This window comes from Helicoverpa zea, chromosome 13 (assembly GCF_022581195.2).
Source record: "Helicoverpa zea isolate HzStark_Cry1AcR chromosome 13, ilHelZeax1.1, whole genome shotgun sequence".
NCBI classification, from domain to species: Eukaryota; Metazoa; Arthropoda; class Insecta; order Lepidoptera; family Noctuidae; genus Helicoverpa; species Helicoverpa zea.
The window spans coordinates 10,401,650-10,545,828 of NC_061464.1; the positions used below are offsets into that span (position 1 = coordinate 10,401,650).

The following is a 144,179-nucleotide window of genomic DNA, read 5'->3' on the forward strand; positions in this document are numbered from 1 at the left end:
TGTTGATCACTGATTTCAGATGATTGTAAAATGATGATATTAGGTGTTCGTATATTATTATGGGTGTTGACACCTGATGTGGACGGCTGATTGAGGTCACGATTTTCTGTTTGGCTTTGCGTGTTTGAAAGTGTATTATGATAGTTGACGCCTGATGTGGATGGTTGACGGACGTTACGATTGCTGTGATTGCTAAGATCATCGAGAGTAATACTTTCTGGAGTCGAAACATAGGTACTGTTGCTAGAGTTTGGTCTATTGTCACTTGTTATTTCTTTTAATTCATACTCGGTTATTAATTTCATGATTTGTAATTTAATAATGGCTTGGTTGTTCAAAGAAAGTTTCTTGACACTGTCAGCAAAACCTAAAAATGTCATATCAAGCCTGTCACACAATACATTAACTAGATTTTGACCTGTATTTGGAGTAGATGATTTTGCAATCTTCCTCTTTTCTAAATAATTAATAATTTTATCGGATGGATCTAAGTTTCGGCGTCTTCTTCTTCGATATAGATCGCTTCCTGTCTCTGAAATATTGCTTACTGACCCATCATCCTGTGCTTCTTGTTGTGTCTCATTTCCGATTATAGGTTCTACTCGTTCTTCTATATCCGTTGGATTTTGAAGTAAATTTTCAATCTTATTATTTTCCGCTGCTTGCAGTTTTGGAGGGCTAGTATTTAAAGTGCTCTCAGTAGATCGTAAATTTGTTGTAGAATCCACATAACTCATGTGTTCAGCCCACACCCAATTAGCATATTTCTTTGCAGCTTGCCCACTAAATGTTAGTTGAGACTGTTTGTACTTCTTGTAAGTATCACGCAGATTTTTCCATTTTGCTTTTAGTGATTTCACTGAAACAAAATTAGGAGACACATGTAGATTATGCAGATTTAACAAATCTCACACAGCGTAATACATTCTGTATTTCATTTTTCAGATTTTTGGCTACGGGCGATACTTTTACTACTATTTCATCTTCATACCGAATGGGTATAAGCACCGTTTCAAGTATAGTTTCTGAAGTTTGTGAAGCTATTTGGAAAGTATTGCAACCAATATACATTCCAGTACCAACTCTACAGACATGGGAGCAAATATCAGAAGGATTTTATACAATATGGGGCTTTCCAAACTGCCTTGGGAGTATTGATGGAAAACATATAACTATCAAGTCTCCACCTAACAGTGGATCGATGTTTTATTGCTACAAAAATAAATTTTCTATCGTTCTTCTGGCGCTAGTTGATGCACATTATAAGTTCATTTATATAGATGTTGGATCATATGGCAAGGATTCAGATAGTACAATTTTTGAAAATTCAACACTCTACAAACTTGTAAAAGGAAGGAAAATGGAATTGCCTGCATCTAAACCTTTACCAGGTTGTGAAAACCCTACACCACACGTGTTCATCGGCGATGGAGGTTTTAGATTGGAAACTTTTCTAATGAGACCGTTTACTAGAGAATCAATAATAAATGATCCTGATAAAAAAAAATTTAATCGTGCATTAAGTAGAGCTAGAGTTGTCGTGGAATGTGCATTCGGAATATTGGCCCAGAAGTTTCGTATATTTTTGAGACCCTTTGAAACTGATATAAACAATACCGTAAAAGTCGTCAAAGCAGCAGCATGTCTACACAATTATTTACAAGATATGGAAAGTGCCTATGTGTATGAAAACCAAAATTCTACTAATCCTTTGGGAGCATTTGTATCCATACAACCAAACAGACATAGGGCAAATAATGAAGCGTTTGATGTTAGACAAAATTTTGTGAATTATTTTAAAAGCTAGTTTCTGTAATTAAATGGAATGCATTGTACACATCTACATTTTTTAAAACATCCTTTAAGATTATTCCAAACGGACCCCATGGCTCTGACCCAGTAAGGAGTCCTTATGAGGAGTCCGTCAGAATTCAAAATACCTAATTTCATGCTCATCCACCCTACCGAAAGTTGTATGGGGTCGGTAGGGATGAAAACATCCTATCTGCCCCTACATCTTAATAACCATTTATTTAATTTTTTTTCTTTCTTGAACGCGTAACTTTGCATTAATTTGTATTAAACCGCAGTTAAGGGCCAGGTAAACGTTCAAACTTGTTTGTCAAACTTTACGTTTTCTTCAAACAACCGCGTACACGATCAAACCAAGGAACAAAATGATTTTCATTAAACGCTTCAAACACGTAGATCAACGTAGATTGTTTGACAAACACTTCAAACACAGCCGCACACTCTCAAAAAAATTGATAAACACGTAAAATTTGACAAACACGTTTGATCGTTTACCGGGCACTTTAGGTTAAATTCAACTCACCATCCAAGCCGGTACTTCCCTCGATTTTTCGCCACGCCACTTCTTTTTTATACGAATTCTTGTAATCAGGATGTCCCATAAGGTATAATTCGGGATAACCTCGAATTTCATTAATAATTCTTTCAGTTTCTACCTCCGTCATCTTGTATCGTCGCGATATTCTGTCGAAAAAGACAAATCGCGTCGTTTCTCTCCCAGCGGCGAAACTAAAATGGCGGTACAGCGGCGTCCGTGTGAAACAAGTATCGCGAGGTACAACGATACCACACAAACTAAGATGCAATTATAGGAAGTCATAGGCGATAGAGCGAGATGTAACATAACGCGATACGTTTCGAAGTGTGGGACAGACTTACCGCAGTTTCGCTATCGCGGTTCGCGGCGTCAGTGTGCTAAAGGCATTAGTACTAGCCCCGCAAGTTGATATTGCGATCGGCGGCCATCTTGGTGACGTAGTCGAAGCGTCAGTACCGTTCGCAAGGTCAGCCCGTGCTTACGTGCTTACGCGCATCGAATACCTACCTACTTGTTATAGCTTTTTGTTTTTGTTATTCTGTTTTATTGTTGTTGTTGAGTTTTTTTGTTGAGTTTGTTGTTTAATTTTGTTACCTGTTACCCGTTAAAATGAGTAAGAAATTAATTAACAGTCGTGCTCGTGAAATAATAATTAAAGTGGACAATTATTTCGTAAAAGAAAAAGAGGACTCTAAGTTAGTTCTTCAAAATATAAACCGTGCCTTAAAAAGTGCTTCGGACACTACTGAGGACATTTTAATGCCAAAGCAACTGGTAATGGACATTTTGAATATTTTGCAAAATTCTGCAAAAGTCACGGAACGTGTGGCTTGTGCTACAGGCGTTGCAAAAAATACCGTGACGAAATTACGACGAGAGCATGAGTCAGCAACAGCAAGTGGCAGCAAAATGAGAACTCCTACCAAAGCAAAACGACAAAGGAAGGAATATTTCGACGGATTTTCACTAACAGCATTAAGAAATATTATTCATTCAATGTATACGGTGAGGAAAGAAATACCTACAATGCGCAAAATCTTGGCGGCTGCAAAAGTAGACCTTAATTATACTGGTAGTGAAACTACATTGAGAAAAATAATTAAAAATGACTTAGGATACCAATTTAAACGATGCTACCAAAAAAGACTGGCTCTAATTGAAAGACCCCAAATTCAAGCGTGGAGGGCTAAATATTTACGCCGTATGAAAGAAAATGACTCGCTTGATGATAACAAAAGACCCGTTATTTATCTCGACGAAACATGGATACACGCACACTACACAGTAAAAAAATGTTGGCAAACAGCAACCGATGTTGGAGTGAGACGGAACGACAGCCCCGGCCGCCGATGGATAATAGTTCACGCGGGAAGTGAAACTGGCTTTGTTGACAATGCCCTTTTAATGTTTAAGGCAGACACTAAAACGGGGGATTATCACGATCAAAATGAATGCGGAGAATTTTACAAAGTGGCTTACAGAGAAATTACTACCCAACATACCGCGCAACTCGATAATTGTGATGGACAACGCCCCTTATCACAGTAAGGAAGAGAATAAGCCACCAAATATGAATAATAGAAAACAGGTGATGGTTGAGTGGCTACAAGCTCACAACATCGAATTTCCCAGCTATAGTACAAAACCAGAACTATACCTATTAATTAAACAGCATAAACCGCCGAAAAATTATAAAATCGACAAGTTATTAGCTGACAATGGCCATGAGGTCGTTAGATTGCCACCCTACAACTGTGACCTCAACCCCATTGAGTACATCTGGAACCTCGTCAAAATGAGGGTATCAGAAAAGAATGTGGAGCAGTTAGAAAGTAGAATTGAAGCTCTGACATTGGAGGCGTTGGCATCAATAACTCCAGACGACTGGCGAAAGGAAGTAAATCACGTGAAAAGGCTTGAAGAGGAATATTGGCACAAAGACAGAATAACTGACAAGTTATTTATCATAAATACGGCAGACGACAGTGAATCTGAAACAACTGACACAGAAAGTAGTTCTGGTTTGGAAGACGATATGAGTGATTGAAGAAATAGGCTAAGATTGTATTGAATTGAATAAACATTGATTTTTTAAATACAAACCTGGTTTTATTTATAAGCTGAGAGATTTAGTAATTAAAACACGACTGCTACGCAGTGGACTCGGGTTCGATTCCCGCTCGGTTCAAGTATTTGTATGTCTCTTAAAAGACCAACAATTTATTGGAGATCTCCTCCTTATAACGTAGTTACTTTACTACATAACCCAGACATTTAGAAATATTTTCATATTTACACATCAACAACATAATTGTGTACTTGTGGGTGTAATCATTTTTTTTGTAAGCAGCATACAAAACTAATCTTTTATGGTGCCGAAATTTCTAAGAAATACATATACTTAATATGATCATAAACAGCCGTCTCGGTATTCTTAGATTACATTGTCTGTCCTTTCTGTCTCAGTGGATATATCAGTCAGTTTCTCTTTTTATATATATAGATGAAAGTTTATTTGTCAGAATATGGGTGAGTAGGTATAAAGAGTTTACACTTTAGATTGTATTAATAAAATAACAAAATACAAATAAACCTATAACCCTAGCTTATTTACTTTGTATTACCATATTTTTTGTTAGCTGTACTTTTGTGCGACGGATGACGTCATTCAGCTGTTATTGTGACAAGGTTCCATCGCAATATCAACGTGCGGGGCTTATACGCATCGTTTCTTCGTCTAAAACGCATCTCTCGTATTCGTGTAACTATCGTACTAACGACTTTGGCTTGTGTTACTTTGGACTTGATACTGCATCCGTACTGACGACTTTGGCTTTTGTTATTTTGGACTTGATACTGCATTCGTACTGACGACATTGGCTTTGCTTTTCTGGACTTTGTGCTGTGAAAATAGTGTGTGAACAACATGCCGGATCTGTACACAGCAGAAGAATATGCAAATATGCATCTTATCTACGGTGAATGCCGTTGTAATGCCTCTGTCGCAGCCAGATTGTATCGCGAGAGATACCCAAATGTGCAGCGTCACCCAGATTATCGTGTATTTCAAAATGTGCATGCGTCATACTCGGAAGGACGATTGCCCAGTGTTCGTACGTCCGGTGGAAGACCGCAAAGAGACTACGACGACATAGTTTTGAATGAAATTCAAAATGACCCCAGCACTTCAGTTCGTGCGATTGAAATAGCAACGGGAGTACCGAAAAGTAACGCTCATCGAATTTTAAAACGATACAAATTACATCCTTATCATGTGCAACGCGTCCAGAGTTTTACCACGAGATTACGCACTTAGAATTGATTTCTGCAGGACAATGTTAGCAAAATATCGTGAAGGTCCGGAATTCCTAAATAAAATTTTATGGACCGACGAATCAACATTTAAAAGAGACGGGTATTTAAACTTACACAACCTTCATGAATGGCACGTCGAAAATCCGCATTTAATGCGTGAAGACCGATCCCAATCCCAATTCAAAGTAAACATTCGGACTGGAATTTTAAACGGACGAATAATTGGACCATGTGAGCTAACTCAAAATTTAGATGGCGCCACCTATTTGCATTTTCTTCAAAACGATTTGTCAAATTTGTTAGAAGACGTACCGCTTAGTATCTACAGAGAAATGTGGTTTCAGCAAGATGGTTGTCCCGCGCACTATGCTCGGGCTGTAAGAGATTATTTGAACGAAGAATATCCTGACAGATGGATCGGACGCAGTGGTTCAATTTTATGGCCTCCTCGTTCCCCCGATCTAAATCCAGTTGATTTTTTTTACTGGGGATGCGTAAAAGAAAAAGTCTATTCGAAACCTATACAAAATCTATCAGAACTTCGCCAGAAAATTGATGCAGCGTCAGAAGAAATAAATGCAAGGAATTTTGCACGACTGGTGAAAAGGTCTTTTGTAAGGCGTTGCAGAGCCTGTATTCGTGCCGGAGGAAGACAATTCGAACATTTACTTTAGTTTAAGGAGAATAATTAATAAAAAGTTTTACGATGGTTCGTTCATTGTTATTTTTTAATTATAATTATCTATTATGTTATTTTCAATTAAAACTGGTTATTATAGTTCGGCCATTCAGAGAATGCGTTCCTGACACGTCGCGATTGAACTGACGACGTAACTTTGCAATGGCGTTGCAGTTACGATAAAAATATTTTTGCTGGTTGTTTACCGTTTTAACAATTGAGGAGCATTAAAACAACATTATTATATCAATAATCAATGAATGTTATTACGTCGTCAGTTCAATCGCGACGTGTCAGGAACGCATTCTCTGAATGGCCGAACTATAACTGACTCAATTACCTCTTTACTAAAAATAATAATTTTATTTCAGACCAGAAACAAAAAATAACAAATTTTAGTAACAAAAATTCCTAATGTTGAGTTGTTCAAAATGAGCTCAATTTGAAAAAAATAAGAAATAAAATTTATAAAGGCAAGAAAAGTGGCAAGTGTTGCACCATTTTAAAATCGCGAAAACCAACTCGAGGCCCGGAACTTCTCCCGCACTATTGCATAGCCAGACTTAGGTTTGCAAGAGAACATGCAAATTAGACGCATGACCGACTCTCAATGGAGAGCATCTGTTCTGGCAACAACTTGTCTAACACATACAGCTTATAACGGATTGCAAGTATTTCACATGCTAACAGAGGTATCACTTCATTTCTCTCTGGATTAGATGGACAATAGGCAACGCATTATTTTTTATCTGTGTGCATCTGTGTGCCATCTTAGCCGGAATATTGAAGATTGCGCAAGGTAATGCCGGTGTCTGGGAAGCCAATTGAGGCAGCACCCGATTAGCTGAAGTTGAAGACGCCAAGTTAATATCCCGAGCCTTTTGTGAGAAATTCAGCATGAAATTGGAGGATGTAGTCGCAACCAGCAAGTCATTGATATAACTAACATGAGGCGGAACAATATATTTGGTACGCAGCGGAACCTCTACCTCTAAGAGCGAGTACACATTAGGCGTTTTGAAGCGCGCGCTTTGATAACGCGCGTTTTGAGAACCGGCTTATTTAGGTGTACACATGCAAACGCGCGTTGGGAGGGCGTCAGCCGCGCGCTTCGAGATACATGAGCCGCCATTTTGTTGTACATTTGATCGCGCGCTTTCGTGTAGAGAGGACGCACGGGACGACGAAAATGGAGACCGAGCATTTCAATTGAGATTTGTTTATACCTAGATGAAATTCAAAAACGACCAGCGATCTGGGATATGGAAGGTCCCGATTACTTATAATCGGGACCTTCCTTTTGACTTCTTGGGACTTTATTCTTAAATAAAGTGATTAAAAAACGTAATTGGGAGGAGCTTGTAGAAATATTCTGTGACGCTGGAGATAGTTTAGAGAAAAAGAAACTGTTGGGTGAGTGATTATTTTATTGAATTCTTGTTTACAATAACGTGTTAGGAAAGTACTTATATCATATTGTCTTGCCAGTGAAGTTTTCCCTCGTTTACAAAATAACGGGCAAACAAATTTGTCTCTAGCAGTCCTAGCAGTCAAACTGGTATATCTTCTGGACTTATAGATTGTAAAGGTGAATGATAAAGTGTATCTTCAAATCTATAACCGTCGCGTGTACGCACGTAATTATGTAGTACGGTGCATGCTTTGATGATATTTTCCGCGAACTCAATATTTACATCTATAGGTCTATGGAATATTCGCCATTTGTTGCTCAATATTCCGAAAGTGCATTCGATGTAGCGCCTTGCTCTCGATAATCGGTAATTGAAAACTCTTTTTGTGTGTGTGAGTTGTTTTCCACTGTAAGGGCGCATCACGTTTGACATGATTGCAAAGGCTTCATCGCCTACAAACACGTGAGGCAATGGTGTTCTATCGATATTTGATATTGGCTTCGGGTTGGGAATATTTAATTTACCATTCATCATTCTTTTATAAAATTCGGAGTGTTGAAAAATCGCTGAATCACTGCTTTTACCATAAGATCCGATATCAACGTATATAAAACAATAATTTGCGTCACACACTGCCAGCAAGACCGAAGAGAAATAAACTTTATAATTAAAATAAAGCGAGCCTGTATGTTCCGGTTGTATTATTTCAATGTGCTTCCCATCAATTGCGCCGATACAGTTTGGGAAGTTGGCGTATTTCATAAAACCTTTTTCTACGTCACGTTTCGGTAGTCATTTCAGGCATGCACATAGATTTTAATTTACTCCACAGCACTTTGCAAACTTGTTCCACTATCTGTATAATAGTCGATTTTCTAAGACGATATCCATAGTGTAATTCTGCGAACGAACAGCCTGTAGCCAAGTATCTGTCAAAAATAAAAATAGCATTATATTATTTCTTTTCAGGTTCTACACTAACAAGAAAATGGAAAAGTATTCGAGACAATTACATAAGGGAGTCTAAACGGCAAAAAAATCTTCCATCTGGGTCTGGATCCTCCAAACATGTACCATATGTATACTTCGCAAAACTAAAATTTCTCGAGAGTTCCGTAGTAAATAAGGATACAGAGAACAACTTTGAAACTCCTGCCGTAACAAATTCTGATTTAAACAATGCGGAAAATGAAGACTTAATACCACCTCCAAAAGAACAAACTGAAGGGACAAGGAAGAAACAAAAAATAAATGCAGTGGATAAACAAATTGTTGATATTTTAGAAAAAAGTTTGCACGCAAGGCAACAGCTTCAAACAGCACAACTAACTAATGAAGATGATGATAAATTATTCTGTTTATCATTGTACACTGAGCTCAAGAAGGTACCTGAGAATCGACGGCTGTCAACAAAGATTGAATTGCTCAATGTAATTCAAAAAGCACAGAATCCAGCATTACCACAACAAACAAATCAGTACCAATATCAATACGCATATTCTACACCGTCTTATTCCGGATACACTACTGCTAGGTCCTCAACACCATCACAACAGTGGTCTGCGACACCACCGGCACCGGCACCACCACCGCCAATGTCGACGTGGGTGTCGTCACCTTCAAGCCAAGATTCGGACTGTCTTCATTTATTTGAATAAAGGAGATTGGGCAAGAATGTATGAAGTTTGGTCCAAATGTCCACCACGAACGAGACCTATATAATTAAATAGTCCACTTAATTTAGAGTAACTTTTACTAAGAAAGTAAAAAAAAAACAATGCCAAAAAAAAGTTATAGCCAAAAATGTATTCTTAATTTTCGGTAGTTTTTGTATGTTATCATTATCATTTTTTATTTTATTCCACTTCCATTTACGCACTTTATCTAAAACTAAGATGAGTCTAAAACTAAGACACATTTGCATATAAACAGCCCATATTTTTTGTCCGATGGATGTACGAATCACTAATCAATTGAGGCGCCAGAAGTGCTTGGATATACTCAGCGGTTCCTGGATCTAAGAAAGTTCGATGTAACTGGTGGTATCTTCTCTCTAATAATGAACAAATCTATTTCTTCAGAAGTTACAGAAAGTACGAAAATCGAACATCACGAAAAATAATTGAAAAAAAAGAAATTGAAAAAATGTATAAAATGTTTTATTTGATTTTGCTATAACTTTTTTCTGGCATTATATTTTTTTTACTTTCATAACAAAAAATGTTCCATATTCAACGGGCTATCTAGCCATATAGGTCTCGTTCGTGGTGGACATTTGGACCGGAATCGCCCATTGTCCTTTACTTACCTTAACGTTATAACGAGTTTTTCTTCTGGTGAAACTGAGTCTCTTAATATTGTTGAATTACCCGTTATGTCAGTTTTTATAATACTCAGTAATTCATCAAATGATTTCACAGACATTCTTAAACAATTAAAGAACTTAGGTCCATATTGTCTTAATTTTGGATATAATGTAACTAACGACCCATGCGTCAGTCTATCTCTCAGTATAGGGTGCACCCAATATTCTCTTTGTCTTTGTCGTCGTCTTTTATAGCGACGGTAGAGGAGCCACACACAAGCAATCTCTTCGACGTCCATTTTCGAACTGAGCCAAAAGTATGTTCGCCCTACTAACGCTCGTTGAACGCCGTGCTAAGCGCGGTGTGTGTACGCGACCAACGCGCGCTCAACGCAACGCCGAGCGCCCAGTATGTACTTGCCTTAAATTTTCATTTTGTAATTTCAGCTAAAATGTCAAATCGCCCATCTTACAGACGAGTAGAAGGTTTGGTGGAATTCCTGGAGCAAAATTGAGCAATAGCCAAAGGTTTGCTTCGGACGAGTCAAGGGAAGCTAGAAACTAAGCGAAAATGGGCAAGCTTGGCAACTTCCTTGAATTCCCTTGGAGGAGCCAATAAAAATGGTCAAGGCTGGGCTAAGGTAATGAAAATAACGAATTAGACATTATTATCACTGTTTTCTTGCAGTAGTTTCATTAACATTAATGCATGTTTAAGTATTGGGCTGAAAATAAATGTGGATTGAAGAAGCAGTGCTCACAACTCTCATCTTCAATGAGGCGCACTGGTGACGGGATAGCTGACAATTTGCCAACATTGTCTGCTCTAGATAATTTTGACTGCCACCAGCAGTGATGGGTGGACAAGAATTTGCAAGAGGCGATTAAGCTTGGCAGTCAATCCATTTCCTGAATTGGTATGTCCACTGAATTTTACACACCCAATTATTTATTTAATACATGCAGTTTTATGTAACAATAATCATAATTTTATTGTTTTAGAGGACGACTGTCTCACCGGTTGCTATAGACTCTTCTACTGTAAGCAACAACGAGGTGATGGAAATGCACTTTGAGCAACCGGTGCATGTTTCCCCTGTACCTGGCACGTCACACAGTGAAGTGATACCAGACACCATAAGTAAGTCTTTACACACATTTATAATGCCCATTTTATATTTTTCTTCCCTCTTCAAAGAGCATACTAAAAGAATCCTCTGTATACTTGTGATTTATATTTGAAGAAAGGATACATTCCAAATAAATTAATAAAAACTTATCACATTCCGGGGTCATAGCGTAAAAAATAGTACCTAACTTGGTTTTTGTAACAACTTTGCAGTTTAACACTAGTTGAGTAAATTACCGAGGTTATACATTTTTTTATGTTTAAGTACCTGAGACCACACCACTACCGGAGACTATTACGTCACGACGGAGACGCCGACGCCAGACTTCAACTCACAGAGGGGATACAATAACAATGGAACGTTTTGCGACTATGGAAGAACAGCGGGTTGAAGCAGAATTGACAACCGCCCGAGCATTTGCTCAGTTGGCAGAACAAGTTGGGAATATGGAAAGGGCTTTGTCATCTGTCACTGATGCAATTACAGACTTAGTAAGAAAAATGCCAGACCGTAGCTCTTCTTGATATGTATAAAACAAGTCAATTTTTCAAATTGGTTTAATAGTTTCGGAGCCTTTATTGCCTTTAGGTCAAATAAACATCAAAATGTTTCTTCTTTATTATATTAGTATTGTAGTGTTCCTAATCAAGCAATGTGCCATAAATAGCCGTCTTAAAACTCTAAAAGTTTTCTAGTAAGTAAGTCTTCAAGTTTAGAGTATAACACCAAGCTCCACTGCTCTGCACGGAATACTGTGGAACGTACCATTGGTGTACTCAAAAACCGATGGCGGTGCTTAATCGGTCATAGGGTTTTTCACTATCATCCTGATGTAGCAGCCAAAATAATTAATGCTTGTTGTGTCTTACACAACATGTGTATCAATATCATTGAAATTGATTTTGATGAGAATACAGCAGAGCATCAGAATGATTACCTAACTGTCTCTTCCCAAGAGTCAACTAGCAACACAGCTGTTGAACTAAGACAAGGCATCGAAAAGCGAAATATTTTAGTTCAGCAGTTGTGGTCATGCAGAAGGTAGATTAAAGGTATGATACAATTAAATTCATTAATTATAAGTCTGATATAACTAACATGAGGCGGAACAATATATTTGGTACGCAGCGGAACCTCTACCTCTAAATTTGCATTTTATTTATTTATTTATTTATTTATACTTCATGCACATTTCGTACAATGGCGGACTTAACGCCTTAGGCGTTTTCTCCCAGTCTACCTTTAGGTGGTGGAGAAATAGCAGTGGTAGGTGCAAGGTTTTTGTTTGGATAGTTAGTTTAAAAGTATACAATACTGCATTTTGTAATTTCAGCTAAAATGTCAAATCGCCCATCATACAGACAAGTAGAAGGTTTGGTGGAATTCCTGGAGCAAAATCCAGCAATAGCCAAAGGTTTGCTTCGGACGAGTCAAGGGAAGCTAGAAACTAAGCGAAAATGGGCAAGTTTGGCAACTTCCTTGAATTCCCTTGGAGGAGCCAATAAAAATGGTCAAGGCTGGGCTAAGGTAATAAAAATAACGAATTAGACATTATTATCACTGTTATCTTGCAGTAGTTTCATTAACATTAATGCATGTTTAAGTATCGGGTTGAAAATAAATGTGGATTGAAGAAGCAGTGCTCACAACTGTCATCTTCAATGAGGCGCACTGGTGGCGGGATAGCAGACAATTTGCCAACATTGTCTGCTCTAGATAATTTTGGATTGGTGGCAGTGATGGGTGGACAAGAATTTGCAAGAGGCGATTCAAGCTTGGCAGTCAATCTATTTCCTGAATTGGTATGTCCACTGAATTTTACACACCCAATTATTTATTTAATACATACAGTTTTATGTAACAATAATCATAATTTTATTGTTTTAGAGGACTGCTGTCTCACCGGTTGCTATACTCTTCTATTGTAAGCAACAACGAGGTGATGGAAATGCACTTTGAGCAACCGGTGCATGTTTCCCCTGTACCTGGCACGTCACACAGTGAAGTGATACCAGACACCATAAGTAAGTCTTTACTCACATTTATAATGTTATGTCCATGCATTACTCATTTATGACAATATTTATATTAAATTATTGAAATTGACTGTACTTCATACACAATGTTTATATAATAATGTCTAACTTACCTTGTCTGCTAATAGCTTAATTTTATTTTCAGGTTCATACTCTACTAAGAGAGTAGTGAAAAATATAAAATTGAGTAAAAAGGAACATAATTTATATAAAAAATTAATAAAAATGCGAGTAAAACTCTCAAAATGCCGAAATAGAGCGCAGAAGCAATCAATGCAGTTAAAAGCAGCCAAAAACTTGATGAACAGTAGCAACTTTATAACTACTGTAAACAATTTGCCAAGTGCTGCTAAAATTTTGACAATGTTGCAATTCAGAGAACATAAAAAAAAAAACAAAAAGGCAGAAGATTTTGACCGAAGAAAAAATATTAGCTTTGGCAATGTTGAAACAAAGTCCCAAAGGCTATCGCTTTCTGCGAAGAATGTTAGTTTTGCCCTCTCAGCAAATACTGACAAAATTTTTAAATCAAGCCAATATAAAACCTGGCATTAATACAAATATATTTGGCCAGTTAAAAGAAAGGGCAAAAAAAATGAAGCCAGCAGACAAACTCTGCGTATTATTGTTTGACGAAATGTCTTTAAAACCCAATATTTCATATAATGAAAGAAAAGACTTAGTGATAGGTTTTGTCAATAATGGTCTTGAGACAAAACCCGACTTTGCAGACCATGCACAAGTCTTCATGTTCAGGGGTCTAATAAGAAAATATAAGCAACCTGTTGCATATACTTTTTCAGAAGCGGCCACTAAAGGTCCAGAGTTGGCTGTGCAAATTAAAACCATTATTGAACATTTGCAGGAAACTGGTTTTAGTGTTGTGGCTACAGTATGTGACCAAGGCACTAATAATAGACATGCCCTAAATCTTCTCCTTAATGAATCCAGGGGACATATGCTGAGAAGTGGACAAGAAGTCAGAGAAGATGCAAAAATAATATTAATTAATGACAAGAATGAAACACTACATGAAAGGGGACCTTCCCCTTTCACTCAAGCGAAAATTAGTCGACATGTGTATCTTGCCCGTCCTAACCTACGGTGCGCAAACCTGGTCTCTCACAGAGTGTCAGAAGTCCAAGCTCAAGGTTTGCCAAAGAGCAATGGAGCGTAGTATTTTAGGTATCAAGCGGATGGACCGAGTACGCAATACCGTCATACGCTCCAAAACAGGAATCTTCGATGTGGGCCAAAAAACAGCAAAATTAAAATGGGACTGGGCTGGGCACGTCAGCCGAATGCATCCAGACAGGTGGGCCAATATTGTTGCTCAGTGGATACCACAGGATGGCCACCGCAGACGTGGTAGGCCCCGGAAGAGGTGGCGTGACGATCTGGACGCCTACAACCCTGACTGATGGGAGCACTCTAAGGATCGAGAGGTGTGGAAACAAAATGGGGAGGCCTTTGCCCAGCAGTGGGACAATAAGGGCTAAGAAAAAAAAAAAAAAAAAAAATGACAAGAAAATTGTCCCACTATATGATCCCCCACATTTGTTAAAAGGTATTAGAAATAATCTTTTGGAGAAGAATTTAAGGTATACAAGTGAAAACAAAGAAAAAACAGCTAAGTGGGATCACATTAAATTATTACACAAAGAAAATCCTGCTTATAAAGGAATAAGATTAGTGCCTAAGTTGTCTGATAGCCACGTTGATCCAACAAAAACAAAAATGAAAGTGAAATTTGCCAGCCAAGTATTCAGTAGAACTGTTTCTTCAACAATGGGATACCTTGCAGGTAAGGATGAGGAAGTTTTTGTGTTAAACCAAAAAAATGTCTGTATTTAGCTAGATTATATCATAATGATATTATATATTAATTAGTAATAATTAAATGATAATTTTCTGTGTTTTTCGCCACCATTGAATTTAAATAATTAAATCTAAATCATTGTATGAATTACAATCCACTGATTGTAGCTAATCAGTAATTTGAAATGACATCATAATATACTGTTGTAGGCAATAATATAGTTTATGTATGAGGATAACATATATAAGCTATTTTAATCCGGGTGTAGAAAGTAGTTTCCTCGGAAAGCAGGTGATTACTATATAGATAAAAGATAGGTATGTTGTTTGTTTCCCCCATATCTACTGAACTGATTTTAATAATTCTTTCACTATTGGGAACTACGCACTCAGCACTGATATTTGATTATGTTTTATCTGGGCAAGGGAAGAAGTATCCCTGGGATGGCGGTGAAACTGCATGAAACAGCTAGTATTAATATATTTACATACCATTGCATCGCTGTCATAATCATTGACTTCTATTATGAAGTCATGAGGAGCAATCGCCATGACTGCTAGGTCCTCTGGAGATGGTGATGGGGGCTTATTGCCGCCTCCAGTCTGCGATTGCTCTCTCCTGTGAAGAGACAAGTTGGCCTTGGCAGCCAACTTCATCCTCTTCCAGGCCAATTTTAGCTCCGCATCTGTGCGGGTTTTCCCCGTCAATTCATTTAATCTGAAAAAACCTTAATTTGAAACATCGTCGTCACGATATCGCACTAAAGTTATAAAAAGGAATTAAGTCGATACCTACTTATTAGTTACATTTTTCCACTCACGACTTTTTGTAACATTTACGTTCGTTTTAGTGGATTTGTCTTCAAGAATCTTAGCTGACTCGGCAACAAGCTGGCGCAGTATATCCTGAATGACATGAAATTTGTATCAATGAAAGTAATTTGGATAACGTAGCTACATATTATGGTTGTTGCCATGCCAGTGTGTAGGTATGTAAAGTTCGACTTGTGGCAATTTATCTAGTATCCTGTCCTGTCTGTCTAGGCGGCACTCAAGCTTATGGTCGAGGGTTTGCCCCGCACAATTTTTATGCATCTTTTAACTCGTCAGTAGTCACTAAAATGTTCCACAAAGTGATAAACTAACCTTTTCTTCTGTTGTCCAATTTTCACCTCTTTTCTTCCTCTGCGTTTCCATTATTGCGTTTTTTTAGTGATATATAACACAGGAACAAAGAATTAAAAAAGGCCGTGACCAAAAAACAAACTTTTCAACCGTCGTAACTTTGTTGAAAATTTTCAACTCAAGTCAAACTGCGCGCGCAGCTAACAGTTAATTCCGTTATACGTACCTTGCTCGATAGTTTTTCCAAAACGGAATAATAGGTTTGTGTGTATAAATGCATACTATTTAAAATATATAAACACTTTTAAATAAAAAAACGTTGTATTTTCAACTTAATAGATACATTGAAATACACGTATCAACATATTGTAAAAAGGAACGGCACATAGAATGCTGAACGACTGAACGAATGATTTAAAAATTTTTTGCTTATTATCTGTGGATATTTTTTCAACCATAGACGTATCGAAGTACTTAACAGTCTTCTCTTACTGCCACACTCAGAGTCATTTAATGGTTACTTAAGTGGCTCCTTAGTATAGATTTAAAAAAGCTCACTCTCAGAGACAATTAATGATCCGTTACCATCCCTTAATGACAATTAAAGTTAAGTACGGCAAAACCTTTACTTAACTTTCTAATGATTGATTTTGACATTTATGTTTAAGGTTATAAAAGTAAATAAAATATTTTAAAAAGTCTCAAAAATAGAAGTGTTTGAACGATAAAGTAAAGATGAGTGATTTGCTTGACTTTATTGATTTTGTAGACTATACCAGAAGGTTTAGAGTAGTGGGGCCAAATAAGAAGCCCAGGAGGAGTAACATTAGAAGTCTATAGGAATATAAAAGGGTATTTTTCTATCAATGTTCAAGCAGTCACTGGGACAAACTTGGAATTTTATGATCTAGTAGCCCGGTGGCCTGGCAGTACCCATGATAGTTTTATTTATAACAGCAGTGCAAGTAAACAAAGACTGAATACTGGTGTGTTAAAAGGGATAATTTTAGGGGACAGCGGGTATGCAGTTAGCAATGTGCTACTGACACCGTTTTTATCACCAAATTCAACTGCACAAGAAAACTACAACAGAAGCCAAATAAAATATAATGTGGAATACTGTGGAAAGATGCTTTGGCATTTGGAAAAGAAGGTTTCCTTGTCTCCAACTTGGCATGGGCTTTAAGATGGATACAGTTGTGGCTGTTATATGTGCTTGTGCGACACTGCATAATATTTCTTTACAGGTTGATGATTTGGTTCCAAAGAACTGGGAATCTCCTCATATTGAGAATGATGATGTTGTCCTGAGTGAAAGGCGTGAAAGCACAACCAACAGCAATGGATTTTTGGTGCGACAATCTATAGTTGATAGATTTTTCTCATAATATAATTTTTAATAAATAAAAATCCATAAAATAAGAGGAATACTTTTTTAATTGTTGAACAAGAGGCCAATTATGTAGTACAAAGTTTATTTGACTTCCTCGTTGATCTAGTGGTCGCAAGCGCGGCTGCTGTGCTCGAGGTCTCGGGTTCGATTCCCGGGTCGGGCCGAAATCGCTTTTTGGGTTTTCTTAAACTTTCACAAAGCAGCCCGTAGTCTGGAAGTTGGTGATTGATTCCTGATTGAACTCCTGTGTTATACTATCCCATGCTGCTTGTTTCTTGGCGACTGACTTGCCATCTGTTATTTAAGATTCCACGATTGGTCTCTTTTTAACTAATTGTGCTAACAAAGCTTTTTCGTCCGCCGTGAAATTAGCCACACGTTTGCGTGGGGCTCTTGTTCCAGAAGACTCCTAAAATGAAACAAGCACAAGTTAAATTCTCCAAATACATATGTGCAGCTACTAATGTACATAGAAACGAAACTTACCATGATAATATGTTAAGATAAAGCTATTTATTTCAGAGCTTATCACACTTTTCCACACACTTTTCTTTCCTGACGGTTAACGGAACAAGAATTTTAAACGTAACCTTGACACTGACAGTACAATATTGACAGTGATACCAGAAAAAAGTTTCCATGTACCTACTTTATATCATTTACATGAAAATAGGTGTTTTTACGTAAAAACGATCCCGAAATTAACAAATTCTTATTTCTATTGTTGATATACAAGGTTTTAATGTATTTAAATAACAGTTTTTGCTACTTAATAATTTCACATTTTAAGGTGCGGCTACACCTTTCGTTTATCGATAAGCATTATCAAAGACAATTTGACGATACTCTGCCCTACGGATACTTAAAGCTGTCATTAACTAATGAACCCTTAAATTTCGCCTCTGGGATGTATCGTTCATTAACAGATTTAATGATATAAAGAGGGCATGAGTTTTGGGCAGAATGCAAAAAAGTGCTAAAATCAATGAAATTTATCACGGAAAAAAATAAAATTGCCTCTGTACCTAGCATTAATAATTGGGTATGGACACTGGAAGGTATAGAAACCTTAATTAAAATCTTGGCTATTGACCACAACATAACTTCGGTTTGGATGCGGCACCTAAACCAAGACCCCATTGAGAATTATTTTGGGGCTATAAGAACCCATGGGTGCCGTAACACAAATCCAACCCCAGAAGGATTTGAATCCGCTCTTACAACCCTGTTGGTCAATAGCCTGGCCAGTGTCTATGCCCCTGGAGCAAATTGTGAAGAGGACCAATGCAATGCACTACATGTCCTCATTGTTAAAAAAAATACGGAAGCTGCGACGACTGAGGAAATCCCTTTAGATATAGTAAATGAGATTACTTTTACACCTATAGAGGAAAAAAGGCAGCCCCAAATAATGGGACCCCTTCAATATGTTTCCGGATATTTTATAAAAAAATCAAAAAATAAAATATTTAAGTGCTGTGTTTGTAAAAGTAATCTCTATAGCGAAATTGCAAATGACTACATTGAAAGAAGGGAATTTGCCAGTCGTTGTTGGCTTTCCAGTCCTAGCTCGGATTTTTTAGAATGTGTCTCCCATATGCAAGACATAATAAATTATATACTAAGTAATAATTTAAAACAAAGATCCCTCAAAATATATGCAAAAACAACTAATTTTGTTACTTCTTGATTTTAAGTTTCTAACATGTAACGATCACAGAAATAAATTAATAGATTTTTTAATAAATTTAGTATGTAGATTTTTTACATTTAATTATTGTAAAAATATAAATAAAATATTATGTGGGAAAAAAGACATCGACAGTGATGAGGATGGCATGCAGTGCAAAGCAAAAAAGTATTTTAAAAGGTGTTATAAAAGAAAACATTAATAATACTGAGAAATTAATATCGACTGTGAATAGTCAATAAAAATACTACTTTTGTCTAAAAGCAAGGAGGTTAACGGTACAGCGCTGTGGCTAAACTATAGGAAAGTACCACGCCTGTATAGAAGTGGAGCAGAGACGGCGCGTGGCCGGGCAGTGTGAATAGAGTATCGGAACTGCGTACACGTGCTTTCTTTTTTATTTTGCATTTTTACAATGGATAAAGGCGCGGCTCTACCGCAGTGCACGCTGTGCACGGACACGCGGCGCATTTTAGCTGCGTGTATTAATTTGTTTGACAACGTGGGTCTACGTTTCCACTGAAGTACACGAATATGACCCACGACCATGTATAGCGTGGCACGGCGCACGGGTAGACACACGCTGACAGCGTTGAGCTACGTAACCGCTTATTCGAGCAAGCTATGCGTGTGTAAATGACATCAATTCATGCGTAGTAGCCTCTTCGTGGGTTGCAGTGGAAACAACTATAACCCGCGCAGATAGAGAATAGATCTGAAAATGGCGTCCGTTCGCATGCGTTCTCGCTCACTCTTTATCGCTGTCTATACTCACACAGTGTAGTACGCGCTACAAAAAATAGTCAGTCAGGATTCGCTTTCCACGCTACTTGACGCACTCCGAGTTATTGTTAAATTCGTTCCGTTGTTTTGTTGTTTTTGTTGAGTTTCATTGTTATTTGTTTGCGTTACGTTTGATTGTTATTTATTTTCGTTAAGTTTTTGTTACGAAAGTTGACAATTTGTGATTGATGACAATGGCTTCACGAAAACGTGGCAAGATTCTTCACAGTGACGCACGTGAGATTGTTTACAACGTGATAAAATACTTTGACGAAGAGAAGAACTTGGAGCGTTATCATCCATTAAAGTATAGCGCCGCACGCGCAGCGATGGCGACTAATTTATCGATGGCTACTATATCGAGAATAAAGAAAGAAGGTAATTACATGGTACTTACACATTATTTTAAGCGGTTGCTTTATGGGCGTGACCAAGATAGATAGATATAGTTATTTGTTATACAAGAGTGCAAAGTTGCTTTTTAATCGCGTGCTCAATTTTGTTGACCGAGCAAGCGAAGGATTCTAAAATTCTAAAAAATTAGAATCCTGAGCGATAGCGAGGGAATGCACCTATTTTAAAAACTCGGTTTTAAAATGTAATCAATCTAAAATCTTACCGTCTTACCACAAAAACTTTTAAACGTCAGTTTATGCCTTGTCTAAAAAAATGTCAAATTATGACGTTGACATATGGTTCTATTCTATTCTATTTTTGTATATGGCAATCCGTGTCGATGTCAATTTCGACGATTCTGCCAATGACAAGTGGGATGAGAAGCAAGAAGTGCTTTTAATTAAAATAAATTTAAAAATATATATATATTGATTTAAGATGGTGCTGTGGCCGATCTTGTGTAACTTAATGTGTTAGTAGGACGGCACTGAAACAAACAGAAATATATTTACATATATAAAAACAACAACAAAATGTTAGTAACACATAACATATAATATATACCACAACCATACAAACTGTGGCCTAAATATAGGCCACAATTTATAATTTAATATTGTTTTGATTAATGAACATCAACAGCATCTGGAGCAGTTCTGGACAGGAGTGGGATAGGAGGGAACGGAAGTTAGTCGGGAGAGGAATTTTAAGTTTTTGGAGACGACCATATAAATCAAAGGATGAGTTGATAGGACAGTCAAAAAATATATGGTCCAGGGTACCTTCATCCAGTCCACACTCGCAGAGGGATGAATCCTGCACCCGAATTTTGCGCAGAAAGACCGGTGTACAGCAGTGACCTAACCGAATTCTGCACATGACTGAAATTACCCGTTTAGGGTATCTTTTGAAATTTGAAAACCACGGTTTTGGTTTTACAACCGGTTGAATGGCGAAATAAGAGCTACCCTTCCTTTTGCCTGAGATGTTCCACCATTCCTGCCACGAGGTCTCAAGACTCAATTTAGGGAGGTTTAGCAGGTCATGCCCTTGAAGGGAGAAGTGTGCAAGATCAGCGGACTCAGATGAACACGCATCTTTGGCCAATGCATCGGCACATTCATTGCCCGCTATACCGCAGTGGCTAGGGATCCAGACTAAGTGTACTTCTTTCTCTTGCCTAGTGCAGGAGAAAAGGGACTTTTTAATATCCAGGACAATAGGACAATGGAGTTTAGTTCTAAAGGGATTCTGGGATATGGCTTGGAGACAGCTAAGGGAGTCAGTAAAGATAACTCCACAGCTAATCTCATGGGACTCTATAAAACGACAAGCTTCCAATAGTGCCACACACTCGCCTGTAAATACTGAAGACTCCTTCGGACATCTGAATTTCAAAATTATTTTAGAGTTCTGATAGTAAACCGCGGCTCCAGTACAGCCACCATTTGATTTGGAAGCATCCGTGAAGAACTTTTGAAACCCAATCCATCGTTCACCCAAAACCGCATTAAAGGCCGAATTTGCAGATGGGGAGTTTTTGGATATGCCAATGTTATAGAATATTTTAGGGGTGAAGCAAAGTACTTCATAAGGGTAATTAAATAAAGGAAGTCTGGGATGTGGAGCAATGGGGGATTCTAAATTTTGAAAAAACCGATATGCTTTTAGGAATAGGGGGATTTCTTTGTGTTCCCAATATTTGGAGCTGTGACAAAGAGTGTCAAGCTCTCTGAGTTTTGGGATGAGGGGGTGAGATGACTTGGGAATAACCCTGGATAGGAAACGGGAAGCGAGGTACTGACGTCTCAGGGCTAAAGGAGGTTCAGCGCATTCGACCTGCAAGGCGTTAATAGGCGACGACTTCATGCAACCTGAGATGATTCGAAGGCATTGAGACTGAATCCTATCTAAACCGGCCAAGGCACCTTTGTTGCTTGGAATCACCAAGTGTGACCCATAGTCCAGGATACTGCGGACTAAGGCATTGTAGACCAGTTTCATAGTGAAGGGATGGGCCCCCCACCAGACACCAGCGAGAGCTTTTAGGATGGAGATTGCTCTTTCGCATCTTTTGATCAAATAATTAAAGTGGTGAATCCCGGATAATTTTGAGTCTAAGAAAACGCCTAAAAATTTTGATTTGTTACCTATGGGAATATCTTGTCCTTGAATGTTAACTGAGACCTGAGGGATCAGTCGTTTTCGGGAAAAAATCACTACCGAGCTTTTTGGGGCGGATAACGAGAGACCATGGTCCAAAAGCCATGTGTGCAGAGAGTCCAGGGAGAGACAGAGAGATGAGGCAGCGTCCGTAATAGATGGATTAACTACATACAACACTAGATCGTCAGCGTATTGTAAAAGGTGGCAGTCAGCATTAAGGCAGGAGCCAATGTCTGCTGTATACAGGTTGTATAGTAGGGGGCTTAGAACTGAGCCTTGGGGAAGGCCCTTCCACGTCTGTCTCACCTCAAATACCTCCCCCTGCACTCTGAGCATCAAAGAGCGAGACATGAGGAGTGCGCATATACATTGTACCATCTTACCCGGAATCCTCAGCTGTTGCAATTTTTGCCTGAGAACTGGAAGAAGGACGCTGTCGTATGCGGAAGAGATGTCAAGGAAAGTGGCTACAGCGGATTCATTTTTGGAAAAGGCTGTACGGATATCAGTAACCAAAATTGCCACACTGTCCATGGTGCTAAGCCCCTTTCTAAAGCCAAACTGACTACTCGGCAGTAGATCCCTAGACTCCACCAACCACTCAAGTCTATTTTTAATTAAATGTTCCAATATCTTGGCCAACACTGAGGACAAAGCAATTGGTCTAAGGCCATTCGGATCATCAGCAGTCTTGCCGGGCTTCAAAAGGGGAATTACTATCTGAGCTTTCCACTGTTCAGGAACCCAACCAAATTGATAGCAATAATTTATTATTCCTAAAAAATATTTTTTTGCTTCAAAACCAAAATGAACTGCAAATGAGTACGGTATGCCGTCTATGCCTGGGGCGGAATCCCTAACATGACGTAATACCGTATCAAGTTCCTCTAACGAAAATGGTTCATTCATAGGATCATCCACAATATTTACAGGCGGGAGCAGAAGTTCTGAGGAAGAAGGAACATAGGCTGGAGCTATTTTGTCAAAAAAGGATTCAGCAGTTTCTCTCGAGATAGGGGAAGAGATAGATGGGGAGCAGCCTCGCCTGAAACGATTAATGCTCTTCCAAACTGCTGAAATGGGAGTGGAAGGGGATAGAGAAGTGCAAAACTTAACCCAACCGCGGCGTTTCTTCTTGCGAAGAAGCCGCCGAGATTGAGCTAACACTCGTCTGTACCGTATAAGATTGTCGCTATTCATCGCATCATTGTACTGTTTTTCGGCCTCTTTTCTTTCTTTAATAACCGATGTGCATTCTTGATCCCACCACGGGGGTGACGGGATTTTATTTCTGGCACAGTTGCGCAACGGAAAGGTAGAGTCTGCGCTTGAGGTAATGGCCGAGATAAAGCCATCGTAGCAGCTCTTAGCATGGCAGTGACCAGAAGAATCTTGAAAACTTGAAGTTAAATTTGGAAGTATACTAATTTTCTCCTCCAGTAAAGATGCAAACCTCGACCAATCAGGTTTGGACAAGTTGTACTTCAATAGTGGAGGAGACGTTTTCTCTAAAAAGGTTTTATTAATTAAAGTTACAACAATGGGGTAATGGTCGCTACCATGCGTCAGAGTAGTACATTCCCAATGAATTGATGCCGCCAACTCTACTGAACAGAATGTGAGGTCTACACAACTCTTTTGCTGTCCTGGAAGGGATCTACGAGTAGGGCTACCATCATTTAAGATGCAAAGGTCAAAATCATCCAAGATTTCTACTAAACCTTCCCCAAACGAATCACAACGATTGGAACCCCATCTAAAGTGGTGACAGTTGAAGTCACCCATGACGAGCACAGGTCCCACTATGTTATTCAAAATGTCCCTAATGGTGGTTAAAAACCTACGCTGAGGATGGGAAATATACACGGATAAAACAGTGATACCCTCAATTCTACACGCAACTATATTCATATCACCATCCAGAACCGGAAGAGTCAAGGTGGAGAGGGGGACACGATTATTAACAAGGAGAGCCGACCCTCCATAGCCATCAGATCTGTCACATCTGAGAATATTAAATAGTGGTATATTAAAACTGAGACTCGGGGTGAGCCAAGTCTCAGCTACAGAGCAAGCCAGAGGCTTGAATTTATTGAGGAGGAATATGAGGTCGTGCTTTTTATGCCACACGCTCCTCACATTCCATTGAAGGAATACTTGGCGAGGCGCCATTTCTAATATTTGATAAAAGGTTAGTTAGTTGGTAGGCAACGTTGGACGGTAATTGGGTATTATTGGTGGATAGAATTGTAGAAAGAAGTTTAATAAGTATATCTATTATTGAGGAAACATTACTATCAATGAATGGGTTATTCAGAGCGCAGCCATCAGGCTGTGAAGGTGCAGGGGAGTTAATAATCTGCTGATGGGCAGCTTTATCATAAGAGGGAGATAGAGGGGCATGGGTCTTTGGCTTAAGGAAAACAGTTTTGCGGTATGACTGAGTGGGGACGGGAATAGCTTTTGCAGCATTAGCATAATTGCGAGAAGTAAGTGGGACAGATTTGCTAGCTTCAGCATATGAAAGGGACTTCTCAGCCATAACCGTCTTAATGACCTTCTGTCTACCCAACTCGGGGCATGATTTGCTATTTGCAAAATGATTCCCCGAGCAGAGCACACAGAATGCCTCCGCCTCAGAAGTGCTGCAACCATCACCAGGGTGATCATGGCCGCACTTACTGCAGCGAGGCTTGGACCGACACACTAGTTCCACATGACCAAACCTGCAGCACTTACGGCACTGGATGGTGGGATAAACATATTGCTGAACCGGAAGGGAGGTGTAACAACAAAATACTCTTTGAGGTAATACTTGGCCATCAAAGGTAAGTACACATGTCTCTGTTGCCTTGAATACAGTCACTCCATCAATAACTACTTTCCTGCTTATGCGACGAACTTTCAGGATTTCACCACAACCTGAAGGGACCTGCAAGTATTTTTGGGCTTCCTCTTCATTTAAATCTGTGGGAACACCAGTCACAACACCCATCCTAGTTATATTAAAAGTGGGGATAGAGGCAACATAGCAGTTCTTATGTAAAATGCTGTTGATAATAAATGAGTTTGCATCCTGAGGGGATTTAAACTCTACAGACACACGGTTCCTACCAACTTTTTTAACACCATCACGGACAACATTGGTAATGTTATGTTTTTGTAGGAATATTCCGAAAGTAACAGGGTGTAGAGAGGTACCGGCGTTAGGCTGGGGCTCCAATCGAGAGACATGAACGATAAAAGGTGCCTTATCAGTAGCAGAGTACCTGCTGCGGCCAACTAGGTTTCTTTGTTGTTTTGATGGCGGGGTTGACACGCCAATGTTGGCATCATCTCCGGAGCGTTTCCTGGTATTCGAGGTTGATAGGGTCTGGGAGTCCGCGATGCTGCAAGCAACATCAGCGAGTTGGGAAAGCGGATAGTTGGGGGAAAGTGGAGCATATGCAGAGATGTCGGGAGGATCGGGATCGGGGGGTTTATTTTGATCCATTATGCTTGTAAAAAACTGGTTAGTTACCGAAATAACAACACACCACTGGTAACAAACAAAAAGACAACACACAAACACAAAACTAAGTCACAAAAGTTCACCAAAACACTTAAAACAGCTGAAAATTCTAGGCACACGTGCTAACCAAAGACACTCTGTGGCGAGCGACATATGGTTCATTTTGCAGCCAAAATTTTATTAGACAAGTGTAAAACAGGGTTTAAAGTTTTTGTAGTAAGGCCCATAATCTTTAAAATCGATCTAAAAACAAGAAAAAATAATAATTTCATCCCGCCTCATACTTAGACGAAATTACCTACTAAATGCAAAGAATGAAAATGGCACGCGCAAATGCGTATCAAATTAAAAAGAAGTACCTATTAAAATTGATTTATTATAAGGTTAATAATCGATCTAAAAACAATAATAAAAATTACTTAATTAGATGAATCATTATTTTAAGCAGTAGTTTATTTGTTTTATAATTATGTATTTGTTTAAAAAGTCTTATCAAGATTGTCACAAATGGAGTATTGTACACGATGTTCTAAATTCAAATCACTTTGCCGCTCTAGAGGATAAAAACAGCTTTTGCGCTCAGTTATCGAAGAGCAAAACTACTATTTCCGAGATGGTGGGATGAAAAATCAATATATGTGAAGATGATTAGCCTTACCTCGATCGAGTATGATTTTTTATATAGATTTTCTGGCCTGGACACGAGTGTGGTTTTTGTATAAATAGTTTCTGGCCTGGAAACGAGTCCTTTTTATCCACAGACGCCCCGTATCGATCAAGTCATTCATGGTGTTGATCGTACTCACCGGCGTGTGCGAATCTGCGAACGGAGCAGCTCTATAACGATCACTGACAGTAATAGTAATATTTTACTCTTATTCCAGGTAAACTTGCAGAACAAACCAACACCAAGATCCGTACGCTGGATAAGGGCAGAAAAGGCAAAAATAATACGCGTGTCCCCCACGGGCAGCTTCGATATTTGTGCCATTAGAAATATTGTTGCCTCAATATACGACGTTCGAAAGGAGGTACCTACGCTGAACAAGATTCTGGCGTCAGCAAGAGCTGATTTAAACTATAAAGGCTCCAAAACTACATTAAGAAAGATTTTAAAAGAAAAGCTCGGATTTCAATTTTAAAAATGCCGCCAGAACCGAATGGTGCTCATAGAACGAGATAACATAAAAGCGTGGCGAGTTAAATATTTACGCCGCCTCCGACAAAATGATGCCATGGGTGCGGAAAAAAAGAAAGTCGTATATATGGATGAGTCGTGGATCCATGCCCATTATACTGTCAGCAAGTGCTGGCAGTCATCCACCGATAAAGGCGTTTGCAAAAATGATAGTCCCGGACAAAGGTGGGTGATGGTTCATGCCGGCTCAGAGGATGGGTTTGTTTAGGGTGCAGGATTATTATTTAAAGCTAAATCAATAAAAGGTGACTACCATGACGAGATGGATGGTAATAATTTTACGAAATATTTAAAAGAAAAACTAATACCAAATCTGCCTGAAAACTCCATTCTCGTCATGGATAATGCATCCTACCACAGTATGCAGGTGGATAAAGCGCCAACGACTGTAACCCGCAAAGCGGACATAAAGATATGGATACAGGAGCACGGTGTCTCATTTGAAGAAGACTGGACTAAAGCAGAGCTGCTCATGTAGCGAAAAAAGCATCGCCCAGAGAAAAAGTATTTGGTGGACGAACTTCTGCGTGAACATGGCCATGAAGTCCTCAGACTCCCTCCTTACAACTGCGACCTGAACCCGATAGAACACGTTTGGAATTTAATAAAACCACGTGTCGCAGATAAAAATGTGGAGCAACACGAAAACAAAATAGAGGAGGTCACAAAAGAGGCCATACCTTCAATTACGCGAGATGACTGGAAGAAACAAATAAACCACATCAAAAAAGTCGAAGAAGAATACTGGAATCGCGATGTAGGTAGGGAGAGTGAAATAGAGGTCTTTATTATCAGTGTCGGTATGAACAGCGACAGCGAAGATGAAAGTGACGACTACGAAGACCAGGACTGTGAAAGTGACCAGTCCGTGGAGGATAATAATGAATTGATGGAGGGAATTGAACCAATTATGGGTTCAGATGACCAGGATACTGCTGGACCAAGCGGTTTATAAAACTTTGTGTATGTATGTGAAGTGGTATTTTTGTAATTCATAATTAATAAAGACAAATTAAAAAATCCAGTGATATTAATGTACCCTTGCTCCTTATTTTTATTTAATTAATATTTTTGTCATTATTTCTACTATTATTAATTAATAATATATAAAAATAATCATATACTTATGTAGTGACCTACTTATATGTATATGTGTAGTTATTTTATATATATTCTAATTTGTCTAATTTGTCCACTCAATTTAAATTATATTTCCAAATTGCCTATGTATACTTTTATTATTTAATTTAACTTTATATTTTCAACAAACACGTGGACAAACACATTTGGTTTTATTAGTAGCGAATAGCGATCGACCGGCCGGTTCGACAGTTACGTCACAGCGGCGCGAGAGCGAGACCGCACTAGGCGGCGTTGCACTCGCGCACACGGGACAAGGCCTGTTGCACCAGTCGGCTTTCGTTCGCTGCGCTAACGCCCACATTTTTAAATTGTAAAAACCGTTCTTGCTTTTCTGCTTGTGACTCTGTGCTTCTTCTTGTTCTTCCTTGTGACTTTCTATTCTGTGTGTGTGTACAAGCTGTACGTGTGCTGTATCTACTGTGCATAATAAACTTTTCCGCTCTGTATTGTGCACCCTGGACTGTGTTATTTATCTCCGCTACACGTCACCCTACACACCTACACTTATAACAAAAAAAGACAATAAAAATCGATGTTTGAGAACTTGTTTTGCCAATCGTACCACGCGTACCCACCGCCATTTTTAAATCTATTCACTATCTGCGCGGATTATACATACATTTTCTTAAGGTGCGTACGGATTGCGCGTACCCTGGTACGCGTGCTCAGTTTACGCGTATCCGGAACGCCTAGTCCATACCTGCAGCTACGCGTTCATTCTTGGGGTACGCGTACCGCGCGAGCAAACTCGCAGCGCGAGCCACCGTCAGTCGGTTTTTGGTCGCGCGTCAAAGAGGACGCACGCGGCCGGCTACGCTATATTTGGACGGCAAAATGAATAAACACGCGTGTTCTTCGAGTTTCAATAATGAAAATATTATTAGATTGATTCAACTTTATGAATTTCACCGGGTCTTGTGGGATAGCGCACTAACTAATTATCGAAATAACGATTTACGCCAAGATGCATGGAAGGCAATTTCAAATGAATTGAACATTCCAATAGGTGAATTAAAAAAAAGATGACGACTTTATTAGCAACTAATAGAAAAGAAAGGAGCAAAATCAAAAAAAGTTTAGTAACAGGATCAGGTCAGTTTTTAAATTGTTTATTTACGCATTGTATGCATTGTATTTTCGCATTGTAAATTGACATATTTATAATAGCCTATATACTTTTATATCTTTTTTTTTTACAGGAGCTAATGATGTATATATATCGAAGTGGTTTGCATCTGAATATTTTACTTTTCTAAATGATAAGGACAAACCAATGCCAACAACGGAGACTACTGTAAGTAATTACGATTAGTTATTAACGTTATTATATTTATACTTACCAGCTGCTTTATGAGGCTTTTTCAATTTTATTATACATATATTACGCACGTTAAATAGTGTTTGAAACTCGGTACGGTGCGAGGTCACACAATCGGCCAAACGCCGCGCAAGCGCCGCGCATGCGCTCCGCACACACGCCGCCGGCGGCGTCCCTCGTGCTCCGATCCCGCGCCCGACTCCCGAGGCCAGTCGCCAGTCTGAGTCGCGCGCGCCCGCTCCGCACGCAAGTAACGTTTCAATCGATTCCGCGGCTCTTGCTCGCTCCCGCCAAAAGTTTTGTTTTTTATGTATGTTAAGAATATAGTTATAGTTCCAATAGTTGTACAAGTCACTGTGCGCTAATAAACTGTTTATGTGCTCTAAGCGTAGTGTCTTTCACTGAATACAAACCCACGCCACCACCATGCACGACATGCGCGTGGAGGTGCAACGCCGGGGCGAAAGTCGGCTGCCGCAACAAATCGCGGCATGGCGGACCGAGCTCCGGCGGGATCTCATGGCGACATGGAAACAGCGACTGTCGCAACCCAGCGCTGGGCACGCCACGATCGCGGCGATAAGTCCCCTCTTTGAGGCGTGGCTGGAGAGAGGTCACGGCGTCCTGACTTTCCGCATGACACAGGTCCTCACCGGACATGGCCAGTTCGGGAGGTTCCTGTTCCGAATACAGGCGGAAGATTCGCCCGGGTGTCACCATTGCACGGATCGCCCGGAGGACACGGTAGAGCATACGGTGCAGATATGCCCCGCTTGGGAGGACCATCGACGTGTCCTCATGGAGGCGATCGGAGGCGGCGACCTCTCGCGCCGGGCCCTGGTCGAGGCCATGGCCCGGGGCGAGAGGGAGTGGGATGCGGTCGCTTCCTTCTGCGAAGCAGTAATGCTCGTGAAGGAGGCGGCCTCGAGAGAAAGACAGCGCTCACGCGCTAGTCGCCTCAGGAGGGAAAGACGCCACAGGCGACGATCTCCAGCCAACGTAGACGAGGGCTGCGAACGACGAGCAGTGAGTTGCTCGACGTTCGCCTGTCCTACATGGACCGAGCCCGAGTAGTCGACGGCGCGGTGTGACCACGCGCGGCTCAAAGAGTAGTTGCAAACCGTAGGGGCTCAGTAATGGGCCGACGCCCGCTGGGGCCAAGGAATAAGTCCGAAAGGGATGTCCCTGACCCCGGAACACAAAGGGCAACTGGAGTTCACAGGTGTCGTTTTAGTCAGTAAGTCTGACACACCCTTCCGCTCCACTCTAGAGCGGGAGATGTCATTCGATGATTTTTTCACCTAAAAAAAAAAAGCCACCACCATCACACATATTATTTTAGCCTACGTTAATCCGTGTAGTTAGTACACGTTTTATATAATACTAGCTTTTGCCCGCGGCTTCGCTCGCGTTAAGAAGTATTATTATTAATTAGGTATGGTTTTTTCTCAACATTTAGAACTAAACATTATTTTGTTCGTTCCATTACGTACTGATAGGTTCAAACTAATACATTTTACATCCTTCATCATCCCTTATTTTATCACCCATGGGGGTTGAATGGGGGTTGAATTAATCAAAATCGTATTTAAGCGAACGTCATCATAAAATTCTGATTCGTCATCAGGACTTTTTCATAAAATCTAAGAAGATGTATACAAACTTTCATCCCCTATTTTATCCCCTTAGGGATGGAATTTATCAAAATCCTTTCTTAAGGGTTGCCTACGCCATAGTAGCTTTATGCATGCAAAGTCTCAGTCCGATCGGTTTAAAATTGACAAACTTTCATACAAACTTTCATCCCCTATTTTATCCCCTTGGGGGTAGAATTGATCAAAATCCTTTCTTAGCGGATGCCTACCTCATAACATCTACCTGCATGCCAAATTTCAGCCCGATCCGTCCAGTGGTTTCAGCTGTGCGTTGATAGATCACTATGTCAGTCAGTCAGTCAGTCAGTCACCTTTGAGTTTTATATATTTAGATAAATGTCACATTAAAACTTAGTGATTATTTTGCCACTCAAGGGGGGCATTATTAACAAAGTGTTCCGCCAGATGTAAACGTATATGAGTTGGAGTATTGGGCGATCTCCTAGGTACACTGTCTAAAGGAAAAAAAGAAGTTAATTGCTGTTGGTCTTGTCGCCATGCACCTTGAACAAGCTCTCGTCGCTGTTCAGAGTCAAATGCATTGTATTGTATGTGCATAAATATTTGATAGTCTGCTTTTTCGTAAAAAATTGTGTAAATAAACAGTTGCCAATACAATTTTTGTAGCTTTTTCCGGTTCCAAAAGCATTGGTTTTCGTAGTACTCGAAACACCGAACTTAGTATCCCAAATGCATTCTCAACTACCCTCCTTGCTCTTGATAGACGATAATTCAATATTCTTTCAATAGATCCTCTTTCTGGATTACCCGAAAAGTGTTTCATGGTATATTCACTGAGGGCAAATGCTTTATCACACAGAATTATATACGGTACCTTCACATTGTAAGGAGTTTGTAGTATTTCAGGATTCGGTAAATTTAGGCTTTTGTTTTCAAGGTTCCGGTACAAGGAAGTGTTTTTAAAAACACCTCCATCTGATATGCGCCCTTGACATCCAACATTTACGTACATAAAATTGTAATCAGCGTCAACTAATGCTAACAATACAATGCTAGAATATTGTTTATAATTGTAAAATTCCGTTCCACTATTTAATGGTGCTTGAAGGCAAACATGTTTGCCGTCCATTGCGCCTATTGCATGAGGAAAGTTCCACTTTTCTTCAAATTCTTTTGCCACGGCCATCCATTTATTTTCAGTCTCGGGTAGCTGTAACAAATTATTTCATCTAAGTTAAAGTTTTTCTTATTTTATTTTTCAGATAACTACCAGCAACAACACACAGAATGTGCATGAATCTATATCAAATGATGAACAATTAGCCAGTGATTCTGCCTCAACCACGCAACAAGTACCTAGTGATTTGACTTCATCCACACAACAAGCACCTAGTAATTCTTCATCGTCCATACAACAAACACCCAGGAATTCTGCCTCATCCACACAACAACAGCACAACACATCATTCAGAAATAAAAGGCGCCGTAATAACGATGACACTGCCACATTAACAGAAGCAGTGGGATTACTCAAGCACAGTGTACAATATCTATCCAAGGAAGAAGACTGTTACACTTCTTTTGGGACCCACATTGCGTATGAATTGAAAAAATACGACTCGCGAACATTTACACTAGTAAAACATGCTATCAATACTGTTATATTTCAAGCTGATATGGGCCAATTACCCTTTTTTTCACCATTAGGAAGCTATATTATCTGCGAGTAACACAGGCTATATTTTATCCCGGTGCGGGCAGTAGCTCCCACGGGACGCGGGTCAAACCGCGGGAAAACGGCTAGTTTGTTATATATTTAGTTAGTTGCATGTAAGCTAATTTAATTTGTTATATACTTAGAGAAGAAAGAGACCTACAAAAAATAAATTAGATCCCACCAAAAACATTAAATGTAAAAAAAAGCCAAGCCTCTACGCAATAGGGTATTTTAGTCTAGATGAGAAAAAATTAAAAGTGTATTACAATGATTGTTTAGAGGAAAAGCAATCGGGAAATGTTAGTTTCACTTCGTAAGGTACATAAATGTATTTTTTATTGCAGTTTAAAGTTTTTAGGTTTTTTTATCTGTCTTTGAACACTACGAAATGTCGCCGCCATGCTAATGACGTCATTACGGTAGTAAACAAAAGTGTCAGCTGTCAGTGTCAACTTGGTACTACAAACGTGTAAACTGGCTTAATTTCATTTCACATTCTAAGAGTGAGTTGCACCAACTTACTTTAACGATAACAAAACTCGAACCAACGGTCAAATCTCTGGTTAAGTCAATAATGGATTGCACCATTTTAACAATGGTTAAAATGACGTCATATTTAACGATAACCGTAACCAGTCAATTTTGGCCGGTTATCGTTATTGCTAAGTTAACAAATGTCAAAATCTTGTCAAAATAATAACCTAGTCCGTTGTTTTCTGTTGTTTTATCATATTTAAGTATAAAAAAATTAAAAATGTCTTTAGTACGTGATATTTTATGGGAATCTAGTTCTTCTGACGACGAAAATTATAATGATTTACCTAATTCTCGAAAGAAAAAAGTGTATCAACCACGTGTTAATCGATTCCTAAAATGGAATGAGCAGGAGTTCTTGGATAGATTTCGGATTTCCAAAGGTTTAGCACGAGCCCTGGCTTCTCATTTAGCACCATTGCTCCAAACCAGAACCATGAAGTAAGTGCCTGTTTAATAAAGGCTTTAAAAACTATAGTGGGAATATTTGAGTCGTCCTATGTATGACTAAGGTATAACTACATAAACAATATTGTTTTTCTTTTCAGAAACTTTGCAGTTACTCCAGAGCAGCAAATAATAATGGCATTGGAATTTTACGCATGTGGTTCTTTTCAACGCTGCATTGGGGATGCTGCAGGTGTTCACAAATCTACTGTTTGTCGAATAATTCATCGAGTGAGCAGAGCTATAGCCGGACTAAGAACAGACTGGATTGCAATGCCTAAAAATATTGAGGAAATGGAAACTGAGGCCAAAAAATTTTATGAAATATGTGCATTTCCTAAAGTAATAGGAACTATAGACTGCACACATATACCAATCAAATCGCCAGGTGGTGCAGATGCAGAAACATATAGAAATAGAAAACAGGTATTTTCTCTTAATGTGCAAGTAATCACAAATGCTGAGATGTACATTACAAATATAGTTGCTAGATGGCCTGGAAGCTGTCACGACAGCCATATTTTCAACAGCAGTGTCATTAAGGGACGCCTAGAAGATGGAGAATTTGATGGTTTTTGGTTACTAGGAGACAAAGGTTATGCCAATAAACCATATTTGCTAACACCTCTACGTAATCCTGTTACAGAAGCTGAAAAACTGTACAATGAAAGTCATATTCGTACTAGAAATATTGTAGAACGCAGTTTTGGTTGTTGGAAAAAAAGGTTTCCTGCAGTGTCATGGAAACTCAGAACAAATACAGCAAGAGCCCAATGTGCTATAGTGGCAATGGCTGTCCTATATAATATTTGCAAGAAATTGAGAGACCCGATGCCAACATGTTACGACTCTGATAATGAATCATCAGATTCTGATGACAATGACCTGACCTCTGCATATGTTAGCCAGCATGACGAGCATAATAGGAATATGCTAATAAATACTTATTTTGATAGATTACATTAAGATAGACTATGTTTTAAATGAATAAATAAAAAAACTTCAAAAATAAAAATGCATTTTTATTTTTTTTCTCAGTAGAAAACAAAAAGTGCATGGCATTTTCAGATTCCCATAATTCAGAAAGATAAGGATTTTGATGAAATTTCTCCTATACAAAAAGTAAAAATGTATCTTAAAAATTTATTTTTTTCTCCCTTAAAATATCTATTTCAAGTTTAAGTTTATCCACTTCAAGCTTATGTTTTTCTTCATTGTGCCTCAGTAACTGGCTGTGTAATTCATTTTGGTGACTAATAGATAACTTTATCTTTTCCATCTCCAACTCATGAAGGCCATCTAAAACTGTCAGTTTCTTTTCCCTTAGTGCTTGTTTTATGATATTTTCACTCTTCCCTTGTTTTTTCTTTATGATACCTAAAATTGAAATAAAATATTAGGCTACACACTCAATAATTAAATGGCCTATTAGCGCAGTCGGTGGTAACCCTGCTGATGTACTAGATGGTGTGGGTTCGATCACCACCAAGGAAAAACACTTGTGGTGAACTCTGGTGTTTTTGTTATATATTTATCTATGTATGTAAGTACAAAGTTTGGCTATAGATTGTCATTTAAAAATACTTACGACTTAGTTGTGGTGCTACTGGTCTCTTTAGTGATGAATGTGGGGCACTAGCATCAAAAACTTCATCTGGGACAATATTTTCAACATTATCAAAACTTTTGTCTTGATCTGTAATAATTGTGTTGACTACAACATCCTGCAAACAAGTTAATATAATTAATTAATGCATCTAATCCAAATACATATTAAATAATTTGGAATACATAAATACCTTGAGTATATTGGGCATGTCATGTTGAATTTCACTATCAGTATTTGTGTCTAGTTTCACTTTCTGTAAAAACATTGCTTTTATTATTAATCTTTTCAATTTATTACTAAATCTAAACAGCAGATTGGTGGCAAATAGTTTTGAATAAATAGTGCAATTTATTTATTTTTTAAATTTTTAAACCTACAAGCTTAGTACTTATAAGTTTTATCACAATCACTAAATATTTGTGATGATATGTAGATAACAGGGTCTAAAAATAATCAAATTATCTTTAACAATTCAAACCCTCATTACTTTTTGTATAGGAGGAATTTCATCAAAATCCTTATCTTTGTGAATTATGGGAATCTGAAAAAAAAAAAAGAATATATTTTATAGTATCTCCTTTACACCTTATTTATAATCTGCAATAATTTACTCACTGTAACAATGGAATTTGGGGAAATAATGTCATCATCATATATAGCCTCATTTCCATCAATAGATCCAGACATAATGGATCTTAACCAATCAGTAGCATCTTCTGAATCTGGAGGAAGTGAGGGAGGATTTCCTCCACCTGTGCGTCTCATTTCCTGACGTTCTCTACTTGCTACCTGCAAAATATAATTTCTTTGTTATAACATTAGACATAAATTGATTCATGTTTTTAGAAGGTGAGATTAGTTCACTTCCAAGCAGCGGAAAGTAGGTAGAATTACCTTCTTTGCAGATCTTTTCATATTTTCAAATTTATATTTTAGCTGCTTCATGTTTCTAGGTACTTGACCAACAGCATTAAATTCCTTTGCGATGCAGTGCCATGCATGGTCTTTTTGTTTTGTACTACTCCCATCAGTTTTTTTACACATAAGTACATTTTTATATTTGTCTACAAGTATCTGCAATCGACTAATCTCTTCCTTAGTAAAATTGACACTTCTTTCCCTGTAAAAATAACAAATACTTTATTCAATGTGGTAAATAACAATAGGCAGTAAGGAATATACCATGAATTTTTCATATGGATGTTTAATTATGTTATTTCACATAGTTTTTTTTTATTTATTGTATGAACAATTAAATAAAACATTTTCTAAACAATGTTGTATGAATAAAAAGTGTGGACTGAGATATTATTTTATATAGGACCTAAGTAAAACACGCTTGATTTAACTTGCATAGGCTAAAAGTTATAATGTACTAATGTAGTGGCGCACTTTTTATCAGGTATAATAAATTTAACATAAAATTAAACTCACTTTGTCTTGAAGTCATCCATTATTACTATTACAATATCCGTGCTTGATTCGGCAAACAGACGGACACAACAAAAACACAACAATTATAATAACACAAACCTAACCTCACGAAACGAGATTCGTGAAAATAAATTTGACATAAGGCTCACAGTGTTGTCATAACAAATAATTTTCCCCGTCAGTTTTTAGGGATAATTTATCTTTTTATACTGTCAACCCCATTAGCGTTAACTGTTAACAAAAAAATCATGGTGCAACAAACATTTGTAAAGTTCTGTGGTCATCGTTATAGTTACTGCTAAAATTAATCTTAACTATAGCATTAACTACGCCTGTGGTGCAACTCACTCTTAAAAAATAACTATAATAATTCAACATCATGGAAGTGGGTTAAGTTAAAGGTGACTCCACAAATTTACCAAGAATAAATTCTCTGATGGTCGGTAAATTTTTTGCTGTAAATCCCGACTTCTGTTCCGCTGAGTTACGGAATGTTAAAACATCCATGTAAGTTTTAAGTACCTTTTATATATCTTTGATACATTAAAAAAGCTATTTTATTGTGATAAAAGATGGTTTAAATTTCGTACATTGTTTTCAGATCCGGAAGGGAGACTTATGGCGATGACGCTATAGGTTACGTACAGCTGAAGAGGGAACAAAATGTTTGCACTGTAAAATGTACAGTTTGCCCTGAACACAAAGTACGAAGTAAGCCGTATGCAGCTACACTCGTAGTGGATGAACAGGAAGAAGTGGTGATAAGTGTTAAATGTCATGATTGTCCTGCATCAGCAGGTGGTTGTAAGCTTGCAGTTGCATTTTTGATGTGGTTGCACCGCCGAAGTGAAGACCCTTCCTGCACGTCTGTAGAATGTTATTGGAAGAAGTCCAATCTTGCCAAAGTTGGAACATCAATTAAAATATTAAGTGCAAGAGAAATGGCAAAACGGAAACCAAAAGTATTTGCACCAGACAGCGGGTTGATGAATGAGTTTGTCAAAGAATGTAAGACAAGAAAAATAAATAATTGTCAGTTTGTTAAGCATGAACCTGACTATTGTGATACAGATACTAATCTATCATTACATTATCTGATGATGACATATAATGATGAGAATTATGATAGATTTCTGTCAAAAATCTTAAAAGAATTCAGCAAGACAAATATAAAACATGCAGAAAGAAATACTAGAGGTCAGAATACCAGTTACTTGTGGCATGAACTCCGATATGGAAGGATAACGGCTTCTAAGTGTTATGAAGTTAGTCGTTGTAAAACAACTGATGGAAACTTGGTTGCTGTCATTCTTGGTGCGAAGACTCCAGAAACATCGGCTATAATTAGAGGAAGAAAATTAGAAGATCAAGTGAGAAAAGTTGTTGAGAAGAAATTGGGAATCAAAATTCAAATGTGTGGTTTGTACATATCGGAGACATTCCCAATGATAGCTGCATCACCAGATGGAAGAAATGAAAATACAACATTCGAAATCAAGTGCCCTGTTAGTGCCAAAACGTCAGAAAATTATATTGACAAGGAAGGCAGAATAAAAGAAAAGTATTTTGCCCAGGTGCAAATACAAATGTATTGTGCTCACGCCACTGAAAGTTATTTTTGTGTTGCCAATAGTGACTTTGAGAAAAACAATGAAGTTGCACTTCTTAAAGTTGAATTTGACCAAGAGTATGTTATGAGTCTTTTAGACAGTGTTGTTGCTTTTTGGAAAAATAATATTTTTCCAGTTTTGTCCAAAAGTGTGACAACAAATTCTATATAGAATAAAATAAAATGATTATAAATTAAAATAGCTTTTTCATTCATAACCCTTAAAATGTATAGAATTGAAACACAATAGATTTTCTGTTTTTATTTTGAGACAGCCAAATTTTCAATCTCCACTCTAAGAGTAATTTTTTCCATGTGCCAAACTAAAAACAGTATTTTTTAGAAGTGCTATAATATCATACAATTTCAATAGTTTTCAGAAAGAGCTCTAATTGTTTTCCTAGTTGCATCATAAGCATAATTTTTTTCATCAGGCTAGCATGCAATAAAATATTATCATTATCAGAGCATTTTCCTGTTATCATCATTTATTTATTGTCCGCCAACAACCTGACCGCAATACTTCTTGGGAAAAATTTAATAATACATACAAAGTAAATTAAATAAAACAAAATAATATATTTGCAATTATTTATTTAATTAAAGAATCTTGTAGATTAATTAATGCACATGCTGTTTTAATACATAAATCCAAAATGCCAATTAAATTAGTATTGACAACTGTATGCATTTTTAAAATGCTAAATTCACGCAGTCTTCTAATTACCCTTTCAATATGGATTCTAAGACTGGCAATTTGCTTGGTCTGCTTTACTTCTTTTTTAGATAATTTCATCCCGGTATGAACACTTGGTGGCCTTAGTAGGAAAAATCCTTTTTGAGACAAGAATGACTCTACATTTTTAAAACCTCTATCAGCTAAAATATATGAGCCTGGATTCAAGCTTTCCAAAAACAAACTTTCTTCTAACAGGCTTACATCGCTAATTCTTCCTGCATAGCCATTTGACACAAAGTTTACGAGTCCATCAGGAGTACATGAGACAAGGTATTTAATGCTATTTGTTTTCTTATATTCTGACCAGGTCAATGCTTGATGCATAGCCTTAGAAGGTTTTTGGATTTCTATTTCCAAGCAATCAATGATACATGTCACCTGGTTATATCTGTGTCGAAAAGCTATAGGTAATTTTTTTTTATTGATGTACTTGAAAATTGTTTGACAAATGGTGAAAGGACTTTAACAATACCTGGCATGTTGTTATTAAATATATTACTCGCTTGGGTCACAGATAAATCGAAATCATCTGATAATTGTGAGAAAGTCCTATTTAACTTAATTTTCATTAAACATAATAAAATATTGGGCACAGTGATATCTGCATGCTTTTTAATTAAATCAATGATAAAATATAGATTTTTATTAATACCTATGAAAAGTTTAGGCTTATCAATTATTTTACTTATTGTACTTTGCAAATTTATTTTTTGAAGTTTTTTATGTTCATCTTGTAAGCTGCTGTCTGAAGTAGTTGTGGACATGCTTGTTTTAGATGGAGAATAGTCTTGTTCAACTGTTGACCCTGCTACTGATGGTGTACATGAAGTATTACTGTCACAGAATTCTTCTATAAAACTTAACTTTCTTGAAGCAGGTGGCTGAGACGTCGATGGTTTTATAATGTTTTTAGCCAAAGATTTTAAAGGCGATGTAGCAATTGATACATTTAATTTAATTGGCGAAGTTATTTTATCTCTACTTTGTAAATTGGTTTGAACCTGTCTACTTCTGATATGTGCCCTTTGGCAAACCTGAATTGCTTTATGTCTCTGGCTCGGCACTACTTGAGTGGCTTTGTGTTCCTGCATTTGGTTAATTTGAGTCGCTTTGTGTTCCTGTTTTTTGAGAACTTGAGAGGGTCCACCCCTTTCTGTTTGCAAACCTGAAATAAATGCAATATAATTTTTCATATTTTAAAGTACATGTAGGTATACATAAACAAGAGTACATAAATTAATTTGTGTGATCCATATATATTATTTATATGTATAAGAAAATGTTATGAATGTTTGTGCCATTAATATTCACTACAGATCTGCTTTTATAAATATAATTTACTGTTAATTTTAGTATGTGAACACAACAATTTTTTAAATAAATAATACATAGTATAAAAATAAACAGTTACCTTCTGTATAAGATGACACTGCATTATTCTCTGCTTCTTTATGATCATGATAAGAACCCTCAGGTAAGGCTACTCTTTGCCTTTTAGCTTCAGTAGGATGTGATTCTTTTAAAATCTTATGTTTTCTATTCCAAGCAAACCTGGAGGGTATGCAATTAGGTTTCATTTTAATCCTTTTTACTGAACCCATTATTTTATACTTTATATACTTTCCATGTCATGTTCCAACTGAAACGTAAGAAAAATAAGTTATTAGCATCTTTACTACATAGATTTTATAACCTCTAAATATTATCCACATTTCCCAAAGTATTGATTCTTGAAGTAGTTAACCTATCATTAAAGAGTATATTTCATTAGATAGGTAATGTTAATACAGTTACTTACATCAAAGTGATCTGTACAAAAGTATAAACGAGATTTATCTGATAACAGTCCGGGATCTCGTCTCGCAACTTTTAACCAAGTGTTTCTCATATTTATATCCACTGGTACTTGAATCCATAATTTGTCTGGTGTTTTTACACTAGTGTTCTCACATTCAGAAACAACACACCAACGATACGGAGCATAATTACTCATTATTAAAATTTTCAATACATATCAAAATATGTATTACTGACAGCTGTAGTTTGTTTACTAACGTAATGACGTCATGACCAAAAAACAATCATGGCGTCCGTTGTGTGCCGCGTTTTCGCGAAATACGCGCGAAATTTGAAATTATGATAAAACAATTAATTTATTTTCGTACATAACGTGGGGAAAAAAAATATTTTTAATTTTTTAGAGATATATTAAGACTAAAGAATTTATTTAAGATATATTTCAAAAATGCATGTAATACCCTATTCTTCCACCGTAAAAAGTTTTGAGATCGCATAGAAGCCAAGTCCTGTTCAACTATATTCGTAATAATAAATCAATATTTTGTGACTATATCAATAGTTTTGTTAACATTACAATAATATTGTCTTGGCCATGAGCACAATAAACTATAAATATAATACAGCATATTATCTGGAAGAGGTGAAAGTGTGGTGGCACGCAACCGCTAAGTTTGTCGGAGTCATGGCGAATGACTGGGGCTCGCGGAGCGCTCTGGATCGATTGACCTCGCGGCGGTCCGTACAGGAGCTGTACGCGTGGACAGTGTTTCCCAACTACGCGTAACACAGGAACGCGCTATCCGTACGCGCCTTTATATTACTATTGTAGTGTGCCTAATCAAGCAATGTGCCATAATTAGCTGTCTTAAAACTCTTAAAGTTTTCTAGTAAGTCTTAAAGTTTAGAGTATAACACCAAGCTCCACTGCTCTGCACGGAATACTGTGGAACGTACCATTGGTGTACTCAAAAACCGATGGCGGTGCTTAATCGGTCATAGGGTTCTTCACTATCATTCTGATGTAGCAGCCAAAATAATTAATGCTTGTTGTGTCTTACACAACATGTGTATCAATATCATTGAAATTGATTTTGATGAGAATACAGCAGAGCATCAGAATGATTACCTAACTGTCTCTTCCCAAGAGTGAACTAGCAGCACAGCTGTTGAACTAAGACAAGGCATCGAAAAGAGAAATATTTGAGTTCAGCAGTTGTGGTCATGCAGAAGGTAGATTAAAGGTATGATACAATTAAATTCATTAATTATAAGTCTGATATAACTAACATGAGGCGGAAAAATATATTTGGTACGCAGCGGAACCTCTACCTCTAAATTTGCATTTTGTAATTTCAGCTAAAATGTCAAATCGTCCATCTTACAGGCAAGTAGAAGGTTTGGTGGAATTCCTGGAGCAAAATCCAGCAACAGCCAAAGGTTTGTTTCGGAAGAGTCAAGGGAAGCTAGAAACTAAGCGAAAATGGGCAAGCTTGGCAACTTCCTTGAATTTCCTTGGAGGAGCCAATAAAAATGGTCAAGGCTGGGCTAAGGTAATAAAAATAACGAATTAGACATTATTATCACTGTTATCTTGCAGTAGTTTCATTAACATTAATGCATGTTTAAGTATTGGGCTGAAAATAAATGTGGATTGAAGAAGCAGTGCTCACAACTATCATCTTCAATGAGGCGCACTGGTGGCGGGATAGCAGACAATTTGCCAACATTGTCTGCTCTAGATAATTTTGTATTGGTGGCAGTGATGGGTGGACAAGAATTTGCAAGAGGCGATTCAAGCTTGGCAGTCAATCCATTTCCTGAATTGGTATGTCCACTGAATTTTACACACCCAATTATTTATTTAATACATACAGTTTTATGTATCAATAATCATAATTTTATTGTTTTAGAGGACTGCTGTCTCACCGGTTGCTATAGACTCTTCTATTGTAAGCAACAACGAGGTGATGGAAATGCACTTTGAGCAACCGGTGCATGTTTCCCCTGTACCTGGCACGTCACACAGTGAAGTGATACCAGAAACCATAAGTAAGTCTTTACTCACATTTATAATGCCCATTTTATATTTTTCTTCCCTCTTCAAAGAGCATACTAAAAGAATCCTCTGTAATGCTGTATGCTTGTTTTTTACGCTAACAACTTTGCTGTTTAACACTAGTTGAGTAAATTACCGAGGTTATATATTTTTTTATGTTTCAGTACCTGAAACCACACCACTACCGGAGACTATTACGTCACGAAGGATACGCCGACGCCAGATTTCAACTCACAGAGGGGATACAATAACAATGGAACGTTTTGCGACTATGGCAGTACAGCGGGTTGAAACAGAATTGACAACCGCCCGAGCATTTGCTCAGTTGGCAGAACAAGTTGGGAATATGGCAAGGGCTTTGTCATCTGTCACTGATGCAATTACAGACTTGGTTAGAAAAATGCCAGACCCTAGCTCTTCTTGATATGTTTAAAACTAGTCAATTTTTCAAATAGGTTTAATAGTTTCGGAGCCTTTATTGCCTTTAGGTCAAATAAACATCAAAATTTTTCTTCTTTACTATATTAGTATTGTAGTGTTCCTAATGGCGCATCCACACATGCCCGGCGGCATTTGCCGCATCTCAGCCGCGGCACGCGCGGCTTTTGGTTGCTGGCGGCAGTTTGCTTGCGGCTTCGATACGGAGTGGTTGTGTTATCGTATAATTTCATAGAAGTAAATAACGAAATGACAGAATTTAACTGAGATGATAGTGCAGTACTTTTATTAATAGAAAAGTATCAACAAAATGAACCATTGTGGAACCCAAGGCATATGGATTTCTAGAATCGCAAAAAAAGAAATGATGCTATTAGGGATATTGCTTCTGTGTTCAACATAGCATCATCAGAAATTGAGAGAAAACTGAAGAATTTATCCAGCCATTATTTTCGAGAAAAACGCAAATATGAAGAATCTAAAAGGAGTGGATCTGGACGGGAAGATGTTCAATTGCCGAAATGGTTTGCTTATAAGGCGTTATCATTTCTTAGTGACAAGAATGCACCGGTACCGACTCTGAACAGCCACGCACCTATTGTAAGTACCCATCATATTTTTATAATCAAGTAGACTAGTTGGTCGCCCACTGATCGAAATTCGACCATAATTAATTTAAAATACATATTTCATTAAGTAATATTTTCGTAAATAGGGGTACAAAGATTTTTTCTCGCGTATTAATATTAGATACCTACTACCTACAACCCGGTAACAATATATAATACCACGGAGAGCGGACGAGCATACTCTCGTATTTGAACCTTATGCCTTATTCTATCATATACGTGCTACTCATCTACCTTTATAGTTTCCTTTCAAGTTCATAATGTCTACGGAAACAGCCGAAAATTCCTCTTCTAAGAAAATCTCGTTGAGCGAACAGTTTCCCATCAAGGTGCTCTGTGATTTTATTAGCCCTTATAAGGGAGAGCGCGAAACTTACCGCCTTTCTCACCAACTGCCAAAATGCCTTAGATTTAGCATCACCAAGTCAAATAGTTTTATTAAATAAATATATTCTATCACGCCTTGAAGGTAAAGCTCAGATTGCGTGCTCTAATAAAATATTTGGGGATTTTAATCAGTTGAAATGTTTTCTTAAGCAAAATTTCGGTGAGAGAAAGCATTATAATAATTTGTTGCTAGATTTACAATCGTGCAGGCAAACAACAAACGAAACTGTTGCGCAATTTGCCCTGCGTGTAGAAAGCTGCCTCACCGATCTTCTATCAGAAATTTATAATTCTGAATCCCTAAAGAAAGATATATCCGGTCGCATCGCTATGACCGAAGATTTGGCATTATTTACTTTTAGTTTAGGATTAAATCCACGACTGAGTAATAATGTCAGATGTAGAAACCCAAAATCACTTAATGATGCTATCAACGTGGCTCTCGAGGAGGAAAAGATACAAAACCTCCTGTATAAAACATCTATTAAGCCTAAGTGTAGGATCTGTGGTAAACCCGGGCACTCGGATGCTGAATACCGGGAGAGACAAAAGCGCACGGGTCTACCATTTACTCCTTCGGGGCCTCAACCATCAACATCATTTTATAACTCGGGGTCCCAACTTTTCTGCAAATATTGCAAAAACAGAGGTCACGATATTACTCAATGCCGCAAAAGAAAATATAATAGTGAACGGCGTAATACGTTTAATTCCGAGAATCGCGACCGTCCAGCTGCAAGCCAGTATTCACTTGAACTCTTTTGAAGAAGAGATCAATAAGATAGAAAATCCATCTCATTTTCATACTTATAGTACTCACTATTTGTGTTTAAGTTTATGTATTTCTATGTTAACCTTGTTTTACATTTTATATAAGAGTCGTAAGTTACTTTGTCGTACTAGTGCCCCATGTTGCATTCAAATATTTAACCAATGTAATAATACAAAAAATAACTCGATTCCAACTTCTCAAACTGTATTTCATGATGATACAATAGCACCCGTCAATAAGGTCGAGTCAGAGTCTATAGAAGACTTCTATAGAAGACGAGTGACGCCAACCCCTATTAAAAGGAATATTCTGTTTGGCAGGACTCACGATAACTAATTTGCAATGAATGCACATGGTTTGTAATCAAGTTATAATTTTCTTTCTTTCCATATCTTTGATGTATCTAGATTTTAATAATTGCTCTTATTAATCAATAATGTTTAATTGTTTAAGTTCTTCTATTATTAACTCTAATCTTGATTTCCTTGTATCTTAAATAATGATGAAATGTAGTTAATAATTATTATTTTAGAGTAACTTTTCTTTCCTTAACAGTTGTATTCGTGTCTTTTAAAATTAGTTGTTATTTTTATTGTTTTAAATATGTTTTTTTGTTTATTGTAATGTCCGACGTAAATCCACTTTAGCATACGCGATTTAACATACATCAATCCTGACATCTCTCATCACTTTGAGATGTGATGATCGATCTTAACGGGGGGGTTGTTATATCGAAATAACCCCTGCTTCAAATATAAAATAAATTGCTGAGTTTCCCATTGCATTGACGTCAATGCAATAGGAAACCGATGTTATTTTAATTAGCGATACCAATATTTCTTTAGTTTTGGATTGGACTTCCGTCGGGCAACTTTCTTTCTATTTTCTTGTAATTCTAATTATTTTTCAATACATTTTTATTTTAGTCAATTAAATAGTTTTTTTTTAAACCATTTTCCGACCCACTTTTTTTTTTTTTTTTTTTTTTATCGACGTAAAATCATCAAATGACCCCTCCCGCTGTGGGTTAGCAGCGGTGAGGGAGTGTCAGACTCTTACTGACTAAAATCGTCGTGTTCCGTCATAGGCCTTTTATGTACCAGGGCCGCGGTATCTCTTTCGAACAACCCGCAGCCCCGGCAGGCCCGCAGCCCCGGCAGGCTTTTCCGACCCACTCCGTAACAGTTCCGTACCATTATATATAAAACGGACAAAAAAATCACGTTTGTTGTATGGGAGCCCCCAAAATATTTATTTAATTCTAGTTTTCAGTTTATTTGTATTTGTAGTTTATACATATCTGTTTATTTATTTAATTTGTTGTTATAGCGGCAACAAAAATACATCTTCTGTGAAAATTTCAGCTCTCTAACTATCACGGTTCATGAGATACAGCCTGGCGACAGAAGGACGGACGGACGGACGGACGGAGGAGCGAATACAATAGAACCCTAAAAAGGATTTGCCTCTTAGGCGTCGATTTATGACGCTATGAGAACTGATCATTTCATTTCATTTCATTTCATTTATTCAGAACAACATTACATTGTGTAGAACATACAACTTACAACTAATAGTTAAAATGATGTTACAATTTAATTCCCTGACACAGTTATAATTGTAAGAAATCTGACACAGAGTACAAACATTTTTCTAACAAAAATGCCTTTAATTCCTTCTTAAATGAATTAGGGCTATAAATTAATAGTTTGAGATTAGTTGGTAGCCTATTAAACAATTCCACTGCTTGGTACCCGGAGCAATGCTTAGCTATATTAAAATTCGGAGCTATCTTGTGCTTGAAGGTTTTCCTTCTTGTACTTTCTCGTATCTTTCTTTCCTCTTGTGATTCAAACTGATGAATATACTTAGCAAAGTGACTTAAGGTAGTTAATATATATAAACTTGGAACTGTTAGTATTTTTAATACTTTAAAGTGTTCTTTGCATGACTCTGTCTGTGCGATCCTAACAATAGTCCTTATGGCACGTTTTTGCAAGACAAACGCTCTCAGATTAATTATTTTGTTTACATTTAAATGTGCCATTAGTCTATGTTTAATTAATTTTTCAAACACTGGTACTGGTACTGACACTGGATCAGAATACTGGTATCAATTACGGAACACGCAAGATATGGAACGGCGCGTGCACAGTTGAAATATAAGTAGACATCTACGAAATTCCCTACAAGCGTTCGAAACCCCACGCACACATAAACATGCTCCGACACGAGCCGCCGTAAGCGAAAATCACAGTGCTGTCAATAACTCGAGTCAATATTAAAAACATAAAAAACTGTGGCACGTGCACTCGGTTGGTCGCCGGGCGATCTTGTTTTTTATTGGTCTATTCAAGGTCGGTCAGGAGGCGGGGCTTGAGAGCTTCTAATTTTTAAGTGCAAGTTAAAATTTACCTTATGGTGGTCAGGCATTTCTGCAGACAATTGTACATACATTTCTGAATATAATAATTCAATTACATCTCCAGGAACATCTCAAGCAAGTGAAGAAACTGAATACGATATCTCTCTTAAATAATGTCTAAACTTAAAATTATGACAATTGCTGATTATTTGTGAGTTGATTACTAATTAAACAAACCAAAAAAACTGTTATATTCTTATTACTTAACTATATTTATGTAGTTACCTTAAAGTAATTCCCAGCATTTCTACTGGTTCCACTGGATTCCTCATATTAGTATAGTTTTTTCGTATGTGTGGTTCTTAGGACTTCAATAAACATTCGAAGCTGGATACGCTCATTCTAAAAAAATTATAAAACTTCTTTTCGTCTAATAGCAACTCCCGATATTCTACCAAAAAAAACTGTTCATCACGATTTCTTAATGAAATGAAAGGACAGATCCAGTACCGTCTTGTGATCTTGCGTCGATTTCGGCGGTGACGTAGTAATAGGAGCAACGCTAGACGTCTTTTCCGATCCATGATTTGCTATAGACTGACTGCGATATTTTTTCAAAATGCTTGCCGCAACTGAGCGTCGCCGCTGCGCCGACGGAACGTTAAGACTGCGTCATAGTAACGCTGCGATGGCGCAGCGCCCGTGTGGCCGGCTATGCGTCAAAATATTTGCGTTGCGTACGACGCAACGCAACGCAACGCGCCGTGTGGACTGGCTCTAAGGCGCGGTACAGCGCTTTGGCTAAGCTATAGGAAAGTACCACGTCTGTGATCGGCGAGTTATAGAAGTGGGGCAGAGGCGTGCGCGCGCGACGGCGCGGCGACTTCCTAAGTTAGAGTGAGTTTCGTTCGATGATAACCCGCGTCCCGCACCGCGCGCCTCCTCTACCGCGCTCCTCGGCCCGCGCGTCTGGTTTAAATCGTTGCAGTGTTTTGTTTAGTTGCTTTAGGCATCGTTCAGACCAAACGTATTGTCGGCCGCAATACACTCGAGAAAGAAACTTCAATGAGGACAGACGTGACACGTGACACCTCGCGATGTTCGACACCGAAAAGTTTATTGCAGAAGTACATTCTAGAGAATGTATTTGGAATGCGAATTCAGAAGAATTTAGTGATAGAAACTTACGAAGATGCGCTTGGGAAGACATAGCATCTGTTATGTATGAAGATTGGGGGGTTCAAATACTGAGCTCTTTTATGTGTAGAATAGTCAGCCGCTCAGCGTACGCATCTAGTGTGAACCTACACAAGCCTATTCTTTTGTTCACACATGTAGCGCATCGTACGCTATAGCTTATTGTCGGCTTGGTGAGTACGCGTACTGCAGATTGAGTCGACGTTCATACTGGGGCAGACAGTGAGTATACTCACAGTCAGCGGCGGACAATACGTTTGGTGTGAACAATCCCTTAGAGAACAACGTACGTTGCGCTTTACCTTGCGCTGCGCACTGTCCTGTAATTTGAAGTTTAGTTTATTGCCAGTATTTTGCTAAAAAGTCATGCCAAAAAGAAAGTGTTTGTTTTCTGACGATTATACTAAAGAGTGGTAATTCATTAAAAGAGGAAAAAATGATTATGAAGCCTTGTGTTCTATTTGCGGCTTACATATATCTGTTAGTCATGGCGGTAAGTCAAGTATCAAAGACCATATTCAAAGTAAAAATCACACGACGAAATTATCTGTTGCGTCAACTTCTAAAGATATATCCAATGATATTATAAAACTAGATACGTTGTCCGCACTCTAAAATGACAACATGAAATGAAGCCAATTAGCCACATCGCGCTTAGTTACGCACCAACCAGTCGCATGACGGGACGTTTGTTTTGAATCTATATCGTGTGTGTAAATCTGTGCAAAACATCAAGAAAACATGCTTTCGTGTGTTTTCAGACGATGTACAAATTATACCCCAAATGTTAAAGACAAAAATGTATCATTTCATGCGTAAGTTCACAAAACTACTTATTTTTATTTTATTTTTTCGACGCCGCCGCGTAATGGCGGCCGGCGCATGAAGTTAGTAGTCACGTGCCGTTAGGGGAGGTTGGGACACTATTACGCTAGTGTTTTTTGGTTGATAGAATTTATACTATTATTTGAATATAATATGTACTTGTAATGTTATGAATATTAATTATAGTTTTCCTTTTCATTTTAGATTGCCTAAAGATGGGCTACTAAAAGAAAAGTGGCTTAACATAATAAGGGTTCAAAGACGTGAAAACGATTAGTTACCAACGCCCTATACTAAAGTTTGCTCGGAGCATTTCTCAGCTAGCGATATACAGGGTGGTCAAAAAGTCGTGGATCAAACGAAACAGGAAGATAAAGGAGGTAATTTTTAACAAAAAATCTTTCTCTAGCAAGGCCAGAACTTCATTGCACAGAAAGATATGAATTATTTTTGTTTTTTTCATGAAACTACCAAGATTTTTTACAATTAAATCAGTAAAAATTTAAATTGATTAAAAACAATAAAACAAAAGGTGTTGTATTATGACTCGATTATGTATCAATACTACAAAAATTGTTTTGCAACTCTTGGTATCAAGCTTAAAGAGGAATGATTGTTTTTCCGTAAATTTTGAAGCATTTCAAAAAATTACTTCTCACTTTAAAAGCACCATTTGAAAAAAAATGTATTACGGAAAAATGACCCTGTTTTAAAAAAACTTGCTGGTTTAATGCTGATTCAAATGAGGTATAACACTTTAGTCTTTGATCTTTAGTTTTGGTTTTATGGTCGTTTTTTCATTAAATTAGTCTTATTATTAAATTTATTAGTTTATCATAAACTGCTAGTTTTTTGTACGTTGGAACGCTAGAACTGTTCTGTTCTTGTCACACTTAGGATTTATGACATGGACAGACACTCTTTCACACTATTAACCATTTAATCGTTTTTTTAAGCATTCATTCGTTCAGGTAACGATTTATCTTTTCTAGGAAACAAAAGGTTCATGACAAGTCGGTGAAAACAGCCTTTACAAAGAAATTGTGCCTCTCTTTCACACTAATCATTTAACCCTTTGTCGAAAAAGGTCAGAACGCTCATCTTGACTCAGGTAGTAGAAGGTGGAGCAAAGCGAGGGGGTGGAAGCGCGTGAGCATCTTTCTTTGTTTAGTTTCTCACTCACTTTCTGCCTGTGACGTGTGACACGTATAATTTTGTGATTTATTGTGACCCGCGCTTATTTTTGGACTTGTGATCGATTGCCTACCTGTGACCTACGCTTCGTTTATGGACTTGTGATAGGTTAACTATCTGTGACCTGCGCTGTGTGAATCGGATTTTGTGATCGCTGCGGATTGCCTGGATAAGCGAAAGATGGCTGCTGCGAGGAGAGCATACACCCAACGGGAGTATGCAGAAATGCATTACCTCTATGGTTTTTGCGACGGCAATGCTCGGGCTGCGGCCAGAGAATATCGACAACGCTACTCTAACCGAGACCGTTTCCCGGACTACAGGGTCTTTATGCGCGTGCATAATGCGTACATGGAGGGAACCTTACCCGGGGAGCATGCTGCTAGAACAGGTAGACCAGTAGTACGATTTGACAATGAAGAGCAAATACTGAGACAGTTAAGATTGAACCCTGGTATTAGCCAACGCCAAATATCAAGAAATCTCGGGATACCACGATCAACGGTCCAGCTTATCATTAAAAAAAATAATTATCACGCATACCACGTGCAAAGGGTGCAAGCTTTACTGCCAGCCGACTATGAACCTAGAGTGAGGTTTTGCAGAGAAATGCTTAGAAGACACAGAGAGGATCCGCAGTTCTTCAACAAAGTTTTATGGACTGATGAGTCAAATTTTAGAAGAATGGGAATTTTTAACATCCACAATTTACACTTCTACTCCAGAGTGAACCCACGTATAATCAGAAATGATAGATTCCAGCACCTGTTTGGTATAAACATGTGGGCTGGAATAATTGACCAGCAGCTTGTACTGCATGAAATGCCACCAAGGCTGAACGGTGCTGAGTATTTGCATTTTTTACAAAATAATTTGAACCAAATTCTGAACGAAGCTGAGATTCCTGAAGATAGAGTGGCAGAAATGTGGTTGCAGCAAGACGGCGCCCTGCCTCATTACGCTAGAGCAGTTCGAGGACATTTGAACGAGCGCTTCCCTAACCGGTGGATTGGACGAGGCGGACCTATTGCATGGCCACCCCGGTCGCCCGACCTTAACCCCATAGACTTTTTTGTTTGGGGCTATTTTAAAGAAATAGTGTATCAAGGAGAGAATAACACCGAACAAGAACTACGACAAAAACTCGAGTTTGCTAAGTTACAGATTTGTAATAACAGAGGTGCATTCCGCCGATTACGCGCGAATTTTATTAGGCGGTGCAGATTGTGTATTAATGTCAGAGGTAGGAACTTTGAACATTTAATGTAAAAAATTGTATTTAATAAAAATTGCTAAGGCATAATTGTTGTTTTTATTTCATGATGGCTTCTGAAATTAATACGTAGAATGTATGAGAAAAAATCTAATATGTATTTCCTTTAAATTTACCATTTTATTTTTGCACCTTGATTTGAAAAAACGACCATAAAACCAAAACTAAAGATCAAAGAGTAAAGTGTTATACCTCATTTTAATCAGTATTAAACCAGCAAGTTTTTTTAATACAGTCACTTTTCCGTAATACATTTTTTTTTCAAATGGTGCTCTTAAAGTGAGAAGTAATTTTTTGAAATGCTTCAAAATTTACGGAAAAACAATCATTCCTCTTTAAGCTTGATACCAAGAGTTGCAAAACAATTTTTGTAGTATTGATACATAATCGAGTCATAATACAACACCTTTTGTTTTATTGTTTTTAATCAATTTAAATTTTTACTGATTTAATTGTAAAAAATCTTGGTAGTTTCATGAAAAAAACAAAAATAATTCATATCTTTTTGTGCAATGAAGTTCTGGCCATGCTAGAGAAAGATTTTTTGTTGAAAATTACCTCCTTTATCTCTATGTTTCGTTTGATCCACGACTTTTTGACCACCCTGTATATGTGACGAAGAAAAATTATCGAAGAATAAAAAAGACTGCAGTTCCTATTATTATGGTAAAATTATACGTCATTTTTAAACACATTATTTCAAATTATTGGTTTTCGTGAAATAACCTGATTGTTTTATATTGTTTTTTTTTAGCAAGAAGCACAAAATATTATTTCATCACCAACAAGTTTGGAACATGTTCAAGTGTCAGAAGAAGGTTCAATTTTTGAAACGCCAAGGAAAGCTATTTTGAAGAAAAAAATTAGTAAACTTTCCTTAGAAAAACGCAAGTTACAGTTTAACAATTATAATTTAGTAAGAAAAAGTAATAGGCTAAAAGAAAAATGCAATAACTTAAAACAATTAGTTTCTGAGCTCCAAAAAAAAATATATTTTTACTATTGACCAGATCAATGAACTGAATCTTAAAGCCGAAACAGTAGAATTTATAAATAGACTGGCTCAATAGAGCAAGATTAAGGGCTATCGCCAAAAATATACCCCAGCGTTAAGAAAATTTGCAGTCACTCTGCACTATTATTCCGTAGCTGCTTACAAAAATGTAAGACAGATATTTAATGGATCTTTACCTCATCCTCGTGTCATAGGGAAGTGGTACGAAAACAGCTCGGGTGATCCCGGGTTTAATAAACAAGCGTTAGATGTTTTAGAAAAGAAGTATAAACATAGTGGCCAGCGAATATTGTGCACGTTAATTGCAGACGAGATGGCTCTTCGTCACCAAACTACTTGGACAGGAAAAAAGACTGCAGGTGTCGTGGACTTTGGTGCTCAGCAAAATCGTGTGAAATAGCGACTCAGGCATATGTTTTTCTATTAGTATGTATGAACGAAAGTTGGAAAATCCCAGTAGCATATTTTCTTGTTAACGGACTGTCGGCTGAAACTCGGGCAAATTTACTAAAAACATGTCTAAGTGAATGCTACCGTGTGGGAGTTGACATGGTAGCCATAACATTTGATGGTTGTGCATCTAATATAAATGCAGCTAATTTATTAGGTTGTGAGCTTAAACAACCATCACACCTAAAAACAACATTCAGACACCCCGAATGTGATTTAGATGTTGCAATTATGTTTGACCCTTGTCACATGATTAAATTAGTAAGAAATTCATTTGAATCTAAAAGACAATTTTTGACGGGAGTGGAAGGAAGATTCGCTGGCAGTTATTAGAAAATTTAGTCAAGCTTCAAAAAAATGTTGGACTTAATTTTGCTAACAAAATCACCCCTCGTCACATTTATTTTAGAAATGAAGTGATGAAAGTCAAATTGGCAACACAAATCATGAGCATGAGTGTTGCAAATGCTCTCAAATTATGTAATGAGATTTTAACATCTTCCCTTTTCGTGGACACTGAAGGGACAGTAGATTTTATAGAAATTTTTAATCATTTATTTGATGTTTTTAACTCTAAATCATCCGATTTGTACGTCATGAAAAAACCACTTTCTCTAAAAAACGCCAATGACATCATAGCTTTTCTGGAAAAAGCGAAACTTTATATATTGAACCTTTACATTTTTATTAAATATAGACGCGAGGTTCGTAAACGTATTACCGTGAAAATAATTAAGAAAAAAATTATAGAATCTAAAAATAAAACAGGCTTTTTGGGCTTCCTCATTTGTATAGAAAGTTTAAAACATCTATACACAACGTTGGTCGAAGGACAACGTTTGCGATATATCGCAACTTACAGGTTGTCTCAAGATCACATTGAAATGTTGTTCGGTACTATCAGGCGACATGGAGGTTATAACAATAATCCAAACGTTATCCAGTTTAAGGGAATTTTCAAAAAAATCCTTCAACACCTGGAAATGAAATCTTCGTTTTTAGGAAACTGCCTACCATTAGAAGACATGACTGTATTAACGTGTTCGTCTGCAGTTCACAACATTAATTCTACAGTAAGCAGAAGAACTATGGATGACGAGATTGACTCTCTCGAAAATGACTCTGATTTAATAAATGCAACTGCTGTAGAAAATGATATTAACACAAATGTCGAAGTGTTTTCGACAATGTTAAATAACGAAAGCGTTAAAAAAACCACTGAACAGATTATCGGTTATATTTCAGGATGGGTAGCCAGAAAATTGGCTTCAGTATTAAAATGTTCAACATGCACCGATAGTCTGTACTGTAATAACAAATTGTGGTTTCATAAATTGATTATTTTAAAAAATATGGGTGGACTATGTTTCCCGAGTGAGGATGTGTTCCAAATCTGTCTGAAGTCAGAATCTATAATTAAAAACCACATTAAAGAAATGGGTCACATTATCCTTCCCGATCACAAAGATATCCAAATTTTAAAAAACCGTATTTTAAAGTCATTTATCAGCTGCAATGACGTATTTGGTTCTTTACATCAACATTCTTTAGAGCAACATCCCACATTTGATCATAGAGTGCACCTTATACGCGCGGTCATTGAGAAATTTATCAATGTTCGTCTACATTTCGCACACAAAAGTTCTGCGTCAAATTATAAGAGGCAAAAAATAAATAAATTAAGTTTGTTTGAAGGAATTTAAAAATATGTATCTGTTCTGCAACATAAGTCGATAATATATGACTTCGATTATCATACTGTTCGATTGCCTATCAGTAAGTTAATGTTTTTTATATGATTAAATAAAGGTTTTTTTTATGTTTATATAGATTGTTTTATTTTTTAATTTAATATGTAACAATAATTACTGTTGCGGAATACAGCATTGATATTTTAAAGATTAATATTATTATTACTTTATTCGTAAAGTAGGTAATACGGTATATCAACTATTTCATTAAGTAAAAAAAATCGCATGCCCTTTTTTCCCCATATGCCTCTGATAGCTATGTCACTCATGCGCTCGACCAATGAGCATGTAATTTGACTATTACTTATCCTATGACGTAACAGAAGATGAATATTTATCTCCCTCTAGCAACATGCATCCCGCCGTACGGTGTCATATTTTCTTTCCCTTTCTTCACGCGTATAAGTAGTTATCTAGTATTTTCGCCGTTTTTAAGCGCCGCGATGTTGGTTCATGACGTGTCTATATATAATACGTCATTGGATATATCGACATTCATGATCAAACAAAATACCACCGAAGACATATTAATATGCGCTGCCGAACTGACCACTGCTTATAAAGTTGTAAAGCACCACCAATCGTTTAGTTCTTTTGGATTGTACGACAAAATTGAATGCCGTAATGTATCCTGATTCAAGTATCGCGGCAAGACAAAACGTCAAAATTCCAATGTTGACCGATCGGAATTGAACTCGAGAGTAAGCCCCCTGGCCCCGAGTGATTATTATCTTTTCCCAAAAATGAAAAAAGAGCTGCGGGATAAGAACTTTTCCACCGATGATGAAGTCAAGGAGGTTGTTTCGGCGTATTTTGAAGACAAAAATGAAACATTTTTTTTTAAGAGGGTATAAATAAATTAATAGAAAGATCTGAAAAAATGTATCTGTCTTGCAGGTGAAAAGGAAAAATAATTTGTTTTGTTTTTTTATTTGGACCCTTTGCCCCCCATTCCGCGAATATAAAAACGCTTCCTCGTACATATATCAGATGCTTTCGATAAATTGGGGGAAGAAGTGTTACCCCATGAGGCAAAAGATATCACAACTGGTTTGGAAAATATTATGTTTGGGGAAATATTCATTCTCATGAAGACATGTATTTTTTGCGTTTTGTAGACCATGCGCAAGTGTTTATGATCAGGGGTCTGATTAGAAAATATGTATAAGCGACCTCTTGCTTATACATTTACACAGGCGGCCACTGAAGGCCCAGAGCTAGCGATGTGTTTTGCCAATAACGGATCTACTTGAATGTGTGACGAACTATTTCAAAAGTTCAAAACTGCGATGAGACAAACTTCTCGCGGTTTATAAAAAGTTACTTGTAAGAGCTGAGATTCGGGACGATGAAATTGGGAATTGTTCACCACTAGAGCAAGTTACTGTATTGAATTGCTTGTAAAAATCCTGTTTTAGGAATAAATGAATTAACTGACAGAAAGAGTTTTGAAGACATCACAGAGGCTCATATCTGTTGTACGATATGTATATGTAATGCATTTTAAATAAAAAAGTTGATGCATACTCAGATAAAGTCAATGAGTAGTCAGTAAAAGGTGAATGCGTAGTTAATATTATATGTCACGACAGAGAAAAAAAAAAGAAAGAAAGACTGAAAAATGAGAGACTGGTTAAAACACATTTCGATTCAAAAATTAAACCTTAAGTATTTGTGTGTGAATTTTAAGAAATAAATACTTTTTTTCATACGGACTGTGATCCCAATCATAATACTAACCATGAGTTGTTACTACAAATTAGGCCAATAATTAAGACATTTTTAGATGTAATACTTATGTATTATGGATGTAAAAAAAACGAAAAAGTGTCCCATAGACAGTTGAGTGATGCCATGGGATATGTCCAGCTGAAGAAAGAAAGAAAGAAAGAAAGAAAGAAAATACATTTATTCACATGGACATAACGCATAGACAAATACAAACAATAATACAAACAAAAACGAATTAATAATAACATAGAACTACAGAAGACAATACACAATAGTGGGGGAAATATGCGTCACATCCACGCGAAAAGGCCCTTGCTCAGCATGTTGCTGTCACTCTGTTGGACAGAGTCTCAGCGCTGGTTTTCAGCAAAAGCCGAAAGCTGACGTGTTAACGTCCGCCGGCAATTTAAATAATATATATTAAAAATAAAACAATAATATTATTAAAATAAATACAATAAATTATGAATTAAAATAAATAAATAAGTTAAGTAGTGATAACATTGGCAACATTCATTTGGCTCATTCGTTCCTTGTCTATGCGCTGTTGTCAAAATCGTTGGTTGAGGTTATGATGTAAAGAATGAACCAAAATCATGGCGGCGCTCAACGTCTAATATTACGTAATTGAATATTATGCGTTATGTAATGAGTGTTGTTTATGTTGTGTGTGTTAGGAAATGCGAGTATGTGGAGTGTATTAAGAATTTATGTGCTTAAGTGTGTTCTTAAACTTATTAAGAACGCAATATTTTCAAGGGCTACACCCAAGGTAAGAGTCAGAGATCAATAAATATAAATATTTGCGAGTGGCGACTAATTGAGAAATGCGACCAGATGGAACGTTAATACTTTACAGTGTTGTATATCAGATGATACAGGTATAATGTCAAAAATATTGTAAAAAGTAAAAAAGGAATTGTATAAGTAATAAAGAATTGTATAGAATTAGTATTTTAACAGATAAGATAATTATTAATATAAATTATGTCATTGACCAGGTCCATTATCAAAGCAGGAGGATATAAGTGTTTGATAACAGCAATAAAGTCATCAGACAGGGATGTACCACACAGCACTGCTGGGGATCCAAAACCAATGATTGTGAGTCAAAAAACGCAAGGTAAGCAACTTATTTTGTATTGTGTACTCAACAAAATCATTGTACCGACAGTTGTGATTGTAGGAGTAGGGTCTTGAGATGTAATTTAAAAGTGTTAACGGTTTTCAGGCCCCTCAATGGTGGTGGAAGATCATTCCAGCAGTGTGTGGCGGCAAACCTGAAACTTCCCCTGAAAGCTGCGGTTTTGTGTGTTGGTGCTCTCAGCGGGTCGACCTTAGAACGGAGTCCGCATTTGTACTGAGTTTGTGGAAGAGGGAAAGAAGTTTCTGTGTATTAAAGGCTTAAGTTTGTCCCGAACACAGGGTTCGTCATCAGCCGTACTCGGTATCCATGGTCATTAACGAAAAGGAAGAAGTTGTACAAAGTGTACAGTGTGTTCCCATGTGCACACATGTTTAAAATTATTATTTTTTATCAATATCTCTATTGGTCTATGAAATAGTTGTTAAATGATTCGGTAAACTGTTTAGAATTACTGATTAATTCATCCCCCTTACTGATTTGTAGTATTGGTTCAATTAGTCTATTTTTATTAGCATTAATTATTTGCCATGAGGCTTTGTTTTTTAATGAAGTATTTTGTATTTAATTTCAGAAAAAGGTAAACTGGAACCCACGGCGAAATAAACTGCGACAATCCTTATGATTTTCGACAGATTATTTGACTCTGTCAATGGAAGCTTCAGTGAAATAAATAACGGGAAGATATACAGAGTAGCTGTAACGCCAAGATCGCCATATCATAAGTTATGGAATGAAAGCCTACCGATTCTTAAATCCATGAAATTTTTAAAAAATGATGGAAAATCGGCAATAGTTCCCTTCCTCTCCAGTTGGCCGTTGGGTAAAAACAATAGAAGGTTTTCAGAAGATTGTTAAAACAATGAGCACTATGGGTGTGAATTCACTTCTATTAATAAATTTCAATCAAGACCCCTTGGAAAACTTTTGAGGCCATTCGAGCACTGGGCGCTAGCAATATTATGCCAACCGCTGTAGGGTTTCAAGCAGCATATGAAACTCTTTAAAGGCTAAGAAAAAAAAAGAAGTTTATACTGAGTATAGGCACAGGGCGGACACCAGTGTGAAATCATCACGTCAGGCTTTCTTAGAAGGGTTAAAAGGGCCTTCAGGCAAGGGGAGACGACTTGTAGTGTCCCATGTTGGAAGCGAAGAGGGTTTCGTGGATGATGCTCTATTAATATTCGAAGCGAAAAAGGGGCTAAATGATTACCACAAGGAGATGACTTCTGATATATACGAAAACTGGTTAAAAAATATTTTTCCAAAATTAAAAGAAAACGCAGTACTTGTAATAAATAGATAATGCTCCATATCACACCAGAACTGGAATCGTTACCTACTTCTACTTGGCGAAAAGGGAAAATCCAAGATTGACTAAAATCAAAAAATATTTCATATGACGAGACAATGTTAAAGCTCGAATTAAACGAAATTGCTCGAAAGCACAAAAAGCCCATGAAAAAACGGGGGGAGCGGATTAATGGCCGCCCCACCTGTTGGAGCCAGCCGCCCCCAACAGTATGTAGGCTTGCCCCGGTATGAGGCCACTGCCGGGGACGGACGTGTATTTGCTCTCATTCTCGTGGGATCTATATGGATATTTTTTTAAACCCAAATAAGAAAAAAAAATAAATAAGATAGTATGAGCGAAAAAGAGCTTAAGTTGCTAGTGAAGAGCGTAGGTATGTTGTCGGACTTCGACAATGACAGCCTCTGCAGTATGGCGAGCGCAGCTAGCGTGGGCCCAAGCCGTCTGCGCAACAAGAAGGAACATCGGGTTGAGGCCTTCCAAAAGAGGAAGAAGGAGGACCTGTGGTCTTCCTCCAGTGGCCGTGGGACCTCCGCCAAAAAGGCCGACAGGAGGCCCATTAATGAGAGGTCCACTGGGGCGCCTGGAGGCAACGTAGGAGCTCTTTCGAGGAGGACGCGTCGGCCTTCGGCTCCGACCAGGAGCGGAGGGCGGATTTTGCGAAAACGATGGAGTCCGCCTTCAGGCAGGTGGCCTTGAAGAAGAAGGCCAGCCGCGACAGCACGATCGAGGCCGCTACGAGTGCGAGTTTTCGTGATTTTTTTACGGACTCACATGAGAGCGCGTGTACTAAGATTTGTATGCAACAGAAACAGCTCCGCCTGGTGTCAAAAATTGGAACCTAAAGTAGCGAGTGGCAGTTTATAATTTTTCGAAATCGAACCGCTCGCACTCTCAAGTGAACGTGACAGGCACGTGATTGGTTTATTCATGCCGTAATTTTCAGATTTTGCCATTGAAATAAATACAAGCGCGATCGAATTTAGCCAATAAGTTCCCACGAAGATTTTTTAGTAACTGAGAAGATATTCGTGTATCAATAATTAAGTTTTTATTTATTGAAAATAACACCAAAAATATGGCAGGGCGCTTTTTCTTCGCTTGGGGGATGTTTGCGGTCGCAAAGGCCCGATATGAACGCAACAAAAGCGCCAGAATTGGGGCAAGGGCTCGCGCGTCTTTTAATCCATTAGTCCACCTCACGGAGACGCAATTTAGACGTAGATATAGATTGTCCAAGAATATTTTTAAATTGTTGTGCAGTGAACTGAAACAAAGCACAAATCTAAGATCCACTCAACGTGTTTCTTTGGAACATAAGGTATTTATCTATTCATGTTAGTTACAATGTCAATTCCCAAAACAAAACTATGTATATGATTGAAGAAACGTTCTCCTTCTTTTATTTGCAGGTGCTCACCGCTTTATTCGCTCGGGATCCTATCAAAGGTCAGTTGGGGTAGCAAAGCATGTATCACAAAAAATGTGCAGTGTGTGTAAGATTTCCTAGCACTCCAGGTGCTAGACAAGAACTTAGTCAACGGTATTATTAATGTTTTTGAGCAAAATAAATTAATAATGTAAATAATTGATATACTTACAAAATTTTAACTCAGGTTTTACAGAAACTATGGATTCCCTGGAGTGGTTGAGTGTATTGATGGGAGCCATTTTAAAATAGTGTTACCAAAAAAAAAAAACTGATGAACATTGGTATTATAGTCGCAAACACTACCTTTCCCTCAAACCATTCAACCAAACAAGAGTAAATTTTATTCTCGGTGTAAATCGCTACTTACTCCAGTATAAATCAATTTCACGTTTAACCAACTACATTTCGAGGATTAACGAGTTTATTTACCACCGTTTAGCGTGGAGTAGGGAGCATAATCCAAGAATAGCAAAATGGCGTCCTATTGTTTTAAAGCTGTCATATCAAACTAACGAAACCCAACAAGGAATTATTTTAAAAACTTATAATGCAACGTTTAAATCGTTTGATTCAAGATAGTGATGAGGGAGTTATAACTATAACTAGACGTCCAAGGTGGCTAAAAGAGTGAATAGATTTACTTGAATAATATGATGACCGTGATTTTACGATACGACAGTTGCTGGGAACCCTGACATTTTATATAACTAACTCCACTCAAATGCTTATTGGTGACAGCTGTCATGTGGTTGGAGTATACCTATTGCTAATAAAATAATTCACAGAGTGAGTGCCACTATTGCTGCCCTGCACAAAGAATACATACAATTTACTACTACTCAGCAGGAGATGAGGAAGGAGCAAGATAATTTTTACCAAATAGCTCGATTTCCACGTGTCATTGATGGATGGCACACAAAAAATTATCATAAGTACCTCTCCGGTGCCAAGTGGGAGGTGAACAAGCAGAATTATACAGGAACAGAAAAGGTTTCTTTTCTATAAACATGCAGACAATATGCAATACCAATTTGGAAATCACTGATATAATAGCAAGATGGCCAGGGTCCTGTCACGATAGCACAATATTTAATAATAGTGTTATCAAAGCAAAATTTGAAGATGGATGCTACAATAATTCAATTTTGGTTGTTGACGGTAGATATGCCTCAACAACATCATACATGATGCCTCCGTTAGGGAGTCCAAGAACGGAAGTAGAGCAACTCTATAATGAATCTCAAATAAGGATACGAAATCCGATTGAAAGAAGTCATGGTGTACGGAAACGAAGATTTCCAGTGATGACACTTGGAATGCATGTAAAACTTGAAAAAGGATTGACAATAGTGGCCACCGCTGTTCTACACAATATTTTACGGCGTAGAGGAGAAATTTTACCACCAGATGGCCCAGAACTTGAGATATCAGCCCCTTGGGAGCAAATTATTTATCAATGATGGCCAAATGTCTCAAGCTGTTGAAGGTGGGCCTGTGCTACGGCATGAAGCCCGGGATGCCCTTATAGCTAATGTTTTTTTTAGTTTGATGTACTTTAAACAGAATATGTAATATTAATATGAATATAACATATGTTTAAGGAGGCAGTGGCGAGGCGTCCCTTTAAGCAGACTTGGCTAACTGAAAAACGCATACAGTACGAGGAAACACTTTTGAAACCTCATGGCGCATTTTTACAAGACGTGGTGTTCCGTCGCCTCCGCGGACAAGTGCCACAGAAAAACACAGTGGCATAGTGCTTAGTGAAGTGCTACTAACATAATTTTCAGTTTTTATATCGTAACAATTTTGTATAATATAATATGTCCGTTAGTCTTTAAGGTATATGGGCCAATGCAGCCTGAAAAGAAAAGGTTTTTGATTTGATTTACATTAGTCGGTTAACCGACTTCTCGACTTCTGACCATACATTTTTCTTGGATGTCACATTAAATTTGCAAGCTCCTGTACACCATTTTATCAACTGTAGTGTATACACGGAGACGACAAATTTTCGAAAATAGAGCCTTTTATATACGCTTTCATAAGGAGAAAAATCTTATAAACTAATTTTTTATATCACTAATGCAACATTGAACCAACTCAACACCGCTTACAACGGTCGTCGACTTTGAAATTGTCGTGATAAACGTCATAAAACAAGTGTTCCATCAAATTACAAGGATATAACTTTTATTTCAAACATTCTCTTGCCAGAAAAGCACATGCCCTACAACTGAATGACAAATAAGAGAAGTCTCTTAGCCGTGTGTGCTGCATTAGCACATATGAAGGAACAGAACATTGAAGACGCTTGGTTGCACAACATGGAAAATGCTCCACAGAGCGAAGCATTTACAAAATTAACGATTATCCCAGTGGTTAGAAAATGCAAGTATACAGTTTATGTGGAATGTACATAGGGCTCGTCATAGGACAATAAGCCTAGCAGAAGCATGGCATAAACGGTTAAGCAATAAAATGGGGAAAAGAAAACCTTAACTGCTTCAATTTCTTCGCAGTCGGCTAAAAAAGGGGGCTGAATATAAAAATTGGAAATTAAAGAATTCCAACTTTATATAAGGAATATTAAATTATTCATCATTATTCGTTCAGGTGGTTGGAGAAAACACCCAAGTTATCGTGGGAAAAAAAACATTATGGACTGGTAACATGCAAAACAGCATGTCGATTCTATAATTCCCTCTAACTCTATAATTCACTCTCACTTGACCTTGATTTTCTGTAAACATCACCTAATCACGTGCGAAGTGAAATGAGCTCCAAATCGACCAATACTGTGCTATAGTGTATTCACGGAGACGAGTTAGTAGAGCGCTATCTCACTCACACAATTTTTTAACTGCCATTGGTCAGTTATAAACGCCGTGGCCACAGCCGGCGCTAAGGCCGTGTACACAGTACGATTACTTTTTAGTCTACTCATACTTCCCGTATTGTGCAGACGTGCTCTTACTTGTGTGTATCTAAAAAAAACAGGATATATCTAATTGGTTACGCGAAAAAAATATTAGCTGTAACGCTGAAATGTTGAAACGTGAATTATTAAACATTGTTAAAAACCATAGACGGCAATACGACGCTTGTATTATAGACGAAATGGCAAAATCACAAAACAAAACTGTCCTGAGATTGCCGCCGTATCATTGCGAATCAAATCCAATTGAGCTAGTGTGGGCTCAAGTTAAAGGAAATGTAGCTTCACACATGAAAATACAGAAAATGGCAGAATTAAAAATTGTATTAAAGGAATCAATTCAAAATATTGACACAGAGAAATGGAAAAAATGTATAAAGCATGTCATAGAAATAGTTGAGTCCAAAATGGATGCCATGGACAGAAATGTGGAAGCAATGACTGAAAGATTCATAATAAATGTAGGAAACGACAGTAGTGATAGTACGCAGAGTGATGATGATGATATGTTATGAAAACGTATAGGTAGATATTATAATATAATAAAGAAAATATAATCATTAACTCTCGATTTTATTTCTTTCCTTCATTTCCATCAGTTAAATTAAAAGTTATATTTCTGGTTGTAAAGTTTAAAATAATATTAATTAAAGAAGTGTTTATTTTGTTTATCATACAATAATGTTTCAGTCCAAATGAGAGGTCGTCTCACCCTTCGTGGGCTCAGGTTGAAACTCTGGTTGAGTTTATGGAAAGAAACACTGGCATGGCGAAGGGTTTCTTGAGAACACAAAATGCCAGAGAGCGAAGTCGACGCCAGTGGGAGACTTAGCCGTGCGCTTAAATAGTATAGGTGGCACCATCAAAACCTACAAACAGTGGACCAAGGTTAACAGTGTTTTTTTTGCATGTTAGAACTGTGGTGTGGTCTATGATCACGTAGTGATTAGTCAGTATTGATAATGTTAAGATAAGTAGACGATAGGAATGCCTCGTACAGAATAAGATATTTAATAAGATAGTAATTAGTTAAGATAAGCACGTAGCTTTTCCTTTGTATAAATAGCGTAGTATATTCAATAAAGGGGGCACTTCTTAGTAGGTATTGGTTGCCTTGACTATACCTAGACATGTAGTTCTGTTGTTTTATTAACACGTTTACCCTCATCAGCACCTAAGGACCCTGCCTGTCGGAAGGTTGGCAAGCCCAACATCATAGAACCACTTAACATTCCCAGCCGATAGTCTTAGTTTCAAGTGTGTTCCTTAAATTCATAAATATTATGGAAATGGAGAATTTAATGTAGCCTTAAAAATACATGTGTAAATACATATACAAGTACTCAAGGGTCAATGACCCCGGCTAGCTATCAAAATAAAGGTTGCCGTTCATAGCAAAACCCTAAGGGCCGATCTCAATACTGTACCAAGAGTAAAACTCGGTTAGCTACCAGAGTTTTACTGTTACTTTTGATCTATCAATAACTGCCGTCGCAATAACAAAATTTCCGTAACGTTATCTACAGTTAAAGACAGATAGGTCCTTTCCCTCACAAAAAATGCGTTACGTTTTGTTTCTCGTGAAAAATATTATTTCTGCTTATATACGATATTAGCTTTAGTAAAATTGTACTTTAAAAAAAAACCTGCTTTTATAATTTATATAAAAACGGTGAAATTTTATAATAAAATAATGATGAAATGCTTTCTAACATGATGCAATAAAACGCATTTTTGACATTTGCCAGCAAACGACGCGACGCTAGCGATATCGCGGTGTCAAATTCCCGCGCTCGCTCGCAGTCGCAACTGTTTTGAATTGTTTCGAGTTATCGACTTGTGATTTGGTTGGAAATCTTATTTGTATTTATAAAGTACACAGAACACAAAAGTAAACAGATAAAACAAAAGGGTTCGCATGCCACCAATTCGCGCCTAAATTATAATTTACTTTCAGATTAAGGCTGAGCAGTTTGTTAAGGACAGTATAATTCTTCTTGACATGATCCTGAAACATCCAGTAATAACCACCAAAGCTACGAACGCAACCAATAATAAACTAAAAGAAGAAGCATGGAAGGCAATTGCACAGGAGTTCAGTGCTGTTACGGGAGATATGCAGCGTCCTGAGCAAATTCGACTCAAGTGGGAAAATTTGAAGAAGTTTGCAAGGAAGCGTAGTGCTTTCATAAGACAAAATAACCTTAAGGTCAGTATTTAAATTTATATTATTACTAAAAGACGTATCAAACAAACAATCTCACTTTTTCTTTTATAATATTATATTAGTAAGGATTAATGTAGTCATACATTTAATTGTGGTTGCTCTAAACTTTGTTTTTAATTTACAGAATGGAGGAGGGAAGTCTTATATACCTCCTGATGAAGTTTTGGACCGAGTAGCATCAATTTTAGGTACTAAATGCAATGGCTTCCCTGCGGAGTTTGGTGGTGATTCGGATGAAGCTATTGCTAGCAGAGCCTCTGAAGCAATCATAGAAGTTTTTGACTTCCCACCATTTCCAGAAGTAGCTCAGGGCAGTAGCGCTGTAGTAACGGGTGGTGATTGTGGTGGTGATAACGGCGGTGGTAGTTACACACCAAACAACTACATTTTTAACACTCCAAAAAGTGCCAGTACAGACAGCAGTTAGACCCCAGACTCCAAAGCTGAAGGCTTCGGATGCGACTGGGATTAACGCTGAGATGATGATGATGAGGTACAAACAGTATTTGCACAAAATTAAATAAAACTTTTTTTTTACAGTGAATAAACGGAGGAAGCTCTCTGAAGAAGTACAGAGAGCTCAGAGAGACAAAGATCTGGGGTTGGCAGCTTACCACGTTGTTTTTGTTGTGAGTTTTGTCCGTGTATTTTCTTGATTTATTACAAAAATAACGCTAAAAAGTTGATGTAATAATATAAAAGAGCACTATTTACTATAAAGATACGTTTAATTTTTTTGACAAACGCACATACCAGTGATTGCGCGTCACCTCATTATAATCTGTGATTCTCCTTCATGTTTACTTGTTAGTACTTATCGAAAGTGTATAGTTTCGTATTTACTTACAAGTTATTAATTTTCGATAATGGAGTCAAAAAAACATGTCTTTAGCCCGATCGAAAAAAAAACATTTTCTAGATGAACTTAAAAAATACAGTAACATTATAGAAAATAAGGATACAGGCGGAGCTACATTACAGCACAAAAACGACGCTTGGATTCGTGTTACGTCCGAATATAATGCTAGCCCTCTCACTACAAAACAGGTAAGTGGCTGCTAAATACATAGAATTACATAAGGTACCTGCGGCAAATAAGGCCCGGAGGGTAATAAAGCCCACATTTGAAAACTCGCGCTAAAATATTTCAATTCCGGTTCGAACTTGACTCACAGATGCACAAGACCGTTAGGTTCGCTGTGTTGGTAGCGCGCGGCCGCCGCGCGCCGCCATCTTGCCAGTAGTGAACGATTTGTGACAGGGTTCGCTGCACAGCTCGGATTTATAAAATTTGGTGATAAAGAAATGTAAGTATTTTGATTTAATTGTTATTAAGCTATAAACGTAATTTTATTAAACATTAAACATCAAATTAGTTATTTTCTATGCTATTAATTAAAAATAAGTGTTTAATTTCGTTCTAAATTGATGATTTTATAAAGCATGTTATGCGTCTAATAAGGCCCACTACAGTAGGTCATGGGCCTTATTAACCGACCTTTGTTATACAACTTGATTTTTGTTTCTACTCACAGATCGAATAAAAATGCCTCCACGTCGAGCTCCGTGGACTCAAGAAAACTTGCGTTCTGCTATGGCAGCCGTACAACGAGGGCAGTTGACGCAGCGTGGTGCAGCAGAGCGATATAATATACCTAGACGTACGCTAAGGAACCACTTGAAAAGTGGAAATACAATGCGATGTTTAGGACGCCGTTCAATTATGACTGAAGCTCAAGAATGTGATCTTGTCAACAGAATCATAAGATTTGCAAATATAGGGATGCCACTTACTCCAAAGCTTATTCGCAGACAAGCATTCATTTTTTGTGAAAAATATGAGCTAAAACATAACTTCAACGCAGACATTGGCCTTGCTGGCAAAGACTGGCTAAAGATGTTTTTGAAACGGCATCCAGAAATTTCAAAGAGAAAGGCACAGTTCATGAATCCAGCTAGGGCGCAAAAGCTAAACAGACCAATCGTTAGCCAACACTTCTCAGAAATCCAAAAAATTTATGACGAGCTTGAAATTATAACACACCCGCAAAGACTTTACAACATAGACGAAAAGGGATGTCGGTTGACTGTTCATAATCAACAGACTGTTCTAGCACAAAGAGGAGCTCGACGAGTCCATTTAATAGCGCCAGAGCATGCTCAAAATGTCACGATCGCAATGTGTGTCAATGCTGTCGGGACCGCTATTCCACCGATGATAATATTTAAAGGACAGAGGCAGAAACCTGAATTTAGTGACAATTTACCCGCGGGGAGTTTCGTGAAGATGTCAGCAAAAGGGAGCATGACAACTGAACTATTCGTGGAGTTCATTAAACATTTGGCAAAATATAAGACTCAAGGAAAAATTTTGTTGATCTTCGATGGAGCGTCATCGCACTTAGATTACACGATCGTTGAGGAAGCAGACCGGCATGACATAGTCCTTTATTGTCACCCGAGTAATACTACGCACGAGCTGCAACCTCTGGACAAATCTGTGAATAAGTCTTTTGAACATTATTGGGATCAAGAGGTTTTAAGATACATGTATCAAAATCCTGAAAGACGCATAACGAAAACCAGTTTTAATACAATTTTCACAAAGGTGTGGTCACAGTGTTTGACTCACGACAATATAGTAAACGGGTTTCGAGCTACGGGCTTGTACCCTTTCAACCCTGACATATTACCTGACGAGGCATTTGCTCCATCAATTTTAACAGAGCTGCCTCCACCAACAGAACCCAGCGCTTTAGTAGGCTCAAACACAGATCATCCAGATAATTATACTGTCAATCAGCCAGAAGAACAGCTTCGAAACGAGGATGATTCTCAATCTCATTTGGAGCAGGTTCCTGATTTACCCGAGAAAAGTCCTGCTCAAAGCGCCATGGATCTAAATAATTTGTCGGTCTTAACTAACCAAGAGCATGAAGACACTATTCAATCATCTGAAAATATCTTGAATGATGTAGAAACAACACCAAAGAAGGCACAAATCATTGTTACTCCGACCCAGTCACCAAAACCATCCACTTCAGGACTTCACAGGGCTCCTATATATCGTCGTCCAATAATTTACAGCTCAGGATCCGAGACAGACTCTGAAACAAATATTGAATTGCAGATAACACAACTGGCATTAAACAAATCATCACTGGCCATGGATAATATATATGGTTCTGAAGAAAATATCGAAGACAGCGACGATTTTAGTTCTGATGACAACGTACCTTTGGCGAACCTCAAAGACAATAAATTTAGGTCTCCTTTTCAAGAACTACTGCCAACGCCAAACTACGCTGTGACAAAGAATAAACCTAGGAGAAAAGCCATCAATTATAAAGGCCAACGAGTCACCAAAGATCTGTTTAAGGAACAAGAAACATTGAAAGAAAATAAGTTGACAAAGAAAAGAAAACCTAAAGAATCAAAGAAGACTAAAAATGAAAAAAAGAAACGATCTAAAGGGGATAAAAGAAAAAGAAGCAATCTATCGGTAGAGGAATCTTGGTTCTGCCCAGCTTGCAATGAAAATCGTGTGTCTGATATGAGACAGTGTGTTAAATGCAGAATATGGTACCACGAAGAATGCCTAGGGCTAACCAAAAATGATAAAGATTTTTTTTACTGTCAAAACTGTGATGAATAAGTATAGTTCCCAAAGGAGTACCTATTTTTTCCTAAATATTTGTGTGTATAATGGTAAATTCTTAGTTGTTGAAGTACGATAACTTCTAAACTAATTTAATTCCAACAGTTCCTAATCAAAAGCCTGATTTAGAATATGTTATTACTAGTCTTAGTATAAGAAATTTTGTGATAACTTAATAAGTGGCCTTATTACCCCCTGGGGGATAAAAAGGCCCATTGTTATTATCTCTTAAGATTATGTGAAGAAAACATTTTCATTTGTTCTATTAGCTGAAAAGTGCCATAAACGTTATGTTTCGTTGATTATTTCATAAGAAAATAAAAAAATATTTTTGGGCCTTAATTTACTATGGTAGTTTAATAAGGCCCACGGTAAGTGTTTTTAAAAATGGTTATGTTTCTTTTCATACTGTTTTTTGTATTACTATTAACCTTTTATTTTAATCGCAAATAAATAAACATTCATATGAACTAGACTTCTTTAATTTTTTTACAACAATTTCTGAGTTATTTGGTTTTAAAATTAGGTGGGCCTTATTTGCCGCAGGTACCTTACATATAATATTCATTCATTACATACTCATGTTTTTGTGCTTTATTTAATACGTGTTATGTATATTTATCGTAACATAACAAGATCACGCCATACCTCGAAAGGCAGAGGTGTAGTTTCTAATGTATCAATAAGTGTATGCATATGTTTTTTTTTTAATATTTTAGGCAACAGTTAAAGAAGTACTGCGCACCCACAAGGGTTAACACAAAGCAGCGTCAAAGGGAGGCCTTGACGAAAGAACGCCAACATAGGCTAGCTACTGGAGGAGGGCCATCTATCAGCGATGCTGTCGTTGACCCTGATGTGTCCATGGTGGCCCCAGCTCTGATTGTTGGAATCGACAATGCTATTGATTCCGATTTAGTTGAAGGTGTTTATAGCTCTTATGGAAATAATCTTTTTAAACATTGTCTCGTTAAACATTGACTATAATTAATTTAATATTATTTTTAGAGTCTTCGCAGTCACAAATACCAGACGCCGTAGAAATAGAGCATTATGTTTTAGACGATGTTTCGCAGACATCCGTCATTTCCCACGATCAAGCCACCGAAGATCACATTGTACTGCCTGATTCACCAATCCCTTCCACATCCCAAATGTCCCAACCCTTTATCACAACCATCCCATCAGCAAGAAAGTCACCTGCACGTTCTAACACTAGAACAGGTTTAAAAAATAGTGTGATAGAGCAGGAGTACAAGGATAGACCTGTGCGGGCCACAGAAAAACACAATATAGAGATGCAGATTTTGAAAGAACAGCTAAGGGAAGCCAAAGCAAAGGCAGACTTAGCTGAACTTATTTTAAAAGAAAAACAATTCAACAGGTTAGTTGGATAAAAATTATGTTTTTTTTTACATTTTGACAGCTTTTTTATTTAACCCTAGAAGCCCAATCTACGTAAATTTGACGTATACCGCGGCGAAATATCTCTGTATCTTTCAAGTTTACCGTCGGATAGCCGCTAACTTCTGAACCAACTCAGTAGCCATTAGGACCTCGTGCCGCCATTTTGTTGTAATAGAGGTTGCACGTCATTTTGACGTATAATTGGGCTTTGCTGATGACGCCTCCGACAAATATATTTGTTGTTATTACGTATCGTGGGTTTCGTAATCTCTCTACACATACTTCCTCTTACAAAACAATATTATTCATATAAGCGTATCAATCATAAAAAGAAAAAAATGATATTTTGACCAACAAAAACCTGGAAATATTGGAACTTCTACGGCAACAAGCCGTGAAATTAGAAAAAATAAAAGTTGCTTTAGAACTTGACATACAACTTAAGAAAGCACTTCTAGAGAATGCAAGAATGTATTTAGAATTTAGTGGAAGATATTTAATTCTCACACTGCTAGGGAGACCATGGCGCTTCTTCGTGATTTGTTCCCTAACAAATTGATAATTCGTTTAACTGACATCTCCTGGCCACCCAGGTCGCCGGATCTTACCCCCATGGATTTTTTTCCGTGGGGGTACCTCAAAAGTAAAGTTTATGAAACCACGCCACCGACCATCTCAGCATTAAAAGAAAATATTGTTCGCGAGGTTAATAACATCCCGACGTCCCACCGAGTCTCCAGCGAGTGGCGCGCATTACTGAAGCCAGATTCCAAGAATGAGTCCGACGTGATGGTCAACATTCAGACGAAATAATTTTTGAATAAATAAAACCCGCACTTCTTTGTTACAGTCATTGAAATAAAAAAAAAATATTTTGCACCTTTTTTATATTGCCACCGGACACCCTGTACCGTCCAGCAACCACTAAAATAATAGTGCTAAAATCCCCCGTTTCCAGGTTACCCGAATGGGCATTGTTAGGAATATCCCTACCTTGACCTTGGAGGACTTAGTTTCAGGGGGTAGAAACTCCTCGCAATTGTGGGGAAGTCATTCGGGCTAGACGCCTCAATTTTAAAAATAGGAAAGGGGATACAGTTACATGGTCCCCTTCATCTACTGTCGTGCTGACTTTCTATATTTGACCAGACATCACGCCTTTAGACTTTTATTTGTGGGGACATATTAATACATTGGTGTACACTGACCGCGTAATCACAAATCGCGACATGTTGATTGAAAAGATTATTTGGGCGTATAATCAAATAAAAACGAACTCTGATGTGCTATCGCGAATGAATGAACAGTTAATTTTTAGGTGTGGACTTTGTGTTGGTTATGAAGGTGAACGCTATGTGCGCAATACTCACCGACATCCGTCAGCCTCAACTTCTGCACACATATCGATGGTCCCTATTAACAATGTCGGAAATACATTTTTACTGATTTTCACTTTTTTACATAAATAGAATCACAATAAAAAAATCTGTCATATGTAATATTTTATTTTATTAAAAATCATTTTATTTAGTCAATTGTTAAGTTAATATTGTCGGTTGCAATAACTTCGTCCGCGCAACAGTGTCGGTAGTGACGGAACCGGCGCTGTCCGCGGGACGGAGAGCGCGGGGCGCGCGGTTCTGCCACTACGCACTTTGTCACCGGGAGGAGCGCTCGCGCGGGTGAATTTGCGGGTGATTTATTGTTTTTTTACGTTTAAACAAGTAAATATACCATAATGTCGAAACGTTCTAAACGGATTTTAGATCTAGTAAATTCTAATGAACAAGATCCAGTTTATCAGATCATGGAAGAGACAACAAGTGACTGTGGAGATTATTCCATACCTACAGAACCTGGTAAGCACCTTTGATGTTACTTAGCAGATAAAATAAGTTTGTAAATTATACAGCCACTTCAATAATGAATAATTTATAACTATTTGACTTTAACTATATGAAACCATCTGTATTTTGTATAATATATACCAATAATAATATTATTATAAAGCTGAAGAGATTTTTCGTTTTTTATTTTGTTTGTTTGTTTAAACTCGCTAATCTCTGGAACTACCAGTCCGATTTAAATAATTATTTTTGTATAAGATAGCCAAACTCATGAGAAACAGAATAGGCTAAGTATAGGTACCTATAACATCACGCTACGACTGACGGGAGCAGAGCAGTAACCAAAGACGCAGATGTAACCGCTGGGAACAGCTAGCATAAGTATATTCCCTTTAATAAAGTAGGTTCCGGTAGTTACATCTATTTTCAATGGTATTTAAACATACAATTTTGTCGGATATACCACTTCTGACGTTATTACATGTACGTATAGTAGATTTTTTTATTGGATGTGTCACTTTTGACATTGTTACATGTAACTAAAAGCATACGTTTTGTTGGATGTGTCACTTCCGACTTTCTTACATGTAACTTAAAAGTAGACGTTTTGTCGGAGGTGTCACTTTCGACATTATTACACGTAACCTCAACTTAGTTAGTCAGTTGGATATGTCACTTTCTACACTAATAACTGCATTATGTATACAATATTTTGTCGGATGTACGACTTTCAAAAACTTCAAATTGAATAAAACAAAACTCTTGGATCTTTGGTAGGAAAATTAGTTGCGAGTAACCTATCCTACTAATATTATAAACGCGAAAGTTTGTATGTATGGATGTATTTATGTTTGTTACTCTTTCACGCAAAAACTACTGAATGGATTTTAATGAAACTTTACAATAATATAGCTTATACATCAGAATAACACATAGGCTACAATTTGTAAACATATTGTTCGAAATACTAAACCTGCGCAGACGAAGTCGCGGGCACCAGCTAGTCTTCTATAAACGAATAGTTTGATACTTATCCAACTCCCATAGGTAGGTATGGTTAGATTAGACCAATCATGGTCACGTATTACTTTTATTTTAGGAATTATTATTATTGTATCTATTTTTGCAGATCGAGATTCTTCACCAATACGTGTGCATTCCGATGAAGAATTAACACAATGTCTGCAAGATATAATGCATGATAATAACGTGTTCAGTGACAAGAATGAGCCTATAAATACTTCTATACCTGAAGAGAGCATTCCTGAAAAATCCATTCCTGAGAGAAGTAAGCCTGAAGAGCCTGTAGTTTCCATAACAGAAGAAACAGAGGCAATCTCTAAAAGTGCATCACCGTCAATTGACAACTCAACACCAATACCGTCACCAGTTCCCGTTCACGAAGATCCATGTGGAAATAATTTCTGTGCCATATGCTTGGAAGCGTATGCCATTAGGCCTGATGAAGTCTATCTAAATCTTCCAACACCTTCAACTATAACAGGCACTTCCACTAACGTAACACCGACTACACAAAAGGTTGCCAAGAAGAAAACATATAAAACAGACATAGGAAAGAAGAGACTTGTACACAAAGAGCTTTGGTGTGTAGTTCAACGAAAGAAATTAAAAAATGAAGGAAAATCCTATATAAATAAAAAAGGGAAACAAATCGAAGAAAAGGTGTTAGGCCAGCCATGTGGAAAGAAATGTCGCTACAAGTGTACTGAAAACTATGACGTAAAGCAAAGAGAGGCTATCTTTTCAAAATTTTGGAATCTGGGCGATCGTAATAGGCAGTGGGAGTTTGTTATAAAGTACACAAAAAAGATTAACAAAGGGCGTAAAACCACTGAAATAGTAAAACACAAACGTGAATATACCTATGTTTATTATCTCCCAACTACAGAAAAGGAAACAAAAAGAGTATGTAAGCAGATGTTTTTAAGTACAATATCCTCTGGTGAACGAATAATAACAACGGCTTGGAAGAAATATGACGGTATAGCGGCTGTAGAAAAGGACAAGAGAGGAATGTATGACCATAAACCTTGAGTGATTGATGAAGTAATGGTACAAAGTGTAAAAGACCATGTAAATTGTTTGGATCGAGTGGATTCGCACTATACACGCAAAGATTCTAAAAAACTGTACTTGAATAACATAAAAAGTACTTCCCAGATGCATAAACTGTATGTTGAATGGTACGATCCTAATATATACAATAATCAAGCCAACAAACGTCAATACCGTGACATTGTAAATGTTAATTTCAACTTAGCATTTCATAAGCCCAAAAAAGATTTGTGCGAAGTTTGCCATATCTTTGAGAACAACCAATTTCCCACAGATGAAGAAAAACAAAGATTCTTTGAACATCAAGCACAAAAAAAGAAAGCTCGATCACTTAAACAGGCTGATAAAACAGAAGCATGTGAAAATCCTGAAATCGTTGTAGCTACGTTTGACTTTCAAAAAGTTTTGCAGGCTCCTCACGGTGAGGTAAGCATATTTTATTATAAAAGGAAACTGAATACTTTCAACTTTACAGTGTTTGAGCTTGGAAACAAAACTGCGACTTGCTACATGTGGCATGAAGGTATTGCCAAAAGAGGGGCCAATGAAGTATCAAGTTGTTTGTACGATTTCATTAAAGTGAATGCTGAAAAAGGGGTGCATGAATTTAGGTTTTGGTCGGACAAATGCGCTGGCCAAAATCGAAACCGTATTGTCTTTGCTTTATATTTGCTTGCTGCTAAGGAGTTTGGAGTAACTGTAACGCATAGATTTATGGAGAAAGGGCACACTCAAAATGAAGGGGACAGTGTTCACGCACTTGTAGAAAGAGAGAGTGAGCGGAGAATGATTTACGTTCCCGATGAATGGTTCTGCTTGGTGCGATGGGCAAAAACAGAAGGTATGCCGTATAATGTAAGAGAAATGACCTCACGAGACTTCCACAATTTCAAAGATTTATTGGCGAACAGAAACTGGATAAAAGATGTAAGAAATGAAAAAATGAAATGGACACAAATAAGAGAAGTTAAAGTTAAGGGAAATGTTTACGATCGATTAGAATACAAATACGATTTTGATGAGGATCCAAAGACTTTATTGGTTCTCAGATCCACCAAAAGAATCGCCCAACGCCAGAATGATTTTAAAATATCCCAAGCTTATGATGGCCCCATTCTTATTCCATATGGAAAAAGCAAAGATCTTAATGATATGTGCAGATCTGGTGTCATACCAGAAAAATATCATGGTTTTTATAGAGATTTGCCACATGTTTCTAATGGAGTAGTCCAAGAAAGTGACTCTGAATCTGACGACTGAAATCTGAAAGGCTGTGATGTTTAAAGTTTTTTTTTTTTAATATTTTTAGAAAGTACTATTGTAATTTTGAAGTTCCTGATTTATTTCATAATTGATTTTATTTTTTTATGATAAAGTAAAGTTTTAAAGTGATACACTGAGACTGTTTAATGGTTATAGTTATTAACTTTTAGCCACAAAAAAGTGCCTAAGATACATATACCTAGTTATTATAATATTTGTAAACTTTTGTTTATTTTGATAATTTTACCTCTTAAAAAACTGTGTGATACTTAATGATATAGGTGTCTTGACTGCTGTATTATTTAATGTGTGATTGCTTATACTTTTTTACCAATTTTATTTCTAGTTTAACATTGATACTCATAAAACTTATTTTGTTACGTATTTTATTAAAATAGGTACATGCTTCTAAAGCATAAAGAGGAATAAAGAAAATTATCGTTTAGACTTTGCTAAAAAGTATATGCTATTTTAATGTGCATTTGAATTATTATTCAAGTCATTTATTTATTTAGAACATATAATTTACATTTTTAAATATTAAATATAAAAATAAAAAACATTTAAAAATATAAAAAATAGGTTGCCACCGATATCGGGCACAGGGTCCAAGGTACCGGTGGTTAGGGTCCCAGAGACAGAAACCTCCTCACAATACGTGCCGTATCAAGGAGTACTGCCTTCTGAATCAGTCCCTTGATCCAGCCGCCCAACGAGAGCCTCCTGAGGTGCTCGTCGAGGCTCTTGGCTATTAAACCATTGGCCCTAACGACAATCGGCACAACAACAGCCGTGTCGACACTCCACATGGCGACAACCTCGTGCGCTAAGTCGAGATATTTTATTTGTTTCTCTTTCTCAGCTTTCACAAGGTTCTCGTCATGCGGAACGGCGACATCGACTATCATCGCGCGGCGCGCTAATCGATCTATCACCACAATATCAGGCTTATTGGCTACAATAGTCCTGTCAGTGATGATAGATCGATCCCAGTACAACGTGATATGGTCCTTTTCGAGAACTGGGTCGGGTGCATACTTGTAGTACGGTACCTCAAGGTCTACAAGGTTGTATTGCAGAGCAAGCTGCTGGTGGATGATCTTGGCCACTTGATTATGTCTGTGCAAATATTCACCATTAGCCAAACGAGAACAACCAGATATAATATGTCTGATAGACATAGAATTATTATTATTATTACTCTTGTGTTAAATTGTAATTAAGAATGTGATCTCAAAGTGTTCATTTCTACTCTTCATTTGCACTGTTGGTAAATAAATGCATGGAAAAGTTGATTAAATTATTTTTTTTATTTTTATAATTTACAGCAAACCTTAAACATGCGACAATTTTTTTTCTAAATCTCCATTTAAAAATGTTGAATATACCACTATCTACTTAAATAACTGTTAAATATCCGAACAAAACTGTCGTGTGTGTCACAATCGACAAATCAATTTGCAAATTGTACATGTTTAAATGTCGGTAGTACCTTATTTAATTAACCATAAATAATTTCTTAGCTTTATCTATGTGAACACTTAGTAAACAATACATAATATGATCAATGCAAAATTAAATATCCTCAGTTATGTAATCTTTTTTTTATCGTCAAAACAAACTTTGAAGTGCTCTACTGAACAGTACTCTTTTTGCAGAACTGACATTGTTAATAGGGACCATCGATATAACTGTAAATGCAGAATTACCATCTATATTGATTTTAGAATTATCTGCTGTTGTAACAAATTAGTAGAATCTAATTTCTCTACAAAAAAAAAAATCCGGAGAATTTTGAAGCACTCTGCTACGACCAAACATAATGGGGCAGTCATAATAAATCTATTCAGTACTTTCAACACTGACATGAAGTGTATCGGGGATTGCTACGATGGGTTGATAGGTAACGATTTATTGTTTGAATTAAAGGCTCTAATTAATCTAGAAAAGGCCCAGTTGATTACCGAACAAACGGTCATTCCTATATACACACATCAAAAGTGTCTAGGGATCAACATATATTTTTGCAATAACTTTTCTCCTGATTGATATTAATTAAAATTTTCTTTAAGGATTCATCAAATAAAGTGTTTTCGTTTGTCACAGTAACGATAAACCAAGTCACCTTTGCACTAATAAAGAAATTTGCCATTTTCCTAATAAAGGGATTTTTGACATTTGAAACACTAACACAAAAGTTCGAAAAAAAAGACTGAAATAACAGTTTTCTTTAAAAGTTTATTGGGTAACTTAAACAATTAATAATCCGTGTTTCTACCGCGAACACTAACAACACAAGAACATCGGTTTGGCATACTCAAAATGAGTTCATCCAAATCACGATGTGGAATGGCCGCCCATGTTCGTTGCAACAACAAAAAAAGGTCTTCTTGCGACTGGATACCCTCCATATTCGGCAGAGCTCTTCTCTGTAGCATATCCCATGCATGCTCAATCGGGTTCAAGTCTGGCGACTGAGCAGGCCAGGGCAGGACATTGATGTTAGCTGCCGCGAGAGTCTGTCTTACAACTCTTGCGGTGTGCGGTCGTGCATTATCATGCATTAACTGAAATAAGGGACCGATTTGCACTTGTAGAGGAACGATGACGTCTGATACAATCGTCTCAGCATAAATTTGAGCGTTGAGGTTGCTTCTGATCCAAATCAACTCAGTTCTTCCGCCGATCCAAATACCCGCCCATACCATGATGGTTCCACCACTATAAGGATGGACTTCCTGGCAGGATTTTAATCGCTGTTGGCGTCCAGGGGTTCTCCAGTGTCGTATACGTCTTGTATCCGGTCTCATACCAAAACGAGACTCATCAGAAAAGCACACGAAACGCCATTGTTCTTCTGCCCAATTTCTGTGTTCAAGAGCCCATTGATATCGAATCCTACGATTGTGCATTGCTATAGGTGGTACCCGTAGCGGTCTTCGGGAATGAAGGTTCACTTCATGCAAGCGGTTTCTGACTGTTTGGTCGCTAATTAAGTTCCCTGAAGAGTGATGAAGCCTCACGGCTAACATCATGGCGGTTATTGTTGGAGCTCTTCGAGTTAAGATTTGAATGTATCGGTCTTGTCTCCGTGTGGTGCAGCGATACCGTCCTCCATGGCGCTCAGCTACGGTACCAGTGCTTCGGTAACGTGTCCAAAGTCGACTGATAACACTCTGACTTGTATTCAGAGCTAAAGCCACAGTACGTTGCCGGGAACCAGCTTCTATCATTCCCACGGCTCTGAGCATTTCTTCCCTGCTTAAATGACGTCGCCGCTCCATAATAACGTTGGTTTTAATCAGTAGTAGGGAAACAGTAGCACTAATAATGTCTTCAATGCGTTGTATGTGTTTATAGGGAAAATATTGACAGCTGATTTTCATCTTTTACTCGAATTTGATTCACAGTTCCTGATTCAAATTATGAAATGCACCAAAAAGGATCCATATAAATTTATAAAATCATAAATTTATTACAAAGCCACATCTCAATCTCAAGAAATCCGCATAAAAATGCTTGATCCCTAGACACTTTTGATGTGTGTATATATATATATATACAGGGTGTCCCAGAAATAGTGAATCAAACTGCTATGGAAGGTAGCTTGACTAATGTCCTATCCATAAAAAATATGAAAGTAAACAAAACGCATATAGCCATTAAAAAAAATAATAATATCGGAGAAACGGGAAAATCATCGAATTCTCTTAAGTTTCCAGCTCTAATTATTTCGTTTTGGGTTTATTTGTACTTTTTTTCTGCCAATTTTGATTGTTAGAGTTCGCTCCAACTGATTGTTAACATTTTTCAAAAAATAATGTCTACTATTGAAGTACAGACCACTTAATTTATGTGATTTTTTTTAACCGAAAAATTTTCTTGCTCTTTTAACCAGCTATGGTATAAAAAAAAATGTATGAGACTTGTTCGGCAAACTACTTCAAAAAGTTGCCTATTTAAAGAGGATTCTAAAATGGTACAATTTAGTGAATTTACTTCACAAGATTTGGAGATATTAATTTTTTTTGAGTGCAAGGGTGAAATTGGTAAAAATTATTATTTATTTTTTAATTCACTTTTTATTTCCAATTCGTCGCTCCTAAGGTTAGAATCGGCTTAAAAAGTTATTTCAATGCCCGGTAGACTCAACAAAACTTGCTATCTTTCTAAGGAGTGCGTAAAATGATTTGCGTGTTTTCCTAGAATTTGAAAAATGCGCCGGCGCTGGCAACGCAGGTAGAGACTGGACCGCGAAAATAATGGACGATCAGTGTTGCTGTCTCACTCCAATTCCAACCTCCAACGCAGGTAGAGACTGGATCGCAATAACAATGGACGCTCAGTGTTGCTGTTTCATTCCAACTCCAACCTCCATCCAACGCAGGTAGAGACTGGATCGCGATAACAATAGACGCTCAGTGTTGCTGTCTCACTCCAAACTTTTGTGTTATCCAAACTAATATTATAAATGCGAAAGTAACTCTGTCTGTCTGTCTGTCTGTCTTTCTGTCTGTCTGTCTTTTCTTCACGCCTAAACTACTGAACCGATTTGTGTGAAATTTGGTACAGACATAGTTTGAAACTTTAGAAAGGACATAGGATAGTTTTTATTACAAAAAAAATAAAAATAAAATTATTCCGGACATATAGCGCCATCTATTGGTCAAATCAAAAATCTGCTGGTAGTCACTATTCCACGCGAACGAAGTTGCGGGCAAAAGCTAGTTAGTAATAATGGGGCCCTCTCGGTGGCGCAAGGTAATCTTATCCTTTTCATTCAGTACAACGTTTGACGCTCTGTGCTAAGCTTGTGTTCTGTTTTTTTTTCCCTGAAGTGATACATTACGAACTTGGCTTGACTTGGACTTTTGATTTTGCTCGTGATTCGGACCGGATTTTTGTGATTGATCATAACGACTTGGCGCTACTCTGGAAATTGATTTGCTGTACGTCATGGCTAACCAACGGCAACCTTTTTACTCTGCAAGCGAGTATTGCGACATGCATCTTGTTTACGGAGAAACAAGGCGTGTTAACACCAGAGGAGGAGTAAGTTACTCTGCAAGGGACGCTGCTAGGATTTACGCTGAGCGATATCCAAACCGTCAGCACCCAGCTTATGGAGTATTTTTAAGAGTGCACAACTCTTACTCGCAGTGCCGACTTCCTCGTGGCCCTAATATTGATGGAGGAAGACCACAGGGACATAATGTTGATGTTGTTGTACAACAAGTTGCTGAAGATCCGTCCACGTCAGTGCGAGCTATTGCAAGAAGAACTGGCATACCACGATCTACAGCGCACCGAATACTGAAAAAAACAGGATACCATCCGTACCATGTACAGAAAGTACAATGTTTAGTAAGTCGAGATTACGCACCGCGTGTAGCTTTTTGCCGCACAATGTTAAGGTTGCATAATGAAGACCCGAACTTTTTTAACCGAGTTTTGTGGAGTGACGAATCAGCCTGCAAGAAAGATGGCTACACCAATTTGCATAATCTGCATAGCTGGCAGTTATCAAACCCACATTTACCAAGAGAAGAGCGTTCACAATACCAACTGAAAATTAACTTATGGACTGGTATTCTTAATGGCAAAATTGTCGGTCCAGTCGAACTGCACACTTAACGCACAAGAATATTTACGTTTATTGAGAGACACACTGCCGGAACTATTAGAAGAATCCGACGACTTCTTGCAAAGTATGTGGTTGCAAAATGACGGATGTCCGGCCCACTATGCACGAGAAGTGAGGGCCCACCTTGACGAAGCGTTTCCTGGACGGTGGATTGGTCGACTGGGACCTATTTTATGGCCCGCGAGGTCGCCAGACCTAAATCCATTAGATTTTTTTTATTGGGGTTGCCTTAAGGAAAAAGTTTACTCCAGGTTAACACCAATTTCATCATTGGATGAATTGAGAAGGCGTATTAACCAGGCCGCACAGGAAGTCTCTGCAATGAGTTTGCGACGCCTGAAACAAAATTTTTTAAGAAGATGCAGATTGTGCATACGTACGGGAGGACGTCAATTTGAACACCTTTTGTAGGGATTGCGTTGCGATTGTTTTATTTTGCTAATTATTTCTAAACTGTAATTGTTAATTAAAGTTGATTTAAATAACTTATGTGTTTTCTTAAGTTTATCTTACGCTGGAACCTAAGCTTTTTGTTCCTATAATATTTTTATACTTATTTTGAGCCTTATGAATTATTATTATTAACGTAACAAATAAATAAGTTTAAAAAGCTGTAATTTTGAAATTTAACCAATTTCTCCCTTGCACTCAAAAAAAAAATAATATCTCCAAATCTTGTGAAGTAAATTCACTAAATCGTACCATTTTAGAATCCTCTTTAAATAGGCAACTTTTTGAAGTAGTTTGCCGAACAAGGCCCATACATTTTTTTTTTACCATAGCTGGTTAAAAGCGCAAGAAAATTTTTCGGTAAAAAAAATCACATAAATTAAGTGGTCTGTACTTATATAGTAGACATTATTTTTTTAAAAATGATAACAATCAGTTCGAGCCAACTCCAACAATCGAAATTGGCAGAAAAAAAGTACAAATAAACCCAAAACGAAATAATTAGAGCTGGAAACTTAAGAGAATTCGATGATTTTCCCGTTTCTCCGATATTCTTTTTTTTTTTATGGCTATATGCGTTTTGTTTACTTTCATATTTTTTATGGATAGGACATTAGTCAAGCTACCTTCCATAGCAGTTTGATTCACTATTTCTGGGACACCCTGTATACATATATATATATATATTGTTGCCCGAGAACTTGGAATATCGCAGTGGAAAGTGTGGTTTACAGTGAATACTGCAGGCCTTTATCCATACCATTACACGCCGGTACATGTTATCGAAGAAGGAGATCCCGTGAGGAGATTAGATTTCTGCAGATTCATGCTCAACGCAGATTTAGAAAACCCAGCATTTTTAAAACACATCTTGTGGACAGATGAGTCAAAATTTGATAAAGACGGCATCACCAATTACCACAACGCTCATTATTGGGCTCCAAAAGAAAACAGAAATCCCAATAAGAAGCGACCAAAGGGATCACAGAGACGGTTCAGTTTGAATGTCTGGATGGGAATAATCTCAAACCATTTGATTGGGCCACATTTTCTGCCTGACAATTTAAATGGGGAAGATTATGAAAACTTTTTAAGAAATGATTTACCCGAATTACTGGAAGATTTACCCCTCAGTTTAAATGATAATAATATGTGGTATCAACATGACGGTTGCCCTGCACACTACCGAAGAAGCGTCAGAGTGGCTAGACACTAATTACCCGAACAAATGGATTGGAAGAGGTGGACCCATACCGTGGCCAGCCCGAAGTCCCGACCTGACCCCCATGGATTTTTATTTGTGGGGCCATATGAAAAGCTTAGTTTACAATGAACCTCATCCGATCTCATCTGTTGATGTTTTAAGACAGAAAATTATTGATGCGGCTAACGAAATTAGAAGAGGCTTAACGACTGGTGTGGTTAAAAGTGGACTAAGGCATAGAATGCGAATATGTGTGCGGAACAGAGGCGGACATGTGGAACATGTTGTAAAAAATAATAATAAACGTTGTTTAAGCTATTTAGTTTGTTTTATTTAGTTTGCTGGCCCAAGTGATAACTTTGTGCTTAAGTACAGTTATGTTTTACTACTGCCTGAGAGCATTACATCAGATTTTTTTTTCTGAATATCATGATGATACCCTAGCTTGTTATACCTTGTTGGATAGCTAAAGAAACGTAGATTTTATTTAGTACATCTGCAGCATAACTGTCATAGACTTTTTTTGAAATATTCTTAAAAGAAAAAAAAAATGTTTATACAAATTTGTTTAGTTTTTAATCTTTCAATCGTCGACTACTACCCAGTTGGTTCAGTTACCTGCTTTTTTGTGTTGAGAGTAATAAACAAACTAATCTACTACACAAAAATAGCAAAAACACTATGAATTAGAGGCACAAAATCCGAAAAAAGGGTCAATTATACAAAAAATCTTAATTTTATTTAAAAAATAATCAAAATCCAATATCTCAGTATGGGTTAGGTTTGGGGTGGGGTGTTTCATGGTCAAATCAGCTAGGAATGATGAAAACTAAAACCCCATAAAGGATCTAGGTCGACTTAACCTGTAACCCTGTATATTTTCAACGTAAATTAAATAATTTACAACCAATTACTATCGTATCACCACTCAGAAGCGAACAAAAGGTAAAATTACCAACCGATTTACATAACGGTCAAGGCACTATTAAATTTCAAAATTTCACGATAGGTGTTAGAAAGCCTCTGCGGGTTGTTCGAAAGAGATACCGCGGCCCTGGTACATAAAAGGCCTATGACGGAACACGACGGTTTTTAGTCAGTAAGAGTCTGACACTCCCTCACCGCTACTAACCCACAGCGGGAGGGGTCATTTTATGATTTTTGACGTCGTTAAAAAAAAAGGTGTTAGAATGCCTAACGCACTGGTACAATGTAACAAAGGTTTCGTGCACACAATAATACTGAACACACAAGACATATTTTATTGTGAAGAAATACCACTTTCATTCACACATGCATTCATACATTCAAACATCAAATTAGAACACATCATAACGATCCGATATACGTAATAGCTTATAGACAACCACCCGCGCAGAATGAAGAAATTAAACGACAAGTGTCGAAATTAATGCAAGATGTAACGCGCGCCTACATTTCTGTGGTCGCGTCCATTGCCATATAGGGGAAGGGGGGGCATGACGGGGACGCGAGGTAAGACGGGGTCACGCACACATACAAGAAACTAGACTCTTGCGAACAGAAAGCAATAACCCAATAGGAAGCCATACTCGATCAACCGTCAGTGCGACAGAAACAGTGAGTGGGAGTGCACGCGTTTTTTGTTTACAAACGAAAATCACGTTGAGTGTCTCGTCGATCTAATTTTACGCAGTTAAAAACGTCTTTCATCATCATCATCATCAGCCTATCGCAGTCCACTGCTGGACATAGGCCTCTCCAAGTGCACGCCACTGAGATCGATTTTCGGCTACTCGCATCCAGCTCCTGCCAGCCGTCGTCAAAAACGTCTTTACTGTAAGGTAATTATGACTACCCAATTTATGTCTTTTCTCGTATATGGTTGTTAGTGTTGTTTACTTTGTTGTGGTATAGTTAGACAAAAGTTCAGTTAATATTTTTTTTTCGAGAAATTTATTTTTTCTAAATCAGCCTTTGGGGTAAGACGGGGTATTGGGTATGAGGTAAGATGGGGTATAGGGGCAACATGGTGAAGTGGGTCTTCGTTTAGGTATCTATGTTTATAAATAGGTACGTGCCTAATACGATTGTACTTTTCAGGTAAAACAATGGTACGTTCATACAAGAAAAAAACTAAAAGAGGAGAGTGGTCAACAATTTCTATGAAAACAGCTATAGATAAAGTATTAAGTAAAGAAATGGGCTACAGAAAAGCCGCTTCTGAATACGGAGTGCCTCAGACTACTTTGGAGCGATATGTTAAGAAAATGAAGGAAGATGGTGAAGTTACAATTGGTGTACCTTTGGGCCCTAAAAAACCTATTTTTACAACAAAAGAAGAAGACGAGATTGTGGCATATCTAAAACATATGGAAGAACGTCTTTTTGGGCTGACAACTCTCGATCTGAGACGTCTAGCATATCAACTGGCTGTGAGAAATGGTAAGGCGCACAATTTTAATACTGACAAGCAGATGGCAGGGGTTGATTGGCTCAAAGGTTTCTTAAGGCGTCATCCAGATTTATCCATTCGTAAGCCCGAAGCTACTTCAGCAGCTAGAGCAATGGGGTTTAATAAAGTGGCCGTTAGTAAATTCTACCAGTTGCTCGGAGAGATTTATGACAAGCATAAATTAACTCCTGACAAAATATATAATTGTGACGAAACTGGTATCTCCGTTGTATCTAAAACCAAGAGCAAAATATTGGCCATGAAAGGACGAAAACAAGTAGGCTCGTTATCATCTGCAGATCGCGGCCAGACTATTACAGTAGAAATATGTTTTAACGCTGCTGGAACCTACATGCCTCCACTGATGATTTTTCCGAGACAACGAATGAAACCAGAATTGTTAGATCACGCCCCACCAGGTACTGAAGGTGTTTGCAATGCTCGAGGCTGGATAACTACCGAAATATTTTTGACTTGGTTCAAAAAGTTTATCAGATTCTCCGGAGCTACTCCTACTAATCATGTGTTGCTGCTTCTAGATGGGCATGTAAGTCACACTCAAAATTTGGAAGTAATTGATCTGGCACGTAAAAATGGAGTTATTATACTTTGCTTTCCACCTCACTGCACACATAAAATGCAGCCAGCAGATGTTGCATTTATGAGGCCACTCAGTACATATTATGACCATGCTGTTTCGGCCTGGTTGAGATCACACCCAGGGCGTGTGGTAACTGTATTTCAGATAAGTGAAATATTTGGAAATGCATATATTCAGGCAGCTACAATGTCGACAGCAATCAACGCATTCAGAAAGTGTGGCATATGGCCGTTTAATGAAAATAATTTTACGGATGCCGATTTCATATCTGCTGCAACTACTGATATACAAAATATTGAAAACTCGTCGAGTGTAGAGCAACACAGAGTTACAGAAGCCGAAGGGCCTCAATATGAGGTAGTTCCATCTGTGCCTTCAACCACAGTAGTCACGACTGTATCTTCAACGACCACAACATCCCATCCTGGAGCAGTTACAACAAGACCTGAACTTACAACAGAATCATGCACTTCAGTTAGAATAGATTTTATCACCGAATGTACAGAGCAAGTCACACCTGATGTGACTAAAAAATCTGCTCCCGAACCTGAACCTGGATGTTCTTTTGCTTCTAAATCTCCCATCCGTGCGGTATGCCGCGATCTTACATCTAGCTTTGAAAATGCATCCCCTGGTGATATTTTGCCAATCCCTTTGGTCCAACAAACTGAAAAGAGGAAGCAATACCGGAGAGGAAAAACAGCTGTCATTACTTCAACTCCTTATAAAAATGAGCTGGAGAATTTGAAAAAACTGAGGAAAGTATCCAATCCTAATGATCCTCGGCTCAAAAAAAATGCTAAGAAGAAACAAAAGACTACAGTTGCAGCCAAGACGAAAAATGACGATGATGAAGATACAATTTGTCTCTATTGTAATGATGAAAATCATAGTTTTCTGAAATCATCCGAAGGTTGGGTAGGCTGCCAGCTTTGTGGACGTTGGGCTCACAATGGTTGTGCTGGTGTGGATGATGAAAACACCGAAGAAATTCATATTTGTATTTATTGTGATAATAATTAGCTAACCCCATCTTGCCCCATTTTCATTACCCCATCTTACCCCATGGTAAGGGGCAAGATGGGTTTTCGAAAGTTCCTATTAAATCATTTATTTAAAAAAAATGTTATAAGTTCATCTCCCAAAGACTATGCCAAATTGTAGTTAGATTAATAAGGCATTGTGCCATAAATAAATAAGCATAATAAACGCAATGATTATACTGTATTTTTGGTATTTTCCTTAGATACCCCATCATGCCCCCCCTTCCCCTAAGGCAATCGCACGATCACCGAGCCGACCAATACGTGGCCGGCCGGCAGAGGGGTGCGGGGAGCGAGGGGGACGCTCGCTAAGTCGCCAGACGCTATGTTTTACGCACGCAGTATTAACTCTCGCGACAGTGGCTATCTAGTACCTACTTAGTTAAGTACGACTTGTGATTGTGAACTATGTAACTAATTACCATTTTTACAAATAAATTTTCTACCACAACAATGTGTTTGTTGTTATAAAGATAATATAATCCAGCCTAGCCACTCTCCTTGGAGTGCACCTGTACATTTAGTACGAAAGAAAATTGATGCTACCGGAGGGCAAAAGTTTAGAATGGTTGTAGATTATCGGAAATTAAATGAATTTACGTGTGATCTATTTGCTATAATATTTTAACACACTTGATTTAGCTAGCGGTTATCATCAGATAGAAGTTCAAGAAGAGGATAGACTAAAAACTGCGTTCAACACTCAATTCGGTCATTATGTATTTCTCAGAATGCCATTTGGACTAAAGACAGCTCCAGCCACCTTTCAAAGGGCAATAGACAATATTCCGAGAGGATTGCGAGGTATCCATTGTCTAGTTTATTTGAACGACGTAATTATCTTTAGTAACACCTCATATTCGTAAATGATCAAAAAGTAAGCATTGCCATCCAACGTGGCAATGCTGCCAGCCTCTTGAGTACACTCCCAGTTACCCATTACCGAAAACAATTACAGAAATAAGATCGTTCTTTGGACTTATGGGTTATTACAGAAAATTTATCTAAGATTTCGCAAAGATTACTAAACCATTCACGGTCATACTTAGAAAGAATAGAAAAATCTAAATGACTTAAGAATTTGAACTTTGTAAAGAATTACTTATCAATGCACCCTCATTACAATTTCCGGACTTAACCAAAATATTTTTATTAACAACCGATGCTTCAGATATAGCATTAGGGCACAACAGGCATCAGCTTATGCCAGTCGAACTCCAAACGAAACAGAAAAACGTTAAAGTACAATAGAACGGGAGTTATTAGCAGTAATGTGGGGCTGTAAAGCATTTTAGACCATATCTACATGGAAAGAAATTTCTTATCTACAATGTGTCCGGGCATGGACTAGCGATATTCTAAATACTTATTATAAGCTATTTTGAAGTATAATTACACTCTAAGCTTGGGTCCAAATCACTTCCCTGTTACGTGGCAGCCATTTTTTTTTTGTTGAAATATTCCATAAGAAAGTACAAAAAAAAACATATCCCTCTAAGTTTTTGTCATTCTGAATATCGACGAAGGTGACCTAATAGTAATAGGCCTACACCGAGTCGCCAAACTTTTATCGACGTACATTCAAGATTAGCGGAAAGAGGTATCCAAAGAGCTGTTAATGAACGCGATCGCTTGGTATCACCCGAAGATGAAGAAGTGCTTAGACTAAAAACCAATGATCCTAGACTAAGCGTTAGACGGATTGGTTTTCAACTTCAAATGTCGAGGTGGCATGTATGGAGAATTTTGAAAAGAGAAGGATTACATCCTTATCATTTTCGACGTGTCCAGGACATAATCGAACCAGATTTTGCTGCAAGATCTGTGTTTTGTTCCTGGATAAACAAAAACTTCAGGCAGGACCCTAATTTTCTACAAAGAATACTGTGGACTGACGAAGCTAAATTTACAAGAGCTGGGATTACAAACCACAGAAACAACCATCTCTGGTGCTCCGCTAATCCAAGGGCGGTGCGCCCAAGTTCATTCCAACATGAATTCTCAGTAAATGTGTGGGCTGGCATAATTAACGATAGACTGATGGGGCCTTTTGAATTACCACCTACATTAAACGGCGCTAGGTTCTTAGAATTTTTAGAGACACAGTTTGCGGACATGTTTCCAAGTGCGTTTATACCAAGGTACTTATTCCTTAAGGAAGTTTCATGTCGTACTTTACTACAGTCCGACTTCTACGTAAGACGTCTGCTGTATTTTGGTTCGCAACAAGTTTTGTTTTGGATTTAAAAACTTTGTAAGTAGATATCATATTACACAAATGTAATAATTGGTTTTGCTCTAACACCATTGCCTTTTCTAATAATAACCATTTTTATTTTCAGTTTAAAATGGCTCTACATACGGCAACTCTTGAGCAAATAGAAACCCTTCTCAATTTCCTGGACGAACATAGAGATTTAGCTCGCGGGAGATTGAGAGGTAGTGACGGAAGTGCCCACGCAAAGAGGCTGTGGGAAGAATTGTGTAACATTCTTAATTCGATGGGTGGTTGCACTAAAACTGTAAAACAGTGGCAAAAGGTGATTAGTGTTTTCGCCATAACAAACATGGAATAATATAGTACCTGCAAAATATAAAAGCATGAGTTTAACTAATGGTTTGATCGCAAACATCTCGCAAAGAAAACTGCTGCTGAATCTCGGAGGTTGGTTTCAGCGACTGGAGGTGGTCCATTGACGGCACCCCAACTGTCCCAATGGCAGTTGAAAATACTGTCAATAATGGGAATTGGGTTTGGTGATCGCCATATCGTCTTTGAATTATTAGTGAATCACAATCTTAATTACATCACACTTATTTTTAGATCAATTACATTAAAGGAAGTTAATGTTATCAAATCTAATTGCTCTTGTCTTTCATTTGTTAATTAAAAAATATTTATTTTGAGATCAATGAACCAATTCCATCAACCTCCAGTCAAACAAGCCATCCTGCGAGAATTTCACAGCCCTTTGATGTGGACAATCAAGAGGAATTTATAGAGTATGTTGAACCCTGTGGTGTGGTCTATGATCACGTAGTGATTAGTTAGTATTGATAATGTTAAGATAAGTAGACGATAGGAATGCCTCGTACAGAATAAGATATTTAATAAGATAGTAATTAGTTAAGATAAGCACGTAGCTTTTCCTTTGTATAAATAGCGTAGTATATTCAATAAAGGGGTGCACTTCTTAGTAGGTATTGGTTGCCTTGACTATACCTAGACATGTAGTTCTGTTGTTTTATTAACACGTCTACCCTCATCAACACCTAAGGACCCTGCCTGTCGGAAGGTTGGCAAGCCCAACATCACATGGCGACCCTGCCATTTGAACGGACCCTGCCATTTGAACGGACCCTGCCATTTGAATTCTGACATTCGAACGGATCTTGTGATTCGAGCAGACCCTGCGAGACCCTGCGAGAGCGGTTGGACAATATCGAAACGCCATGGGAAGCACGACGTCCAAAGAAGAAGTAATAGTAGCCCAGACGGCAGCAGGAGGATCAAATGTCGCGACGGTGACGAAGGAACAATTAGCAACGACCAACACGGTGCTGTTTTTTATAGCCACTTGTTTTGCGCTTATGATCATTGGCGTGGTATTCTGGTTATACAGAAGATGTCACCAGAACTGGATTGAAGAGAAAATACGACAGAGGGAGATGCAAAAAGTAGTGCAGACGGCCTAAGGAGCATACGGAGCGACAGGAAGATCTGAAGTAAGTGTTTAAATATGTACTAAGTGTTGTGACAATGTTGTGGTTTATTGTGAATTAGAGACAATAAGTTTTGTTCAAATGGAAGTAGAGTTAACAACGTTATTTTTACAGTTAAAATTGTTAAGAGAAGCTATTGTTAAATTAGGTCCCAGTAGGCGACAGGGACAAAACTTTGATAAAAAGATAAGTGAAGCAAAAGCCCTTTATAGTAAATTTAAATGTATAATTGAAGGAACGAGCAAAGAAAAATGTTCAGAGGAATTAGTGCAATTAGTGAGTAACATAGAAAGTTTGTACAAAAATACTATTAAGTTTGAGAGCGAGGTCAGTAACGAACAGAAAATGGCGGCAGAAAAGTTTTCGTTGAAAACGGCGGTTAGCTTACTACCGAAAATGAATGGAGATGAACAAATTACTCAAGATTTAATTGATGCTATAGGATTATATAGTTCTATGTTAGAAGGGACCGATAGTGTTCTTTTGATTAAGTTTGTGCTAACTACACGGCTTACCCAGGGTGCTAGGATTCGGTTGTCACCTACTTACGCGTCGGTAGACAGTCTTTTGGCAGATATGAAGAAACATCTTCTTACGGTAAAATCTGACGTTGCAATACAAGCTAAGTTAACACGCACTAGGCAAGATAATAAATCAATTGCAGACTCTGGAGCAGAAATAGAAAGGCTGATGACTGATTTGACTATTTCTCAGGCGGGAGAAGATTCGGAAGCTTATAAAATATTACAACCATTTAACGAAAAATATGCAATTAGGAAGTTTGCAGACGGTCTTCGTAATCAACGTCTTGGTACGATCATTACGGCACGGAATTTAACATCCTTAAAAGATGCTATTAGGGTAGCAGAGGACGAGAATTGTGCTTCATCGTCACAAGTCATGACGTACCAACGCTGGCCCTCAAGGAGTAGTTTTTCTACATTCAATAGAGGTCGTGGAGATAGTGTTAGGAGACATTCTGTAAGAAATTCGTACACGCAGAGTACGCGCAAAAATGTCAACATGGGGCATAACGGTGGAATGCGCGGTCGCAGCAATAATGCTTATCGAGGACGGCAGACTCAGCAAGGTAGAAGGCGTGTAGCATACTTTTCGCACGTGCGGAGCGATAATGATTCATTGTCAATGTCACGAAGTAGCGAAGGTGGACAGTTGAATGAAACGCAGTTTTTTCGAGTCTAAGCATATTTTAGCTTACGATAGTATTAACTGGGTTAATTTAGTAATAAATAGTATACATAGCGAATGGTTAATAGATACGGGTGCGTCGATATCAGCCGTAAAGAATATTTTTTTAAGGGATAACGCTTTGAACTGTAAGATAGTTAAGGATGAGTTAGTGATTAATGGTGTAGGAGGTAGTTTACGAGCTATAGGTTATGTACATTTAAAGTTGGAACACAGACAGTGTTCATTCGTGCATAAGTTTTATATACTAGTCAAAACAAAATAAGGGCCACTTGATTATTTTGAAGTCTCACTCAATTTTATAATTTTAAAGCGATCCTAAGTGGCTAATTCTTTTTTGTGGTGTTCACTAAAGTGTTAACAAACACTAATGCGACAATACCACTTGCATCTTTTTTTTAAGTGGGTAGAATGTGTTAGTTTTGTTTAACCACTTGAATTTACCCTATTTTAAGACTTTATTTTTTAACTTTTGAGTCAGTTCAACTTTGGATTGCTTCGTGATTAGACAAACTTTGCTAAGTTTAAGCGTGAATTAACATTTTGAGAGAACAATGCCGAGGATTCGAAGACATATGGACCTGCAGACCACAACTAGAGCCATCACATTGATTCAGGAGGGCCATTCTCAGCGTTCTGTAGCTCTGCAGCTAGGTTTTTCACGACGTGCGATCCAGAATGCTTGGAATCGATTTCAAGAGACTGGGAGTGTCACCAGGAGACGAGGATCAGGCAGGATTCGAGCAACCACATCACAGGAAGATCGTTATATACGCCTGACTGCCCGCAGAGAGCGATTCGTTACCGCTCGCTCCTTACAAAACCGCTTGCGGCAGGCGACGGGTACCCGCGTTAGTGACCAAACGATCAGAAATCGGTTGCATGAAGATCAACAATTCTCTAGGAGGCGCGTAGTACGCATTCCATTGACAAGTGCGCATCGTGCAAACCGATTATCATTCGCAAGGCAGTACCAGCAATGGGACATGAGTGATTGGAGCACGGTATTATTCACAGACGAGTCCAAAGTGAAATTTTTCAGTGATGATCGTCGTATTAGGATTTGGAGACGAGAAGGTGAGCGATTTTCAGATGCTTGCATGCATGAAAGTGACAGATTTGGGGGTCCTAATGTAATGGTGTGGGGGGGAATTTCACTTTCTGGTAGAACAGAGCTTGTAATTCTCAATGAAGGCACAGTAACGGCTCAGCGATACATTGAGCAGGTCATAAGACCCTATGTGGTGCCATTCGCACAAAGAATTGGTGCGGAATTCAAATTAATGCACGATAATGCCCGCGCTCATACAGCTAGAGCCACCAGGGAAGCTCTAGACGAAGCTGGTATACAGGTGTTACCGTGGCCCGCCAACAGTCCGGACCTTAACCCAATTGAGCACATGTGGGACTTGTTGAAAAGAAGCGTTCGGAACACAAATCAGCCTGTGCACAACGAAGCACAACTCATTAATGTGCTCAAAACCAGCTGGGAACAAATTCCAGAAGAAACGGTGCGACACCTGGTTGAGAGTATGCCATCCAGACTTCAAGAATGTGTTCAGAAGAGGGGAGGCCATACACGGTATTGATAAAAGTAAAAAAAAAACTTACTTTTTTAAGAAAACCCTTTTTTGTCATGCATAATTTTAAGAAAAAATGATTATTTTATTTAAAAAAATAACATTGACGTTTGTTTTTTATTCCAAACATTAATTTTAAGTTAATTACATTAAAAGTTAATCAATTAATTAAATTCAATAATTTTCCCACCCCCAAACTTAATAACTTAATAAGAATACTAAAAAAACATGGTGGCCCTTATTTTGTTTTGACTAGTATATATTTGATGATTTGCCTTGTTAGTCAGTTGGCATATTGGGACAGGATTTCTTGCAGAAGTATGGAGGTATTATAGATTTTTCGACGAACAGATTGACTATGGACCTATGATTTCTTATTAACTATACCTCCGCGTTGTGAAGTAGTAAGGTATTTTCCTGTTAATAGAGCAGAAGATTGTGTAGTGATTAGGAAAGAATTACGCAAAGGAGTTTTTTTAGCTAGTGTGATGGCTAGGCCTAGGAATGGGATGATACCCATTAGAATTTTAAATACAACCTCTGAGGAAGTTATGTGTAGCATGTCGAATGTAGAAGTTTTCCCATTAAGTAATTTCGATTGTTGTAATTTTGTAAAACCTGAAAAGGACGTTGAGCGTGTAAAAAAAATATTTTCTTTACTTAAACTTGACTATTTGAGGTCCGAGGAGAGGTTGTCAGTTGAGCAAATATGCGCGAAATATCCAGATATTTTCCATATTCCAGGAGATAAATTAGCTATCACGAATGTATATAAGCAGTCGATACGATTAAAAGACAATGTTACTCCAGTTTATAGGAAACAGTATAGGATACCGTATATGCAGAAAAAGGAAGTTGATAGACAGGTACAGGAGATGCTAGAGAATGGTATTATTGAAGAATCAGTTAGTGAGTGGTCTAGTCCTGTATTGATAGTTCCTAAAAAAGCGGATCGTAGTGGTGAGAAAAAATGGCGTGTAGTGATAGATTACAGACAGTTGAATGAAAAAATTCAGGACGATAAATTTCCGTTACCGAATATAAATGAAATCTTGGATTCGATGTCAGGAGCTGTTTACTTTAGTCATTGTGATTTATCTCAATGGTATTATCAGTGTAGTTTAGATGAAGATAGTCGGAAGTATACGGCTTTTACTACGGATAAAGGTCAGTATCAAATGTGCAGGTTACCTATGGGATTAAAAATAAGTCCAAGTGCGTTTAGCAGGTTAATGACTGTAGCCATGTCTGGATTGAATTATGACAAATGTCTGGTATATTTAGATGACCTTGTAGTGTTCGGAAGGAATTTAGAAGAGCATAATCGGAACCTTGTCAGTTTTTTCTCGACTAAGAGAAGTAAATCTTAAACTTAATCCAACAAAGTGTGAATTTTTGAAAAAACAAATACTTTATTTAGGGCACGTAATTTCATCAGAAGGTATTTCACCAGATCCAGAAAAGGTCATAGTAATAAAAAATTATCCGCGTCCAACAAATAGTGAGGAAGTCAAGCGTTTTGTAGCATTTGCAAATTATTATAGGAAATTCATTCCTAACTTTGCTAGAATAGTTATTCCAATGACTAAGTTGTGTAAAAAGAATATGGTGTTTCAGTGGACCGAACAATGTGAGGAATCATTTTTATTATTAAAACAAGCATTGATGAATCCTCCAGTATTAGATTATCCAAATTTTTCTGATAAAAATACTTTTATATTGCAGACAGACAGTTCAGGTTTTGCTATAGGTAGTGTCTTGTGCAATGGGAATGGAAAACCTGTTGCATATGCTAGTAGATCTTTGAATAAGAGTGAGTTAAACTATCCTATAATAGAGAAAGAATTGCTGGCTATAGTTTGGTCAGTTAAGTATTTTAGACCATATTTATATGGGAGAAAGTTCGTTGTAAAAACTGATCACAAACCACTTTTGTATTTGTTTAACATGACAGATCCTTCCAGTAGGTTGACTAAATTTCGATTGTGTTTAGAAGAATACGACTTTGAGGTCGAATATGTGAAAGGAAAGGAAAATGTATTAGCCGATGCTTTATCCAGAATAGTTATTTCAAGTGAAGAGTTAAAGAGCATGCATGAAAAAACTATATCTGTAATGACCAGAGCACAGTGCAAACAGTTAAAAAACTCGGATATTCGTAAGACAGACTCTGCGGTTAATAGGACTGATCACCCTAGGATCGTAGAAGTTCTTAAAAAACAAGGAAATGATATAGAAGTACTTCAGGTAGGTGTAGATAAGTGGGAAAAGTTGTTACGTAACAAGAAGAATGATTGTAAAACGATATTTGCAAAGTCGCGTAATTTAATGTATATGCCAGAAAACTCGAGTATTTATATAAACTATGAATCTTTATCGGCATCATCGCGAGACGAGTTGTCGAAAGACATAGTCACATTTTGTGTGGAAAATGGAATAAAAGAAGTAGTTATTTTAAAAAATTGTTATAACAAAGAGATGATAGAAAAACTGGCAAAATATTTTAAAGAGAATAGTAAATCGATATGTGGAGATTTTAAAGTTTGTGTAGTAACGGGTGTACGAAGAGTGGAAGATATAGATGAAAGAAAGATCGTTATGAATGATTTTCATATTTTACCCACGAGTGGACATGCTGGACTACGTAGGATGGTGAACAATATAAAAAAGTATTATTATTGGCCATCTATAGAAAAAGATATCGGAGAGTATGTGCGGAAATGTGATAAATGTCAGAAACAAAAGTATCAGAAAAATATTAGGGAACCAATGACCATAACAACCACAGCATCATCAGCTTTTGAAAAGATTTATTTAGATGTAGTAGGACCTTTTGATAGGGACGAATATGGGAATGTGTACATATTGACGTTGCAGTGTGAACTTACTAAGTTCGTTGAAGCCTATCCATTAAAAAACAAGTCGGCAAATGAAGTAGCAAGAGTTTTAGCAGAAAATTTTATTTTAAGATATGGAATACCAGAAGGCATTGCGACAGATAGGGGTTCTGAATTTATTTCAAAAGTTATGGTAGAATTATGTAGTATCTTGGGAATCAGGAAAACAACATCAACAGCGTATCATCACGAAAGTATAGGATCGTTAGAAAACGTTCATAAAACTTTAGGTGCATATTTGAGAATACAAACAAATAACAGTACAACATCATGGAGTTCTTGGATTCCGTATTGGTGTTTTTCATATAATACAACAGTTAATACCGTAACCAAGTATACACCTTATGAATTAGTTTTCGGAAAGATATGCAGATTACCAAGTAATCTACAAGGAGCAAGTGTTGAACCATTGTATAATTTTGATAATTACCCTTTAGAATTTAAGTATCGATTACAAAGAGCTCAAGCTGATGCTAAACAAAATTTGGTAGCTAGTAAAATATTGAGGAAAGAGTGTTATGATAGAAATATAAATCCAATAACTTATAAAGAAGGTGATTTGGTGTTAATTAAAAATGAAACGGGTACCAAATTAGATTGTGTATATGACGGACCGTTTGTGGTTGTCAAGGATGAATCACCAAATGTTGTAATTAAGGATAAGTCGAATGTAGATAAAGTAGTGCATAAAAATAGGACTAAGTTATATTGTAAAAGGTGGAAAAAAAAAAAGTATGCATTTATTATTTTTTTTTTTTTTCCTTTGGAAGGGTGATGTGGTGTGGTCTATGATCACGTAGTGATTAGTTAGTATTGATAATGTTAAGATAAGTAGACGATAGGAATGCCTCGTACAGAATAAGATATTTAATAAGATAGTAATTAGTTAAGATAAGCACGTAGCTTTTCCTTTGTATAAATAGCGTAGTATATTCAATAAAGGGGTGCACTTCTTAGTAGGTATTGGTTGCCTTGACTATACCTAGACATGTAGTTCTGTTGTTTTATTAACACGTCTACCCTCATCAACACCTAAGGACCCTGCCTGTCGGAAGGTTGGCAAGCCCAACATCACACCCAGTCAGGAACATAGGCTGTCACAACCTGAGAGTCCAGCTGTTACAGCTGCCTATGTACTACCACCATTGACACAAGAATGCCCGACTTTCACACCTTGTAAGTATTTTCAAACAAAAAGACGCTGCATGGTGCTCAATAGAAAAAGAATTTAATGCTATCGGCCAAACACCAAGAAATTTTCCAGGAAGATAGATTGGGCGTGCAGGGCCGATCGAATGGCCTGCGCGTTCACGAGACCACAACCCTATCGACTTTTTTGTTTGGGGATTTTACAAAGAACTGGTGTACGCGACCGCAAGTAACAACGAAACCTAGCCAGAAGTTATGAAATTCCTTTTTGTATTTTTAAATTTGATTTTCAGAAACTTCCATGCAACATGCCGGTTTGGGGGTCCAAGTGTTATGGTGTGGGGTGGTTTAGCTTGATAGGCAAAACAGAGCTTGTTATTCTGGAGGTAGGTTCTGTAACAGCCACCAGCTACGTTGAGCGAGTTATCCAACCTCACGTCATCCCATTTTTTGTCTGACTTTGTGTTAATGCAGGATAATGCTCGTCCCCATACGGCTCGCAACACACAAAGAGCACTTTCTGAAGCCAATATTTCTGTTTTACCATGGTCTGCAATGAGCCCCTCAATCCCATTGAACATTTATGGGATCAACTGAAAAGAAGCCTCAAGGCGAACCATAGCCAGTTGAATAGTCAACAGGAGCTCATAAACGCGCTGAAACTTTGTTGGGAACGAATACCAGAGCAAAATGTTACCCATCTGATTGACAGTGCACCAGATAGGCTTAGAAAGCACATTCGGAGTAGAGGAAACCCTACTCGTTACTAAGAAAAACATTGCTCAAGCATAATTTGCAAAAAAACAATGTGAGGTTAAGGTTACTGAGCTCATTATTTTATTGCTGTTTCCCTAAAAAGTGAATTATCAATTTTGATTAATGATTATGCTAAAACAGTCTATGTATCCCTACAACCTAAGCGCATCTATCCAAAAATAACAAATAAGTATGACTACTTTGTAACCACGGCCTAAACATGTAGTGGTCCCTATTTTGTTTTAAGTAGTTTATATCTATAGGCCAATGCAGCCTGAAAATAAAGGTATTTATTTTGATTTCATTTTTGAAGACTTCCAATTACTTCTTCCAAAGAAAATCATACAACAATCAGAAATATAGAAACCTCGTAACCATTCTTATTTGTGTTCTGAAGGATATACAATAGAGGTAGAGGTTGGTTTCTGGACCTCATGCTGCCATCACATCAGATGCTCAAGAATAAAAGACAATCAAGAAGACACTGGCGATGGCATTTTTCATGGGTTCTACAGAAATAGCGATGTTCTTATTTTGGACCGCGGTTTCAGAAACTCTGTTTTACCAATACCAATACGAGTAATACAACAACATGGCAACAGCAAATATCCAAATGAAACTACCCACTACAGACCAGTCAAACAAATCCCGTCTAATCACTATTTGCCAATGGAATGTTAGTGGTGAATAGACGTTTTAAACGAGACTTTCGGCTTCTGAGAAACATATACACGGTTACTGGTAACTCGACGTATTCCTTGCAGGACATCATAGTAGGGTTAAAATGCAACAAATTAAGCCACTAAATGTTCTACCGAAAATTAGTTGTTTTTGAGTTAGTAAGGGTTTTAGATTTTTTGTGAAAAATCCCAGATTAAATTATTTGAAGCCAATTTGAAAATTATTCACGGGGCGACTGTACTGAAATTGAAGTTATTATCATAGTTGACGGCTTGAATTTTGTCGTTTCATGCTTAATGCCGATGCCGAAAGCGAAAACTTTTTGAAAAACATTCTGTGGACCGATGAATCATGTTTTGACCGTGATGGTATCACAAATTACCACAATTTACATTACTGGGCGCCGAAGGAGAAGGAAACCCTAAGAAACTGAAACCAACCGCATCGCAGCGTAAGTTCTCGCTTAATGTTTGGATGGGTATTGTCGACGATAAGTTAATAGGCCCACATATTTTACCCCGTACATTAAATGGGGAACTTTATGAAGATTTCCTAAGAAATCATTTATCAGCACTGCTTACGGATGTACCCGAAGAAAGAAGGGCAAACATGATATACCAACATGACGGATGTCCAGCCTACTTCCGCATCACAATTCGACAATTGCTGGATGAAAACTATCCAAACCGATGGATTGGGCGCGGTGGGCCGATTCCGTGGCCTGCACGAAGCCCTGATCTGACGCCGCTAGACTTTTACGTCTGGGGTCATATGAAAGACCTAGTTTATGTCAACCCCGTAAATTCAATTGAAGAACTAAGGGAGAGAATAACAGATGCGGAGGATCAGATGAGGACCACAATCACATCAAGAATCACAAAAACCGAAGTGAGGCAGCGAATAAGAGCATGTATTCGAAACCGAGGACAGCACTTCGAACAAGACGTGTGAAATACATGTTATTAAAGACCACAAATTCACATTGATTAAAAATAATGATAATGTTCAGTTCACGAAATTGTTTAATTTGATTTTCCGAATAAACACCTTCTTGTACTAAATCAAAAACGATTTTCATAATGCAGTCCAAGACTTTGTATTAACTTTCATGCCTTTTTGGATAGCTGATAAGACAAGGATATTTTTCTAATAATTTGTACACCTGGTGTAGTGTTTTTTTTGTGCTAAGACAACATTTTGTATGAAGTAATAGCAAAAATTACAAAAAAAAAAAATGATTAGTGATCTTCACCAAAGTTTTAGTCATTTTGAACATTTTAAGTTCATCGTTGCTGTCCCGTCGACAGTGGGAAGATACGATGGTCAGCGGATATTAGTGGTGCCTACTTTATTTATTATATACAATAAAGTATATACGAATTAAAAGTCTACAATAAAGTATACATCACATCCACTGCTCCAAAGGACCGTAGGAAAAAGGCAGAAGTTGACTTAAAATTGCAACTAGACCGAGGTATCTCGCAGTGGGACGCACTGCAGAAATTTATGCACAAGGCTCACAAGTTATTTAATATTTCGGAGTCTGTGTATTACAGCGACAAGATACATTTTAAGTAATTTCCGAAGTCTGTGTAATATAACGTCAAAATATATTTTAAATAATTCTCGGAGCCTGTGCATTAGCACATCCGCTGAAAAAGATGGTAAAAAAGTTTATAGACTTAAATAATAATATTCCTATGATTTACGCGAATGAGAATGTTTACGATATGCTCAAGGTTTTCCCACTCCAAGTTTGAGCTGGAATCCACCACAGCCACAATCTCGTGCGAGTAAGAAGTCAAAAGCGAAAGCAGTCTCCAACGTACCAATCGTTCATCAACAAAGAGAATAAAAAAGGTGTGCGACTCATTCAAGTACAAGTGTTGGACATAAATGAACAACAAGAAACTGCAACCCCTGACGGGGAAGTGGTAGTGTTTAGTGCGCAATACATTGTGACTGAGCCTGTGGACTATATGTACATATAATGGACGAGACACAGGCATTAATAAACAAAATATCCAAAAAACTTTGAGAAGACTATACTTATAATTAGGTATAATCGTTTGTATGTATGTAAATATGTTGTACGTTAATAATATGGGTAGATTTTAGTTTATTTCTATTATTTTGTCTACACACATCACAAGTTTTATTGTAATCTTTATATTAAAAATGTAACGTATAAATCACATTTTAATATAAGTTTATAAAAATAATAATAATTGTACCTAGCGATAATTAGCTGTGTAGTAGTATTGTAGTTGGTTCTGGTAATATTATATTCGTGCAGGGAGATACTAACCGACAGCGGGACCCACCATGATTATTAACGTCGTTAATACCCATTTGATAATTTTTAACGTCGTTTAAGAGTAAAAGTTGCACTTGTTACAAATTAATTACTACTTCTTATTTTAACTGTCACCGCAAAGCAGCGAAAGACAAGAATCCTGGGGGTGCATCAGCACTCGACTCCGAATGGACAGTTCAACCGCATCAAGCTGATACCGGCAGGCCACGGATCGCTAGTGACCCTGAAGAACGAGTGCTGCTGAAAAAATAAAAAGACTGCCACTAATGTTGAAAGCGAATCGAAATTGTTGCAGACTTTTTAAGTGAAAACCCATACAATTTTGTCACGAGCCGCCTCTGCTTGGAAGATAGACCATGAGTACCGCGTTCTCGTCTCATTTCAGAGATTTGCAACATATGGTGGACACCTACCAACACGGAAACGCCTTCACGTCAACAAGAGTGTTTGCTTCACCGAAAACCAGCACGAAAAATTGTGCTCACCGAGGAGCAAAAACTTGCACGTTGCAGATTTGCACGTGAATACAGGGACGCAAATTTCGCAAGTATGTCCGCTCGGTCGAGCCAACATGGCCGTGGCGAGTGATGAATACACGCTACGAAACACGTATTGTCCTGGAAAACAGAATTAGGACGGATATGGGTGAATATGCGGAGCTGGATGAGTGCAGATGGTCCAGGAGAGCTGGTCCACATTGGTGCCAACGGGGCGCACCGTATATCCCACAACAGAGCTCGCAGAGTTTATTTTTATACAGGAAAATTTATTGTTCAATTCATAAAGCACGCGTTGAGCAGAACTGGCTGGCGACCCAGCCAGAAATAAAAACGTTGTGCTGGCCATCCCGTTCTCCTGACCTAAGCCCCACCGATAACTTGTGGGGTATAATGATCCAAAGATAAGACAATAGAAGAGCGAGAAATGAAGGAGAACTTTTGGACTACTGCAAAGAAGTATGGGAGTCAGTTCGGGGAACCGATGTGTGTTTATTATCTTTGACTCCGCCGTTTCCCGAGTTTCTGACTACATCAAGAGCCTGGTTGACAGCTACAGCTAAGACAGTATCGAGTAAGACGAAAAAGATAACAAAGCGTAAATAAAGCACCTAGCACCGTGGTGGAAGAATCAAGGTAATTATGAGTACTCTTTTTCTGAATATTATAGCTTATTATTATAATGTAGATGTGAATAGAGAAATGAGATTCGCAAACCTGCTATAATAAAAAGAGTTTCTTTGTAATTGAAAATAAAAACTTTTTTTTTAAATTAATTGCAGTAACAAGAAATTGAGGGACCTCTTCGGTTTGGAAGACTTGAGTGGCCTTCCTTCGATTCGGAGTTAAGTTTATCGTTGCTGTCCCGCGTCGCCAATGGAAAGGTACGATGGTCAGCGGATATTAGTGGTGCCTACTATATTTATTGGATTAAAAGTCTACAATAAAGTATACATCACATCCACTGCTCCACAGGACCGTAGGAAAAAGGCAGAAGTTGCCTTAAAATTGCAACTAGGCCGAGGATCTCGCAGTGGGACGCAATGCAGAAATTTATGCACAAGGCTCACAAGTTATTTAATATCTCGGAGCCTGTGTTTTACAGCGGCAAGATACATTTTAAGTTATTCTCGAAATCTGTGTATTACAGCGACAAGATACATTTTAAGTAATTAAGAAGTCTCAAGTAAGACGTCAAAAGCGAAAGCAAACTCCAACGTTCCAATCGTTCATCAACAATGAGAATAAAAAAGGTGTACGACTCATTCAAGTACAAGCGTTAGACATTAATGAACAACAAGAACCTGCAAACCCTTGTGGTGTGGTCTATGATCACGTAGTGATTAGTTAGTATTGATAATGTTAAGATAAGTAGACGATAGGAATGCCTCGTACAGAATAAGATATTTAATAAGATAGTAATTAGTTAAGATAAGCACGTAGCTTTTCCTTTGCATAAATAGCGTAGTATATTCAATAAAGGTGTGCACTTCTTAGTAGGTATTGGTTGCCTTGACTATACCTAAATATGTAGTTCTGTTGTTTTATTAACACGTCTACCCTCATCAACACCTAAGGACCCTGCCTGTCGGAAGGTTGGCAAGCCCAACATCACATGGCGACCCTGCCATTCGAACGGACCCTGCCATTCGAACGGACCCTGCCATTCGAACGCACCCTGCCATTCGAACGGACCCTGCCATTCGAACGGACCCTGCCATTCGAGCGGATCTTGTGATTCGAGCAGACCCTGCGAGACCCTGCGAGAGCGGTTGGACAATATCGAAACGCCATGGGAAGCACGACGTCCAAAGAAGAAGTAATAGTAGCCCAGACGGCAGCAGGAGGATCAAATGTCGCGACGGTGGCGAAGGAACAATTAGCAACGACCAACACGGTGCTGTTTTTTATAGCCACTTGTTTTGCGCTTATGATCATTGGCGTGGTATTCTGGTTATATAGAAGATGTCACCAGAACTGGATTGAAGAGAAAATACGACAAAGGGAGATGCAAAGAGTAGTGCAGACGGCCTAAGGAGCATACGGAGCGACAGGAAGATCTGAAGTAAGTGTTTAAATATGTACTAAGTGTTGTGACAATGTTGTGGTTTATTGTGAGTTAGAGACAATAAGTTTTTGTTCAAATGGAAGTAGAGTTAACAACGTTATTTTTACAGTTAAAATTATTAAGAGAAGCTATTGTTAAATTAGGTCCCAGTAGGCGACAGGGACAAAACTTTGATAAAAAGATAAATGAAGCAAAAGCCCTTTATAGTAAATTTAAATGTATAATTGAAGGAACGAGCAAAGAAAAATGTTCAGAGGAATTAGTGCAATTAGTGAGTAACATAGAAAGTTTGTATAAAAATACTATTAAGTTTGAGAGCGAGGTCAGTAACGAACAGAAAATGGCGGCAGAAAAGTTTTCGTTGAAAACGGCGGTTAGCTTACTACCGAAAATGAATGGAGATGAACAAGTTACTCAAGATTTAATTGATGCTATAGGATTATATAGTTCTATGTTAGAAGGGACCGATAGTGTTCTTTTGATTAAGTTTGTGCTAACTACACGGCTTACCCAGGGTGCTAGGATTCGGTTGTCACCTACTTACGCGTCGGTAGACAGTCTTTTGGCAGATATGAAGAAACATCTTCTTACAGTAAAATCTGACGTTGCAATACAAGCTAAGTTAACACGCACTAGGCAAGATAATAAATCAATTGCAGACTTTGGAGCAGAAATAGAAAGGCTGATGACTGATTTGACTATTTCTCAGGCGGGAGAAGATTCGGAAGCTTATAAAATATTACAACCATTTAACGAAAAATATGCAATTAGGAAGTTTGCAGACGGTCTTCGTAATCAACGTCTTGGTACGATCATTACGGCACGGAATTTAACATCCTTAAAAGATGCTATTAGGGTAGCAGAGGACGAGAATTGTGCTTCATCGTCACAAGTCATGACGTACCAACGCTGGCCCTCAAGGAGTAGTTTTTCTACATTCAATAGAGGTCGTGGAGATAGTGTTAGGAGACATTCTGTAAGAAATTCGTACACGCAGAGTACGCGCAAAAATGTCAACATGGGGCATAACGGTGGAATGCGCGGTCGCAGCAATAATGCTTATCGAGGACGGCAGACTCAGCAAGGTAGAAGGCGTGTAGCATACTTTTCGCACGTGCGGAGCGATAATGGTTCATTGTCAATGTCACGAAGTAGCGAAGGTGGACAGTTGAATGAAACGCAGTTTTTTCGAGTCTAAGCATATTTTAGCTTACGATAGTATTAACTGGGTTAATTTAGTAATAAATAGTATACATAGCGAATGGTTAATAGATACGGGTGCGTCGATATCAGCCGTAAAAAATATTTTTTTAAGGGATAACGCTTTGAACTGTAAGATAGTTAAGGATGAGTTAGTGATTAATGGTGTAGGAGGTAGTTTACGAGCTATAGGTTATGTACATTTAAAGTTGGAACACAGACAGTGTTCATTCGTGCATAAGTTTTATATATTTGATGATTTGCCTTGTAAGTCAGTTGGCATATTGGGACAGGATTTCTTGCAGAAGTATGGAGGTATTATAGATTTTTCGACGAACAGATTGACTCTTAAAAATCATGCTAGACAGTTAGTTTCGATGCCGCTAAGGACCTATGATTTCTTATTAACTATACCTCCGCGTTGTGAAGTAGTAAGGTATTTTCCTGTTAATAGAGCAGAAGATTGTGTAGTGATTAGGAAAGAATTACGCAAAGGAGTTTTTTTAGCTAGTGTGATGGCTAGGCCTAGGAATGGGATGATACCCATTAGAATTTTAAATACAACCTCTGAGGAAGTTATGTGTAGCATGTCGAATGTAGAAGTTTTCCCATTAAGTAATTTCGATTGTTGTAATTTTGTAAAACCTGAAAAGGACGTTGAGCGTGTAAAGAAAATATTTTCTTTACTTAAACTTGACTATTTGAGGTCCGAGGAGAGGTTGTCAGTTGAGCAAATATGCGCGAAATATCCAGATATTTTCCATATTCCAGGAGATAAGTTAGCTATCACGAATGTATATAAGCAGTCGATACGATTAAAAGACAATGTTACTCCAGTTTATAGGAAACAGTATAGGATACCGTATATGCAGAAAAAGGAAGTTGATAGACAGGTACAGGAGATGCTAGAGAATGGTATTATTGAAGAATCAGTTAGTGAGTGGTCTAGTCCTGTATTGATAGTTCCTAAAAAAGCGGATCGTAGTGGTGAGAAAAAATGGCGTGTAGTGATAGATTACAGACAGTTGAATGAAAAAATTCAGGACGATAAATTTCCATTACCGAATATAAATGAAATCTTGGATTCGATGTCAGGAGCTGTTTACTTTAGTCATTGTGATTTATCTCAATCGTATTATCAGTGTAGTTTAGATGAAGATAGTCGGAAGTATACGGCTTTTACTACGGATAAAGGTCAGTATCAAATGTGCAGGTTACCTATGGGATTAAAAATAAGTCCAAGTGCGTTTAGCAGGTTAATGACTGTAGCCATGTCTGGATTGAATTATGACAAATGTCTGGTATATTTAGATGACCTTGTAGTGTTCGGAAGGAATTTAGAAGAGCATAATCGGAACCTTATGTCAGTTTTTTCTCGACTAAGGGCTGATTTTTCAACCATCAGTTAACTTCTATCTGAGGAATAAATATGGCGGTTTGACATATTTTCCATATAAAAGCTGTCAAAACGTTAAAAATATTCCTCAGATAGGAGTTATCTGGCGATTGAAAAATCAGCCCTTAGAGAAGTAAATCTTAAACTTAATCCAACAAAGTGTGAATTTTTGAAAAAACAAATACTTTATTTAGGGCACGTAATTTCAGCAGAAGGTATTTCACCAGACCCAGAAAAGGTCATAGTAATTAAAAATTATCCGCGTCCAACAAATAGTGAGGAAGTTAAGCGTTTTGTAGCATTTGCAAATTATTATAGGAAATTCATTCCTAACTTTGCTAGAATAGTTATTCCAATAATAATAATAACAATTTATTTCAGACTAATTGTCCATAGAATGTTAGTAGTACAATGAAAAGATACTTAAGAACTATGTTAGTAATATGACTATAACAATCAATCAATTTATTTTATTGTGAAGAAAAGTCCAATGCCTCCATATTGGACTATCAAAGTGTTCAGCAATGACCTTCAGGTAGCTGTTAGGACTATCTCTTACCCTCCTCATCAGCGATGCAGCTCTTTTCCTAATTATTGCGTGGTAACCATCGACTTGCGATTCTGCAAACATCGCTGACGCACTACAATAACGAGGTAGGCCCATCAACAACCTGAAGGCATTGTTGTACTGTACTCTCAGGGCACTGATGATCCTCTGCGTGCAGCTGGCCCACAGGCTGCAGGTATAAAAAGATTGGCAGAATGCCCTAAACAATGTTATTTTGACTGCTTTAGAACATCTGGCAAACCTGCGAGCCAGCATATTGCAGCGAATCGCAAGCCCCCTGCGCTCCCTTTCTACGTCTAGATCATCAGTTAAGTTCTCGTTTACAATATGCCCCAAGTAACTAAACTGAGAGACTCTTTTTAGCGGAGCCCCACCCAGTGTCACAGGCGGTACATATGAAGTATTCATTTGCCCCGCCCGGAACACCAGCAGCTCGCTTTTCTTGACGTTATATGTCAGTCCATGTGTTACAGCATATGCCTCACATACACCTAAAAGTCTACGTAGGGCGTTTATCGAAGGGCTCAACAACACCATGTCATCGGCATAACTAATATTGTTGACTATTTTACCGTCTACGGAGCAACCGACGTTGGTGTTGTTGAGCTCACGAACCAATTCCCTTACATAAATATTGAATAACATAGGGGAGCTAAGTCCCCCCTGCCTGACTCCACAATTTAATTGATAAGGATCCGATAGACTATCAACCCATTTTACATAATTCGTTTGATGCCCATACCAGTATTTGAAAATATTTATTATACCTTCCGGAATGCTGTTTTCTCGCAGCTTGGCCCACAGTTTATCATAATTAACAAGATCGAATGCCTTAGAGAGATCCAGAAAGGCGGCATAAACCGGCGTTTTACGGTCAGTATAGTACTTAACGGTATGCTTAAGCACTAATATTGCACTCTCAGTCGAGAGACCCGCCCTAAAACCGAATTGTGCGTCCTCGAGAGTCACAAGCTGAGAAAGGTAACAATTCAGAACCCCATCCATCACCTTGGCCATTATAGTAGCCAAGGTAATCGGCCTATAGTTCTTTTTGTCACTGATATCTCCTGTTCTGTTCTTCACAATAGGAACGATAACTGCTCTCAACATATCATCCGGTAAGTAGGCGTGCCTGATACACAAAGTGAAGAACATTGCCAACACTCTGCATAAATGAGGCCCGGCGTGATTAAGATGCTCCACACTTAGACCATCATGTCCAGGGGACTTACCTTTTACCATATTTCGCAACACCTGCAACACCTGCTTCGATGTAACGCCAACTGGATTATCCGATGACGATCTTTCAGTATGGAGCACCCCACCCCGCAACGAACCCTTTGAGTGTGTCTGAAAATGTTCTTTGAATACGTTAGCAATGTCCACCGCTTCCACTTTACCCTCCACGCTGACCGGAAGACTCGTCTTTGGATTCAGTTTCTTTGTCTGTTTCCAGAACTGTTTAAATGATTTATTATCATGATGGGTTACCAGTACGTCCATTTTTACCTGTTCCCTATTATTTTGAAGACACTTAAGATTTTTCTTAAAGGTTTGCCTACTTTCAGTCATAGCCTTCCATACCGGACCTGAGAAAGGTTTTCCCTCCTGCACCCATCTCTTGAAATGCGTACGAGCCTCCCAATGAGAATCCCTAACATACTGGTTCCAACCCGGGACATAGCCACCTTTCCGAGCCTCTCTGCAATCCCTACTCAACGTCGCTGCTACCGTCATAGACTTCACAATGTCTCTATATAATTCATCGATAACCCTCTTATGGCTGGCATCATTGCAATCATTGTCTGCACATGATCTTAACTCACTTGGAAAATCTATCAATCTCAATTTACTGTTACAGATTTGTTCATACATATCAATTTGTTTTTTATTTCGATCCCCCCATATTACTTTATTAAAACTCTTAGATGTTACAATTTTCTTCGGCTTAATTAAATCTAAATTACATTCTACAGCCACTGGTAGATGGTCAGACCAGTACACATCCTGTATCACTCTAACGTTAACAATAGAACTCCACGCCGCTTCAGTTACTAGGCAGTGATCAAGCCATCTTCTACACCCGTGGGCGTCACTGACAAATGTGTACGTGTCCGAGCCCTCCCCCAGGACCTTCATATCCGCACATATCCAACTCTGGTTATCACAAAAGTTATTCATTTCCACCGCAAATAACTGATTAGGATGCGCATTAAAATCACCTAACATAAACACAGTTTCGATTCCACAGTTGTCAATAATTGATACTATTTCCCCTAAACAATTGGTAAATTCGATCAGATTTTCATTCGCATCAGTAGGCATATATATAGAAAATATCAATATCTCCTTATTAGCTAATGTTATTTTTATAGCTATCAATCTATCACTTTTACACGGTACCAAATTCACAACATTGAATACACTTTTACGCCACAGTATCCCCACTCCACCATATGGCCTTCCTTTTAATATACCTTTTGACGTATCAACAGCAGACTTACCCGTATAGCTAAATTCCTCATGTATGTCACCTAGCCATGGTATATCATGTGACAATAACCATGTCTCTTGTATAGCTACAATATCGGCCATCGAACATAAATTATTTATACATTGTTGCGATCGTTTAGCGCCCTTACAATTAAAAGTTATAAGTTTTATACTTGTCGTATCCATTAATTTATGTACATTTCGTTGGTTCAATATTCTGAGGCTGCACTTTATTTCTAAAATTAATGAACTTCCTGTATGAAACCCCCTCGGGCCATAAATTTTCGTCCATAAAAACCGGTAACCTAGCCCTTGGTATCATGAACTTATAAGCTACATAGCCTTTTTCCGATCTCACATTAACTTTTTCCGGCGAAATTGCAACCTGTGTCTTCATTAACACATAATCCGCAACATCTCGTTCAGACGCCCCTTTGTCCACATTATAAATGTAGAAAGGAATTTCGATATCCGCCGCTTTAAAATTACTCTCAGGTATAGCCATCGCCTTCCCTTTGTTTCCTCTAAACCGGTTGTTTACGTGCCTTTTGTATGTAACTTGCTGCCACGGCCCTCCTTCCTCGGCAATATTCGCCCACGATTTCTCTGTCATACTCACAGGCAGCGTTATCTGCGCATTGTCTTTGTCTCGCTCCTCTACAGTTGATTGCAAGCGCACTGGGGCCTCGCACGCTGGTTTCGCCCGCTTGCATACTGACGTTGTCGCCTCCGAAACCGCCGTATCTATCGCGGCCTCAACACGTGTATTGCCAGCTACGGTTTGCGGAAGCGAGAGAGAGATATTGCTGTTGTCCTTGCGCATGAGTTTTTGCGGTGACGATGCAACTGACCGTCCTTGAGTAGCACGCGCGGTCATTGCCCCCGTACTTGTTGACTTCGAGGATGTTTGCGTATACTCGTTTTTAGTATTATCACCTTTTATTTCACACATATCCATGTAGGAACTATCATCCATTAAATATGCTCCTCTCTGCCTATTAATGTTACACTCGTTGTTTTCTATCGGAGACTGGTCGAGATTATGCAAATCAAAGTTTTTGTTACACAAATCTTCAACTTGTTGTCGGGTAGTATAGTTCTCCTTAATATATTTAATCTCCGACTGCAATACCAGTATGTTTTTTAACAAATTTGTTACATCTACGTGGTCAAAACTAATTGGTGGAAGTTTGTGTAGTTCACGCGCAACAAAAATAGGAATAATCTCCGGATCTGTTTCCTTAAAAAGTAGAATAATATCTTCTAGGTCTCTCGTACTTTTGCCCTTATTCTTCCTTACTATCATTCGTTTACCCTTCGGAATGGCTTGGAATAATAAACGTTTGGCACAAATTATATCTTCTTCACTAAAAGCACTTTTACAGATTTGGATAATACCTTCGTTGTCCATGACGTCAATCTTATTTTGTACAAACGATAGCACCTCACTTATCACTATATTGCAGTTACTGCACTTAACAATATTGTTCTCCATGTTTACAAATACTCGGGTCACTGACCTCCTCGATATCACATTCGCACGTACATTCGCGAAGGACGCGAGCGACTGACTAATGCAACCAATGACTAAGTTGTGTAAAAAGAATATGGTGTTTCAGTGGACCGAACAATGTGAGGAATCATTTTTAGTATTAAAACAAGCATTGATGAATCCTCCAGTATTAGATTATCCAAATTTTTCTGATAAAAATACTTTTATATTGCAGACAGACAGTTCAGGTTTTGCTATAGGTAGTGTCTTGTGCAATGGGAATGGAAAACCTGTTGCATATGCTAGTAGATCTTTGAATAAGAGTGAGTTAAACTATCCTATAATAGAGAAAGAATTGCTGGCTATAGTTTGGTCAGTTAAGTATTTTAGACCATATTTATATGGGAGAAAGTTCGTTGTAAAAACTGATCACAAACCACTTTTGTATTTGTTTAACATGACAGATCCTTCCAGTAGGTTGACTAAATTTCGATTGTGTTTAGAAGAATACGACTTTGAGGTCGAATATGTGAAAGGAAAGGAAAATGTATTAGCCGATGCTTTATCCAGAATAGTTATTTCAAGTGAAGAGTTAAAGAGCATGCATGGAAAAACTATATCTGTAATGACCAGAGCACAGTGCAAACAGTTAAAAAACTCGGATATTCGTAAGACAGACTCTGCGGTTAATAGGACTGATCACCCTAGGATCGTAGAAGTTCTTAAAAAACAAGGAAATGATATAGAAGTACTTCAGGTAGGTGTAGATAAGTGGGAAAAGTTGTTACGTAACAAGAAGAATGATTGTAAAACGATATTTGCAAAGTCGCGTAATTTAATGTATATGCCAGAAAACTCGAGTATTTATATAAACTATGAATCTTTATCGGCATCATCGCGAGACGAGTTGTCGAAAGACATAGTCACATTTTGTGTGGAAAATGGAATAAAAGAAGTAGTTATTTTAAAAAATTGTTATAACAAAGAGATGATAGAAAAACTGGCAAAATATTTTAAAGAGAATAGTAAATCGATATGTGGAGATTTTAAAGTTTGTGTAGTAACGGGTGTACGAAGAGTGGAAGATATAGATGAAAGAAAGGTCATTATGAATGATTTTCATATTTTACCCACGAGTGGACATGCTGGAATACGTAGGATGGTGAACAGTATAAAAAAGTATTATTATTGGCCATCTATAGAAAAAGATATCGGAGAGTATGTGCGGAAATGTGATAAATGTCAGAAACAAAAGTATCAGAAAAATATTAGGGAACCAATGACCATAACAACCACAGCATCATCAGCTTTTGAATAGATTTATTTAGATGTAGTAGGACCTTTTGATAGGGACGAATATGGGAATGTGTACATATTGACGTTGCAGTGTGAACTTACTAAGTTCGTTGAAGCCTATCCATTAAAAAACAAGTCGGCAAATGAGGTAGCAAGAGTTTTAGCAGAAAATTTTATTTTAAGATATGGAATACCAGAAGGCATTGCGACAGATAGGGGTTCTGAATTTATTTCAAAAGTTATGGTAGAATTATGTAGTATCTTGGGAATCAGGAAAACAACATCAACAGCGTATCATCACGAAAGTATAGGATCGTTAGAAAACGTTCATAAAACTTTAGGTGCATATTTGAGAATACAAACAAATAACAGTACAACATCATGGAGTTCTTGGATTCCGTATTGGTGTTTTTCATATAATACAACAGTTAATACCGTAACCAAGTATACACCTTATGAATTAGTTTTCGGAAAGATATGCAGATTACCAAGTAATCTACAAGGAGCAAGTGTTGAACCATTGTATAATTTTGATAATTACCCTTTAGAATTTAAGTATCGATTACAAAGAACTCAAGCTGATGCTAAACAAAATTTAGTAGCTAGTAAAATATTGAGGAAAGAGTGTTATGATAGAAATATAAATCCAATAACTTATAAAGAAGGTGATTTGGTGTTAATTAAAAATGAAACGGGTACCAAATTAGATTGTGTATATGACGGACCGTTTGTGGTTGTCAAGGATGAATCACCAAATGTTGTAATTAAGGATAAGTCGAATGTAGATAAAGTAGTGCATAAAAATAGGACTAAGTTATATTGTAAAAGGTGAAAAAAAAAAAGTATGCATTTATTTTATTTTTTTCCTTTGGAAGGGTGATGTGGTGTGGTCTATGATCACGTAGTGATTAGTTAGTATTGATAATGTTAAGATAAGTAGACGATAGGAATGCCTCGTACAGAATAAGATATTTAATAAGATAGTAATTAGTTAAGATAAGCACGTAGCTTTTCCTTTGTATAAATAGCGTAGTATATTCAATAAAGGTGTGCACTTCTTAGTAGGTATTGGTTGCCTTGACTATACCTAAATATGTAGTTCTGTTGTTTTATTAACACGTCTACCCTCATCAACACCTAAGGACCCTGCCTGTCGGAAGGTTGGCAAGCCCAACATCACACCCTGACGGGGAAGTGGTAGTGTTTAGTGCGCAATACATTGTGACTGAGCCTGTGGACTATATGTACATATAATGGACGAGACACAGGCATTAATAAACAAAATATCCAAAAAACTTTGAGAAGACTATAGTTATAATTAGGTTTAATCGTTTGTATGTATGTAAATATGTTGTACGTTAATAATATAGGTAGATTTTAGTTTATTTCTATTATTTTGTCTACACACATCACAAGTTTTATTGTAATCTTTATATTAAAAATGTAACGTATAAATCACATTTTAATATAAGTTTATTAAAATAATTGCACCTAGCCATAATTAGCTGTGTAGTAGTATTGTAGTTGATTCTGGTGATATTATATTTGCGCAGGGAGATGCTAACCCACAGCGAATTTTTAAGCTTATTGTACACCCGATACTTATTTTACGTTGAGGGTTTACTACCTCACAAAATGGCGATCCTGGTGCAATTGGGTGTAAGTCTGGATACAGTATGAAGTGAATTTAATTTTACCAAAATTTGTTTCTTATATATATTTGATCCATGTGCAAGTCCTATGATCGAAAATTAATTTTCTTCACATTCAGAAAGGAAATAGTAATTCAAGACACAATATATACTGATAGCAAATATAGTTTTGCGTTTCTTTGGGTTTTCATTTTTTATATTTAAGTTTGCTGTCGCAACTGAGCAACACAGCTGATAAACTAACAAAGAACATGTGTGAGAGCGACAAACATAAACCAACTGCAAGACTGAATACAATAAAAAAAATCCTTGACTCCTAACTACAACTTTTACCAATAATTACCCTCAAGCTTTCTTTTAAACAACTTTTCAAGACACTACTCTAGAACTTTCTACTCAGAGTTTTGATATACTTGACTAAACGCTGCCAAGTACAAACATAGCCAGAATATGTCACAAATATTTTCTCGAACAACAACACCTCTAAACAATTTAATTTTCTTTAAGATCTCAAATGAATTGCATCATCATACATTCAAAGCAAAATAATAGATTTAGTGGATATAATATATACCTACATATATAGGTATAGTATGTACATACTACACTTGATATTGAACCACTACTACCCTGCATAGAATTGCTGTGGTTTCAAACAATTGAGAATGTGCTGGACCAGACAAAGACCAAACCTGTCTTCATTCCTTCAATGCCTTGATACCCAATTACCCACGAACCAGCTTACTAACACATCACAGTCAAAAGTTCTTTATATAAAATATGTATTAGTATATAATTTAATGTTATAATATTTTCTATAGACCCAAGACGCTTGATACAAATAAATAAATAAAATAATGCCATTTCTTTCCCAGAATACACAATAGACAAGTTAATACAAACTTTTGAAGTTAAGTCAACTAGATCAAACATACCAAGTTGGGTGAAATTATAGATTTGACTGGTGATAATACCATTCCAATATGTCCTATTGTTATGAGTCATAACACTTCAAAATTCCAAGTCACTAACACGAATTTGAATGCAGAAAGATCAACAACCTTAGACATCTTTTGACAAGAAAAAAAGCCTAAAACTCCACTGTAGACTTTGACTTTTATAGTTTGTTTTAGACTGGACCCACAGAGTAAATTCAAGACCAAATCAAGACAATGACATTTTACGTTGGATCATCTTGCTGCCATTCATTTAACAGATTCAAGATGTCATGACATGCACTTTCAGCATCAATCCTCCTCATACAATTCAGTCTTTCCGTAATATGTTTTCCGAAAAACCAGTAGCTCTGATCTGGCAATGGTTCAGAAACCATAGGCTTCATAGCCATGAGAAGGTCATCGATAACCTGCTTGCATTTTGATTTTCTATTGCTTTTTTTCATAACTCTTGGTTTGCGAAGTGGTCTATCTGTGCGCTGGCTTCTCTGGCGAATATTTAATTCAAAATCATTTTCTAATTCTGACTGTTGTTCTTCTTTAACTTGAATACTTGAGAATTCTTTGAAATCACTGGCAGCAGGTTCAAATTTCTGTAATGAAAGAAAATAAGCATTATCTAGTAATCAAGTAGGTTCATTTATATGCAATTTGTTTGATTGTTTGAAAATGCTAACTTGTGATCCAAACTAATATTATAAATGCGAAAGTAGCTCTGTCTGTCTGTCTGTCTTTTCTTCACGCCTAAACTACTGAACCGATTTGTGTGAAATTTGGTACAGACATAGTTTGAAACTTGAGAAAGGACATAGGATAGTTTTTATTACAAAAAATAAAATAAAATTTATTACGGACATATAGCGCCATCTATTGGTCAAATCAAAAATCTGCTGGTAGTCACTATTCCACGCGAACGAAGTTGCGGGCAAAAGCTAGTGTTGTTATAAATATCTTAGGCTGGTAATGTAAGACTAATTATTTTCTTTTTGAAAAGGAATATGAGCTTGGAGTCATGTTATGTTATGTGTGTGTGTCCATTTGAGTAGACACTTAACTTTGGTTTTTAGTCAGTATGAGTGTTTATGTGACTCTCTCACGCTGCTAACCCACAGCAAAAAACAGGTAGACACTTAACCAATCTTGATGTAACTTTTACACAAAAACATATTAAACAAATGAATTGCTGCTTTAAATAATAAATCAAATGCAATATTAGCCGCATCTATTTAGATAAAATTTGGTGGTAGCCAAAACTTTGGTGGTAGAAGCAGTTTCCTTGAGCAAATAAAATGCAAGAATAAATACTAACCTCATAATTCAGATCTTCCCGCTTACAAACATCTTTTAAGAACTGCAAGGGCTTCCACAAAGGCCAGCATGGAACGTATATGTCAGCCGCAGTGTTCGCTTTGAGCTTGGACCTTTCCACTCTGCGATGATTGTGGTTGAAAGTACTTCTGATGTTCACCCAGCGATCACGGACAGAGCGAGCTGTAAAAACAGAATAAAATGGTCAGTGGGTCTTCTTAGGGTTAACATTAGGCTACACCCTGAACATCATTTGGATCCTTAAGAAATTATAAAGTAGATTATATTCATGTTATTCTGATGTACCTACTTATAAGCTATAGTGCGTTTCATTTAAATAATTTTTGGTCAGTGGGTCGTCTTAGGGGCGGAGTTTTGCATGATATTTGTCAAAAGTTAAGTTTTAGCAAGAGATCATAGAGCTATTACCTTTATAGTAAGGAAGTTTTAGGCCTAAAATACAACTGAGATAGGAAATCTTTGCAGTAACGACTGGAAACAAAGAACTTCAAGATACTAACTGTCGTGGTATTTACCCACTTCAATAAAAATGTTAGTTAAGATGACCCACAAACTGTGGTGTCCGTAAAGTGTACTGTTTTGTTATGCAATATTTAAATATCAATGAACATTTGTATGATGCTAGAGAGCATGTTATTAAGTCACCGAGACCAAAAATGTTGAGTCGGCTTTGACGCACACACATTTTTAAGCGAAAATTATGAATAATAAAATGTCCATATAAAACTAAGTAATCTGGACATAACTTACCAGTAAATCCACGGCCCAGTCTAGCTGCAAACTCAGCGTAAGCTTTGTATTTCTGCTGAATATGGTGATTTGTGTTGCCGACGGGGCGCCATATGTAATCCCTTTCTCGAACAAACGCAACTAACTCTAATTCTAACTTTCGCGTCCAATAACATGGTTTGCGAGGCATTGAAAAGTAGTTATTATTATAAAGCACAATATGTTTCAAAGGCTTATAAAATATTTAATCAAAATAGCTCTTAATTACAACGAGCCAACTATGCACGCAAGATAAGAATCAACAAGTCAAGAAAGAAAGAAAGAAATACGTGAATGAAATATGAATGAAATAGCTCTCTAATGCAAAGAAAGAACACAGCATTGTCTATGGAAGAGCGACATTAACAGTGTTGCCGATGCTGATAGACTAGATTACCCAAAAAAACTTCCTAAAAATTCCAACAAAATCACATCATAACCTGTGAAATATAAAATTGTTTAACATAAATAATGTTCTGTTTGAAATGTAGTTAAAAGAAATATACTTAAATATTAAATTATTGTTACTGACTCATCCGGCAAGCACTTGTAAGTAATATACCGGCTCGGCTTCACAATAAGATTAAGATGAATACTTTGCATGATAGCGGAAAATGCAAATATAAAAGGGTTTTTAATGTCGTTGCTAAGCTAACATTCAATATGAGCCATGATCTTATTTTACGCGATCATAACGTACCTACTTACCTACTTCAAAATGATTTTTGATACTGTTATATTTTGCATTTAAAGTTTACTAGATTACAATAAATTACATTTTTTATGTTAAACAACGACATCAAAAATTAACAAAGACGCATTTACAGTTATAAAGTAATGGGATTGATAATACCTGGATTTTAGGGAATTTCTCCCAAAATGGCAACGAACGGCTTAGAACGAATGAATTCTCTGTGAAAATACTTTTTTTTTAAGTTTGGATATCAGGCTTTTGCATGGCTTTTGCCACATTCATAATATGTATATGATTTGTCAAAATTGTGAACACGTAAAGCAAATCTTTTTAGGACTGAGACTCGTGAATTTGAAATTAATACATACCTTACAATATCAGATAGGAAACTCAATAATAAATTATGTTTTTGACGTCGATATTCGATATTAGTGTCATCTAGCTACGAATAATAATATCGTTTAATGAAAGTTGAAGGAAATAATGTTAGCAGGGAAATCGTTCCACTTTTATTGAATAGATGGCGCTTTACCTGCCAAGTCCCGAGAGATTTTGAAAACAATTTGTTCGAAGGGCATTTTTTTTACTTGGCGAACTTTTTTTTTGTATTCTCAAAAGAAAACCTCCCATTCCATCAATCTCTTAGCCTGTAGGACGGTAATCCGACACGATCGGAGAGAGATCAAGTGCTGAACCGTCTGTTATATGTATGCTCTTCGACGCATGGGAAGTGGAAATGTAGGTAAGTACCTTTTACCACAACCTTCCAACTGCTTCATGTCGAACCCCACACCCCGAGCACAGCAGTCAGGCTTTACGACTATTAGATCAACGGAGCAATTTATTAGCAGACTATTTTTAACCGGATACCAATGTGAAACAAATTCTTAATTGTCAATTAATTACCCGGACAGCGGCGAAGTTAACAAAAAAATTAACAAGTCCGGTGTTTTATTGTTTGCAGTCAGTTTTACTGGTGTTACTCTGCTTAGCTGACAGGATAATACTTACGGTTATTTTGCACTGCCGTAAAATTCAACATGATACCGCGAGTTGCCAGCATTAAAATTTGCATAGTTGTAAAGTGGCATTAACACCGCCATGACATTAGAGCTTATCGAACGCGCCCGGATGGTTTATAACTTCCGTTTCCGAGCAAAATGGCGGCTTCACGTCTCTATGGTATGGACAGGACACTGGATTTTCAGCGTACTTTACTTTCTCATTTTTGGGGTGTTTATGCTTGCCAATTGTAATTTGTATTGGATTGCCCTGGTAACTGGATTGAGGAGGTCAGATCAACAGTCGCATCTGGTTAGAACGGAAGCCGACCCCTACATAATTGGGAAAAGGTTCGGGTGATGATGCTAGCCAATTGTTCAATCAGATTGTCATGCGTAGGTATGCGGAACAGTTATTTATTGCTTATGAGCCTATGGTTTCACCAATATCTAAAAAGATACATCATTGGTACTTTTTATGGTACTTTTTGCCATGGTAAAATATAAATCATTAATGGTTTTTTGGACTGAGCGTTAATGTGTTTAATGACTGGACATGTTTCGTACCGTTTCGATAGAGGTGTCGACAAGTTTACTCGAGCTATTAATCACCCGACATACTTAGGGCAAGCCATAGAGATGTGTGTAATGTTACAATTTTGTTTTTTGATTAATATCAATACTGAATTATTTGTTACAATTTAAATTCAGTATTAAATAGAATGTACGTAAGTAAAAATCACCAATACGTAGCTTGTTGTCGTTTTTATTTTTGTATGTTTAGTTTACAAGTATTGCATGTATTGTATTTTCTATGGGCCCTAGTTGCCTGCAATAAAGGAACAAATAAGAATAAAAAATTATAAATAAAATGATCATAATATCACTTATCTCAATATTTTAGGTAAATGCTGTGCCTAAACCTCTGTTTATCGTATTTATTAAATAAGATAGTTTAATTAACCTTCCAGTGCAATTAGTTACAGCGAGGACACATTTTTTTTTTGGAAGCACTACCTATTACAAAAAATATAAACTGCCTACTATCGAGATATTTTATCACTACGCGTGCCCATCACTACGTTGTTGACATTTCACATCAATATGGCGGAACTTTTTTTAATTTCCCGCTCAATTTTTTATTTCTCATGCAGTAGATCATGTGTAAAAACCATCGGATTTAAGAAACTTTTTATTAATTTTGTTTTTGCTGAATTACTTAGAAAAAAATGATCACTTTTCCATTGATTGCCTTTTCGTCCTGCTGTTAGCATATAAAAAAAAATAGGTACTTTCACCTTTTAATGAATGTGAAATTGATAAAGTGCTAACGGGGACATTCAGGCCGATCACGATTTGCTTCCTTTTTGCTTACTCAGAAGAAAAAAATAACTTTATTTATTTGCCCAAATGACCTTAAATAAACAATGCTTTCCTAGAATATTCAAACGTAAGGGGTTTCTTTGAATAGTGGCTTAGGATTTTTAAACACTGGAAAAGTATAAATTCATTTGTGTTCAAAAGTTCGAGGTGCTAATAATAATATGTCCTTTTTATTTTAACGACGTCAAAAATTATCAAATGACCCCTGCCGCTGTGGGACTAGCAGCGGCGAGGGAGTGTCAGACTCTTACTGACTAAAAACCGTCGTGTTCCGTCGTAGCCCCGGCAGGAATGTGTCTAAAGTTTGAAAATTATAGAAGATAGTTGGTTAGGTATGTATATCTAAATTGTGGTTATAGGAAATGTTAACTGTATCCAATGACGTGGCTTAAAAAAAAGCTTAAGAACAGAAAAATAAATGGAGTAGGTTACATTATAGTAACGCACAACAGACTTCTATTACACGCTTTTTATTATTTTATCCAAAGCACATAAATTATATTCTGTATTATTCGAGCGTAAAGTAAAGGAAAATAACGTTCAGTTCTTTTGTAAAGGAAATTGAATAATCGTTTGTATGCGGCGCCTTGTTGTATTAACTGCGCGCGGAGAGGAGGAATACAGAATCGTTGCTATTATTTTTTGTCAGGCGCTTAATGTAGTTCGATGAAATTAATAACACTGTTTGACTGTATAAATCTTTAGCCGGTACATTTCTAGATGTAGCGTTAGAGAAATCACACTTTTGTACTTATACAATAAAGAGAAAACCTTTTTTTGTGTATAGGTATGTAGGTAGGTAAGGTACCCATGATTCCGAAACTACGGAACCTATTTGAAAATTATTTCACTATTCCCGAGTAACATATGCTATATTTTACCCAAGTCCGGGAAACAGTTCCCACACGACGCGGAGTCCTATTTAAATCCGCCCTTTTTTGTTATAACTAGCAAAAATTTATAAAATTTGTGACAGCGCCATCTACATAGATTTATTGATTTGTTCTTGTAGTTTCAAGTTACATCGATGGATAGCCACGTTTGTAGCAATACCATTGCAATGACCAGGGTAGGACGTAGCATTCTAAAAAAGTTGTGGCATAAGGGCGAACCAACCTATGAAGTGTCTATTTTTTACCCGACTGCTTCTTAGCCCTATAGTGGGCTTGTAACTTCATAACACTGCTAGCGATACGCTCCGGCTTCGCACGGGATAACAGTATTCGCAACGATTTAATGTATGTTATTATACATATAAACCTTCCTCTTTAATCACACAAAAAATGTCGCATGAAAATCATCTGCGTAGTTTTGAAGATTTAAGCGTACAAAGGGACATAGGGAATTTGTTTTATACTATGTAGTGATTATGAGAAGATCTTAAACGGTAATTCTAGCGAGAAACAATGATAGCTATAGCGATTTTAATGCGGTGTTCAGCAAAGTGTTAGCCAAACTAAGGAGCGGGTTTAAGGTAGATATATTATTGCAGTGTCTAAATTTTCGGATATTCTCTTCATCACCAGGAACTAAGTTCTTAATCTAGAAAACCTCATCAAAATCGCGCCTACACATACCTTAAGTTTGAGTCTCAAATAATTCCATGGGACTAAAAAAAATAATTTACAAATTCATCTCTTAGATTAACCTAATTAACGCAAAGCCACTTCTCTATTTAAGCGCGGATAACATTTGATTTATGCCAAAAGTGATTTTTAAAAAGGTATTTAAGCTACGAGTATGTATGTGACTGTGTGGGGCGCTTGGAGGAAACGGAAGACATAAAGTGTGCTGAGCGCGCGATAGTCGCGTAATGCGATGATGACGGCTAGATGCGAACAGTTCATAGATACCATAACCAACCGGAGACGCCAATGCCTTCCTCTCTGCCAAAGTTACGATTTCGCCACTCGTTCCCGTATACCAGTTCGCAGTCATCAACAGCTTTTTCACACTGGTGGACTTTCCGCTCAGTTGACAACAATTGACATGATGATGATGATGATCTTTTAGCTATCTATCGTCCACAGTGGCTGTTTGTTGTTTCTCATATAAGGAGATCAGTCAGCTTCACAGGACATATTATAGTGCACAAGCATTTGCACACAGATGCACTCATCACTATTCCTTTAATCTCATAGCTCGATGGGACGGCATTCGACACGGCTGGAGAGAGATCAGTCGCAGGACTGACATTTGTGTGCTCTCCAATGCACAGAAACAATTGACAAAAACTGCCCGTAGAACATTACCTTTACCTATCGAAATATGTCGCGCCTCGGCGCGTCATTGCACTGCAAAGCATAACAACTTTCCACTGAGTTTAATTCACCTAAGAACCAGTAGCTTCAATAGATAGACAGATGGATATATTCTTAATTATGTACTCCAATTTAGTTTTACAAAACTTAAAAAATAAAAAAAAAACGATGTGTTTCGTCACTGTATTTCAGTACAAATTTGAAAATTGCTAGACCATGAATGCCCGCGACAGTACATACCTATGTGTGCGTCGAGTATAAGCTTGTGTTTGACAATTATGTCATGTACAGTAAACTGCACATTAGTGGTAACTGTCATGCACCTTAACTCAATAGTAATAAGTACGATTTTCCTATAAAACTATTATCACTGACCTGAAGTTGACTGTGCGTGCGTAACGATGGGATCGTATATATCGTAGGTATCTTTAAGCATATTCAATTCAAATTCTTTATTTCGTACATATTTTGTTAATAATACATATAATATTTAAGATTGGCAGATTTTTTGCATAAAAATTTGTGCTTAAGGCGCCTCCTGTTAGCTAAATGCTCGTAGAAATAGCCACATTAATATTCTGAACCTGATAACAGTTTTTGGTACGGATCTGACCTATTTTTGTGAAACGTTTAGGAGATATACTGAAATATTTTGGAACTTCGTGCTGTTTATCTTTACACTCGCTCTTTCGTGCGGCTTCACTCGCGCTAAAGGGCAGTTACTTTACTACCCTTTTTTATCCTTTCAATTTGCTAAGACAATGACACTAAGTGTGAGTTGCATTTAACTATAACGATAACCAAACCATAACCAGCCGTTTACTTGGCGCCCATTCGTCAATACAAAATTCGAAAATGATTCGGTTATCTTTTTAGTTAAAATAATGGCGCAACTCACCGTAAACCTACCCGCACACTGCAAACTAAATAGTCGGCCGATAATTGACCCGATGCGATGGTTGTTTTCTTTAAAGAAATTAGTGAATTTAAGCAATGTTTTGAATCGTCTACCGAAAAGCCGGTCTGAAACCGGCCAAATATAATCATCGGCATGAATCTTGGGCGCTGACCTTCACCTGCGCAGAAGTAATTGATTGGGTCCCTTTTGTGGTATGAAGTGAGGAGCGGGGGCGGGCGGTGATTGGCCCGCAGCGCATCGCGCCATAGCACCGTCACTCGGGATTGGTTCTTTGCTAATAAATCACTTTTGCGCAGATGAAGGTCAGCGCTCAAGATTCGTGCCGATGACTTTATCTGATCGTTGTTATTAAGCGCCCGATCTACTGTCGGCCAACTAAAAAGTCTGCTATGTGTGGGTCGTACTCTGAGTCATAAGTACATTCAAAGTAGGTAAGAAGGCAAATATTTGAAGTCCTATATAAAGATCCTTGGAGCTTAATTGTTGTGATATCTAGCGTTCAAAGTCCAATGTGTGAACAAGCGTCACTCAGAACCTTTCACTAATTCGAATAGCGATGGCCAAATGAGTTTGTGTAACTTGTTGGCTTCTATTAAGTGTTCAAATGGCAACAGCGATTCCTAATGTCATTTCAGTGATAGGAATTAAAATATTTTTTATGTGAAATCATCAAATGAGCATAACGCTGCGTGCTTTGTAAAAGTTTCTATATCAAAATAGTCTAGACTAGAAGTTGGTGATTGATACACCCGTCCATCGAAGAACACGTAAATGTCGGTCAATGAGAATGAAGGAATAGTGAGTACCTACACTTGTGCCTGCGCGAATGTTTTTACACAATAAATGTCCTGCGCAACTGACTGATCTCCTTATATGGAAACAACCGCCGTTTCCGAAATCGGCCTTGAACTTTTTACATGTCACAGGCAAAATATGAAATTGACAGGTTAAATTCCTATGCCTATCAGTTTCCAAGACACGGAATAGGATCCTTTAAGTTGAATCGACGCCAACGTACAAGATTCCTGAAGTTTGTTCATTAAACGGGTCGTGCTGACCTGTAGGTAAATGTGAAAAGTTTAATTGTACCAAGTGTTCTTGACTGTGTGAATTTGTATATCAAGATGGCCGTTGATATTGACGTCGTGTTTGTAAAGTGATAAAATCTCGGTCGAAAAGTCGTGATGACCTAATGGGTAAAGTACCAACCTCTCATGTAGGAGTGTGTATGTTCGAATCCAGGTGAAGCAAGTACGAATGTCAGTTTTCTAAATTTGTATGTACTGTGGCCAGTTTGTATACTTTCTTTGTTGTACAAACTTATACCTAAAAGTGGCATTGGTACTTGTCTGACATGGAATTGAACCCACTCTCATACTTGCTTTACCCTCGACCTATCATCATTTATTTGGATATTGTTTCAACAAACGTTTTCCCAATGTTCATTTGTTTTTTAAAGAGTTTCACGAACTCTGTGGGAAGGAACGAATTAAGATTATTGTTCCATCAAATTGGAAGGTCTGCAGAGTTTCTCACGGAATGCGGTAGAAACTGCTGGCGGAAGCCAGTAAAAATATAACATTGAAAATCAAGTTTGAGCAGAAAGGCTAAGTAAAAGGAAAAGTAATGGCATTCATTATCTCTATGAGTCAAGCAAACGATTACTAGATCCGTTTCATTTAAAAAATAAATAGTAATATTATACTTGTAGGAGCGTCAGAGGGGGCCTCGTGGCGGTCCTGGCTACCACGTTCCATTATGGGCGTTGTAACGACCGGGATTTAAAAAATACGGCGCACGTGAATAGTTCAATGTTTTATTATTTGTTGTCCGCACTATTTTGTTTACAATCACTCACAAACAATAAGATGGGAATAGATTTTCAAGCCAATAGGTTAGTACGTGAGCACTTTTGTTGGCAGCTGTCAAAAGCATGACCGCTGCCATCACTCGTGACACTTACTACCCTATTCGGGGTTACCCGCTCATAATCTTGTCGATGTACTAATCGACTGAAAATAAACATAAAGAAAAATAACAATTAACTAATAAGACAATTGTCTACTTTAAAATTAAGAAAATAATCCATAAACAGCGCGCCGTCACGGCCGTCCTGCGTTATCACACGTCCTCGTGTGTGCCGGTTTCATCTGTAAGCAAAATACATGGTCCGTTACAGTCTACTCCGTTCGGTCTCCCTGACCCCTCAAATAACTCCCTTTGCTCATGTTATACAACAACTTACAGTGGTTACCAATTTGAAGTCCAAACGCAACAGAATGTTTCCCTAAAGTCACACATAACCTAGGGTTCTACAATATATGTCACAAACGTAAGTCAATGCCACACGAACCATTTGCTGCCACACAGGCTAGTTATTGCCACACAGGCTAGTTATTGCCACACAGGCTAGTTATTGCCACACAGGCTAGTTATTGCCACACAGGCTAGTTATTGCCACACAGGCTAGTTATTGCCACACAGGCTTGTCATTGCCACACAGGCTAGTCTTCGCCACAAAGGCTAATCGCTGCCACACAGGCGTTGCCACATACATAAAACATACAATTGAAAGGGAACATAATTACTTACCATCGCCGTCATCGGCACATTCTGTCTCAATTTGATTGGTTGGGATTTCCAATCCGCCACTTAACTCTAATGGAACGTAACATTCAGGCATAGCACGTACACGATCATGTGCATATTTATACGTCCTATTAGAGTTAAGGGCCCGCAGTAGATATCTGTCACCATCCAACAGTTCGACTACTTTATAGGGGCCTTTAAATTTTGGGTCAAGCTTGGTTTGATTACGCTCGTGATTTTCAAGGAGCACATAATCACCTACTTGAAATCTTTTTAACATTGCTTTACTTTTATCAAATCTAACTTTCTCCAAAGAAGCGTTAGTCTGTATTGCTTGTGTCGCTTGCTCTCTAATATGACTCAAATTGACTTCTATGTCATCTGTTTCTAATGACATTAAGTTTAGGGGCCTAGCAACCTTTCCTATTAACAATTCTAAAGGACTTGCCTTTGTAACCCTACTCATAGTACAGTTGAGAGCTAGCTGAATGTCAGGCAGTGCATCTTGCCAAGACTTATTATTATCTGCTTCAACAGCCGTTAGCAAATTCTTCAATGTGGACATAACACGCTCTACCTGCCCATTTGCGCGGCTTGATCCGGTAGCTACTAAGTGTAGGTTAACGTTTTGTGCATTGCAAAAGTCCCTAAACTCTTTTGCAGCAAAACATCGACCCTGATCAGCTATAACGCGTGTGGGGGCACCAAACAAGGATACATTGTATTTTAATGCCTTAATGGCACTATTTGCGTCTATGTTTCGAGTATGATATAATATTACGTACTTAGTAAAAGCGTCTATTGATACAAAAACATACTCTTTTGCATCCTTTTTACCACTAAGTTTACCTGTTGCATCCATGTGAATGGTATGCCATGGTATTGGAGTTTTAGGGATTGGGTGTAGTTCAGCTTGAACTTTCCCTGAGTTAGACTTTGCCATTCTGCAAGTTATGCAATTTTCTACGAATTTTCGTACGTATTTGTTCATATTTGGGAACCAATAGTGGCAGTAGGCCTTTTCTAGCGTTTTGTCCCACCCTAAGTGCATGATACTTTCGTGCACGTGGTTAATTATAGCCCACTGAAATTCCCTGGGCACTATTGGCAACCAGTAGCTCTTATTATTTCTGTCAATTTTGCGATAAAGAAGACCGCGCCTAATTTCATATGTTTTAGCGATGTCACTATTAAGCTCATTTGCCTGAAGTTTCGTCACAATCGAATTAATTTCATTATCTTTTTCTTGCTCAGCCTTTAACCAATGGTCTGAAATCGCGATCAAATGAATACGTTTTTGCTCGGTTCTAATGACTGAACCCACTGGGGTTGGCAGCGGGTTACGGGAAAAGAAGTCTACGTGGCTCATATGTTTTCCCAGTCTATACTCAATATCAAAGTCAAACGCTTGCAGGAAACACCACCACCTGTGAACCCGAGGTGTAAGGTCTACTTTTGACTTAGATGCTTTGACAGCATTGCAATCAGTTACGACAGTAAACCTTCTACCCTGCAAATAATGACGAAAATGCTTGACAGCGTTTACCACAGCAAGCGTTTCAAGCTCATATGAGTGGTATTTTGATTCAGCGCTTGAGGTTCGGCGACTGTAATATTCAACTACATGCAGTTTGCCATCAACTCGCTGCATTAGTATTGCACCATAACCTTCAGCGCTGGCATCTGTATGTAGCTCGGTTGGAAGATTTGGATCAAAGATCATTAATACAGGTTTATTAATCAAAACGTCTATTATATCCTTTCGGACCTTCTCGAGTTGGGGAGTCCAATTAATCTTTCCTTTTCCCGATGTGAGCCCATAAAGCGGAGCTGCCTTTTGAGAAAACCCCGAAACAAATTGCCTAAAGTAGGAGGCCAAACCAATAAATTGCCGAAGCTGAGTAACGTTTTGAGGAGGTGGGAGTTCAGTAAGGGCTCGAATCTTACGAGGATTTGGTCTTATCTCACCAGCTGACACCTCGAAACCCAAAAATTCTACTCTCGTCTTAAGAAAATTACATTTCTTTATATTCAACGAAAATCCCGCATCAGTTAACGCTTTAAGTACTAACTGCAATCGTTCAATGCCCTCGCAAACTGTCCGTGATGGAATAATTACATCATCGATGTATACTATAGCGAATGACTCAGTTAGTGCCCCTAGGGCCTTATTAATAGCTCGTTGATACACTGATGGTGCATTGCGAAGACCAAATGGCATTGACAAATACTCATACTGACCATCCGGTGTAACAAAGGCGGTCCGTTCTATGGAATTTTCTTCGACTAATATCTGATGGTAGCCGCTAGCCATATCTAACGAAGTAAAATAGTTAGCCCCCACTAAGCGCTGTATTTGATCCGAAATAAGTGGTAAAGGGTATCTATCAGGCACCGTATTGCTGTTTAATTCCCTGTAATCCACACAGAGCCTATCGCTACCGTCCTTCTTCTTAACTAGAATGATTGGGCTCGCAAAAGGGGAACAACTCTCACGTATAATGCCAGCGGCCAAAAGTTCCTTGATTTGACGGCGTACTTCTTGTCTTTCGTCAGGACTTAACCTGTAGGGTCTACGTTGAACCGTGAGATTAGGGTCAATTAGTTTTATGACCAGTTGACCTGTGCTAACCCTACCAGTAGGTGTACCCTCTACGAAATTACTGGAATGATTGTTCAGTAAACGTATTAATTGCTCTTTCTCACGAAAAGGCACGTCGCACTCTATGCTTTCGAATTTGTTTACCCTTGTACCTAATTCACAAATAGAAACTACTCTATTCTTTTTAAGAACAAGGTAAGTGTCAAAAATCTCTATAGAATACCCTAATGTAAGCAGATCCCGTCCAATCATTATGTCGTTAGAAATACACGAATCGGGCACCACATGAAATAGTAACTGTACGTAATAACCCTGAATTGAAACTGTGGAAAGAATCTGGATATTGCAATTGAGGCGCGCGTTACTTATACCCACCAATGTTATTGGATTATATTGTCGTTTACCTGGAAATCTATCTACCAGAACTTGTCTTATTAAAGAGCATTCGGCACCCGAGTCAAAACAAAATGAATACTTCTCACCGGTTTCATCTACGAGCTGATCAGTAGCTGGCTGGATGGAACAGATATCCACTCGACGTTCGGCCTTGACATCCGCACTCGGACAGCGCGGCGCGATATGGCCTCGTTCACCACACTTGAAGCAGGTTGGAGTAATCGTCTTTTTCTGCGCACCAATTTCCTTCGACAGTTGAGAGGAGGTGGTCTGATCTGAAGTCTCAGGACGTGTATTAGTAGTGTGGTTACGACTACTATTGCCTCGACATTCACTAGACATGTGACCCGGTTTGCCACAATTGTAACATCGCCGCGATATAGTATCGATACGTGGCTTCTTCGCTTCCACAGATGGAGCAGTCTTCTCACCATTCGGAGGTCCTCTTTTTCTAAAGCTAAAAGCCATGAGCTCTTGTTGTAATTTACTACGAGTATCAATTTCAGTAGTAAATGCGATTCTTTGCAATCGCGGCTCCATTTTTGAGGCATAAGCTAGAGTAAGCGCGATCGCAATCTGTTGCACCGATAAGGACTTCCACCGCGCTAATATAGTGCTCATAAATCGCCCGGCATATGCAGACAAACATTCGCCTTCCTTTGGACTACTATTGAGTAACCGCCATAAATTCGCAGCTGGAGTCTCAACAGTATCATATCGAGCTAAAAACAAATCTTTTAATTGCGGCCATGTGATTCCAGAATAACTAGATTGGGCAAGCCATGATGATGCTGATCCCTTGAGTGCCTTGCTCATTGTGATTATTAAATCACTGCCAGAAATGGGTTTTTCTTGTAAACATATGTCCACAGTTTCGCACCAAGCCCGAGCGTCGTGCTCTGGAATGTCAGGATTAAACTCTGGTAACGTTATTTTCTTGCTGGATGCACATGGTTCCCGTATAGTACGAATTAATTCCATCATACTTTGTTGCTGCATTTCAAAAAGACGTTTCCATCGTTCACACTCGTTATCTTGTGAAATATTAACATGCTGACCTGTATTCTGTTCCTGAGTCGTTACGGGTAAAGCCACTTCTGATGTAGGAGCGTCAGAGGGGGCCTCGTGGCGGTCCTGGCTACCACGTTCCATTATGGGCGTTGTAACGACCGGGATTTAAAAAATACGGCGCACGTGAATAGTTCAATGTTTTATTATTTGTTGTCCGCACTATTTTGTTTACAATCACTCACAAACAATAAGATGGGAATAGATTTTCAAGCCAATAGGTTAGTACGTGAGCACTTTTGTTGGCAGCTGTCAAAAGCATGACCGCTGCCATCACTCGTGACACTTACTACCCTATTCGGGGTTACCCGCTCATAATCTTGTCGATGTACTAATCGACTGAAAATAAACATAAAGAAAAATAACAATTAACTAATAAGACAATTGTCTACTTTAAAATTAAGAAAATAATCCATAAACAGCGCGCCGTCATACTTATAAAACAGCCGGAATCGAACTCAGGCCTTTCGCACACTATTGTCATTCTATCCGCCTTGCCACGTGGGCAGTACAAAGTTGTTAATAATTTGATCAACTATGCATACGATATCTATTCTCAACCGACTTTCAGAAAAGGAGAACGTTGTATGTATAATATAATGATAACTCTATGAACAAAGTTGCCTAACAGAAAACGATTTGAAAGCTGTAGACGCAAATGTCGAGTGCTACGTGTTCGTAGCATGATACAGCTACGCCGTAGCATTCGTAGCATAGAAGCGCAGCGTAGTATCGTTATTGAATTGATCAATGGTGTACAATTAAATAATATGTAGATGAACTGGTGAATTATTGTTGAAAAATCTAAACAAGAAAATATAATTGTTATAAACGCAAAACTTTGTAAGGGTCCGCTTTACGCGAGTGTGTGTTTCTGAGATAAGCGTATTCAAGTTAACAAACTCTTCAGCTTTATAATATAACAAAGTATAAATAAATTATGGGTACTGGGGATTTTATCGAAAGACAAAATTTGTGAATTTCTCGTAAGTATTTCCGCAATGTTTGGGTCACACATTTTTCTAAAAAAAGTATAAGGGTACCTGCACACTGCCGACTAAACAGTCGGCCCGATAGTTGGCCCGATTGTAAGAAAAAATTGGCAATTTTATGAGAAAATTGGCAATTTAATCAACAGTTTTAGTCGGTTTGATACCGGCTAAATACCTGTTCATTATTATGTGCGCACTCCTATACATCTCCGTTCTTATCAGTAAACCGTCGGCCAACTAAAAGTTTGCAGTCTGCGTAAACTCTTGGGATGAAAATGAAACTCTTTTGTCGTAACATTTTTATGAAAGATTGTATTCAGTTTCTTTTAAAAATTCATCACTTCTCGCAAACACATTAAGGAGTTGTAAGCGTATCAAAAGTTAGGGGTTTCCGCTGCCACCGTGGGAACTTAAAGAATTTTTAATTTTGCCTCCCCTCAAATATGACGGGAGGATATTTTTTTTATACAGCCTTTGTATTTTGCGTTTAATATTTTTATTGGCGTTTTATGAAGTAATCAGACTGCTGGGAAGCTTGTTTGGGTCTGTATCTAGGCTATTTTTTGCCCCCGGACAAAAAAGAGTTCAACATGAACAAGGTCAAGTTTGGCATTTTTTTATTTATTTATTTATTTCGGGGTTTTTATCCATATGGATATATCAAGTTTGGCATATTCGATTCTAGTAAATGGAGCAATTCGTTTATTTTTTAAGATTGTATAAGATTGTCAAATAGGGATGATTAACCGACTGATCAAGACTGATGGCTTACCTACGGCCATTCCCAGGATCCTATCTGTTGATTTACTTACTAGAGAAAGTTTTGCACCATACCAGATAGATTATTCGGAATGGCCGTTAGTGGTGTCGCAAATTTTTACAGTGATATTCCTATATTATGGACGTTTTGAAATCAGTCCAATAAGAAAAGATGTTCAAATACATAGAACCTAGAGATGATAGTTAAAATTATATTCACATCGCAATTCCAAAGAAATTGTAATCTACAGATCCTTTTAAGAGAACTCTAATCTCAAGAGTCTCATAGCGAAATCTTGCGGTCTTAACATTCAAAAGCATCTATCACTTAGCTTTATGAGCATAAAAACCTTACTTTATTAATTAGTATTCATGCTACTAGCAGTATTTATTTATGCGGGCATATTTCTCGACACGATACGCCAACTACACCCGTATACGTAGAGACTACACTCAGTTGCAAACATACCGACGCAAGGGGAGGTCGCGTCCTACCGTTCCGTTTTACGTGAAAATTTTGCTCGACAAATAAAATATAGTATCAAAATTTTAAAACTCCTAGTGATGTGCGTTACTCAAAATTACTTTTTTAATTTTATTTAAAAATAAATGTTACTTACTGTGTTTCGTTTTTCTTTTGCGCGTAATAAACTTTTTGGTCGTGAGGTTTTTTTAAGTGAGTGAGTGAGTTTTTAGTAGTGCTTTTGATGGTAAAGTGCGAGTGTATTGTTAGTTAAAAAGTGAGTGTTTGAAATAAATCAAGGTGAGTTTTCATAATACAGGGACTTAGGTTTGAAAATTTATGGCCAATTGGACGGTAATCGTCATAATGTATGCATAGCACTATGTGCAAAAAAAAGTGTTCTTCTCACATTTTTTGGGACAATTGTTTCAGTAAATGGGCTTGAACTTGTGTTGTGGAGGGCATAATTCTGAATAGCTTAAAGACTATGGTGATTAACATTATTTATATAGGTAGTTACCGTATTCCAATTCCGGTAATCTGTTACTAAGCCGTACTTTGAAAATATTTTTTTTTTCATTCTTTAGAGATACATTAGTTCGGCGTCAAATATTTGATGAACAAAATAAATATTATTCCGATTAAGTAAATGAGCCCCTGGCGATCTTTGTCTACCAAAAATTACTTAAAAAATAAGCGCATTATAAAAACTTTTGAAATTAATTGCTATCTATCCATATCATTGAGTGTTCACTAGAAACTGATTTCGACATGGTTTTCAAACAAGTACTGTAATTGTAATTGTTATACTTGTAATTGTTTATGTACTAGTAAATCATTTATTAAATAGAAGTTAGTCGACATTATTAATTTAGAATTCACAATTATTTATAGGTTACCCAAATTCATTGGCCTTAAGTGTATTCAGGAAAACGTTAAAAATAACATAATTTGAAACGCGACACAGTTTCTGAAAATTGTACATAATTAATAGATGTATCCGCCCAACCACCTTCTTTCGGTTGGAAAAACTATGATCGATTTTACAAAGTCTTACTAAAATAGGAACAAATTATAAATAAAAAAATATCTTGTTTGTTGTAAAGAATAATTCGATTAAGAGTTCGCGCACACTGCAAACTTTTAGTTTGCCGATTATTTGTTTGGGGTCATAAATCACTATGAAGATGAATAGTAGTACGTATTATAGTATTAGTATCGGTACCTACCCGTACAGGTTTGTCTGTACCGGAAACCTGTTTCTTTATGTAAGCACCCGTACGTATAGTTTAGGACGTATTTAGCAGGCATTAGACCAACTGAAAACTTTGATTGAAATCAAGATATTGTTTTAAAATAAATAAAGGCTAGGCAGGTGATATGTATTGTCTCTATAACGCCATAATGTCATAATGATGGCCATTTGATACTGTAACGTGTGTGCGCATGTTGTTGTTTTTAATAATTTTGTGAAAATTACATGTTATGTTTTTAATCCTACTAATATCCAACTAATATTATAAATGTATGTTTGTTATTGTTTCACGCGAAAACGGCTGGATCAATTTGGTTGAAATTTGGTATGTAGAAAGGTGATACGATGGATTAACACTTAGGCTACATATTTTTTATCAACACACCACGCGGGCGAAGCCGCGAGTGGAAGCTGGTTTCATTATATATTGAGAAAACACAATAAAGACTAGAAAGGAGGTTAATAAGACATCCCTTGCGTCGCCCATAGATACACAGACACCTAAATATTTAAAGTAATTCCAGAAGGGTTTTCCAAAATAACATGTAACACAAAATAAACAATGAAACGCAACATAAACGAATTAATGCTGCAAATAAATTATTTATCAAACCCATAACGATTGCCAGTGGAAAAAACGCTAGCATAACGTTATTTTTGTAACCGTCGCGTGATCGCACGACAGTGGCAATAATTAGCATGCAACATTATACTATGCAGATATATAACAATAATTATTTTCCCTTCGAATTCTTTTGACGGCATTTTTGGTTAGCTAAAACATTATTGTGTATAAAGTTTATCATTTTGCCTTTACGTAGAAACTTTGCGCATACGGAGAAAATGTTTGTTATAAATGGTGTTTCGCGTAAAGTGTCTAAACCTAATAAATTTTTCAAATTAGACCCTAATATGGTTTATTACTTCTTGAGATTATCGCATATAACAAACTACGTGTTACTAAGTAAGATTAATCAACGCTAACCACGGTCAGTCCGTGGATAGGTAACCAGTGTATCATTAGAACTATCTCTAAGCAAGTTAAATTGGTGGGTCCCGGCTGTCGCGTGAACATCTTTGGTAGTCGTTACCGGTAGTCAGAAGCCAGTTAGTCTGACAACTGTCTGACTGACTGTTGGCAGAAGTAAAGGTTCAGTTCTTTTTATAGGTAGGTATATGACAAATAACCAGCCAGTCGCAATAGGTGAACATATTGAATAGTTGTTAAACGTATCTCGTGAAAATTCTCTCTTTATTATAGTGCACCTGTGCCTTCGGAAATTTCCTATAGCTAAGAACCGTCTTTATATAAATTTCTATTAAGGGAATGTTTCTTTTTAGAAAGTTTTGAAGCTATTTTTAGAAAATATTATATTGAAATATATAGCAGCCCGCATTCGATGTGACTGTGTTGGTATGTATATCAGTTCTGAATAGTCATAGTGTTGATGTCTATCAACCCGTATGTCCATTGTTTAATGGCCAGTAATATTTTTGTTACTAAAATATGATTCACTAGCTTCTAGCGTGGTGTGTTGATAAAAAGTAGTCCATGTATTAATCCAAGGTATCACGTCCTATCTACCAAATTGGTCCAGCCGTTTTTGCGTGAAAAAATAACAAACATACATTCTCACAAACTTTCACGAATATTTTATTAGTAGGACTAGGTATTTCTAGCAGTTTCACCCGTGTACCTAATTATTTCACGAATCCGGATAAAATAGAACCTATGTTCTTTAGGGATAATAAGGCATTGCAATGGTGAAAGAATTTTTGAAATCTGTTCTTTAGTTTTGGAATTTATTTGTTACAAGTCATTTCTCTTAAAAAAATTATGCGTCTGTAGGTTTAACATTATTAGTTAAATTTTAGTAAATAGCTGTGTTGCTGGGAAGTTTGTTCTTCACGTCTTTCCAGCCATAACACTAGGAAGTGATGAAAGGCGTTTTTAGGGACGCTGTACTTTTGTAAATATGGACGTAAAAGTGCTAATCTAATTAGCCTAGTTTAAAAAACGAATTTGACTTTGTCTTTGTCATAATCTGTAAGAAGCTTAAGGACCGAAAAATTAAGTAAGAGTAGATTCAGAAAACCATGATTTCTGTAGGTCAAGTAAGTAAATATAAAATGCTAACGGCCAGTTTCTTCATCAAAAGTTAAAGTTAAAGTAATGTCTAAAGTAAAAGTAACGGTCAAATTCGTTTTTTCAAGGCTAAAGTGACAGCAAAACTAATAGAAAAATTGAATTTGACCGTTACTTTTACTTTAGACATTACTTTGACTTTTACTTTGGCTTTAACTTTTGATGAAGAAACTGGCTGTAAGTAGATAGATCTACTATCTATCGATCCGACTTTGTTGAGGCATTTTAACTAGGTATCTGTATAATGTTTTATTAAAACTACGGATTCCCATGATGAAAAGATAATAGGATACCTTGCTAAAAGGTTTAGAATATTAATTAACTTTGTATTATTATCTGCTTTATGTGAAAATAATGTTAACAGATTCAATAGTTCAGAAAATATGAAAAGTTTGGTTTACAAATCATGTTTGATTTATGGTTTGTGTTATAACGCAAAATATTATAATGTTTGATTTCAAATAACAATCTTCTTTTATTTTTACACAGTCTATCTTCATCTCTTTTTTATTCCAACTCTCCCATAACGGGTCTGCTAGGAGAGATTTCTTAAAGAAATAAGATGTTACGCACATCTTATTTCTTAATTGTTTTACTGTCTCATAAACTGTAAAAAAAAAACAATTAGACATACGAGCTAAAAAAACGCTCGACGCTACTTTGTATGTGCATATAAAATAAACTATACTTTTTCCTCAGTTTTGCCCACAGGGTCGCTACACTTTTCGGAATAAAAAAACGTCCCATGTCACTCTGGTTCATAAACCATCCGTATGCAAAAAAAAACATGTTAGTCCGTTTTTCCGTTGCAACGTAAAAGATGGAAAAGTGCTACATATTGTCGGATTTATAATACAGTGCAAAGCACATAATTTGGGTCAATTGTACAATACGTATTTTTTTAAGCCATTCATTTATTTTTCGAATGCAAGAAAATATTCTTATATAAGGATTTGAGCTTGATTTGTATACGGTTCTTCAAACCATACAGACAGAATTGTTGCTGGGGAGTTTGTTCCACCACTTCTTCTTCCTAGCAAAAACACATAGGAAGTGGTGAAGGGCGGGCTTTTGGGGGCTGTCTTTTGAAGATTTGACGTTCAAAAAGAGCTGATTTTCAGCCTACTTTGAATAAATGACTATTGATATTTTGATTTTTTATTTTAAACTTTACATTGATTTTACAATTATTTTCGTTGTAAGAACGTATGTATACTACTTTAAGAGTTTATATCTTGAATCATCATAGCTCACTTTTTATGAAAAGATAAATTTGAAATAATAAAAAACCCATTTTTTTGGTATACATGACAAAAATTGGAAACAGAATAATTTATGTTACCATTGAGTAGATACTTATCGACGAACGTTATTCTCGTGTGGAGTTCACACTGATACATATGTTACTATGAATAGTCCTGTAATTATCTTTAATATTTACATATACATATATATTATTATAATACATATATATTAATAACTTGTTTCGAAATCAGTGTGCCGTGATTCGATTATAATTATCAACGATTCAACACTCCATTTCGAATTGTCTATTTAGTCGATTTATGTATGCACAATGGCGCGAAATAGTGATTGTTGCAAATATATTTAGTTGTAATTAATGGAAATATTACGTTATTTTGGCATTTTACACGGGGAATCTTATACATCTTGGAGCAATAAAAACAAGAAATTCTCAAAATTAGGCGATCCAGTTTTTTTAAAGATTCTAATTTTGAAATTATTTGTAAGTGCTACTATTTTATTCCATTTTTTTTAATGACATCGAATATCATTAAATGACCCCTGCCGCTGTGGGTTAGCAGTAGAGAGGGGGTGTCAGACTTTTATTGACTATATTTTGGCCTTAAGCGTACTATTCGCAATTTCATAACATTAAAAATAACAAAGGCTAGCTAATCAAGCTTCAAAGAACAGATAGTAAAATATACGTTCCAGGCCTGAACACACAAGGTGAAAACTTTCCAAGTTATAACAAACTTTGTTGAATAAATCCGTTGGTACGTCACGCGATTCGAACATTACAGGCCCATGTTATTGGCAACGTACGAATATGTTTTGTATCTAAAGTTTTCGAGTTTCCGAAATTTAACACCTTGTGTGAAACGAGTCGATGTGTTGCTAATGATCGAGTTTTGCTTGCGAACTGAGGAATCGATTTTTTGGCCTAATAATGAGATAAGTTTGTAATTGGTTTCGGGTCGTCTTTTTTAGGGTTTTTGTTTTTAGAGGCTGTTTATTTTCGCTGTGTAGTCTAGTTCTTTATATAATTCTGAAAATGTATTGTTTTGATACAAGATTTCGTAAGTCTTTTCTAGCTAGCTGACTAGCTTTTCCCGCTGTTTCACTCCAATAATAAGATACATATTCATTCTGTTATAAATTACTTTAGTAACGTAAACCCTCTTCGTGAATCTATTGTTGAATTGCATGAAGAGTAGGTTAGTAATTCTTAGGTTTATCACAAATCGGATAATCAGCATTTCGGAGAACTTTCACATACATACATACATATAGGTGACAAAAACCTAGACAACAGGGTCGAAAGCATTGAGTGACCCTTGATGTTCTAAATATTGCAAATGCGAAAGTATCAAAGTTTTTTTCCATTTTTACGCAAAAACTACTTCATGGATTTAGATGAAACTTGACAGCTGTATAGCCTATACATCAGATTAACATATAGGCTACTTTTTATCCGGGTGCGGGAAGAAGTTCCTTCTGAAACTGCTAGCCAAAGCTAGTTTGTAATATTGACACAGATTCGACAAGAAACAGAGTTCCATAATGTCTTAATTCCCTAGACAAAAGTGTTTTCAAAGTTATTCTTCCCACGATCTTCTTATCATGAGAATAGTATGGACATGTTGTGACAGGCGTCTAGGGAACATTTTGAGGCCTTTAAGGCAACAAAGAAGACGTGATGTAGGCTGGCCTTAAAGGAAATGTTATTTTATTTATTTTTTAAAAAATATCATGTAGGGTTATACCAACTTTTTTCAAGATTCTTTTCCTAATGGTAAAACTGGAATCTATTACTAAGACTTCTGTGTGTCAGTCTGTTACCAATCTGTATTTCATTAATCGTGATACTTAAACCAATGACATTTTCATAGAAAATGCATTGATAATATCGCTATAACAACGTGTATTGAAAACTATTTCAGGTATTTTATATTCCAATAGATAAATTGTGTGAAAAGCTTCATGCGCAAATACGACTTGCACTAAAGTAGGACTGCCATCTCGAATTTCGTCAAACCCGGACAAAGATTAAAAAAAACCCGGACTTTTGGCGTATATCGCTTTTTTTCCCCGGACGAGTCCAAAAACAAAAAAACAAGACCTAATTTTCATATGGTCCGGGTTTTCCCCGGACACTTCTTCAAAACCCGCCCGGTCGGCCCCCGGACGGTCTAAAAACGAAGACAAATCCGGGGAAACCCGGACGGATGGCAGCCCTACACTAAAGCAATGTCTAGAAGTAGACTTACTCATGCAATTGTTTTAAAGTTAAGTTTTAAGTACTATGTTAATTATTAAATGCGTAGATCTACTCATAGCAGTTAATGAAAAATGTCTGAAAGGAAAACCTAAAAACACTTTCCTAGCATTGAGAATTTAATAAATGCAGCGTCGCTTATTAATATTAACTTTCAGTAAATTATTTTCACTTACGCGTAAATTTTTAAAGCGTGCATATTTTTAAAAAGAACTAGTCTCCGCCCGTGACTTCGCCCGTGTTCAAAGGACATGGATAAAACTCTTCTGGACTCCTTTCGGTACATGGATAAAAAGTTACCTTTATGTTATTCTGATATTATTATAAGTAATATTACATAGATGCACAGTTACTACTACTTAGTCACTTTTCTATACTAATGTTACCTATAAAGAGAAAAAAAATTGTTTGTTCGCTTGTAATGGAGAACTCAAAAGCTACTAAACGGATTTTAACGATTCTTTCAATGTTGGAAGGCTCCACTATTCCCGAGTAACATATAGTACTATATTTTATCCCAGTACGGTCAGTAGTTCCCACGGGACACGGGTGAAACCGCGGGAAAACGGCTCGTATATAATATCCCACCCAAAACAAAAATGTGAAAGACTGCCAAGTTCGATAATATGGGAATGCTTCGCCTATAAAAGAAGTGAGATCTGAATAAGTACCAAGTTCCATACACATACCTCAGTTAAAAATAGTTACTTTTTAATGATGTTACTTGGCAAGTTTTCATACAAGTATTTAATTTTCTATTACAACTTGCCAAGTAACATCATTAAAAAGCAACTATTTTTAACTGAGGTATGTGTATGGAACTTGGTACTTATTCAGATCTCACTTCTTTTATAGGCGAAGCATTCCCATATTATCGAACTTGGCAGTCTTTCACATTTTTGTTTTATTTTATTTATTTTTGTAAGGTTGTTTATTTTTATTTTTTCTTATGATGAAGTTAGTTAAAGAAATGTCTCATTTATACTATCTTTTAGATTTTTTTATATGCACTATGTTTCTTACAAAGAAATGAACTAGATTAAATAAATGGACTAGATTTACCAACTGACTGACATGACATGTTATCATATATTATGTTCGTGGATCAAAGTTACACATTCGTTATTTTCGAAAGTGATTCACACTTGGCCGTTTTCAGATTTTTATTTTACTTCTAACTACACTATTTTACTTCTAACTAAACTAAATACAAACCATTCGAAGATATATTATATAAATATAGATAAATTTAGTTCGTTTTAGTTCCTTAAGGCGCGTACGCACGTACGAACACGAACATAGCGAACACAAACACCAGACCCGAACATTTGGTTCGTACGTATGGACGGCATATTCGAGCACGAACGCAAACCTAGTTCGAGTCGAGTTCGCGAACAACAGTCGTGAACTCTATCTTAGTAGCCATGACGGCGCCGTTGGAAGTGGTCGATTGTGAAGTTATTAAAGCGCTTCGAACACCGTCCATACAGAACACACTACAAGGATCGCCGCGAACATGTTTGACGAACAGAGTGTTCGATGTTCGATAGTGGTACGCACGTGCGAACCAAGTTGTTGCATATCTTGTAACGCAACAAATTTGTTCGTACGTGCGTACGCGGCTTTAGGGGTATAAATTTACACCGGGTATAAAACACCTTCATTATTTTGAAACCGACTCACACTTGGCCATTTTCAGATTTTTCCCTTTACCTTGACATAAAGACCTACCTCCATGCCAAATTTCAAGTCAATACGACCATTGGAAGTGGTCTAGGTTTTTGATGAGTGAGTCAGTGAATAAGTGAATAAGTGAATCAGTCAGTGAGTGTATAGTAAAAATAGCGATTTTCTGACGTCAATATCTCAAGACCTACAATAGGTATATTAATGAAATTTTGTATTTTAGATAAGTGAGGGGGTCTCAACAGATACTAGAAATTTGATATGCATAAATAAAATAGATTTTGAGTTACAGGGGGGTCGAATTTGGCCCGAAATGGTTCGTGTAATATAACCCACGGCCGGTGTGTCGCTTTTTTTGCTCGAACTTGGCGGACACACTGCCGTGTGTCTAGATAAGTCAAGATTGTAGGTTTGTAGGTCTGTAAGTAATAATATCTATCAAGGTTAACCACAACGCATTGTAGGTGTAGGTAACGGAATCAAGTGTTACTGTAACAAGTAAATAAATAATAATAATACGGAAACAGGTTCATTTCTTGGTTTTGTGGTTACCAAGGTAGATACTATGAGAATATTTAAATGAATTGTTAACTAGCTACTTCCTGGATAAAAATGAATGTTTAATAATTCTTCATTTGATGTATGAAAACAAAGAGAAGGTGAATTTTGTGACTTACGGTTAACGCACACCTGTACGAATCGACTATAGTGACCAGCATAACAATTATAATAACGTTTAGTAATAACTTCGAATAAAAAACTTTTGACCCAGACCAATTTTTCTGAACTAAATATAGTCGGAAGGTGACATTCATGAGAACTTTTGAAGTAATAGTACATTAGTGTATTTACGACTACCCTAAAAAAAATATTGTGTTTGACAACACCCCGGAGGCCGCGAAAAAAGTTGTGAAAACAAACTTTTCCGATTCGCTACAAAAACCGGTAAACCGAACCGATCTCTATCGAAACTATACCGGATTTTTATTTATCGCTTCTCGTTTTACCCCTTTAGCGGTGTTAGTACTGTTTGATTTGAGTTTAAAAAAAAAGCTTTTTCTCTCGTTCCTTTACTGTTTTTTTTTTTGCTTCGGCGTTATTGAAACTCTTTGGGTTTTATAATAATTCATTCTCAATTTAAATAATGGATTGGAAGCTAAACGTTCTTTTTTGAAAATCGAAATTCAGATCGTTTGTTTTACATAGGTACTGTCAAAAGATTGACATATCAATTTTAAAAAAGTTTTTGGAATCCGCTTCTGTATGACTGACAGTTTCTGATAACTTGTCAAATATTATGAATGCGTCCTTTTTTGAATATCATTGGTCGAGTAGTGATGAATGAATTATAATGTTAGGTACCTAGACTAGTTTATACCATCATGATCAATGCTTCCTATTGCTATATATTTTACTCAGGAATGGACATTATACAAAATCGAAAAAAATGTGGACATTTTCTATTGTATACAAATAATCAATTTAAATCTAGCCAAATCACTTTAAACATTAACCCCCTTACTTATAAAATCTCTAATCACCTTCTAAGCAACATTTTCACTAATCACTACTTACGGCCAGTTTCTTCATCAAAAGTTAAAGTAATGTCTAAAGTAAAAGTAACGGTCAAATTCGTTTTTTCAAGGCTAAAGTGACAGCAAAACTAATAGAAAAATTGAATTTGACCGTTACTTTTACTTTAGACATTACTTTGACTTTTACTTTGGCTTTAACTTTTGATGAAGAAACTGGCTGTTAAAGTCTTAAGTAGTGATTAAATCTTAGTTAAGACATGCTTAAGGAACGTTTATAAGTAAGAATTTTCTTAAACAGCCCTTAAGTATTACTTATTTTTAATTCACGTTTATAAGTAAGGCTGTAACAAATTGAGAGAGGGCCTTTTCTATTCGTAAGGACTTTGAAAACATATCACTATATAAGAAACTTATGCACGTATAATCCGGATGTCTCTCAAGGATGACTCTCAATTCATCAAACTAACTTTTCCCTGTAGTTGCAACCAAGTCCCGGGAGAACCACTTCCCACTATCGAGTAAAAAATAGCCCATTTCCTTACTCAGTCTCTACACTTTCCCACATTTTATTGAAATCAGTTCAACGGTTTAGCCGTAAAAGCGCAATAGACAGACACAGCTACTTTTTTTACATATAAGTAAGAATAAGTTGAGTCAGTCATTGAATTACAATTTAATTAAATCCGTCAACGCATCACTGAATTAATCTTAATTAAAACTTGATAATGAAATTGTAACTCAGACTCTTCATTAATGATACTAGTATAAATTAATTGAAAGCGCAAATTGAAGTAAAACAAGTCATTACAGTAGAAGTCGTTGAAATGTGGATTGCTAAGTTTAG

General features: G+C 37.4%; 14 protein-coding genes, 2 long non-coding RNA genes and 2 pseudogenes across 18 annotated transcripts in view; 13 read left to right on the top strand and 5 right to left on the bottom strand.

The window, feature by feature from the left end:
• LOC124635657 (protein ALP1-like) overlaps positions 1–2,718 on the bottom strand; it is a 6,581-nt gene extending 3,863 nt beyond the window's left edge. The window contains exons 1-2 of the mRNA XM_047171600.1: positions 2,336–2,718; positions 1–859 (exon numbers count right to left, since the gene is read on the bottom strand). The exon at positions 1–859 is cut by the window's left edge and continues 1,983 nt beyond it. Of these exons, the coding sequence (XP_047027556.1) occupies positions 1–859; positions 2,336–2,477 (1,001 nt within the window). The 5' untranslated portion in view covers positions 2,478–2,718. The remainder of the gene's footprint in view (positions 860–2,335) is intronic.
• On the top strand, positions 873–1,835 carry LOC124635660 (protein ALP1-like). The gene has a single exon (XM_047171603.1). The coding sequence runs from the start codon at positions 995–997 to the stop codon at positions 1,805–1,807; it is 813 nt and encodes a 270-aa protein (XP_047027559.1). The 5' UTR covers positions 873–994; the 3' UTR covers positions 1,808–1,835.
• A 17-nt stretch (positions 2,719–2,735) lies between the features above and the next one.
• Positions 2,736–4,452, top strand: LOC124635661. Its single transcript, XM_047171604.1, has one exon. The coding sequence runs from the start codon at positions 3,798–3,800 to the stop codon at positions 4,395–4,397; it is 600 nt and encodes a 199-aa protein (XP_047027560.1). The 5' UTR covers positions 2,736–3,797; the 3' UTR covers positions 4,398–4,452.
• Positions 4,453–9,336: 4,884 nt separating this feature from the next.
• On the top strand, positions 9,337–12,536 carry LOC124635948. Its single transcript, XR_006985083.1, has 5 exons — positions 9,337–9,432; positions 10,509–10,702; positions 10,780–10,978; positions 11,064–11,202; positions 11,456–12,536. It is a non-coding gene; the product is annotated as an uncharacterized LOC124635948 (long non-coding RNA).
• A 4-nt stretch (positions 12,537–12,540) lies between these two features.
• LOC124635949 lies at positions 12,541–14,871 on the top strand. Its single transcript, XR_006985084.1, has 3 exons — positions 12,541–12,993; positions 13,079–13,215; positions 13,373–14,871. It is a non-coding gene; the product is annotated as an uncharacterized LOC124635949 (long non-coding RNA).
• Positions 14,872–15,304: 433 nt separating this feature from the next.
• LOC124635947 lies at positions 15,305–16,971 on the bottom strand. The gene is made up of 3 exons (XM_047171914.1): positions 16,192–16,971; positions 15,842–15,951; positions 15,305–15,763 (listed from the first exon to the last, which is right to left on the bottom strand). The coding sequence occupies exons 1-3, from the start codon at positions 16,240–16,242 to the stop codon at positions 15,427–15,429; spliced, it is 498 nt and encodes a 165-aa protein (XP_047027870.1). The 5' UTR covers positions 16,243–16,971; the 3' UTR covers positions 15,305–15,426.
• A 2,977-nt stretch (positions 16,972–19,948) lies between these two features.
• On the top strand, positions 19,949–27,795 carry LOC124636088 (annotated as a pseudogene).
• On the top strand, positions 27,570–28,326 carry LOC124636069. The gene is made up of 2 exons (XM_047172022.1): positions 27,570–27,695; positions 27,786–28,326. Exons 1-2 carry the CDS (start codon positions 27,570–27,572, stop codon positions 28,260–28,262), a joined length of 603 nt encoding a protein of 200 aa, XP_047027978.1. The 3' UTR covers positions 28,263–28,326.
• Positions 28,327–28,490: 164 nt separating this feature from the next.
• LOC124636070 lies at positions 28,491–33,185 on the top strand (annotated as a pseudogene).
• Positions 33,186–33,436: 251 nt separating this feature from the next.
• On the top strand, positions 33,437–35,097 carry LOC124635709 (putative nuclease HARBI1). Of its 2 annotated transcripts, XM_047171660.1 has the most exons (3): positions 33,437–34,076; positions 34,184–34,508; positions 34,729–34,797. In XM_047171660.1, the coding sequence occupies exons 1-3, from the start codon at positions 33,856–33,858 to the stop codon at positions 34,777–34,779; spliced, it is 597 nt and encodes a 198-aa protein (XP_047027616.1). In that variant the 5' UTR covers positions 33,437–33,855; the 3' UTR covers positions 34,780–34,797. The 2 variants fall into 2 exon arrangements, with proteins under 2 accessions (XP_047027616.1, XP_047027615.1); XM_047171659.1 differs by having other exon boundaries at positions 33,856–34,076; positions 34,184–35,097.
• Positions 35,084–37,263, bottom strand: LOC124635711 (myb/SANT-like DNA-binding domain-containing protein 3). 2 transcript variants are annotated; one of them, XM_047171662.1, is made up of 7 exons: positions 37,126–37,263; positions 36,586–36,811; positions 36,307–36,480; positions 36,179–36,232; positions 35,882–35,944; positions 35,671–35,806; positions 35,084–35,459 (listed from the first exon to the last, which is right to left on the bottom strand). In XM_047171662.1, exons 1-7 carry the CDS (start codon positions 37,143–37,145, stop codon positions 35,218–35,220), a joined length of 915 nt encoding a protein of 304 aa, XP_047027618.1. In that variant the 5' UTR covers positions 37,146–37,263; the 3' UTR covers positions 35,084–35,217. The 2 variants fall into 2 exon arrangements, with proteins under 2 accessions (XP_047027618.1, XP_047027619.1); XM_047171663.1 differs by lacking the exon at positions 36,179–36,232.
• Positions 37,264–37,452: 189 nt separating this feature from the next.
• Positions 37,453–38,934, top strand: LOC124635708. The gene is made up of 2 exons (XM_047171658.1): positions 37,453–37,632; positions 37,727–38,934. The coding sequence occupies exons 1-2, from the start codon at positions 37,562–37,564 to the stop codon at positions 38,904–38,906; spliced, it is 1,251 nt and encodes a 416-aa protein (XP_047027614.1). The 5' UTR covers positions 37,453–37,561; the 3' UTR covers positions 38,907–38,934.
• A 377-nt stretch (positions 38,935–39,311) lies between these two features.
• Positions 39,312–41,264, bottom strand: LOC124635710. The gene is made up of 2 exons (XM_047171661.1): positions 40,885–41,264; positions 39,312–40,638 (listed from the first exon to the last, which is right to left on the bottom strand). The coding sequence occupies exons 1-2, from the start codon at positions 41,072–41,074 to the stop codon at positions 39,875–39,877; spliced, it is 954 nt and encodes a 317-aa protein (XP_047027617.1). The 5' UTR covers positions 41,075–41,264; the 3' UTR covers positions 39,312–39,874.
• A 1,246-nt stretch (positions 41,265–42,510) lies between these two features.
• LOC124635871 lies at positions 42,511–46,538 on the top strand. Its single transcript, XM_047171823.1, has 3 exons — positions 42,511–43,098; positions 43,184–43,322; positions 43,494–46,538. The coding sequence occupies exons 1-3, from the start codon at positions 42,892–42,894 to the stop codon at positions 43,751–43,753; spliced, it is 606 nt and encodes a 201-aa protein (XP_047027779.1). The 5' UTR covers positions 42,511–42,891; the 3' UTR covers positions 43,754–46,538.
• An 18,317-nt stretch (positions 46,539–64,855) lies between these two features.
• On the top strand, positions 64,856–71,487 carry LOC124635724. Its single transcript, XM_047171675.1, has 7 exons — positions 64,856–65,439; positions 66,140–66,391; positions 66,534–66,819; positions 66,950–67,038; positions 67,359–67,456; positions 70,787–70,992; positions 71,076–71,487. Exons 2-7 carry the CDS (start codon positions 66,185–66,187, stop codon positions 71,462–71,464), a joined length of 1,275 nt encoding a protein of 424 aa, XP_047027631.1. The 5' UTR covers positions 64,856–65,439; positions 66,140–66,184; the 3' UTR covers positions 71,465–71,487.
• On the top strand, positions 67,830–70,773 carry LOC124635723. Its single transcript, XM_047171674.1, has one exon. The coding sequence runs from the start codon at positions 67,956–67,958 to the stop codon at positions 70,062–70,064; it is 2,109 nt and encodes a 702-aa protein (XP_047027630.1). The 5' UTR covers positions 67,830–67,955; the 3' UTR covers positions 70,065–70,773.
• Positions 71,488–73,094: 1,607 nt separating the features above from the next.
• Positions 73,095–75,664, top strand: LOC124635725. The gene is made up of 2 exons (XM_047171676.1): positions 73,095–73,333; positions 74,451–75,664. The coding sequence occupies exons 1-2, from the start codon at positions 73,213–73,215 to the stop codon at positions 75,374–75,376; spliced, it is 1,047 nt and encodes a 348-aa protein (XP_047027632.1). The 5' UTR covers positions 73,095–73,212; the 3' UTR covers positions 75,377–75,664.
• Positions 75,665–114,011: 38,347 nt separating this feature from the next.
• On the bottom strand, positions 114,012–118,345 carry LOC124635662. Its single transcript, XM_047171605.1, has 3 exons — positions 118,046–118,345; positions 117,276–117,457; positions 114,012–116,559 (listed from the first exon to the last, which is right to left on the bottom strand). Exons 1-3 carry the CDS (start codon positions 118,212–118,214, stop codon positions 116,191–116,193), a joined length of 720 nt encoding a protein of 239 aa, XP_047027561.1. The 5' UTR covers positions 118,215–118,345; the 3' UTR covers positions 114,012–116,190.
• Between the last annotated feature and the right edge of the window lie 25,834 nt (positions 118,346–144,179).

Coding starts and splice junctions, on each gene's coding strand:
- LOC124635660 (XM_047171603.1), top strand. CDS start 995: ATGGGTATAAGCACCGTTTCAAGTATAGTTTCTGAAGTTTGTGAAGCT.
- LOC124635661 (XM_047171604.1), top strand. CDS start 3,798: ATGAATGCGGAGAATTTTACAAAGTGGCTTACAGAGAAATTACTACCC.
- LOC124635947 (XM_047171914.1), bottom strand. CDS start 16,242: ATGGAAACGCAGAGGAAGAAAAGAGGTGAAAATTGGACAACAGAAGAA. Junction 15,952..16,191: donor ATTGGACAACAGAAGAAAAG/GTTAGTTTATCA, acceptor CATGTCATTCAG/GATATACTGCGCCAGCTTGT. Junction 15,764..15,841: donor TGGAAAAATGTAACTAATAA/GTAGGTATCGAC, acceptor AGGTTTTTTCAG/ATTAAATGAATTGACGGGGA.
- LOC124636069 (XM_047172022.1), top strand. CDS start 27,570: ATGGATGGTAATAATTTTACGAAATATTTAAAAGAAAAACTAATACCA. Junction 27,696..27,785: donor TGGATAAAGCGCCAACGACT/GTAACCCGCAAA, acceptor CTGCTCATGTAG/CGAAAAAAGCATCGCCCAGA.
- LOC124635709 (XM_047171659.1), top strand. CDS start 33,856: ATGTCTTTAGTACGTGATATTTTATGGGAATCTAGTTCTTCTGACGAC. Junction 34,077..34,183: donor CTCCAAACCAGAACCATGAA/GTAAGTGCCTGT, acceptor TTTTCTTTTCAG/AAACTTTGCAGTTACTCCAG.
- LOC124635711 (XM_047171662.1), bottom strand. CDS start 37,145: ATGGATGACTTCAAGACAAA. Junction 35,945..36,178: donor AAATTCCTCCTATACAAAAA/GTAATGAGGGTT, acceptor ATGTTTTTACAG/AAAGTGAAACTAGACACAAA. Junction 35,460..35,670: donor AGTAGCACCACAACTAAGTC/GTAAGTATTTTT, acceptor TTTCAATTTTAG/GTATCATAAAGAAAAAACAA.
- LOC124635708 (XM_047171658.1), top strand. CDS start 37,562: ATGGTCGGTAAATTTTTTGCTGTAAATCCCGACTTCTGTTCCGCTGAG. Junction 37,633..37,726: donor CGGAATGTTAAAACATCCAT/GTAAGTTTTAAG, acceptor CATTGTTTTCAG/ATCCGGAAGGGAGACTTATG.
- LOC124635710 (XM_047171661.1), bottom strand. CDS start 41,074: ATGGGTTCAGTAAAAAGGATTAAAATGAAACCTAATTGCATACCCTCC. Junction 40,639..40,884: donor AGTGTCATCTTATACAGAAG/GTAACTGTTTAT, acceptor CATTTATTTCAG/GTTTGCAAACAGAAAGGGGT.
- LOC124635871 (XM_047171823.1), top strand. CDS start 42,892: ATGTTTAAGTATTGGGCTGAAAATAAATGTGGATTGAAGAAGCAGTGC. Junction 43,099..43,183: donor TCAATCCATTTCCTGAATTG/GTATGTCCACTG, acceptor TTATTGTTTTAG/AGGACTGCTGTCTCACCGGT. Junction 43,323..43,493: donor AGTGATACCAGAAACCATAA/GTAAGTCTTTAC, acceptor TTTATGTTTCAG/TACCTGAAACCACACCACTA.
- LOC124635724 (XM_047171675.1), top strand. CDS start 66,185: ATGATCCTGAAACATCCAGTAATAACCACCAAAGCTACGAACGCAACC. Junction 66,820..66,949: donor TAACACTCCAAAAAGTGCCA/GTACAGACAGCA, acceptor TTTTTTTTACAG/TGAATAAACGGAGGAAGCTC. Junction 70,993..71,075: donor TGATTCCGATTTAGTTGAAG/GTGTTTATAGCT, acceptor TATTATTTTTAG/AGTCTTCGCAGTCACAAATA.
- LOC124635723 (XM_047171674.1), top strand. CDS start 67,956: ATGCCTCCACGTCGAGCTCCGTGGACTCAAGAAAACTTGCGTTCTGCT.
- LOC124635725 (XM_047171676.1), top strand. CDS start 73,213: ATGTCGAAACGTTCTAAACGGATTTTAGATCTAGTAAATTCTAATGAA. Junction 73,334..74,450: donor TTCCATACCTACAGAACCTG/GTAAGCACCTTT, acceptor CTATTTTTGCAG/ATCGAGATTCTTCACCAATA.
- LOC124635662 (XM_047171605.1), bottom strand. CDS start 118,214: ATGCCTCGCAAACCATGTTATTGGACGCGAAAGTTAGAATTAGAGTTA. Junction 117,458..118,045: donor ACTGGGCCGTGGATTTACTG/GTAAGTTATGTC, acceptor CTGTTTTTACAG/CTCGCTCTGTCCGTGATCGC. Junction 116,560..117,275: donor GGGAAGATCTGAATTATGAG/GTTAGTATTTAT, acceptor CTTTCATTACAG/AAATTTGAACCTGCTGCCAG.